We start from the raw sequence: 144,179 nt of genomic DNA on the forward strand, positions 1-144,179 counted from the left end.
CACACCACAGCTCACCAACTTTTAATTCACAGAAATATTAAAAATTATTACAATCTATTTCAAACTTAAAGTAAACTTATACAAATATTGTTTAAAACCACAAGCTATGCAAGCTTGTTCAGAGTCACAGCGGAAGAAATTAACACGCGACTACACACGTCGCGAAAGTTGACCCCACGCTCAGCCCGAAACATGGCGTCATTCCAAAGGGTCGTTGCCGGCCGGGGACGGATCCCACTCCATGGACTAGCCAATCGGAAAAGAGAATGGCCAGGCTGGACTATCCGTTTGGTTCGCATAGGCCATACCTGAGAGATAGACTAGCAAGACTGAGTATGCTAATACTCAGCAAGACTTAACCGAGATTGAGTATACTTAGCCCGAAGCTAGACCATGGAGGTTTGAGAGGTTCTGGTTTTGTTTTTGCTGAAAAGCAACAAAGAGTATGATCTAACTTTCATGTTTGAGCTTTCAGATTCTAGTTTCATTAACTATTCTAGGTAAGCACCTATACTAGATGAGCAAGGTAGAGATTAGCATCCATCAAGATTGTTCTAACAATAGTTACTGTTCTTACTCTTTATGGCAGAAGGAGCAAGCAGTCTCAATCTCCACGAGAAACGGACAATTCTGAATCGAGTTTCATAACCTTGCAAGGGATCCTAACTCACACGTTCGGAAACTTAACTACCGTTCCCTTCATCTTCCGGGTTATGGATCAGGGCCACCACAAGCGAATGTAGGACCATACGCACATCATGTGCGGGATGTACCTCTACAGCGCGACTGTATGACCGTACTCCCGTCCGCTGTATGGAACATATTCCCACACGTTGGTGCGTGTGTGCAATAAAAACCAATCAATCGAGTGGTGGAGACAAGTCCATTTGCCAGGCCAATCAGGTATTAGGCTTACCGCATACCATATTTACGGCATGTGGCTAGTACTTTCAAACACTAGACCACAGCTACCACACACTATGACCTTATCCATTTTTATCAACACAGACGGCGTAACCTTTCAAGTCATGATACTGCACACGACCCTGTCCATCGTCCTTATAGTGATTGCAGGATAGTAAACACCGCATACCATATTTACGGCATGTGGCTAGTACTTTCAAACACTTGACCACAGCTACCACACACTATGACCTTATCCACTTTTATCAACACAGACGGCGTAACCTTTCAAGTCATGATACTGCACACGACCCTGTCCATCATCCTTATAGTGATTGCAGGATAGTAAACATTCAACTCCTATATCGCACGAGTGACAGGAAATCACTCGACTTCTGCCGGTCCTATTAGCAGAGCATCTTTCGATAAGGACTCAGGCACAATACATAGGTTCCTAGGATCCATGCATCTAGGGTTCCATTTCAACTCCTAGACTTAATGCATAATATAGATATATAAGTACAAAATTATATAAGTGTAGTAATTTAAAATACTGGGTTATGCATTGGGGCTTGCCTTCTTGAGCGGGGATGGGGTCAGGGATGTCAAAGACTTCCGAACCTTGGTTCGGGGCTTCAGTTAAATCCTCGGTGACGTTCACCTGATCTTCAGAAAACCCTTGCTCAGGTTCCGGGACTACATCGTAGACTCCGTCGTCGAGTGTCGTTGACTCTACATGATATGCAGTGGTTTGAATTAGGTGGTTCTCGAGTTAAGAACTTTACTTCATGATAAAGTTGCAATAAAGCAATTTAGTAAACACAACTTCATAAAGCAAGAATTTGAAATCAAGCCTACTATTTGTATCTTAATTAATTATCATAATTAATGGGATTAATTGAATTAGGTTAACAAGTTTGATTTTTATTTTGAAATCCATAAAGGCTATGGCCTTGAATTTTTGTGGGTAAGCTTATTTCTAACAGATGAGATTACTATGAATTTTTCACAAATTTCTAAAAATAGAAACTAAAGCATTTGAATTAAGTTCAAATTTCATATTTAAATTCAAACCTTAGGCAAAATAGTGCCATAAATTCTTGAACAATTTACTATGAACTACTTAATTATAGAAAATCACATGGTTAAAAGATCTAAGCATGAAAACCTTAGTAACATGCTTGAATAAATTTAAACCATTTCAATCTTGATTTGCATAAGTTTAAATTAGTTCAAGCTAGGATTTATTACTACAGGTGAAATTTTCACACAAGCTCACTCATACCCTAAATGGGCTACATACCAAAAAGCACAAGCAATAGAGCTAGCATGCAAAAGTTATACTCAAGATATCTTTTTTCTAAACTTTAAAATAACTCAAAAAACATTTGGTTTCAAACCAGACTCTAATCACGAAAGTTGTAGAGCTAAACTTTTGGAGTAGAAGAAAACTAGTTTGACAATTTTTGGATTTTTCTACAAATTCCTATGGATTTTCAAAGTTGGCTGATTTGAAATGGATGGGGGGTACTGATTCTGGGATTAATTGAATTAGGTTAACAAGTTTGATTTTTATTTTGAAATCCATAAAGGCTATGGCCTTGAATTTTTGTGGGTAAGCTTATTTCTAACAGATGAGATTACTATGAATTTTTCACAAATTTCTAAAAATAGAAACTAAAGCATTTGAATTAAGTTCAAATTTCATATTTAAATTCAAACCTTAGGCAAAATAGTGCCATAAATTCTTGAACAATTTACTATGAACTACTTAATTATAGAAAATCACATGGTTAAAAGATCTAAGCATGAAAACCTTAGTAACATGCTTGAATAAATTTAAACCATTTCAATCTTGATTTGCATAAGTTTAAATTAGTTCAAGCTAGGATTTAGTACTATAGGTGAAATTTTCACACAAGCTCACTCATACCCTAAATGGGCTACATACCAAAAATCACAAGCAATAGAGCTAGCATGAAAAAGTTATACTCAAGATATCCTTTTTCTAAACTTTAAAATAACTCAAAAAACATTTGGTTTCAAACCAGACTCTAATCACGAAAGTTGTAGAGCTAAACTTTTGGAGTACAAGAAAACTAGTTTAACAATTTTTGGATTTTTGTACAAATTCCTATGGATTTTCAAAGTTGGCTGATTTGAAATGGATGGGGGGTACTGATTCTGGGATTAATTGAATTAGGTTAACAAGTTTGATTTTTATTTTGAAATCCATAAAGGCTATGGCCTTGAATTTTTGTAGGTAAGCTTATTTCTAACAGATGAGATTACTATGAATTTTTCACAAATTTCTAAAAATAGAAACTAAAGCATTTGAATTAAGTTCAAATTTCATATTTAAATTCAAACCTTAGGCAAAATAGTGCCATAAATTCTTGAACAATTTACTATGAACTACTTAATTATAGAAAATCACATGGTTAAAAGATCTAAGCATGAAAACCTTAGTAACATGCTTGAATAAATTTAAACCATTTCAATCTTGATTTGCATAAGTTTAAATTAGTTCAAGCTAGGATTTAGTACTACAGGTGAAATTTTCACACAAGCTCACTCATACCCTAAATGGGCTACATACCAAAAATCACAAGCAATAGAGCTAGCATGCAAAAGTTATACTCAAGATATCCTTTTACTAAACTTTAAAATAACTCAAAAAACATTTGGTTTCAAACCAGACTCTAATCACGAAAGTTGTAGAGCTAAACTTTTGGAGTACAAGAAAACTAGTTTGACAATTTTTGGATTTTTCTACAAATTCCTATGGATTTTCAAAGTTGGCTGATTTGAAATGGATGGGGGGTACTGATTCTGGGATTAATTGAATTAGCTTAACAAGTTTGATTTTTATTTTGAAATCCATAAAGGCTATGGCCTTGAATTTTTGTGGGTAAGCTTATTTCTAACAGATGAGATTACTATGAATTTTTCACAAATTTCTAAAAATAGAAACTAAAGCATTTGAATTAAGTTCAAATTTCATATTTAAATTCAAACCTTAGGCAAAATAGTGCCATAAATTCTTGAACAATTTACTATGAACTAATTAATTATAGAAAATCACATGGTTAAAAGATCTAAGCATGAAAACCTTAGTAACATGCTTGAATAAATTTAAACCATTTCAATCTTGATTTGCATAAGTTTAAATTAGTTCAAGCTAGGATTTAGTACTACAGGTGAAATTTTCACACAATCTCACTCATACCCTAAATGGGCTACATACCAAAAATCACAAGCAATAGAGCTAGAATGCAAAAGTTATACTCAAGATATCCTTTTTCTAAACTTTAAAATAACTCAAAAAACATTTGGTTTCAAACCAGACTCTAATCACGAAAGTTGTAGAGCTAAACTTTTGGAGTACAAGAAAACTAGTTTGACAATTTTTGAATTTTTCTACAAATTCCTATGGATTTTCAAAGTTGGCTGATTTGAAATGGATGGGGGGTACTGATTCTTCACAGAAAGGACCCTGAAAAGATTTGATGTGGTAGAACCAAACTGAATTACACCGGCTCAAGTACGCCAGTCCACTCTCAAGGGCTCCAACGTACTTCAAACGGTGTAATCCCTTGGCCTGTCGGGTAACATCCCGATAAACCACCGAATGCAGGATGAAACAAGGTATCTCGCACGAAGGCGAGTCTAGAGATACAACTGCCATCATATTTTACATCACAAATATTTATATTACAAGAATTTTTCCATAAGTAGTATTAGTTCTTAAACTAATAGAATTTATTGCAAACCAGTTCGAAGTTTCAAGTTTACGGCAGTGGAGTTTAAAATACGACAACTATACACGTCGCCAGTACGGACATCATGCTAAGCCCTGGCATGACATCACTCGGTAGGTTCAGTGTTGGCCGGGGACGGGTCCCATCCCACGGACCAACCATCGGGAAGAGCATAGGGCCGTGGCATGGTAAGAGTAGGGTTTTCAAAGACATTACCTGAAATAAAGTCATATTGCAAGACTGAGTACTCTAATACTCAGCAAGGCTTACCCGTTTCATGGTATACTTAGCCATGTAACTAGACTCATGAAGGCTTAAAATGGTTCTGGGTTTAGTTTCAGCTGAAAAGCAACAAAGAGTAGATCCTTAATTTCAACTTTTAGCTTTCAGGTTCTAGTTGATTATCCATTCTAGGTAAGCAACTATAGCTATTCAAGCATGGTAGAACTTATTATAACGAACATCAGCATTACTCATCATATAGTTGCTCTTGTTACTCTGTGTGACAAAGGGATCAAGCAGTCTCAATCTCCGCGAGAAACGAACGATTCTGAATCAAATTTCCAACCTGGCAAGGGTAAACCTAACTCACACGCTTGGAACATCCAATGATAGTTCCGAAGCAACCGTTTGCCTTTCATTCCGACTCGTGGAACAGGGCCACCACAAGAGACTATAGGACTGTACGCACACCAATTGTGCAGGACATACGTCTGTAGCGCGACTACATGACCGTACTCCTGTCCGCTGTGCGAAACGTACTCCCGCACGTCGGTGCGTGAGAAAAACCAAATTACAAGTGGTGGGAGGTATGTCCACTTGCCGGGCCGATCGGTTACTAGGCTTGCTGCTTACCCATAACTCACGGCAAGTAGCTAGTACTTTCAAACACTTAACCCCGATCACCACACACCGCGACCTTAACCAATTTGTCAACACAGACGGGGTATCATTCCTTTCCATGATATTGCACATAACCCTGTCCGTCATCCTTATAGTGATGGTAGAATTGTAGACAACCAATTCCTATATCGCGCGAGTGACAGAAAATCACTCGACTTCTTCCGGTCCTATTAGTATAGCAACTAATCGGACTCAGGTTCTAATATTGAGTACATGGGTTCCTAGGAATATGCAACTAGGGTTTCAATTCCACTCCTAAGAACTCTAATGCAAAAATATATATATAAATATATAAATTGCAGCGTAAGAAAAATAGTAGGTTCATGTCCGAGGCTTGCCTTTGCTGGTGGGGCTGGAGTCAGTAATGTCAATATTAGAATTTTCCGAACCGGGGTTCGGGGCTTCAGTTATATCTCCGATAATGTTCCTAGGGTCTTCAGGATTATCTCCTTCTGGTTCCGAGATCAACTGGTAGTCTCCGTCAGCGAGTGTAGTCGAATCTACATGATATGCAATTATTTGATTTAGATGGTTCTTGAGTTAAGAGTTTTACTTCACAATAAAGTTGCAATCCAACACTCATTTAAGATATTACTCATATAACAACTAAAAAGATCTAAAACTAAACTTAGATAGAGCTTTAGTTGGTCAACTAATTAAAATCGGCTATTTGTTGAAGATTACAACAGAGCCGATTGGAAACAACAAGGGTTCAGCTAATAGAATTGGCAAAGGAGGGAGCTATCTACATAGCATTAGGAAATCTGCTGATTTCTGTTTAGAAGAGAAATCGGCATGAGTAGTTTCTATATATGAGTAGAAGAGATTAACCGATTTGGTTTCACCTAAGGTTAAAACGGCTGATAGAGGTAGGAATATTAAAGGTACAGTGTTTCAAGGATAGAACAAGGAAGGATCTTGCTGATTAGATCTAGTTGTCAGCATGTTTTTACCTAACTGATGGTTGGTGTATCGGCTTGCCTTAATCGACGAGGGTGCATCAGGTTTAGCCGATTGATGTGCTTTGGTCGTGCCTAACAGAGGCGTGTCTACTGTGCTATTTTACTGATCTAGGGTTGTGTACTTTGGCTTGTATAGCCGATTGATAGGTGCATCGGTTTCCTAATTGATCAATGAAAGCATCGATTACTTTAGCAGAGGGGTGTTTCCTAAAGCAGCTGTGTCTTAACTGATCTATGTGAGTATCGGCGTACCTAGCCGATCGCATGCGTATCGTATAGCCGATCTATGCTTTAACAAAACTAGTTGATTGTGTGAACATCAGCTGAGCCGATTTGTGTATGTGTTCTAGTCGATCTATGAATCGGCATGCTAGTCGATTAGTGCGAGTAACTAGCCGATGGTATATTGGTAGACTAGTCAAACTATGCATCCGTATGGTCTGTGTCTTGGCGTATTCAGCCGATTGGTGGGTCGGCTGTGTAGCTGGTTTTCACCCTTAATGTTCTCCTATATTTACTGGGTCATATCAGCCGTGTAGCTGATTGTCCTACTCTGTACTAACTGTGCTTAACTAAGATATGCTTAAGTGTTATTCTAGATAACTAGGTGTGGTTGTATCGGCTTGATTACGTCGGTAAAACAATCGATTGACATCTAGCCGATGGGGCCATCTAAACTGGATCCGTTACAAGAACCAGGTGGAACAGGACATTAACATCAGACTTAAGCTGATGAGACTACAAACATGGAACTAGACTAAAGAGAATGTGGCCGATGGGCTGGTGTCGATAGATGGGTAGCTAAAGAGTGCGTGAGGTTGATGGGCATATAGCTGACGAGTGTCCTACGGATGCGTAGCCAAAAGGCATATGGCCGATAGGTGTGTGTCCTATGGGTATATAGCTAAAGGGGTGTGTGGCCAACATCTCAATCGGCTGGTATAAGTGTGCTGACAGAGAAGGGTAACTAAAATGGATTGGTTATATCTGGCCGTTATAGAAAATGACCAGAATTGGTTTGGATCAGCTGATAGCAAGAACCCTAAGATCGTGTGTGCATCTCCGATACATCGACAATGTGTAGCCGATGTAGGATAGAACAAAAGAATTGTATCTGCAGTAGCCGATATTAGAAAGATAACAACCGTATCGGCTAACCAACCGATGGTAGAAGCATATCAAATGAATTGCATCGGCTGACAGCCGTTACAATGAAACATCATAGATTCAATTGAAACGGATGCTTAGCGGCTGAGCTAATAGCCAATGCTGAAGCATAGCTACAGAGATGTATTAGCTAAGCAGCAGATACACACGAATTAACAAGGATCCTTATATGAAAAGGACTTTAAGGAGACTGCAATCAAGACAAGGACAATATCTTGATGGCAGGGACATGAGCACTCATGTGAAAGGATTAACTAAACATCACTCATCTCTATCACAAAAATATGAGCTAACACTATCAAACTTATCAACAATGCAACACGAAATACATTCTATTTATCAAACATGTTATTCACTCTTTTATTGGGCATTCATTTATCGGGTATTATCTAAATTGTTTAGTTACATTAGGTAACAAGGTTGATTACTCTAAACATCTAAACTAAATACATTAGGTAGTATACTTGGTTATCTTAAGCAAACAAACTAATTACACTTAACATCTTTATGCAAAAGATTAATCAAAATAAATGATTTAAATAAATAACATGTAAAACTTAAATGAATTTTATAGAGCAATGCACTTTAAAACTAAGGCTATAAAAATTACTAAACATTGCTTTAGTTTAGTTACATTTACTATAAATTTATCAGGATTTTATTTAAACAGGAACTATGCCACAAAATTAAACAAAAACACACACTAAATGATTAAGATACATTTATAACTATAGTTCTATACTAGATCTGGGGTTCAAAATTTATAGACATGTTCTACTATACAAGAGTAACATTCCAGCATATTATCATAATTATTCATAAACTAAAACTATTGTTCATGAATTTCTTTTGAATCTAAGCCTATATTCATAACTTCAGTTACACTAGGTTTCTGACTCTCAAAATTTTATCATGAACTAAACATGTTGAAAGAATTCTAAGGTTAAGTTTTAAGCTACAAACATGAACAGATGCATCTGGAATTAATTTATGAGGTTTTCATCAACATACATAAAAAATACTCAAACATCATAGCTAAACAATAGATCTGGCACTGCAAATTTTACACAGAGCTATTCAGGACAAGCACAACTTATATTCCAAAGTTCAGCTATAGCACAGCTGTGAATCAAAAGATCTAATTAAAGCATCCATTTTCTACTAATTAAATCACAGCACAAAATATACAGATTCATCTCATGATCATAACACAAAAATTGCAGTATTTAACCCAAGGATTCAAATCCAACTGGTTTGACATTTTTTTTGATTTTTCTATGATTTACTACGATTTTCCAAAATTTTAGCCAGAAATTTCAAGAAGGTCCAGCGCGACACTATTCATCTGAGTGATGGGTTGTACAGATAGGCCCCTGGAATTCTTCCTATTGTTGTGTGGAGTCCCTGATCGCGATTTTTGGAACAGAGAAAGCTCAGGGAGCTCGATTCCAGCGATGGGGTGCTTCCCGACGGCAAGGGAGAGGCGGGGGAGCATGAGGGACATGAGAGCTACCTTTGGATGGGCTCGGTTGAAGCCGGGGTGGCCGGAGGAAGGCCGGCGACGGTGGCAGTACCCGTGCGGCCATAGCAGTGACGCTCCAGCGAGCTCCGGCGAGCGGGGTTGATGGGGGACGGGTTGAGGAGCTTCAAGGGGCTGGGGGCAAGCGATTTTGGGGGTCAGCTTGGGAGGAGGATGGCTGGAGGGGAAGTCCCCGCGGGCGGCCATGGCGGTGGATGGTTCTGTTTGAAGAAGCAGAAGAAGGAAGGAAGGGAAGAGGAGGGCGAGGGCAAGAGAGCAAAGGAGAGTATGCTGGCACTTGTTTGCGGGCTTAAATATGAGGAGGAGGAGGGCAGGGGCACGGCACAGGCGACAGCGGCGGTGAGCGGTGGCGACAGAGCAGAGAGAAAACAGAGAGGAAGAAGAAAGGGAATTTTCCCAAGGACCTGTGCACAAATTCAGAAAATACAGGGACCTAGGTGTAAAGAAGAATTTAACCACTGTTCTAGAGTTCAAATGAAAAAGTGTTTCAAATAAAAGTTGTGCAACTTTTCAAATCCTACAACTTTGTTTTAGAGTTTAAATTCAAAAACTCAAAGAATGAAGTGTTAATTTAAAACCTTGGACTAAAATCAAAATTATAATGTTTTTGTCCTAAAGGGTGTAAATTTCGTAACATTTAGGACCTAAATGTCATGATGACTTGACCTAATTGCAAGCATTTATGACATGTCATGATGACTTGACCTAATTGCAAGCATTTATGACATGTCATGATGACTTGACCTAATTGCAAGCATTTATGACATGTCATGATGACTTGCTAATTGCAAGCATTTATGACATGCCATGATGACTTGACCTAATTGCAAGCATTTATGACATGTCATGATGACTTGCACCTTTTTACACTTTAGCCCTTAGTAACTTTGAAAGTTAATTTTACAATTCAACTGTGTGCATAAAAGAACTCATACTTTTGAATAATTATACCTAGGTCCTTATTTTCACAAACTTCACTCAATTTCACACAAATCAACACATACATTTCAAATGAAACTTTTGGGTAAATACACATTTTTTACAGGGGTAAAGTAAGAAAAATGTGTTTATAAAACCACCCTTCACCTATTTTGTAGTTACCTCCATCCAAATACATTTTACAAAAACAACCCTAGTTTTTCTATAATTATAGAAATACCCCTTTTACTTACATTTAAATTTTAAAAGCTTCACATGAACACACACGAGCTTTATACTAATAAGCACATACTTCACACTAACAAATAATGTGCCTAGCTTACCATTACATGAACTGTCATATTTGAATCCTTGCAATTGGGTCCTTGGCCGGCTTAAACAGAGAAGCCGATCGACGACGACCAAATTCCGGTGAGGGGGCTCACCGGCGGTGAGGGGAAAGTGGGGGAAAAGGTTTAGGAGCTCACGGCGGTCATGAGGGTGGCCGGAGTTGAGGAAGAGAAGGGCTGAGGTGGCGAGTCGATGGTGAACAGAGGCGGGCGGCGGGGCTCTGAGGGGCGGCGACGGTGTTCCGATGGCCGGAGTGCTGGAGGGCGGCGGGGAAGTGGCTAGAAAGCTTCCTTGGGGTGATGTGGTGCTGGTGGTGTGCTTGGCCAGGGCTGAGAGGGGGTGGAGCATCGGGACGACGGCAGGACCAAGCGGTGGCAGAGCTGGAGCTCACCGGCGCTGTGGTCCGGGCTGCTTCAGTGCGGGAAAGTGAAATTGGACGGGTCTATGAGCTTCAGTGGGTTGTGGCGATGCTACTGGAGCACTAGATCGCGGGTGGGAGGCGGCGGCTGTGGCAGAACCAACCTGAATTGCACCGGCTCAAGTACGCGAGTCCACTCCTGAGGGCTCCAACGTACTTCAAACGGTATAATCTCTTGGCCTGTCGGGTAACGTCCCGATAAACCACCGATGTAGGATCAAACAAGGTACCTCGCACGAAGGCGAGTCTAGAGATACAATCACCATCATATTTTACATCACAGGCATTTATATTACACAAGTTGTCAAAAGTAGTATCAGTTCCAAACTGATAGGATTTATTACAAACCGGTTCAAGTTTTCCAAGTTTACGGCAGCGGAATTTTAAACACAACCACTGTACATGTCGCCAGTATGGATATCATGCTAAGCCCTGGCATGATATCACTCGGTAGGATCAGTGTTGGCCAGGGACAGGTCCCACTCCACTGACCAACCATCGGGCAGAGTGTAGGGCCATGGCACAGGCAAAGTAGAGTTCTCAGGGGGATTACCTGAATTCAATGCAAGACTGAGTATTCTAATACTCAGCAAGGCTTACCCGTTTCATGATATACTTAGCCATGTAACTAAACTTATGAAGGCTTTAATGGTTCTAGTAGAGTTTTCAGCTGAAAAGCAACAAAGAGTAGATCCTTAATTTCAAATTTTAGCTTTCAAGTTCTACTTGATTATCCATTCTAGGTAAGCACCTATAACTATTCAAGCATGGTAAAATCTTTAGTCAAACATCATCTTTGATAACCATAAAGTTGCTCTTGTTACTCTATGTGGCAAAGGGATCAAGCAGTCTCAATCTCCGTGAGAAACGGACGGTTCCTGAATCGAATTTCAGCCTTGCAAGGGTAAACCTAACTCACACGCTTGGAACATCCAGAGATCGTTCCGAAGCAACCATTTACCTTTCATTCCGACTCGTGGATCAGATCCACCACAAGCAACTGCAGGACCATACGCACACTCAAGGTGCAGGATGTATGTTTGTAGCACGACTACATGACTAACTCCTGGTTGCCCTGCAACACGTATTCCCACACGTCGAAGCGACTAACCGAAAAATCCAAATACGAGTGGTGGGAGGTATGTCCACTCCTCTGGCCGATTGGTTACTAGGCTTACTGCTTACCATATTTTGCGGCATGTGGCTAGTACTTTCAAACGCTTAACCACCGCTACCACACACTACGACCTTAGCCAAATTCATCAACATAGACGGGGTATCATCTCGACCATGATACTTCACATAAATCCCGTCCGTCATCCTTATAGTGATTACAGGAATATAAACACTATAATTCCTATAAGCTCGCGAGTGACAGGCAATCACTTGACTTCTACCGATCCTATTAGCGTAGCAGCTATTCGGACGCAAGTTCTAGTATTCAGTACATCGGCTTCTAAGAATATGCAACTAGGGTTTCCAGACGATTCCTAAGAACTTAATGCATAAGTAGATATATATAAAGGTAGATTGCAGTGTAAATAAAGTAATGGTTTATGTCCGGGGCTTGCCTTCGTGAGTGGGGTTGGGGGCAGGAGTGTCAAAGTTTTTCGAACTTTGGTTCGGAGCTTCAGTTAGATTTCCGACGACGTTCCCGGGGTCTTCAGAAATTTCCACTTCTGGTTCCGGGATCAGTTCGTAGTCTCCGTTGGCAAGAGTAGTTGAGTCTATATGATATGCAAAGATGTAGTTTAAGAGATGCATACACTTTCATTTTACTTCACGATAAAGTTGCAATCCAATGAAAATACAGTTGACTCACCAAACATATTATTTACTCTTTTACTGGGCAGTCATTTATCGAGTATAAACTAACCTAGTTAGCTACATTAGACAACATGTTTTATTTTTTACAAAAATAAACTACCATAGCATTGGGGTTGAAACTTTTATTAATTACAGATTAAGCTATGTCTAAGCTACTGTAAATTTATCAAGATTTTATCTTTATAGAAATTATGTCACAAGAATAAATAACAACAGCACTAATATATTAAAAGTTATTTATATTTATAGATATATACAAGATTTTGTTCTGGATTTTTGTGAACAGGTTGCACTACTCAAGAGCAACACTTCAAAATATTTTCATAATTTTTAAGCATTTAGAGCTGCAGATATTAAATATACAATATTAAATAAGCATTATCCATGATTAAACTCAGACATTATAAAAATATTATACAAAAAGTAGGTTAATTATTTTTTCTAAGTAATACATGTCAAAGCAAAACTAACTCAATTAGTTTTACATTTTTACCATTTTTCTACTATTTACTAAGCATTTTCATAGTTTGCAACCACTTAAACTAAAATTTAAATTAGAGCAAAAACTATTTGTAAATTGAAGATCAACCCTAAAGGAAAGTTATAGATCTTAAAACAAGGAATCCAACAAATTTTAGTTTGTATTTTTTCTGATTTTTCCCTGAATTGCTATGGAATTTCAAATTTTGCAATACAAAATAACAAAGGCGTCCCTTAAGGCACTATTCATTTGAGTCATGGGCTTCGCAGACAGCCCCCTAGGCTTTTGATTCTTTCAACCCGAGGTCCTTGGCCGTGGTCAGAGGGGGGGCGCGGGTTTGACCGGCCAAATCCGGCGACGGTGATCACTGGCGGTGGGGGTGGAGGGGCGTGGGAGCATCACCAAGTCCTTGCGCACCTGCAGACGTCCGGGATTGGGGTCGGGGTGGCCTGTAGCGGCGGCTGGCGGTGGAGGGGAACGGTGGAGGCGGCGCTCCGATGGTCGTAAGCGGTGTGGCGCACGTGGGGGAGGGCCAGCAGGGGCGAGCTAGGGCGGCGGCCGGCGTTCAAGTGACGCGTGGGGAGGGTGGAAGCAGGAGGTGGAACGGTAGCGGGCAGCACAGTGGCGGCCGAGGGAGCTGTACTGTGCTGGCGGCAGAGGAGGCAGAGCAGAGCAGGTGTGGCAAAACCAACCTGAATTACACTGGCTCAAGTACGCAAGTCCTCTCTCAAGGGCTCCAACGTGTTTCAAACGGTGTAACCCCTTGGCCTGTCGGGTAGCGTCCCGATAAACCACCGATACAAGATCAAATAAGGTTACCTCACACGAAGGTGAGTCCAGAGATACAGTCACCATCATATTTTACATCATAGAGAATTACATTACAAGAGTTTCCAAAAGTAGTATGAAGTTCCAAATTAGAAAAGTTATTACAAACTGTTAAAGTCATGGTTTTTGGCAGCGGAAAACATACGCGACGATTTACACACATCGTCAAGACGGATGTCATGCTAAGCCCGGGCACGATATCACTCGGTATCATCAGGGTTGGCCGGGGACGGATTCCACTCCACGGACCAACCATCAGGCAGAGCATAGGGCCATGGCATGGTAAGAGTAGGGTCCTCAAAGACATTATCTGAAAAACATATAACTAGCAAGGCTGAGTATACTAATACTCAGCAAGGCTTACCCGGGATTGGGTATACTTTAGCCCATAACTAGACTCATGAAGACATTGTACAGTTCTGGATTTATTTTCAGCTGAAAAGCAACAAAGAGTATGAACTACTTTCAAGTTTTAGCTTTCACATTCTAGTTGATTATCCATTCTAGGTTAGCACCTACACTAAGCAAGCAAGGTAGAGATTATCATCCATCAAGATTGTTCCATCATTAGTTACACTTCTTACTCTATGTGGCAAAAGGGATAAGCAGTCTCAATCTCCGTGAGAAACGGACGATTCTGAATCGAATTTCAACCTTGCAAGGTAAACCTAACACACACGCTTGGAACAATCCAACGATAGTTCCGAAGCAACCGTTTGCCTTTCATTCCGGGTCGCGGACAGGCCACCACAAGCGACTGTAGGACCATACGCACACCAATTGTGCAGGACATACGTCTGTAGCGCGACTACATGATCCCGTATTCCTATCTGCCTTACAGAACGTACTCCCACACGTCGGTGCGTGTGAACATAAAAAAAAAGATCGAGTGGTGGGAGGTATGTCCACTTGCCGGGCCGATTGGTTACTAGGCTTACCGCTTACCATATTTCGCGGCATGTGGCTAGTACTTTCAAACGCTTAGCCACCACTACCACACACTGCGACCTTATCAACTTTTAACAACACAGACGGGGCAACCTTCCAGGTCATGCCACTGTACATGACCCCATCCATGATCCTTACAGTGATTGCGAAAAGGTAAACATTCAATTCCTATATCGCGCGAGTGACAGGAAATCATCCGACTTCTACCGGTCCTATTAGCAGAGCATCTAGACGATATGGACTCAGGTGCAATACATTGGTTCCTAGGATCAATGCATCTAGGGTTTCATTACAACTCCTAGACTTAATGCATAAGTATAGATAAATAGACATAGATTGCAGTGTAAATAAAGTAGTGGGATATGTCCGGGGCTTGCCTTTACTGGTGGGGTTGGAGTCAGGGATGTTAGTATTATTATCTTCTGAACTTTGGTTCGGGGCTTCCGATAATCCCTTGGTGACGTTCATTTGGTCTTTAGGAATATCCTCCGTAAACTCCTGGGAGATCTTATAGGTACCGTTTGCGGAAGTAGTCATATCTACATGCAATGCAACATTACATTCAAGTGTGCACATAAAACTATCTTAATTCATGATAAAGTTGCAATCTAACACTCATTTAACATACTACTCACATAACAATCAAAAAGATCAGAAACTAACTTGGGTAGAGCTTTAGTTGGACAACTGATTAGAATCGGCTACTTGTTGAAGATTACGTTAGAGCCGATTGGAAACAATAGGGGTTTAGTCGATAGAATCGGTAAAGGAGGGAGCCATCTACATAGTATTAGGAAATCTGCTGATTTCTGTTTGGAAGGGAAATCGGCAGGAGCAATCTCTGTGTATGATTAGAAAAGATTAGCCGATTTGGGTTCACCTGAGGTCAAATCTGCTGATATGGAGAGGAACGTTGAAGGTACAGTACTTCAAGTACTGAAAAAAGGAAGGATCTTGCCGATTGGATTATCAGCATGATTCTAATCTATCTAATTGGTTGGTGCATTGGTCTTGGTCTTAACCAATGAGGATGCATCAGGTTTAGCCGATTGATGTGCTTTAGTCGTGCCTAACAGAGGCGTGTTGACTGGGCTATATTACTGATCTAGGGTTGGGTACTTGGGTCTGGGTAGCCGATTGATAGGTGCACCGGTTTCCTATTTGATCGATGAAAGCATCGATTACTTTAGCAGATGGGTGATTCCTAAAGCAGCTGTGTCTTAACTGAGATGTGCTTAAGTGTTATCCTAGGTAACTAGGTGCGGTTGTATCGCCTTGATTACGTCAGCACAACAATTGAGTGACGTATAGCCGATGGGGTTATCTAAGTTAGACCTGTTACAAAAACTAGGTGGAACAGAACACTAACATTAGACTAGGCTGATGAGACCACAAGCGCGGAATTAGACTAAAGAGTATGTGGCTGATGGGTTTGTGCCGATGGGGATATGTTCTACAGATGTGCAGCCGATTGGAGTGTGGTTGAGGGTATGTGACCGATAGATATATAGCCGATCTCTCAGCCGACAAATCGGCTGAAAGAAGTGTGTGGATAAGGATGGAAAAACTAAGGATTGATCAGCCATATTTGACCGATATGGAAAACAACTAGAATTAGCTTAGATCAGCCGATAGCAAGAACCTTAAGATTGTGTGTGCATCTCCGATACATCGACTATGTGCAGCCGATGTAGGACAGAACAAAAGAATTGTATCGGCAGTAGCCGATATGAGAAAGATAACAACCGTATCAGCTAACCAGCCGATGGTTGAAGCATATGAATTGCATCGGCTGACAGCTGTTACACAGAAATATCATAGACTCAAAGGAAACGGATGCTTAGCGGCTGAGCCAATAGCTGATGCTAAAGTATAGTTGCAGAAATGTATTAGCTAAGCAGCAGATACATACCAACTAACAAGGATCCTTATACGAAAAGGGCCTTAAGGAGACTGCAATCAAGACAAGAACAATGTCTTGATGGCAGGGACATGAGCACTCGTGTGAAAGGATTAACTAAATATCACAAATCTCTACTTGAGACATACATCCTATGATTTACCCTTCAGCTACAACACACGCATATAACATAAGGTACAAATAAAGCACTCATTCTGTAGTATTTAACCTAGACTACAAATCAAAGACTTTCAACTTAAGATCACAACATAAAATTTGTAGATTTTGACCTAAGGATTTAAACAAAACTGATTTTGTATTTTTATAAATTACTTACGAATTTCTATGGAATTTAGAAGTTCACTGATTTGAAATAAAGAAGGCTCTGGAAATTTTACAGAGAACACCCTAGAACTTTCTAAATCAAAGCAATTAAGTCCCTGGTAGGGGAAAACAGAGAATAGGAAGATAACGACGATGTTCTGGCAAAGGGGTCGTCGGTATTAGGAAGATTCAGTGGATCAGGGCAAACCTTGGGGTAGCCTTGGTTGTGGAGAAGAACAGGCAAAAAGTGAATTCCCGCGATGAACAGGATTGGCGACGAGAAGAGCTCGACGGTGATGAGGTTCCGGTATGGGAAGGATGAAGAAGCTTGCCAGGGAATTGTAGTGGGTGGAGGATAACCGGAGAGGTATTCGTCACGGTGATCCGTGGCGATGGCGGTTGGCTTTTGCCACGGCGATGATGTTTCGGCATACAGGGATCGAAGAGGCTCGATGAGAGGGTTCACGAGCTTTCTTGAGGTGTTGTGGTCTTGCTCGGACGATCAGCGAGGAGTAGGAGCTGCTGGACATCGCGGACTTATGGGAGGAGACGATGGAGCCGGATTGGTTCGCTATGCCAACTTCTCCGCGAACCTCAGGGTTTTCCTGCTCACGGGCTGTGCCTCCTCTGCTCACGCACGTGTGCTGCAACCGCCCTCTCCTCCTGCTGTGACGCCATCAGGGTCGGTCTACCACCACCGCCGGTCTTGCGCTGCGCGTCGAACCCGCGCTGCGTTGCTCTTGCCTCTACCTTCGCATGAATGAAGGGAGCTCGCCGTGCCTGGCTACACCTAGCTCCTCCGAGCTCATCGCACCAGGTCGTCGCCTTCGCTTCGCAGCTTCTCCTTCCGATTCGCCGCGCCATAATCACTCCTCCGCCTCCGTGAGGACCGTGGTCTACCTGCATTAGGGCCGTGCCTTCCGCTGCCTCCTCCTCAACATTCTCCACGCGTGGCCCCGCTGCTCCCGTGCGGATCCGCCCGCAGCCACTGCACTGCAGCTCCTCCCGTACCGCGCGTGACTTCCCTGCACACCGTCGTCCTGCACGCCGTGCAACTGCTCCTCCTCTTCCTGCTGCTGGACACGCGCTCGCCCCGGTCTTGCCGCGCCTCAGCGCCATCCGTGTACGCTTGTGCCGCCTGCTGTGGCCGCCCTTCATCTGCTCGCACGCCGCCACGCCGCGCCCGTAGCTCCACCTGCGCCTGCGCCGCATGCCTGCACTGCCAGCCGCTCGCCCGCTCGCTCCAACGCGCCAGTGCCGCGCCTGCCCGCGCTGCTGCTCCACCTCTACGCTCGCATGCCTGCGCCGCGAGCCGCTCGCGCGCGCGCCTGCTGCCACGCTCCTCTCGCTCGCGCCACCCGAGCCGCTCGCCCGTGCCACGCGCCTCCGCTCGCGAGCCGCATCCGCCCGCCGCGCGCCCCGCACCATCGCCTGCCGCCGGTGCCCGCGCGCCCTGCACCAGGTCCATGGGCCCGCGCGCTTGCGCTTGCACCGACCGAGCCGCGCCGGCTCACACGAGCCTGCGTGCCTGGAGCCGCGCCACGCTCGCCTAGCGCCGCCCGAGCGCTCGCGCCGTCGCCTGGTGGAGGAGAGGGAGGGAGGCAGGGGAAAAGCTCCCGGGAAGAGGCGCCGCCGGTGGAAGAAGAAAAGAAAGAGATGCCAGGGAGAGAGGCAGAACAGAGAGAGAAGAAAGGGAAATAGACTTCCCAAGGACTTAAGCGCAATTCTAGAAAATTGCAAGGACCTTTCTGTAAAGCATAAATTTCTCATTAATCTAAAACTCTAATGAAGAAATGCCCAAAACGAAAGTTGGAGAGTTTTTCAAACTCCACAACATTGCTTTAGGGCCCAACTTTAAAAACTCAAAACTTATATCTTTACGCGTGAAATTTTGAACAAAGGTTGGATTTGAATTACTTTTGTTCTAAAGAGTGTAATATCATAACATTTAGGGCCTAAATGCAAGCATTTATGACACGTCATGATGACGGGATAGACACGTCATAATGATTGGATAGACATGTCATTATGACTTGCACCTTTTACACTTTAGTCCTGAGTAACTTTGAGAGTTACTTTTGTAAATCCAATACTTGCATAAAAGGACTTGTACTTTTATAAAATTACATAAATACCCTTATTTTGATAACTTTACCCAAATGTTTACACAAATCAACACATACATTTCAAATGCAACTTTCGGATAAATATATATTTTTTTAAAGGGGATAAAGTAAGAAAACATGTTTGCAAAACCACCCTTCACTTATTTTGAAGTTACCCCTTATCCAAATACATTTTGCAAAAACAACCCTAGTTTTTTCTGTAATTACAAAAATACCCCTTTCTACTTGCACTTTAAATTTTCAAAAACTTCACATAAACAAACCCAAACTTTACACTAACAAGCACATACTTCACTCTAACAAATTATGGGCCTAGCTTATAGGTACTTGAGCTGTCACGGCCTTCCCCCCTAAAAAGAATCTCGTCCCGAGATTCAGGACGAAAGACTCTTAATGGAAGAGAAGCAAATCACCCATCAAAAACGGCAGGAAGCAATCACACTAGAGAAATAAAAGCCATTGGAGTACGACGAGATGAGTATAGCGAGAGCATGGATAGATTGTACATGGATGAGTTTGACGAGAGAAAAGAGAGAAAGGTGATCAAGTTCTCCCAGAGCTAAGATCACCACATGACAACGACAAATGTCGACGATATTCATCACAAGATTTATGAAGAGCAAGTGAGGATAGTACAAGAGATTGAGTTACGAGTGATGTTTGAATCATCCCTGCTCAGAGTATTACCTGAATGATTTGGATGATGTTGATTGCAAAACATGCCTATTTATACTGATGCAATCAAGAGATAATGACAAAATGCCCCAACTCAGAGTGCAATGCTCGATATATAACCATGAACGTGATGTTCTGTTGAGATGTATGATTGCAATGATGGTGCAACACGAGGATGGAGGATTCCATGCACGACCAAAATGGTGCATATGACACAAGGCAATTACCATGATGCAATGTTTACACCATGATGCAAGGATGACGATGCTTGCAATGTATGCATGTAAGAAATGCATAAAGTATGATGCATACCGTCATGAGTTGATGATGCACATGAATCGCACCCTGCAACCGTTTCCTCATAACTAACACCTGGGTAGTTCTATATCCTTAAGCGAAGATCAACAGTTAGGACACTAGTAAGGTTGCATAAAAAGAGATTGCAGTGAGTTACGTCACATAAACCTAGGCACCAGTGCGCTCCTAATGGCTCAATCATGTGGCTGCAGCGCACATGAGGCCTTAGGTTCCGACACGGCATCATGGTCATGTGACTAAACACCACCACAAAAGAGGAATAGCAACCCTGTAGTGCCAACAGCAACAAGATAGATTTAGGAAACCGAAGACAACCCAAAGTTGTACTGGAGGCACACCCGTTAGTTAGTCTACGGATTTTCGATGACGATGCAACACCATGCACTGACCAAAGATGGTATGTGTGATGATGCATGACTTTTGCTGGAAGAATTGTATTCAAAAATTAATTATTGTCATAAATTTTTTTAATTTCTCCAAAATCATTTGAGCAAAAATTGAGGGTGCAACTTTCAGATGTTGTAACCAGAATAGCCAACAATATAAGGTACAACATTGAGAGGATAGATGAATCATTGAATGATGGATTGAAGGGTTTGCTGACAATTATCAAGGTTTAACCATCAAAGGAAAAGCTTAGTGCTTCTGCCGAAACAGATTCAAAGCAAGATCAAAAGTTTGATTTGGCTGTCAAGCTAAGATCGGCGATAAGGTCCAAACATGACCCAACCCACTTGATTCATAAAAGACCTTCTCAACTCTAAGTTAGCCTAGCAGATTACGTTGGCTCCTACAACACAAAGTCTAGGCGGCACTCAGATACAAGCAACACATTTTAATACAACAACATAACAAGCAAGGCAATCAAATCCATCCAAGATAACATGATGCAACATCTGAAAGTTGGGTTGTGCATGAATTTAAATTTTGACAGAAAAGTAATGCTGGTAGTTAGAGTTATATATATATTATAGCCACCTCTATTTCCCTCATAAGCATTACCCTAGGGCTTTACGTACTAAGCACAATCCTTAACGAATCCAACGCGGCTTTGTCAAACATTTTGTTGGTCAAACTTTTATACTGAAAGCATTTTTAAGGTAAAATGTATCCCCAGAGTAACCTTATAGCTCTGATACTAGCTGTGGCAGAACCAACCTGAATTACACCGTCTCAAGTACGCAAGTCCTCTCTCAAGGGCTCCAACGTGCTTCAAACGGTGTAACCCCTTGGCCTGTCGGGTAGCGTCCCAATAAACCAACGATACAGGATCAAATAAGGTTACCTCACACGAAGGTGAGTCCAGAGATACAGTCACCATCATATTTTACATCATAGAGAATTACATTACAAGAGTTTCCAAAAGTAGTACGAAGTTCCAAATTAGAAAAGTTATTACAAACTGTTAAAGTCATGGTTTTTGGCAGTGGAAAACATACGCGACGATTTACACACATCATCAAGACGGATGTCATGCTAAGCCCGGGCACGACATCACTCGGTATCATCAGGGTTGGCCGGGGACGGATCCCACTCCACGGACCAACCATCAGGCAGAGCATAGGTCCATGGCATGGTAAGAGTAGGGTCCTCAAAGACATTACCTGAAAAACATATAACTAGCAAGGCTGAGTATACTAATACTCAGCAAGGCTTACCCGGGATTGGGTATATTTTAGCCCATAACTAGACTCATGAAGGCATTGTACAGGTTCTGGGTTTATTTTCAGCTGAAAAGCAACAAAGAGTATGAACTACTTTCAAGTTTTAGCTTTCATATTCTAGTTGATTATCCATTCTAGGTTAGCACCTACACTAAGCAAGCAAGGTAGAGATTATCATCCATCAAGATTGTTCCATCATTAGTTACACTTCTTACTCTATGTGGCAAAAGGGATAAGCAGTCTCAATCTCCGTGACAAACAGACGATTCTGAATCGAATTTCAACCTTGCAAGGTAAACCTAACACACACGCTTGGAACAATCCAACGGTAGTTCCGAAGCAACCGTTTGACTTTCATTCCGGGTCGTGGACAGGCCACCACAAGCGACTGTAGAATCGTACGCACACCAATTGTGCAGGACATACGTCTGTAGCGTGACTACATGATCCCGCATTCCTGTCTGTCTTGCAGAACGTACTCCCACACGTCGGTGCATGTGAACATAAAATAAAGATCGAGTGGTGGGAGGTATGTCCACTTGCCGGGCCGATTGGTTACTAGGCTTACCGCTTACCATATTTCGCGGCATGTGGCTAGTACTTTCAAACGCTTAGCCACCACTACCACACACTGCGACCTTATCAACTTTTAACAACACAGACGGGGCAAACATCCAGGTAATGCCACTGTACATGACCTCGTCCATGATCCTTACAATGATTGCGAAAAGGTAAACATTCAATTCCTATATCGCGCGAGTGACAGGAAATCACCCGACTTCTACCAGTCTTATTAGTAGAGCATCTAGCCGATATGGACTCAGGTGCAATACATTGGTTCCTAGGATCAATGCATCTAGGGTTTCATTACAACTCCTAGACTTAATGCATAAGTATAGATAAATAGACATAGATTGCAGTGTAAATAATGTAGTGGGATATGTCCGGTGCTTGCCTTTACTGGTGGGGTTGGAGTCAGGGATGTTAGTATTATTATCTGTGGCAGAACCGCCTGAATTATTCCGGTTCAAGCGCGCTAATGATCACTATGCAGCTGTCATTATCTCAACGTACTTCAAACGGAACAACGCATTGGTCTGTCGGGTCTCCGCCCGATACAACCACGGTTCAACAGGATCGAAGCAGGCTTACCTCGCACGAAGGCGAGTTTACAAACATAGAACAACTCATCAACTTTTAATTTACAGATATCCAAACATTATTACAAACCAGGTTCAAATTCGCATAAACTTATACAAGCCGAGTTTAAACTGACAAGCAGAGCAGCTTGTCCGAACTCACAGCGGAAAGAAAAGATTACACGACTACACACGTCGGGAAGGTGGACACCAGGCTCAGCCCAAGGCCTGGGGTCACTCCGGAGGGTCACTGCCAGCCGGGGACGGGTCCCATTCCACGGACCAGCCAAAAGGTACGGAAGTTGGCCATGCAGGGTTGTCCATGGAATTCTCAAAAATTATACCTGAAACAGATACTAGCAAGGCTGAGCATTCTAATACTCAGCAAGGCTTACCCGAGTTTGGGTATACTTTAGCCCGTAACTAGACTCATGAAGGCATTGTAAAGGTTCTGGATAAATTTTTAGCTGAAAGGCAACAACTAGTATAATCTATTCTCAAGTTTTAGCTTTCAGATTCTAGTTTGAGTAATCATTCTAAGTAAGCACCTACACTAAACAAGCAAGATAGAGTTTATCATCCATCAAATTATTTCATCAACAATTACACTTTTTACTCAATGTAGCAGAAGGGATAAGCAGTCTCAATCCTCGTGAGAGGCGGATGATTCCTGAATCGAATTCAACCTTGCAAGGTAAACCTAACACACACGCTTGGAACATCCAAAGATTGTTCCTAAGCAACCATTTCCCTCATATTCCGGGTTATGGATCAGGGCCACCACAAGCGACTGCAGGACCATACGCACACCAATTGTGCAGGACATACGTCTGTAGCGCTACTACAAAACCCGTATTCCTGTCTGCCATGCAGAACGTACCCCACACGTCGGTGCGTGTAAACATGAAATAAAAGTCGAGTGGTGGAGACAAGTCCATTTGCCGGGCCAATGGGTACTAGGCTTACCGCTTACCATATTTCGCGGCATGTGGCTAGTACTTTCAAACGCTTAGCCACCACTACCACATGGTTCGGCCTTAACCACTTTTAACAAAACAGACAGGGTAAACCTTCAGGTCATGATACAACACATGACCCTGTCCATCATCCTTATAGTGGTTGCAGAATTGTAAACAAGCAATTCCTATATCGCGCGAGTGACCGGAAATCACCCGACTTTTACCAGTCCTATTTAGCAGAGCATCTAAGCGATAAGGACTCGGGTACAATACATTGGATTCCTAAGATTTTATGCAACTAGGGTTTCATTTCAACTCCTAGACGTAATGCAAGATATATAATATATAAGTGAAATGGTAGTAAATTGAAATACTGGGGTATGCACTGGGGCTTGCCTTCTTGAGTGGGATTGAGGGCAGGAGTGTCAGAGGCTTCCGAACTTTGGTTTGGGGCTTCAATTAGTTCCTCGACGGCTTGGGTTGGATCTTCAGAAAACCCTTGGTCTTGTCCTAAGACCAACTCCTAATCTCCGTCGTCAAGCGTCGTTGATTCTATATGAGATGCAATTAATTAAGCAAGACGAGATTTAAATTTAAGATCTTATATTACCAAAGTTGCAATTCACCAAGTCAACACACAAGAGTTCATGAAATAAAAAGGGTTTAGGTTTGAGTCACCATTTATAAAAGGAGTCATGAGGATATCACTGAATCTATTGCAAACAGGAACTAGAACATTTGAATTTTGAATTTGAATTTGAATCCCAGGTTTAAATTCATAACCTAAGTAAATAGGATCATAAAGTTTTGAAAGTTTCACTACATACTAATTATCAACATTTTAAGTCATGATATAAAGATTTACTCGGCTAAGTCCAGGGAACATGCTTAACTAACTTTAAATCATCTCAAATTTGAAATGTCCAAACTCAAAGAACTTATACAACAAAACAAAGTTGAGTGCAACATTTCAACATAAGATCACACAGGACTCCTAGCAAAAACATACCAAAAATCATGAGCAACAAAGTTAAGGGATAGAAGTTACACACAAAAATACTTTTCAACTTTAGATTTAAAATAGATACAAAAGCATTTAATTTCATACTAAACTTTATTAATAAAAGTTATAGGGTTTAAAATCTAGTTTCCAATGAAACTAGTTTTACAATTTTTGGATTTTTCTACACTTTTGTATTGATTTTACAAGTCAGCAGCACTTCTCACATGAAATAACAAACATGTTTACACAGAGGTCCCTGATTAGTACTATTCCCCTGAGAGCAGTGGTTTGCAAACAGCCCCCTGGACTTTTGCACCTTCAAAACCGGGGTCCCTGGCCAGAGGTGAAGGGGGGGCAGAGGGTGGGCGGTCACCGCCGGCGAGGAAGGTCACCGGTGGCGGGGTCTGCGTGGAGGGGACTACCACAGGATCCTTGTGCACCCTCGGCCGTACGGAATCGGGAGGGGATGGCTTGAAGCGGCGGTGCAGCAGAGACGGGCGGCCGGCGGCGGAGGGAATCGGCGGGGGCCGTGCTCCGGTGAGCTTGGGCGGTGAGGAGGTGGTCGGAAGGCTTCTTGGGAAAATGAGGAGGCTCGGTGCGGGACCAATTGAAGGTGAGGAAGACCGGAGAGAGATGTTCCATGGTGAGCTAGAAGCGGCGGTGGCGGCGCTCGTCGGTAAGGGGTTCCGGCCGGGATTGAAGGGCGATTGGGGGGTTAGGAAGCACGAGCGAGGATCGGGACAACTTGCTAGGGGGTCCACGAGGACAGAGGGTGCCCGGAAGTGGCTGCCCACGGTGAGCCGTGGTCACCGGAGTGAAAGAAGAAAGGGCGGCGGTGGTGCTCGGGTTCCAGGACGTTGTGCAACACAAATGTGGTGAGGAAAAGAACGGCTACGCGCTGGGGAAGCTCACGAGCAGGGAAATAAGGATCCAGAGGGGGCGCCCGGCTCGTGCCACGGTGGCGGCGATGTGTCAACCGACCGGGAGTTCAAGGGAGCCGTGGCGCTTGCGGAGGAGAGTGTGAGGCGCCGGGAGCAGGGTCGGGGAAGAAGAAAACGACGCGTGGAAGGGGAAAAGCAGGAGGTGGAGCGGTGACGGCAGCAGAGCGGCGGCCGGGGGAGCTGTACCAGTGGCGGAGCAGAGAGGGTAGGGAAAAACAGAGCAGCGCATGTGCTCGAGGAGGAAGAAGAGAGGGGAGGAGAGGTCCGGGGACCTGTTTGCAAAACATAAGAACTATTGGGACTCTTTGGTAAACTAATTTTCCCATTCATTTAAAGCTCAAAAGAAAAAGTGCCCAAAATCAAAGTTGTAGAGTTTTTTAGGGCTCAAGTTCAAAAGCTCACAATTGCATCTTTACAAGATAGATTTCAAATAAAAGTAATATTTGATTTACCTTGGTCCTTACCAAAGTGATTTGATCAAATTTTGAACACATTTGCAAAAATTTATGGAAGGTCGTGATGACTTGCATTCTTACACATTAGCCCTCAAGTAAACATAGAAGTTACTTTTGTACATTACTTACTTTACATAAAAGCCCTATAGTTTTTGTTCTAATTACACATAAATCCCTACCTTTCCACCACAAACCCATTGTTCTTAAGATTTAACCCCCCTTTTTCACTTTTCTCTCTACAAAGATAAAAATTAAACACTTAGTATGATTTTTCTCCTAGATTCTAGTGCTACCTTCTATTTAACTCAAGTAACACTTAAGAGCCTATATTTTATAGAAATTACAGATATACCCCTAGCCTTTTGTATTATCCCAAATATACCATAGTAAGCATACACACAAGCATACATATATCATACCAAAGCCTAGTGTCCATGTTTTCCTATTACCTAAATGTCACAGCCTTCCCCCCTAAAAAGAATCTCATCCCGAGATTCTAGAACAGAAGAAGTTGGATGATCAATGTCGAAGATTGGCTTGGAAGAAGTCTGAAAAATTATGCTGAAGATAAGACTCAGTTTCCCATGTTGCTTCTTCTTCGGTGTGATGGTTCCATTGAATCTTGTACATCCTAATAGTCTCTCTTCTAGTACTCCGTTCTTTGGTGTCTAGCACTCTGAGTGGATGTTCTGTATAGGTCAAATCAGATTCGATTTCGATGGTTTGAGAATCGATGATTTCGGTAGGTAGCTTAACACACTTCCTGAGTTGGGACACATGGAAGATATTATGAATAGCCGCTAACTAAGAAGGAAGTTGTAGACGGTAAGCTACGGGTCCACAGATTTCCAGGATTTCAAAGGATCCGATGTATCGAGGAGCAAGTTTCCCTTTAACGCCGAACCTTTGAATACCTCGGGTAGGAGAGACTCGAAGATATACGAAGTCTCCGATTTGAAACTGTAAAGGTCTTCTTCGTATATTAGCGTAGCATTTTTGTCGAGATTGAGCTGCCTTTAGATTCTTTTGTATAATCTTCACTTTATCTTCTGCTTCAATGACTAGATCGGGTCCAAAGATTTTACGTTCGCCGATTTGCGACCAACTCAAAGGAGTTCGGCAGCGGCGACCGTACAATGCTTCGAATGGGGCCATCTTGAGACTGGTCTAATAGCTATTATTGTAAGAGAATTCTGCCAGTGACAAGCATTTATCCCAATTCTTGTCATACTGAAGGACACAGGCTCGGAGCATATCTTCCAAAATTTGATTTACCCTTTCGGTTTGTCCATCTGTCTGAGGATGATATGCTGAGCTGCGAATTAACTTAGTCCCAAGAGCATCTTGGAGTTGCTCCCAGAACCGAGCGACAAATTGTGCTCCACGATCAGAAATGATCATTTTGGGTATGCCATGAAGACAAACAATTTGATCCAAGTAAATCTCAGCATACTTCTTGGCATTACATGTAGTATGTACCGGAAGGAAATGTGCAGTTTTGGTTAATCGATCAACGATTACCCAAATAGAGTCATGTCTCAGAGAAGTATTAGGCAGACCAACAATAAAATCCATACTAATATCTTCCCATTTCCAAGAGGGAATGGGTAGAGGTTGAAGAATACCAGCAGTTTTCAGATGACTGGCTTTGACTCTTTGGCAGATATCACACTCTGAGACATATTTGGCGACTTCGCGTCTCCTACGTGTCCACCAAAAGTTCTGTTTCAGATCCTGGTACATCTTCGTACTGCCAGGGTGTATAGAAAATTTGGATAGTGTCACACCCTAAAATATTCAATTTTAGGATGTGACTATCTTTTACAATGTGTTCATCTATCAATAGGATTTTCCAAGAATTTTAAAGATTTTTCTGGCAATTATTCTATTTATCCGAGAGCTAGAACCATTTATTTTATTATTTGGAAAGCTCTAAAATTCTTTTTCATGAAGTCCAAATATTTTATTTGGATTCCTCGTGTCCTAAAATTACCTCCCGAGTTCTCCTCGAAAAATTTTGGGATTCTTCCGGATATATTTTCTTGGTTTGAAATATTTATCTGGACTTTTCTAGATTTATTTTAAACTTGAAAATATGTTCTGGAAAATATTTCTATTTTGATTTTCATCGCAGTCGGATCGAGCCGTATTTTGTTGTACGTCCTTTTAACCTTGTCCTTTCCGAATCTTTAAGATGTCCCATCGAGCTCCCGATCCTCTAACCGTTTCCCCCGATCAAGTTATACTTGAAAACGACGCCTCGTGGCTCGTCTTCAGTGTTTTTCCGATGATGTTCGCTCACCGTCAGCCCCAACGACTTGGCTTGATCTCTCTTTTCTCTTTTTCGCGTTCTCGAACAGCTCGTTCATGTTCAACTAGCAGTCAGCTTGTTTTCGTGTTCAGCCCTCACCCGATCCTGTTTCGGCCCATAACCGAATCCCTCGGCCTCGCATCGGTCCCCTGCTCGCTAAATCCTCGACCCCGCACCCCCACCAGCCAGGCTCGATCGAGTCCAGGTGCTGCACGACGGTCATTTTTCCTTGGCGTATCGATCATGCCAAGCCATGATGTTTCGCTCTATAAAAATCCGCGAGTCGAGCCCCCGTTCCAATCTGCTTGTTCTGCACGCCGCCCTCCCCTTGTGCCCTAACCCCTGCACCTATATAAAACCTACTTGAGACCCTGCGCATCGCCTTTCTTCTGCCCACGTAGCTGGCCCTAGCTTTTCCTCGCGCCCCTGCTCTCCCTCCTCCTGCACGTCCACGAACAGATGCCATCGCCATCGCTCCTGACTCCTGCTGCTCATGCCCTTGCTGCTGCAGCTGCCCTCTCCTGTCGCCGGCCACCAGGATGCCATGCCCCTGCCTCTGCGTCGCCCCCTGATGCCCAAGTCCTACAGCCGCAGCGCCCCTACGGATCGGCCTTGCCCAACCCCAGGTGCCCAACCCCCTATGCGCCTCCCTCCTGTTTCCAGCGCACCACCAAAACGCCGCCAGGAACTGAAGTTGCTGCCCGTGCGTCTCTTCCTCCACGCCCTGGCCCCGCACCTCCTGCGCGCCTACCCCTACCCCTGCCCGCTCTTCCCCCTGCAGCGCCGCCCCTCTCCTGCAGGCCGCCGCCAGGAACAGGAGCAGAACCGCCAGGAAACAGGAGCCGAACCGCCTGGAACAGAACAGACCCGCCCTTCATCTTCCTCCGCGAAATTCGATCTCTACGATGCATCCCCGGGGGTAAGTTAGGTATGGAATGGAATCCCCTCGTCGTCCTCTTTCATTTGCCCCACTTCCCGCGAGCTCTCGTGCCCTAAATCACCGGCAATCTGAGCTACAGTACCCACCGCCACCATTGCTGCCTGATTTGAAGCTTTTACGATTTAGTCCCTGGAAGAAATCTGTAATTATCGTGTAAATTGCTGTGTCTAGCGAAAATTGCAGAAAACCCCCAGATCTTTTTGATCTTTTCAATCCAGCCCCACCGTGGTATTTTTCAGATCTAACCCTAATCTTTTCTATACTTGTGAGCCCTATTTTTTCTGTGTCTTGTATTTCTTTTCTGCTAACCCCTAAAGTCTATAGTTAATTGCGTATAGGTCCCTGCAGCGTTGTTTCATGCGTAGTTTCCGCGTTTTAGATCCGTTTCGATCCTTTTTTTGTGTTAGTCTTCTAAAACCCTAAGCTATCGTTTAGTAGCGTTGTTGTGCCGTAATTCCTGTTTTTAAAATTAAATATCAATTTAATTTGAATAATACCCTCTCATCTAGTTTTCCAAAGTAAAATCCAATTAAGTCTTTCCTCCGATTTTCATAATTAATATTAATTTGATTAATATCAACTTAAATATATTTGTAATTTAATTTATTTAGTTCAACTCGAATCATAAAGTTATGCGTTTAGATGCTCTCACCAGTTTCTTTTCTAATTAATTAGTTAATTAGTGTAATTTGTACATAGAGAATTGTATATAAAATTTGACTAAGTTCTACTTCGTCTTTATAAATGCAAATATAATATGAGTTAATTATAATTAGGGATATTCTATTTTGAATATCTTTTACATTGGTTTTCTAAATTAAAATAAATGAAAGCCTATCGTTCTTTTATCCTTTTATAATATAAATCTCCCGATAGCTGTTTCTTTTCAACCCTAGCTCTGTTTTCCGTATTTCTTTCTTTCTCGTGACCGTAGCATCGAGCCTTATCCTTTAGTTCGCTCTTTTAAAGCTTTTCTTTTATTTGTTGTATCTGTTCTTAGTTGTTTTTGTTTGTTTGCTTGCTTGTATGCATTGGTCGGATGCTTGTGTGACGTTAGAAGAAGCGCGATCCAAGAGCTTTGAAGATCTAGAGTTTCAAGAACAAGAATTGAAGACTCTGAGCAGCTATTCTCTAAAAGAAAGGCAAGTGTTTTCTTGATCATGCTTTTGTCCTAATAATCATAATAAATATAACTTTTTCTTTATATGCATGCATGTGTCCTAATTTTGATGGATCCTAATTAAGAATATGCCTAGTCTTTATGATCATTCCTTGTCAACCTGGGTTTTATCTTTATTGTTGGGTAGCTATTGGTTAGTTGCTATAACTGGTTTCGGTTTGGAAATAATTTATAACCATGATGATAATGATGATGCTACACCTGTTTTATCTATGTTCATACTCGCTGTGGTGTTAATCACAAGATTATATGTTTTAATCGGAACATGGAGAACCACCCAGGAAAACAGTGCAACCACAATACTATATGGCTCTGGTCTTGGCTAATTAATTAGAAACCTTCGCTTATGATAGTCTTACCGAAAGGGCAAGAGGGGTTGCATCGTCGGGGTATAGCTCGGTCCTCTTGAGGGTATGATATGGTCCTGAGTAAGGCGTCTGCCTCATTAGGGAGAGTTATGACCACTTTGACTTGAAACCTCAGCGGACTGTCATAAGTTGGGGAATCTTTGTAAAGGCCTCGTAGTGAATCCCTTGCTACTCACCTCGGAAGTGTTTAAGAGGCTAGCTACCTCGGGCAAATCGGGAGACACGAATTGTGGGTAAAGTGTACAACCTCTGCAGAGTGAAAACTGATATATCAGCCGTGCTCACGGTTAAGAGCGGCTTGGACCCTTACATGATAATTGAACTTGAAGATGAAATAAATCGTGGACCATGGCTATGGTTATGGTTATCGTGGACCATGTTTATGGTTGTGGTTATGCTTATGCTGTATCCCTTCTCTCTCTTTTAATGTGGGTTTTGGTATGAACTTATACCATAGTAATCAGGTGCTAATAAAACTTGACCAACTAAAATTGCTTATCGCAGTAAGCCAGTCAGCCTTTCCTTGATTTTGGCCTTCATGTCATATAATTCCCAACACTTGCTGAGTACCAACCATAAGTGTACTCACGCTTGTTATAATTGCTGCTCAGAGGAGAAAGTGATGTGAAGTCTTTTGAAGATGATGCTGAGTTCTAGGCCAGCGCAACCCCCTGTCGATTGCCTGTGAAGTTTGGAGTCTTCGTTTCCAGGATAAGCTGTATAACTCTGATAATCTTTATAGTCTTTTAATTCTCTTTTCGTGATACAGTTGCTGATTATTCACTGATGAAGTCACTATATGTATGGAACTTGATCCTGGCATACATATAGTTATGCATTCGGTTTTGTTCTTAAAACCGGGTGTGACAGATAGGTGGGCTTTGTCCATTATCTGCTTATGGAGTTTATGGTCCTTAGGTACCACAAGATGTTTGTTGAACCACAAAACTCCTTCGGAATCCACTTGGAAACATTTATACTTTTTCTCTCCCTGGGTTAGCTTCTGCTTAATGATTCCAACTCCTTCACTGTGCTGCTGAGCTAGAACAATGTCATCCCTAAGCGTGGCTTCAACTGAGAGATGGTTCAAGTCACCTTGGAGAATGATTTCTAGATTAAGCTTTCTCATTTCCCAACAAAGGGTCTCGTTGAAAGCTTTAACAGATAAGCAAGAACAATGTGCTTTGCGGCTAAGCGCATCTGCAACGACATTGGCCTTGCCTGGATGATAATGTACTTCTAGATCATAATCCTTGATCAGTTCTAGCCAGCGTCTTTGCCTCATATTCAAATCAGCTTGTGTAAAGATATATTTGAGGCTTTTGTGGTCGGTATATATATGACACTTCGCACCCATTAGATGATGTCTCCAAATTTTTAAGGCATGGATGACAGCTGCGAGTTCAAGGTCATGAGTGGGATAGTTTTGTTCATGAACTCTGAGTGCCCGTGATGCATATGCAATCACTCGGCAGTTTTGCATAAGGACACAACCAAGCCCAGTTCCTGATGCATCACAATAGATATCAAAAGGTTTTGACACATCAGGTTGAGCTAAGACTGGAGCAGTAGTAAGATGATTCCTGAGAATATGGAATGCATCATCGCATTTTTGATTCCAAGAGAATTTAACACCTTTCTTTAGTAGTTCTGTCATAGGTTTAGCTATTCTAGAGAAATTCGGGATGAACCGACGATAATAGCCTGCTAGACCAAGAAAACTACGGATCTGATGGACCGAGGTTGGGGGTTTCCAATCCATCACTTCTTGTACTTTACTGGGATCGACAGATATTCCGTCACCAGAAATGGTATGGCCCAGAAATTTTACTGTATCCAGCCAAAATTTGCACTTGGAGAATTTGGCGTATAGGTGGTGGTCTCTCAATCGCTAAAGGATGACATGAAGATGTTTGACATGATCTTCTGGAGTTTTAGAGTAGATTAGGATGTCGTCAATGAAGACTACAACAAATTTGTTGAGTTCTTGCATGAAGACAGAGTTTATGAGGTACATGAAATAGGCTGGAGCATTAGTGAGACCAAACGACATGACCATATCGGGTGGAGAAAGCTGTTTTTGGAACATCACTGGGCCGGATCTTAATTTGATGATAGCCGGAACGAAGATCAATCTTAGAGAATACCTTAGCTCTGGCTAGTTGATCGAAAAGGATGTCAATGCGGGGTAGGGGATACTTATTTTTGATAGTTACCGCATTAAGAGGACGGTAATCAACACACAGCCTTAAACTATTATCTTTCTTTTTCACAAACAAGGCTGGACAACCCCATGGTGATGCACTTGGACGAATAAAACCTTTGTCTAAGAGGTCCTGGAGTTGGATTTTCAATTCTGCCAACTCTTTGGGAGGCATGCGATAGGATTTCTTAGAGATAGGGGCTGTGCCAGGTTGGAGTTCTATGATAAACTCGATATCTCTATCTGGGGGCATTCCAAGTAAATCATCCGGAAAGACATCTGGATATTCATGGATGATTGGAATGTCCTTTAGCTTGATCCCAGATGCAGCATAGGTGCAAGAGTTGAAGGGTTCTGATTGTGGAAGATAGAGAATGGTAGGCTCGTTTTCTGGCGAATTTATCTCCACAGTTCGAGAAGAGATATCTAAAGACACATGGTGTTGGGTCATCCAATTCATTCCTAAAAGAACATCCATTCCTTTTAGGTCTAGTAATAGTAAATTTGTCTTCATCAGATTGTTACCCATTTGAATCGGTACACTTCTACAAACTTGGTTTGAGGAGATGTTACCACCCGGAGTTGTTATCATATATACTCCATTAACAGGATAAATATCCAAGCCTATTTTAGTTCCAAACTTTGTACTGATAAAGCTATGGGTGGCACCGGTATCAAAAAGAACAGTAACGGGATGATAGTTAATAGAAAATGTACCCGTCATTATCGGTGTCCCCTCGGGAAGTTCGGAGAGTGTGGTGAAGTTCACCCTCCCTTGTCGGACCTGGACCACTTGCCTTTTGCCCTTACCCTTGTTGATCGGACTGGATGTCTGCCCTTGGAAAGATTTCCTAGGTTGAGGGCAGTCCTTGATGAAGTGCGACGAGCTTCCGCAATTGAAACAACGATAGTTGTTGTTTCCTGGAGTGGCTGGCGGAAAGCTCAGCCGCGAACTATCACACCCGATTTATAAAGGACATAAATCGAGCAATCATATATGCGCCAGGATCAAGTCACGCATATATACAACAGAATCATCAAGATATCACAACACATATCACGAATAACATTAATATAAATCGTAAATGAATTATTTTATTACAACCGAATCAAGAATCGGTTCAAGAGTTGAGGAAGCGTAAAATGGAGTACATGAAGAGTAGGGTGCCACAGGGACGTCGACTGGGAGACAAACACCTAGAAGTCGTCGAAGCCGCTGACGTAGTCCTCCACGTTGCCAGGCACTGAGCAGCAGTCGAAGATATCCAAGAGAACAGAAGAGTAGAGAAGGCAAGTGTGAGTACAAACTAGTACTCAACAAGTATAACACAAACTATGAGGCTCTAGGCTGGCTGACTCAACTGCATTAGCTTTTAGTCTTGGCAGAATTTTATGAAAACTATTTACTACAAGTAGATGAATTACCATAAACCCAATTGCATAATAAATTAATCAATATTAATTAAGAACTACTGAGAACCATCCAAACCAAAACCACCCGGGGAATCTCCCTAATCAAAGGTTGATAACCCCACTAATCAGACGGAGGATCTGGGCCGCTCATGACTGTGAGCACAGCTGATATATCAGTTTTACACTCTCGAGAGGTTGCACAACTTTACCCACAAGTCGTGAACTACGCTAGTTGTTCATCACACTTCCTTAGGTGAGATGGCTAGCAAGCACACTACGAGACCGTTACAAAGGATCACGTTGGTAAGGTGTAACCGCTAAGGTTTCTGGATCAGCGACGATGGGGCCCACCTTCGGGGGTACAAGCACACAGCACAGACAAAGCCGGAGGAGCAGGGACCATTGAAGCCTACCACCCTCTTGCCCACGCAGGTAAGTTACTCCCGAACCAACACGACCTAATTAGTAAGTCAAGACCGTCCCATTCCAGTCTTGTGGTTGCGCGGTTGTCCCAGGTTATCGCTCTATGAACCGGTCCTTATGGAGAGTGGCCAACCAAGCACTAAGCACCTTGCTGGCCCCCTAAACCAAGTTTCTAACAAAAACGTCTTTTACGGAGACGCGAGCCACTCAAGCACACAGCACAGAGGGCCACTCTCAGGATTAAATTGCATAGATCCATTAATCAAATTTAATTAAGAAGGACCATAATTTGTGAGAGCGCAGCACCTAGCACAACTAACCAAAATGCAACCCAAGGTGTAATATACAGGATAAAGTGGCTAGGAAATCCTTATAGGCATACAGTATTAAAATGCGGTATGAAATTGTATTTAAAAGTGATAGGATGTTCATGTTATACTTGCCTTCCTCAAAGTTCTTCTGCTGCTGCTCAAAAGCTTCAGAAGATGGTGGCTCTTGGTACTGGTCCAAAGGCTCCGCGTCTACTCACGATCGCAACGCCAAAACATGGTCCAGCACATACACATACATGCAAACGAGGACAAAATATAAGAAATAGTACAACATTGCATAGAAACAGCACACAAAACTATGCTAGAACTATTCTACGCGTTACAACGACCGCGTGGATATAAAGAACACCTAAAACGGAGCTAAGACACGAAATCTAGGTCCAAAACAAGGTCCAGGGACCTATCTGCGAGAAAAACTGAGCCTCAGGGGGTTCTGGACAAAACCCAGGGGTCTAGGTGCAAAAACCAGAGAGATCCGAGGGCTAACGCGCTAAAACAGCCGGGCTGGACTTCAGACCTCAAATTTGGAAAGTTCAGGGGGGTCCGTGCAAGATTCTGGGTCGTTCTGGAATTATTTCTCAACTAACTAGGACTGAGGGTTTATTTCAAAGAAAACCAGGGTCTCTTTATAAAGATTGCCAGGGCTCTGAATGAAGGGGTACGTGGGATCTAATCTGATTCGTTCATCGCGGATCGGGCGGCCAGGACCAGCGGTCGCACGAGGCGGCGGCGGGGGCTCGCCGGCGATGCGTTTCCGCGGCAGGGACTCACCGGACTTGGTCAAACTCAGCCGTCCGGGGGTCAACTCGACCCAGGCTTGGGTCTAGGATGGACTACGCGCCATGCGTAACCCTCATGGGGCATCAGCTGGGCTTGGCGGGGCTCTGGACGGCGGGAACGATGGCGGCGGCGGGTCTGCGCGGCGGCAAAACGACGGCGCGCGCGTTACGGCCTTGGGTGCGGTCTACGGTCTACGGCACTGGGCGCAAAAGGGGCAGGGGGAGGAGGCGAGGCTCACCGAAGGGCTGTGGAGGCCGGGGACGCGACGGAGGGGGAAGACGATGACGACCGGCGGAGGAGAGGATCGGGTGTCCTTGGGGAGGGCTGCAGCAGAGGGGCTCGGGGTTCCTTGGCCGCGCAGATCGGTCGGGGAAGTCCCCGCGGAGGTAACCAAGGGGTCAAGACAGCCCAAGACCGGCCGGCGACGAAGGTATTGGGGCGGCGGCACAGCTCACCGGCGGCGGTTTCTTCGCGAAATCCCGATGATGCAGAGGCTCGGGGCACAATTGCTAGGCTCAGGAAGCCTCCAGGTGGCGAGATGAGGCGAGCGCGGGGGTTGTTGGGGTCTATGGCACGCCGGAGCAGCGGCTCGACGGCGAGGCAGAGAGGTTGATGCGGCGGAGCAAAGGGGGCGGCGGCGCTGGGGCGTCGGTGGTGGTTGTGGGGATTAGGGTTAGGGTTCAGAGGGGGTTGGGGCTGCTCTTTGTAGGGCGGCGGGGCCACATTGGCGTGCGGGCCCGGGGAGAGAGGCTCGCCGGGGATCTCGCGGCCGGTTGAGGCTCGGGGAAGAAAGGGAGCAGAGGGGAAACGAAGGCGCTGACGCGCGGGGCCACGCTGCCAGATAGAGAAAGGAGGGAGAGAGCGGACGCTCGGGCGAGGAGCGGCCGATGGGATGAGCCGGGCCGATGTAGAGCAGAAGCGGCCGATGGAGGCAGAGGAGGCGACCGATGGGCCGTTGGGCCGCAGGGAGAGGAGAGGGGAGGGGGAACCCGCGAGAAAGAGAGAGAGGTGGTTTTGGGCCGGCTGCTGGGCTCTTTCCTTCTCTTCTTCTTTTCTTTTTCTTTTCCACACTCAAACTATTCAAACAATTCTATTTGAATTCAAATAAATTTGAATTCAGGCCCTATAAACTCAACACAAATAAAACAATGCCCCAGCATGAATGCACAAACAAGTTGATCCTATAATAAATTTTACTTTCTTGCGTTTTAAATTACTTTAAATGCCACAAAATTAAAGAAAACCCTGTAAATTTCATTTGAGCCAAAATAAATTCATTAAAATTAGGGAAGATTACATTAGGGTGTTACAAACCTACCCCCCTTACAGGAATCTCGTCCCGAGATTCGGATAGGCTAGCTAGCAAAGAGATCGGGGTATATGTTCCTCAGCTCATCTTCTCGCTCCCAAGTAGCCACATCCTCCGTGTGGTGACTCCACTGAACACGGCACATCTTGATCTTCTTGTTTCTAGTAACTCTCTCAGACGTCTCCAGAATTTTCACCGGATGCTCGATGTAGGTCAGATCCTCCTGCACATCTAACCCTTCTAGCGGTGCTTGCTCTTCTGGCACCCTCAAGCACTTCTTCAGCTGGGACACGTGAAACACATCGTGCACTCCTGAGAGATTTGGAGGTAACTCCAAACGATATGCCACCTCACCTTTCCGTTCCAACACCTTGAACGGACCAATGTATCGAGGAGCTAGCTTCCGTCTCACATTAAACCTGTGGATTCCTCTCATCGGCGAGACCTTTAGGTACACATGGTCACCCACTGCAAAGGTCAGATCTCGACGACGAACATCCGCGTAGCTCTTCTGACGAGTCTGAGCGACCCTCAGATTCTCTCGCACCTGCTGTACCAGCTGTTTTGCCTCCTCAACAATATCTGGACCAAACACCTGCCTCTCACCAATCTGATCCCAATACAATGGAGTCCTGCACTTCCGACCATACAGAGCCTCGAAAGGGGATTTCTTCATACTGGCTTGATAACTATTGTTATACGAGAACTCCGCATACGGCAGGCATTTATCCCAGCTGGTACCATACTGAATAGCGCAGGCTCGAAGCATATCCTCCAACACTTGGTTGGTCCTTTCTGTCTGCCCATCTGTCTGAGGATGATAAGCGGTACTGAAGCGTAGCTTCGTATCCAACGAATCATGCAACTACTCCCAGAACCGTGAAGTGAACTGGGATCCTCGATCAGATATGATCTTCTTCGGAACTCCATGCAGACAGACAATCTTGGAGATGTACAACTCTGCAAATCTAGCGCTGGAGTAAGTAGTGTTTACCGGAATGAAGTGGGCAACCTTCGTCAACCGGTCCACTACTACCCATATGGAGTTGTACCCTTTCTGAGTACGAGGCAAGCCAACAATGAAGTCCATAGTGATTTCCTCCCATTTCCACTCTGGAATTTTCAATGGCTGCAATAACCCTGCTGGCCTCTGATGCTCTGCCTTGACACGTTGACAAGTGTCATAGATAGCCACGTACTCCGCAACGGAACGCTTCATCCCGTACCACCAGAATTGCTCCTTCAGGTCGTAATACATCTTCGTACTGCCTGGATGAATGGAATACGCCGTATCATGCGCCTCACTCAAGATCAGCTTCCTGAGGTCATTCACATCCGGCACACATATACGACCCTTGTACCACAAGGTACCCTGATCATCCTCTCTGAAATGAGGTGCTTTGCCAATCTTGAGCAATTCTCGGATCTCCTGCAACTTCTTATCATCTTTCTGATGCTGCCTGATCTCTGCCTCTAACGTGGGTTCTGCCTCGAATGACGCACTCGAGGTGTGATGCAAGAAACCCAGACTCAGCTGCTCAAACTCCTCGCATAACTCCTGAGGCATCTGAAAAGTCACAGCCATGTTAACATAGTTCTTCCTGCTCAGAGCGTCTGCCACGACATTAGCCTTACCCGGATGATAATGAATCTCCAGATCATAATCTTTGACTAACTCTAGCCATCTTCTCTGCCGCATGTTCAGCTCACTCTGAGTGAAAATATACTTGAGGCTCTTGTGATCGGTGTAAATATCACACCTTTGTCCAAACAAGTAATGCCTCCATATCTTCAGAGCATGCACAACTGCGGCTAACTCCAGATCATGAGTGGGATAATTCAGCTCGTGCCGGCGCAACTGCCACGAAGCATAAGCTATAACTCTGCCTTCCTGCATCGCGATGCAACCAAGACCATCCCTCGAAGCATCACAATACACTGTGAACCTCTTGCCCTGGTCTGGCAGAGTAAGGACTGGCGCCGTAGTCAACCTCTTCTTCAGCTCCTCGAAGGCCTTCTGACGCTCATCAGTCCAAGAGAAATCCACACCCTTCTCTAGCAAGGAAGTCAAGGGCTTCGCAATCTTGGAGAAATTCTCAATGAACCTCCGATAATATCCTACTAAGCCCAGAAAAGAGCGGACTTCCTTCACTGTCTGCGGTACAACCCAGTCAAGCACATCCTTCACCTTTCCGGGGTCCACAGCAATACCTCCCTTGGAGATCACATGACCGAGGAATGGAACCTCGTCAATCCAGAATACGCACTTGCTGAGCTTGGCATACAGCTTGTGCTCTCTAAGCCTCTGCAACACAAGCCTCAGATGCTTTTCATGCTCTGCTTCTGACTTGGAATATATCAGGATATCATCAATAAATATCACCACAAAGGTGTCCAGATAATCCATGAAAACCTTGTTCATCAGATGCATGAAGAAAGCCGGAGCATTGGTCAAGCCGAAGGACATGACCGTATACTCGTAGAGCCCATACTTGCAGGTGAATGCCGTCTTCTGGATATCCTCAGGACGAATCTTCAGCTGGTGATAACCCGAACGCAGATCAATCTTCGAGAATACACAAGCACCCTGAAGCTGATCAAAGAGATCCTCAATACGGGGCAATGGATGCTTGTTCTTGATGGTGACTGCATTCAGATCTCGATAATCGACGCACATTCTCTTTGCCCCATCCTTCTTCTCTACAAGCAATACCAGAAAAGCCCAAGGGGAGAAACTGCGACGGATATAGCCCTTGGCTAACAATTCATCGATGGTCTTCTTAACTTCCTCATGCTCAACGGGTGCCATACGATAGGGCCTCTTAGCAATAGGGGCTGTGCCAGGCAAGAGATCAATAGAAAACTCAATGTCGCGATCAGGCGGCATACCTGGCAAATCATCTGGAAAGACATCCGGGAATTCAGACACCACGCGAATACCATCCGTGGGTCTAGCCTCCATCTGATGAAGAAATCCAGAAGGCTCTGTAGCACCGACAGTGACCTCCTGACCATCCGGTGCTGATAGAAGAATAGTCCTCTGAGCACAATCTATCCGGACTCCCCACTTAGCAAGAGTCTCCATCCCAAGAATCACATCAATGCCCTTGGTGTCCAGCACCATCAGATTTGCACTGAAATCTACCCCCCTTATGACAACACTGACTCTGGGACAGAAGATATGAGACCTCAACTGCCCTCCCGGTGAAGATACTAACATGCACCTCTTTAATGTGCTAGTAGGAATACCATGATGCTCGACAAAAGACTGAGTGATGAAAGAATGCGTAGCACCAGTATCAAAAAGCACTGTAGCAGGATGGGTGTTAACCATAAACGTAACAATGACCACGTTAGGAGCCTCGGCCGCTGACTCGGCCGTCACGTGGTTCACCCTGCCCTGAGCTGGGGCCTTGGGCGGTGCTCCACGCCCCGGCTGTCCTGTTTGCGCCTTCCGTGGGCAAACGTTGGCGTAGTGCCCCGGCTCGCCGCAGTGGAAGCACACTCGAGGGAGTGCTGGAGCCTGCTGCCCGGCAGGAGGAGTGGGCACTCCCTGCCTCGGAGCTGGTGGAGCCGGAGGCGCTGGAAGCCTCTGACCCTGTCCTGCCTGCTGCTGAGGACGGGGAGGATACTGCTGCCGCTGCTGGTACTGCTGGGGCAGCCTCTGCTGCTGCTGCTGTGGTTGCTGATATCGGGGATGAGTGTTGCTGCCCGACGAAGATGGAGCCATCTTCCTCTTCTTATCCTCAATCTCCCGGCGCTTACGTTCGGTGTTGAGGGCAGCATCAACCAGATGGTTGAAATTGTCGAAGCGGTGGTTCAGCAGCGCATACTGGATGTGATCATCCAGTCCCTCCTTGAAATACTCCTGCTTATCGCTATCACAGGCGACGTCAGCAGGGGCATAACGGGCAAGCTGAAGGAAACGGTCACGGTACTCCGTCACCGTCATAGATCCCTGAAACAACGAACACAGATAGCAAGGATAGAAATCGCTCAATGTGAGGCTTACGAAAGAGATCAAGGATAGATCGAAGCTCAAAGGAGTTGCAGGAGGTTCCATTCAATTTACCTGCTTAAAGGCACGGAACTCCTTCTGCTTCATCTTCATAATCCCCTCAGGAATGTGGTGGTTCCTGAAGTGTTCACGGAACTGGTCCCACGTGAGAGCATCACGGTCTCGAGCCGGGTAGGACTCCCACCAGTCAAGAGCGGAACCTCACAGCTACCCTGCTGCGTATAGGACTCGCTCACGGTCGTCGCACTGAGCAACAACCAACTGGCGCTCCACCGAACGAAGCCAGTCGTCCGCCTGGAGTGGATCCGTGGCGTGAGAGAAGGTCGGAGGATGACCTCTCAGGAAATCCGCACGCCGATCACGGGGCTGAGGTGGCGGTGGAGGCGGTGGCTGGGCGTGGATCTGCTGCAGAGCCTGAACAGTGTTGTTCAGGGTGGCCATCATCTGCATCTGGAGCTGGAAGAACTGCTCCGGAGTCAGAGGGGGGGGCATTGGCAGCGGCTGGTCAGCGCTCTGGTTGTTCTGTCCCTGCTGGCTAGAACTGGTGCCGGTGCTCCTAGTGTTCACCATCTGTTTGGAGCAGAACAAAATTTATAAGAAGAAGATATTGTGCAGCTGCGGAAATGAAACTTCGACAGGATACGGCATAGAGAAAAGAGTATAGGTTTTACCCCCAACGATCTAACTCAATTTTTTTTTTATTATCTTGTTCAAGTCAGTGTTAGGGTCAATTTGCATGAACAGGTGTAACTACTAGACTATGCAACCAACCAAAAAGTCCAAATCAAACATTTGCATAATAACAAATATTCAATATTCACAACTCAGTTGAGTTTATCACACTACTCGACTAACACACTCGTTCTAGCGCACTGTTATCAGGATAGCCTAAACTTATAGGGTTAAACGAATTCAGGCCAACGTCTACGGAATATATCAAACTAATCCTCGGAAAATGCAGGGAGGATTAGCAAACTCGAGGTTTAGAGCTCAAGGAATAGAAGCAAAACTGAATGTTTGGGTTTTGCGGAAGCAAAGCAAGTGAAAGGAAATCCCTAAACTCGACCATTTCTATCTAGGCTTCGTCCTACAGTCGATATGGCTCTGATACCAATCCTGTCACACCCGATTTATAAAGGACATAAATCGAGCAATCATATATGCGCCATGATCAAGTCACGTATATATACAACAGAATCATCAAGATATCACAACACATATCACGAATAACATTAATATAAATCGTAAATAAATTATTTTATTACAACCGAATCAAGAATCGGTTCAAGAGTTGCGGAAGCGTAAAATGGAGTACATGAAGAGTAGGGCGCCACAGGGACATCGACTGGGAGACAAACGCCTAGAAGTCGTCGAAGCCGCTGACGTAGTCCTCCACGTTGCCAGGCACTGAGCAGCAGTCGAAGATATCCAAGAGAACAGAAGAGTAGAGAAGGCAAGTGTGAGTACAAACTAGTACTCAACAAGTATAACACAAACTATGAGGCTCTAGGCTGGCTGACTCAACTGCATTAGCTTTTAGTCTTGGCAGAATTTTATGAAAACTATTTACTACAAGTAGATGAATTACCATAAACCCAATTGCATAATAAATTAATCAATATTAATTAAGAACTACTGAGAACCATCCAAACCAAAACCACCCGAGGAATCTCCCTAATCAAAGGTTGATAACCCCACTAATCAGACGGAGGATCTGGGCCGCTCATGACTGTGAGCACAGCTGATATATCAGTTTTACACTCTCGAGAGGTTGCACAACTTTACCCACAAGTCGTGAACTACGCTAGTTGTTCATCACACTTCCTTAGGTGAGATGGCTAGCAAGCACACTACGAGACCGTTACAAAGGATCACGTTGGTAAGGTGTAACCGCTAAGGTTTCTGGATCAGCGACGATGGGGCCCACCTTCGGGGGTACAAGCACACAGCACAGACAAAGCCGGAGGAGCAGGGACCATTGAAGCCTACCACCCTCTTGCCCACGCAGGTAAGTTACTCCCGAACCAACACGACCTAATTAGTAAGTCAAGACCGTCCCATTCCAGTCTTGTGGTTGCGCGGTTGTCCCAGGTTATCGCTCTATGAACCGGTCCTTATGGAGAGTGGCCAACCAAGCACTAAGCACCTTGCTGGCCCCCTAAACCAAGTTTCTAACAAAAACGTCTTTTACGGAGACGCGAGCCACTCAAGCACACAGCACAGAGGGCCACTCTCAGGATTAAATTGCATAGATCCATTAATAAAATTTAATTAAGAAGGACCATAATTTGTGAGAGCGCAGCACCTAGCACAACTAACCAAAATGCAACCCGAAGGATATATATATATAGGATAAAGTGGCTAGGAAATCCTTATAGGCATACAGTATTAAAATGCGGTATGAAATTGTATTTAAAAGTGATAGGATGTTCATGGTATACTTGCCTTCCTCAAAGTTCTCCTGCTGCTGCTCAAAAGCTTCAGAAGATGGTGGCTCCTGGTACTGGTCCAAAGGCTCCACGTCTACTCACGATCGCAACGCCAAAACATGGTCCAGCACATACACATACATGCAAACGAGGACAAAATATAAGAAACAGTACAACATTACATAGAAACAGCACACAAAACTATGCTAGAACTATTCTACGCGTTACAACGACCGCGTGGATATAAAGAACACCTATGTGCGAGAAAAACTGAGCCTCAGGGGGTTCTGGACAAAACCCAGGGGTCTAGGTGCAAAAACCAGAGAGATCCGAGGGCTAACGCGCTAAAACAGCCGGGCTGGACTTCGGACCTCAAATTTGGAAAGTTCAGGGGGGTCCGTGCAAGATTCTGGGTCGTTCTGGAATTATTTCTCAACTAACTAGGACTGAGGGTTTATTTCAAAGAAAACCAGGGTCTCTTTATAAAGATTGCCAGGGCTCTGAATGAAGGGGTACGTGGGATCTAATCTGATTTGTTGATCATGGATCGGGCGGCCAGGACCAGCGGTCGTGCGAGGCGGCGGCGGGGGCTCGCCGGCGATGCGTTTCCGCGGCAGGGACTCACCGGACTTGGTCAAACTCGGCCGTCCGGGGGTCAACTCGACCCAGGCTTGGGTCTAGGATGGACTACGCGCCATGCGTAACCCTCATGGGGCATCAGCTGTGCTTGGCGGGGCTCTGGACGGCGGGAACGGTGGCGGCGGCGGGTCTGCGCGGCGGCGCAACGACGGCGCGCGCGTTCCGGCCTTGGGTGCGGTCTACGGCCTATGGCACTGGGCGCAAAAGGGGCAGGGGGAGGAGGCGAGGCTCACCGAAGGGCTGTGGAGGCCAGGGACACGACGGAGGGGGAAGACGACGACGACCGGCGGCGGAGAGGATTGGGTGTCCGTGGGGAGGGCTGCAGCAGAGGGGCTCGGGGTTCCTTGGCCGCGCAGATCGGTCGGGGAAGTCCCTGCGGAGGTAACCAGGGGGTCAAGACAGCCCAAGACCGGCCGGCGACGAAGGAATTGGGGCGGTGGCACAGCTCACCGGCGGCGGTTTCTTCGCGAAATCCCGATGATGCAGAGGCTCGGGGCACAATTGCTAGGCTCAGGAAGCCTCCAGGTGGCGAGATGAGGTGAACGCGGGGGTTGTTGGGGTCTGTGGCACGCCGGAGCAGCGGCTCGACGGCGAGGCAGAGAGGGTGACGCGGCGGAGCAAAGGGGGCGGCGGCGCTGGGGCGTCGGTGGTGGTTGTGGGGATTAGGGTTAGGGTTCAGAGGGGGTTGGGGCTGCTCTTTGTAGGGCGGCGGGGCCACATTGGCGTGCGGGCCCGGGGAGAGAGGCTCGCCGGGGATCTCGCGGCCGGTTGAGGCTCGGGGAAGAAAGGGAGCAGAGGGGAAACGAAGGCGCTGACGCGCGGGGCCACGCTGCCAGATAGAGAAAGGAGGGAGCGAGCGGACGCTCGGGCGAGGAGCGGCCGATGGGATGAGCCGGGCCGATGTAGAGCAGAAGCGGCCGATGGAGGCAGAGGAGGCGGCCGATGGGCCGTTGGGCCGCGGGGAGAGGAGAGCGGAGGGGGAACCCGCGAGAAAGAGAGAGAGGTGGTTTTGGGCCGGCTGCTGGGCTCTTTCCTTCTCTTCTTCTTTTCTTTTTCTTTTCCACAGTCAAACTATTCAAACAATTCTATTTGAATTCAAATAAATTTGAATTCAGGCCCTATAAACTCAACACAAATAAAACAATGCCCCAGCATGAATGTACAAACAAGTTGATCCTATAATAAATTTTACTTTCTTGCATTTTAAATTACTTTAAATGCCACAAAATTAAAGAAAATCCTGGAAATTTCATTTGAGCCAAAATAAATTCATTAAAATTAGGGAAGATTACATTAGGGTGTTACACGAACCTTGTTGAGGTTGCTGTCAAATTTGTGGTGTCGGTGGTCGGTTGAATTGTGCCTATTGAGGAGGTCGGGCTACCCATCTTCCAGACAAATTGTCTCGAGGCGGGGCTCGAGGGGCGTTACTTGGAACCAACCGATACCTTGACGATTGTGGAGTTGCAGTGCTTTCCGTTTCTTTTCTGCCCTGTGGGCTGAAATACAATCTTCTTGAGTAATGGCCATGTTGACCAACTCATTAAAATTTTTCGGCCTTTACCAAATTCAGCCATTCTTTAAGTTTGGTGTTTAGGCCTCGGCGAAAGCGATCACGTTTGCAGGCATCAGTGTCCGCATGAGATCCCGCATACTGGCACAAGTGATTGAAGACTTGTGCATACTGCGTAACGGTGTGGGTACCTTGGGTCAAATTCAAAAATTCATTGAGCTTTCGCTCAATGAGTCCTTCTGGTATGTGATGCGCTCGAAACGCAGTCCGAAACTCATCCCAGGTGACGACATGATCGGCAGGTTGCATAGCATGAAACTGATCCCACCATAAACGGGTAGTGCCTCGAAGTTGCTGGGCTGCAAAGAGCGCCTTATTCTCCTCTGAACATGGAGCTAATAATATGGAGAACTTGGACTCGATGGTTCGAAGCCAGGCGTTAGCGTCCAAAGGCTCATCTGCCTTATGGAATAATGGAGGTTGAGTGCTGAGAAAGTCCTGGTAACTGGCTGATAGGGGTTCATCTCGGCCTCGGGGTTGCTGATAGGGGTTCATCTGAGCTTGTACCAGGTTATTAAGAAGCTCTGTTTGCCGGGCCATGACCTCGGCCAAATTTGCTTGTACTAGTTGGGAACCACCGGGCTGATCTGCCCGGAATCCTTCCGGGGTTCCACGAGTAGCTCCAACCATCTGAAATAAAGGAGACATCCATTACCAACCATATTCTTGCTCCAATTTCAGATAATATGCAATTACTATTGGGAATGTAATTCATATATGCCATTCATTCCACTCAGAACAGATGCAAGGACATTGAGCAGGATAACAAAACACAAGATTTAGATTGCTATATAAACACTAGTGATCCTTACATCTTACATCAACACACTCCAACCACTACCAACCTTTGCCTAAAAGCACATGCCACATATACAACAAGTGGCTCTACATCTAAATAGACTACACACTGCCTATGTCACATCTTTTTACACGAGTACAACTAAACTATAACCCATTGAACCACAACTAAAAGTCATCAAAGTTGCCTACTGATGACTGACTACCCGAAGAGGAATGGTGGGGGCTAATGACAGGGTCTCCGTGCTCAGAGTCAATCTCGGAGACTCCCTCAATTTCCTCAGGATCTTCCTCTTCTTCTTCAGGGGCCGGTACTGCAGGAGGCACAGGCTGTTGTTGTAGTTCATTTATATGTGCATTGGCATCATCAACTTCAAGGATGAGGTCATGAATCTGCTCTTGAAGAAATTCAATGATTGTGTTGCGTTGGGTGATCGTCGCATCACTTTCATTGATTTGGTCTTTCCTGTGATGAATAGTCTCATTTTGGGTAGCAATGATTCCATCCTTCTCAATCACCAAAGCTCAAAGTTGATCCACTTGGGTGATATGTCTAGTAGCTTCCCTATGGAGACTTCGCGCAGCATTAACTAATTGACCCATCTCACGACGCAGTAGCAATTGGTAATGATACTTCACATTTGTGAAACTCATCATCCCTCGAAGTGCTTCTTCCAGTGACCCTACCAGTCTGTGACTCTCAGGGATTACCTTGAGATTCCACTCTGACTCATTAGGATCTGTAGTAGCAAATAAACCAATGGGTTGGCCTGCGATTTCCCCAGGATGTTGATTACAGAAGGCATAAATAGCTTCTAATGCTGCCCCTTCAATGGTATCCACAATCCGATAACCCATCACTTCAATTTCAATGGTTTGCCATTGAGAATGATGCGGGTGTTGAGGATAGTCATTTTGACTCGGGCTCGATAGATGCCCTCTTCCTGGTACTCCATTGCATCATACTGTGGAGGGTCAGTATAGCCAAACGACCTTAGGGATTCCCAAAGCAAACGAGGAAAACCCTCCCAGTGCAGGGCATTGGTATGGACATGCCCTTCCGGATCCCAAAAGACATTAGAAGGGGTTGCCATCTGCAACAAGAATGCAAATGGTGAGACTTTTTACCTTGTTAATAAAGTACAAGATAAATAGAACGGGATAATCAATTCTGATAATAGCAGAGACTGAAAATCAGACGAAAGCCTAAGATACTATAAGATACCCAACTTAAAACTACCATCAGAACTCTATTAACCCATTCCAAAGACAAACAACACATCATTCATCCTTAACAGCAGTAAACATACAGCACATTCTTTGGTTTGACAACCGATTATGCATGCACGTACTACTCGTCCTCACAACCAAAACAACTGCCGAATATATTTGGACTTACGTGATTAATTATGGTGGCATACCCATACGTCTCTCACTATATAACTAATTGGTAAATCCTACGCGTCCTAACCTTGTAATCGTAGTTAGTGTACCTGCAACAGAACACATATATATGTATATCATGAACCTTTCATGGCAGCACGACATGAAAGCGTCCCCAAACTGTACTGTTCACTATAGAAACAGCATCTGTACAATTACCACCGTACAGACAATGTTAACATACGTTATCGAAACAACGTATTCACGGGGGTACCACAAAATGCGGGGGTATGAACAGCGATCGCCATACCCTGCGCCGAACCATATACTCCCAATATAATCAACCTAAGTTGATATATTGGCAGCATCTCAAGTAAGCCACTGCTTGAGAAACAGCGTTCGGTTCGCATCACCGACGGGAAGGCTAACTCCCCAGTTAGCTGAGGATCCTTACCTTCTTACCTCACGATCGTAGGTGTCGTTACAAAAAGTAAGGTTGAGTTATACATGAATTTAAATTTTGACAAAAAGTAGTGCTGCAAGTCAGAACTATCTATACATATATAGATACTAATAGCCACCTGATATTTCCCATATAAGACCCTAGGGCTTTACGTTCTTAGGCATCAACCCTAACGGATCCAACGTACTTTGTAAACTCATTTGTTGGCAACTTTTATCCCGAAAACACTTTTTAAGAGCTTTTCCAGACGTAAGAGTAAACCTACAGCTCTGATACCAGCTGTGGCAGAACCGCCTGAATTATTCCGGTTCAAGCGCGCTAATGATCACTATGCAGCTGTCATTATCTCAACGCACTTTAAACGAAACAACCCATTGGTCTGTCGGGTCTCCGCCCGATACAACCACGGTTCAACAGGATCGAAGCAGGCTTACCTCGCATGAAGGCGAGTTTACAAAGATAGAACAGCTCATTAACTTTTAATTTACAGATATCCAAACATTATTACAAACCAGGTTCAAATTCGCATAAACTTATACAAGCCGAGTTTAAACTGACAAGCAGAGCAGCTTGTCCAAACTCACAGCGGAAAGAAAAGATTACGCGACTACACACGTCGGGAAGGTGGACACCAGGCTCAGCCCAAGGCCTGGGGTCACTCCGGAGGGTCACTGCCAGCCGGGGACGGGTCCCATTCCACGGACCAGCCAAAAGGTACGGAAGTTGGCCATGCAGGGTTGTCCATGGAATTCTCGAGCAAGGCTTACCCAAAAGGTACCCAAAGTTGGCCTGAAACAGATACTAGCAAGGCTGAGCATTCTAATACTCAGCAAGGCTTACCCAAGTTTGGGTATACTTTAGCCCATAACTAGACTCATGAAGGCATTGTAAATGTTCTGGATAAATTTTCAGCTAAAAGGCAACAACTAGTATAATCTATTCTCAAGTTTTAGCTTTCAGATTCTAGTTTGTGTAATCATTCTAAGTAAGCACCTACACTAAACAAGCAAGATAGAGTTTATCATCCATCAAATTATTTCATCAACAATTACACTTTTTACTCAATGTAGCAGAAGGGATAAGCAGTCTCAATCCTCGTGAGAGGCGGATGATTCCTGAATCGAATTCAACATTGCAAGGTAAACCTAACACACATGCTTGGAACATCCAAAGATTGTTCCTAAGCAACCGTTTCCCTCATATTCCGGGTTATGGATCAAGGCCACCACAAGCGACTGCAGGACCGTACGCACACCAATTGTGCAGGACATACGTCTGTAGCGTGACTACAAAACCCGTATTCCTGTCTGCCATGCAGAACGTACCCCCACACGTCGGTGCGTGTAAACATGAAATAAAAGTCGAGTGGTGGAGACAAGTCCATTTGCCGGGCCAATCGGGTACTAGGCCTACCGCTTACCATATTTCGCGGCATGTGGCTAGTACTTTCAAACGCTTAGCCACCACTACCACATGGTTTGGCCTTAACCACTTTTAACAAAACAGACAGGGTAAACCTTCAGGTCATGATACAACACATGACCCTGTCCATCATCCTTATAGTGGTTGCAGAATTGTAAACAAGCAATTCCTATATCGCGCGAGTGACAGTAAATCACCCGACTTTTACCGGTCCTATTTAGCAGAGCATCTAAGCGATAAGGACTCGGGTACAATACAGTGGATTCCTAAGATTTTATGCAACTAGGGTTTCATTTCAACTCCTAGACATAATGCAAGATATATAATATATAAGTGAAATGGTAGTAAATTGAAATACTGGGGTATGCACCGGGGCTTGCCTTCTTGAGTGGGATTGGGGGCAGGAGTGTCAGAGGCTTCTGAACTTTGGTTCGGGTCTTCAATTAGTTCCTCGACGGCTTGGGTTGGATCTTCAGAAAATCCTTGGTCTTGTCCTAAGACCAACTCGTATTCTCCGTCGTCAAGCGTTGTTGATTCTATATGAGATGCAATTAATTAAGCAAGACGAGATTTAAATTTAAGATCTTATATTACAAAAGTTGCAATTCACCAAGTTAACACACAGGAGTTCATGAAATAAAAAGGGTTTAGGATTGAGTCACCATTTATAAAGGAGTCATGAGGATATCACTCAATCTATTGCAAACAGGAACTAGAACATTTGAATTTTGAATTTGAATTTGAATCCCAGGTTTAAATTCATAACCTAAGTAAATAGGATCATAAAGTTTTGAAAGTTTCACTACATACTAATTATCAACATTTTAAGTCATGATATAAAGATTTACTCGGCTAAGTCCAGGGAACATGCTTAACTAACTTTAAATCATCTCAAATTTGAAATGTCCAAACTCAAAGAACTTATACAACCAAAAAAAGTTGAGTGCAACATTTCAACATAAGATCACACAGGACTCCTAGCAAAAACATACAAAAAATCATGAGCAACAAAGTTAAGGGATAGAAGTTACACACAAAAATACTTTTCAACTTTAGATTTAAAATAGATACAAAAGCATTTAATTTCATACTAAACTTTATTAATAAAAGTTATAGGGTTTAAAATCTAGTTTCCAATGAAACTAGTTTTACAATTTTTGGATTTTTCTACACTTTTCTATTGATTTTACAAGTCAGCAGCACTTCTCACATGAAATAACAAACATGTTTACACAGAGGTCCCTGATTAGTACTATTCCCCTGAGAGCAGTGGTTTGCAAACAGCCCCCTAGGCTTTTGCACCTTCAAAACCGGGGTCCCTGGCCAGAGGTGAAGGGGAGGGGCAGAGGGTGGGCGGTCACCGCCGGCGAGGAAGGTCACCGGTGGCGGGGTCTGCGTGGAGGGGATTACCACAGGATCCTTGCGCACCCTCGGCCGTACGGAATCGGGAGGGGACGGCTTGAAGCGGCGGTGCAGCAGAGACGGGCGGCCGGCGGCGGAGGGAATCGGCGGGGGCCGTGCTCCGGTGAGCTTGGGCGGTGAGGAGGTGGTCGGAAGGCTTCTTGGTTAAGTGAGGAGGCTCGGTACGGGACCAATTGAAGGTGAGGAAGACCAGAGAGAGACGTTCCATGGTGAGCTAGAAGCTGCAGCGGCGGCGCTCATCGGTAAGGGGTTCCGGCTGAGCTTGAAGGGCGATTAGGGGGTTAGGAAGCACGAGCGAGGATCGGGACAACTTGCTAGGGGGTCCACGAGGACAGAGGGTGCCTGGAAGTGGCTGCCCACGGTGAGCCGTGGTCACCGGAGTGAAGGAAGAAAGGGCGGCGGTGGTGCTCGGGTTCCAGGACGTTGTGCAACACAAATGTGGTGAGGAAAAGAACGGCTACGCGCTGGGGAAGCTCACGAGCAGGGAAATAAGGATCCAGAGGGGGCGCCCGGCCCGTGCCACGGCGGCAGCGATGTGTCAATTGACCGGGAGTTCAAGGGAGCCGTGGCGCTTGCGGAGGAGAGTGTCAGGGGCAGGGAGCAGGCTCGGGGAAGAAGAAAACGATGCGTGGAAGGGGAAAAGCAGGAGGTGGAGCGGTGACGGCGGCAGAGCGGCGGCCGGGGGAGCTGTACCGGCGGCGGAGCAGAGAGGGCAGGGAAAAACAGAGCAGCACATGTGCTCGGGGAGGAAGAAGAGAGGGGGGGAGAGGTCCAGGGACCTGTTTGCAAAACATAAGAACTATAGGGACTCTTTGGTAAACTAATTTTTCCCACTGATTTAAAGCTCAAAAGAAAAAGTGCCCAAAATCAAAGTTGTAGAGTTTTTCAAACTCTACAAAAATGCTTTAGGGCTCAAGTTCAAAAGCTCACAATTGCAGCTTTACAAGATAGATTTCAAATAAAAGTAATATTTGATTTACCTTGGTCCTTATCAAAGTGATTTTGATCAAATTTTGAACACATTTGCAAAAATTTATGGAAGGTCGTGATGACTTGCATTCTTACACATTAGCCCTCAAGTAAACGTAGAAGTTACTTTTGTACATTACTTACTTTACATAAAAGCCCTATAGTTTTTGTTCTAATTACACATAAATCCCTACCTTTCCACCACAAACCCATTGTTCTTAAGATTTAACCCCCCCTTTTTCACTTTTCTCTCTGCAAAGATAAAAATTAAACACTTAGTATGATTTTTCTCCTAGATTCTAGTGCTACCTTCTATTTAACTCAAGTAACACTTAAGAGCCTATATTTTATAGAAATTACAGATATACCCCTAGCCTTTTGTATTATCCCAAATATACCATAGTAAGCATACACACAAGCATACATATACCATACCAAAGCCTAGTGTCCATGTTTTCCTATTACCTAAATGTCACATTATCTTCCAAACTTTGGTTCGGGGCTTCCGATAATCCCTTGGTGACGTTCATTTGGTCTTTAGGAATATCCTCCGTAAACTCCTGGGAGATCTTATAGGTACCGTTTGCGGAAGTAGTCATATCTACATGCAATGCAACATTACATTCAAGTGTGCACATAAAACTATCTTAATTCATGATAAAGTTGCAATCTAACACTCATTTAACATAATACTCACATAACAATCAAAAAGATCAGAAACTAACTTGGGTAGAGCTTTAGTTGGACAACTGATTTGAATCGGCTACTTGTTGAAGATTACGTTAGAGCCGATTGGAAACAACAGGGGTTTAGTCGATAGAGTCGGTAAAGGAGGGAGCCATCGACATAGTATTAGGAAATCTGCTGATTTCTGTTTGGAAGGCAAATCGGCAGGAGCAATCTCTGTGTATGATTAGAAAAGATTAGCCGATTTGGGTTCACCTGAGGTCAAATCTGCTGATATGGAGAGGAACGTTGAAGGTACAGTACTTCAAGTACAGAAAAAGGAAGGATCTTGCCGATTGGATTATCAGCATGATTCTAGTCTATCTAATTGGTTGGTGCATTGGTCTTGGTCTTAACCAATGAGGATGCATCAGGTTTAGCCGATTGATGTGCTTTAGTCGTGCCTAACAGAGGCGTGTCGACTGGGCTATCTTACTGATCTAGGGTTGGGTACTTGGGTTTGGGTAGCCGATTGATAGGTGCACCGGTTTCCTATTTGATCGATGAAAGCATCGATTACTTTAGCAGGGGGTGATTCCTAAAGCAGCTGTGTCTTAACTGAGATGTGCTTAAGTGTTATCCTAGGTAACTAGGTGCGGTTGTATCGGCTTGATTACGTCAGCACAACAATTGAGTGACGTACAGCCGATGGGTTATCTAAGTCAGACCTATTACAAGAACTAGGTGGAACAGAACACTAACATCAGACTAGGTTGATGAGACCACAAGCGCGGAATTAGACTAAAGAGGATGTGGCTGATGGGTTTGTGCCGATGGGGATATGTTCTATAGATGTGCAGCCGATTGGAGTGTGGTTGAGGGTATGTGACCGATAGATATATAGCCGATCTCTCAGCCGACAAATCGGCTGATAGAAGTGTGTGGATAAGGATGGGAAAACTAAGGATTGATCAGCCATATTTGACCGATATGGAAAACAACTAGAATTAGCTTAGATCAGCCGATAGCAAGAACCTTAAGATTGTGTTTGCATCTCCGATACATCGACTATGTGCAGCCGATGTAGGACAGAACAAAAGAATTGTATCGGTAGTAGCCGATATGAGAAAGATAACAACCATATCAGCTAACCAGCCGATGGTAGAAGCATATGAATTGCATTGGCTGACAGCTGTTACAGAGAAATATCATAGACTCAAAGGAAACAGATGCTTAGCGGCTGAGCCAATAGCTGATGCTGAAGTATAGCTACAGAGATGTATTAGCTAAGCAGCAGATACATACGAACTAAAAAAGATCCTTATACGAAAAGGGCCTTAAGGAGACTGCAATCAAGACAAGAACAATGTCTTGATGGCAGGGACATGAGCACTCGTGTGAAAGGATTAACTAAATATCATAAATCTCTACTTGAGACATACATCCTATGATTTACCCTTCAGCTACAACACACGCATATAACATAAGGTACAAATAAAGCACTCATTCCTTAGTATTTAACCTAGATTTTGACCTAAGGATTTAAACAAAACTGATTTTGTATTTTTATAAATTTCTTACGAATTTCTATGGAATTTAGAAGTTCACTAATTTGAAATAAAGAAGGCTCTGGAAATTTTACAGAGAACACCCTAGAACTTTCTAAATCAAAGCAATAAGTCCCTGGTAGGGGAAAATAGAGAATAGGAAGATAACGACGATGTTCCGGTAAAGGGATCGCCGGTATTAGGAAGATTCAGTGGATCAGGGCAAACCTTGGGGTAGCCTTGGTTGTGGAGAAGAACAGGCAAAAAGTAAATTCCCGCGATGAACAGGATTGGCGACGAGAAGAGCTCGACGGTGACGAGGTTCCGGTATGTGAAGGATGAAGAAGCTTGCCAGGGAATTGTAGTGGGTGGAGGATAACCGGAGAGGTATTCCTCACGGTGATCCGTGGCGATGGCGGTTGGCTTTTGCCACGGTGATGATGTTTTGGCATACAGGGATCGAAGATGCTCGATGAGAGGGTTCACGAGCTTTCTTGAGGTGTTGTGGTCTTGCTCGGACGATCGGCGACGAGTAGGAGCTGCTGGACATCGCGAACTTATGGGAGGAGACGATGGAGCCGGATTGGTTCGCTATGCCAACTTCTGCGCGAACCTCAGGGTTTTCCTGCTCACGAGTTGAGCCTCCTCTGCTCACGCATGTGTGCTGCAACCGCCCTCTCCTCCTGCTGTGACGCCATCAGGGCCGGTCTACCACCGCCGCCGGTCTTGCGCTGCGCGTCGAACCCGCGCTGCGTTGCTCCTGCCTCGACCTTCGCATGAATGAAGGGAGCTCGCCGTGCCTGGCTACACCTAGCTCCTCCGAGCTCGTCGCACCCGGTCGTCGCCTTCGCTTCGCAGCTTCTCCTTCCGATTCGCCGCGCCATAATCACTCCTCCGCCTCCGTGAGGGCCGTGGTCCGCCTGCATTAGGGCCATGCCTTCCGTTGCCTCCTCCTCGACGTTCTCCACGCGTGGCCCCACTGCTCCCATGCGGATCCGCCCGCAGCCGCCGCACTGCAGCTCCTCCCGCACCGCGCGTGACTTCCCTGCACAACATCGTCCTGCATTACGCGCAACTGCTCCTCCTCTTCCTGCTGCTGGACACGCGCTCGCCCCGGTCTTGCCGCGCCTCAGCGCCATCCGTGTACGCCTGTGCCGCGTGCGTCCTTGGCCTGCGCCATGCCTGCTGCGGCCGCCCTTCATCTGCTCGCACGCCGCCACGCCGCGCTCGTAGCTCCACCTGCGTCTGCGCCGCGTACCTGCACTGCCAGCCGCTCGCCCGCTCGCTCCAGCGCGCTAGTGCCGCGCCTGCCCGCGCTGCTGCTCCACCTCTGCGCTCGCACGCCTGCGCCGCGAGCCGCTCGCGCGCGCGCCTGCTGCCACGCTGCTCCCGCTCGCGCCACCCGAGCCTCTCGCCCGCGCCATCGCCTGGTGGAGGAGAGGGAGGGAGGCAGGGGAAAAGCTCTCGGGAAGAGGCGCCGCCGGTGGAAGAAGAAAAGAAAGAGACGCCAGGGAGAGAGGCAGAACAGAGAGAGAAGAAAGGGAAATAGGACTTCCCAAGGACTTAAGCGCAATTCTAGAAAATTGCAGGGACCTTTCTGTAAAGCATAAATTTCTCATTAATCTAAAACCCTAATGAAGAAATGCCCAAAACGAAAGTTGGAGAGTTTTTCAAACTCTACAACATTGCTTTAGGGCCCAAGTTTAAAAACTCAAAACTTATATCTTTACACGTGAAATTTTGAACAAAGGTTGGATGTGAATTACTTTTGTCCTAAAGAGTGTAATATCATAACATTTAGGGTCTAAATGCAAGCATTTATGACACGTCATGATGACGGGATAGACACGTCATAATGATTGGATAGACATGTCATGATGACTTGCACCTTTTACACTTTAGTCCTGAGTAACTATGAGAGTTACTTTTGTAAATCCAATACTTGCATAAAAGGACTTGTACTTTTATAAAATTACATAAATACCCTTATTTTGACAACTTTACCCAAATGTTTACACAAATCAACACATACATTTCAAATGCAACTTTCGGATAAATATATATTTTTTTACAGGGGACAAAGTAAGAAAAACATGTTTGCAAAACCACCCTTCACTTATTTTGAAGTTACCCCTTATCCAAATACATTTTGCAAAAACAACCCTAGGTTTTTCTGTAATTACAAAAATACCCCTTTCTACTTGCACTTTAAATTTTCAAAAACTTCACATAAACATACCCAAACTTTACACTAATAAGCACATACTTCACTCTAACAAATTATGTGCCTAGCTTACAGGTACTTGAGCTGTCACAGCAGGGCGTGCCAGTGAAGAAGAAAGGAGGGGGGGAGGGTCCGAGGGATCTTTTTGGAAATTTCAAAAATCTCAGGGATCCTACTCTAAAGTAAGATTTCCCGCTGATCCAAAACCCTAATGAGAAAATGACCAAAATAAAGTTGGAGAGTTTTTCAAACCCTACAACATTGCTTTAGGGTTCAAGTTCAAAAACCCAAAGTACATAGCTTTAAGTTTAAATTTTGAACAAAAGTTGTATTTAAATAAGTTTTGTCTTTACTGAGGTAGATTTCATGCAGTTTTGGACATGATTGCAAGTTTTCATGCAATGTCATGATGACTTGCATTCTTACATTTTGACCCTAAGTAAACTTTGAAAGTTACTTCTATACTTCAATTATTTTGCATAAAAGGACCTATACTTTTGCATTAATCACATCTAAGTCCTTATTTTCACATAAACACCCAAATTTCATATAATTCAACATATCAATATCTATTACAATTTCTTTCCTCATGTGATACAAATTTGACACCTAGGGTGTCACAATCTTCCTATGTTTTGAGGTTGGCTTGAATAACCTTGACCTTATCTTCGGCTTCGACAACTAGGTCTGGCCCAAAAATTTTGCGTTCGCCAGTCTCAGACCAACTCAAAGGAGTTCGACATCTTCGACCATATAACGCTTCAAAGGGAGCCATTTGAAGACTAGACTGATAGCTATTGTTGTAAGAAAACTCGGCCAAGGCGAGACATTTGTCCCAGTTTGTACCATAGTGAATAATACAAGCTCGGAGCATGTCTTCAAGAATTTGGTTAACTCGCTCAGTCTGTCCATCAGTCTGAGGATGATACGCAGAGCTTCGAATTAATTTGGTTCCAAGAGCATACTGCAGTTGTTCCCAGAAGCGGGCAATAAATTGTGCCCCTCGATTAGAAATGATGGTCCATGCAATCGAACAATTTGATCAAGATAGACTTCGGCATACTTCTTGGTAGAATAAGTGGTATGCACAGGAAGAAAATGAGCAGTTTTGGTAAGTCTATCAATGATTACCCATATGGAGTCATGTTTTTGAGATGTGTTGGGAAGACCAACGATAAAATCCATACTGATGTCTTCCCACTTCCACGATGGAATGGGTAGTGGTTGGAGTGTACCAGATACTCTTAGATGACTGGCTTTGACTCTCTGGCACGTAGCACATTCGGATACATATTTAGCAATTTCTCTTTTCATTCTGGTCCATCAAAAGTTCCGCCTAAGGTCTTGATACATTTTGGTACTACCAGGATGAATAGAAAACTTAGATAGATGTGCTTTATCAAGGATTTGTTTACGAAGTTGATGATCTTTAGGTACAACAATACGATTGTTGAACCATAGAACTCTTTGATGATCAGTGTGAAAACACTTATATTTTGCTTCTCCCTGAGATAGTTTCAACTTGATAATTTTGATACCTTCATCATGTAATTGCGACATGATGATTTTATCTTGAAGGGTAGACTCAATAGATAATAGATTCAGACTACCTTGAGGAATGATCTCCAGATTGAATTTCCTCATCTGATTGCAGAGAGTTTCATTGAAGGTTTCTATGGATGAGCAATGACAATGTGCCTTGCGGCTAAGTGCATCCGCAACCACATTGGCCTTACCAGGATGGTAGTGTACCTCAAGATCGTAGTCTTTAATCAGTTCTAACCAACGCTTTTGCCTCATATTAAGGTCAACTTGAGTAAAGATATATTTGAGGCTCTTATGGTCAGTGTAAATGTTACACTTGGCGCCCATAAGATGATGTCTCCAAATCTTGAGAGCGTGAATAACCGCTACCAATTCAAGATCATGGGTTGGATAGTTTTGCTCATGATTCCGGAGTGCTCTGATGCGTAAGCAATGACCCGGTTGTTTTGCATAAGAACACAACCAAGTCCAATTCCGGAAGCATCGCAATAGACATTAAAAGGCTGGGTACTATCTGGTTGAGCTAGCACTGGAGCAGTTGTTTGAAGGTTTCTCAAGGTATGAAATGCTTCTTCACACTTATCATCCCAACGGAACTTAATCTCTTTCTTAAGTAGTTCAGTCATGGGTTTGGCTATTTTGGAGAAGTCTGGAATGAATCGGTGATAGTATCCTGCCAATCCAAGAAAACTTTGGATTTGATGGACTGAAGTTGGAGGCTTCCAATCCATAACCTCCTGAACTTTGGTTGGATCAACCGATATGCCTTCACTGGAGATATTATGTCCCAAAAATTTCACACTATCCAGCCAAAATTCACGTTCCGAGAATTTGGCGTAAAGGCGATAATCACGTAGCCGTTGAAGAACGACACGTATATGATTAGCATGATCTTCTTAGAATATATTAGAATATCATCGATGAAAACCACGACGAATTTGTCGAGTTTCGGCATAAAGACTGAATTCATGAGATACATGAAATACGCCGGTGCGTTAGTAAGTCCAAATGACATAACCAGATATTCATATAATCAATATCTGGTCGAGAAAGCTGTTTTTGGAATATCGCTAGGTTTAATTTTGATCTGATGATAACCAGAGCGTAGGACAATCTTAGAAAATACCTTAGCTCCAGCGAGTTGATCGAACAAGATGTCAATGCGGGGAAGAGGGTACTTATTTTTGATAGTGACCGCATTAAGTGGACGATAATCGACACATAGCCTTAAGCTATTGTCCTTTTTCTTTGCAAAAAGAGCAAGACATCCCCAAGGTGAAGCACTTGGGCGTATGAAACCTTTGTCAAGAAGATCTTGGAGTTGGATTTTAAGTTCGGCCAACTCATTTCGAGGCATACGATATGGCCTCTTTGAAATAGGAGCGGTACCAGGTTGAAGTTCAATAATGAACTCGATGTCTCTATCTGGTGGCATTCCAGGCAAGTCCTCTGGAAAGACATCGGGATACTCACAGACTACAGGAATATCTTTTACTTTAATGTCTGTGATAGCATAGGCACAAGAGTGAAGAAACTCTTGCTGAGGTAGGTAGAGAGTGGTGGCTCCTTGATGTGGTGAATCAATCTCAATAACTCAGGAAGAGATATCTAGCAGTACTCTATGTTCTGTCATCCAATTTGTCCCAAGTATGACATCAATACCCTCTAGATTTAGCCGTACGAAATTAGTTTTGATTAATTTACTACCTAACTGAATTGGCACACTTTTAACCATTTGGTTAGAGGTAATCTTTCCTCCAGGGGTAGAAATCATATATGACCCCTTGGTAGGACAAAGATCAAGTCCTATTTGGGTACCACAGTTGTTACTAATGAAGCTATGAGTTGCTCCTGAATCAAATAATATAACAACTAGTTTGTGATGAATAGAGAATGTACCCGACATGACGGAGGCTCCATCCGGAAGTTCCACAAGGGTGGTAAAGTTAACCCGCCTCTTGCTCTTGTTCTGGTTATTCTGATTAGAAACTTGCCCTTGATTAGGCTTCCTGGGCCGCGGACAATCTCTGATGAAGTGATCCGCACTCCTGCAATTGAAACAGCGATAAGTGCTGCTTCTCTGTTGGACTTGTTTAGCATTTGGCCGTGGGCCAGATTGTTGCGGCTGTTGTGGAGGTACGGGACGTCTATACCCTCCTTGCTATTGAGGCGGCCTGAAAACCAATCGGCCAAGTGGAACCTTCCGCTGTGGCGCTCTAGGCGGTGCATTCTGAACAAATCGATACCGTGATGGTTGTACACTCGTGGGTCCAGTTGAAATTCTCCGTTTCTTTTCGGCACGATGTGCTGTGATACAATCTTCTTAGGTCAGGGCCATGTTAACCAACTCACTAAAGGTATTGGCCTTCACAAGGTTTAGGCGTTCCTTGAGCTTAGTGCTCAAGCCCCGACGAAAATGATCTTGCTTCTTGGTGTCACTGTCAGCGTGATATCCTGCATACTGGCATAGATGATTAAAAGCCTGTGCATATTGTAGTACGGTGCGGGTGCCTTGGGTGAGTGCCAAGAACTTATTCAACGTCCGCTCCATCAGTCCTTCGGGTATATGATGTGCTCTGAAAGCATTTCGAAATTCTTCCCAGGAGATAACATGCCCATCAGCTTGCATGGCACAATAATTATCCCACCAAATAGGGGCAGCACCATGTAGTTGTTGGGCAGCAAAGTGAGCTTTATTAGAGTCCGCACATGGAATTGTAAGAAGAGCAAACTTAGATTCAATGGTGCGAAGCCAAGCATCGGCATCAAGGGGCTCCTCCACTTTGCTGGATAGCGGGGCTGAGTACTGAAGAATTCTTGGTAGTTTGCCACCTGAGGGTGAGGATCATCACGACCTCCTCGTTGTGACACTCAGGTAAATAGCTTGGTCACACCCTAGAGTTTTGGAGTGTTGTTATGTGCCAAATGTAGCAAAGGTGTGTTTAAAAGTGTTAATGATAGGTAAAAGTGTTTGTTTATATAATTATAGTTAAATCAAGGTCCTTTTGTGCGAAATGGGTGAGCATAGGGGGTAGATTTGGAAAGTATAAGGGTTGTTTTGTAAAAGTTAAAAACTTATGTTTAAAACGCAAAAATAGGTGAAACTACCTTTTGGATGTAATTGTGGTGTAATTTTAAAATAGGATTTATGCAAAGTTTAGAAGACTTGCTAAATTTTAATTTGATTGCAAACCTTAGCTCTTATGTGGGTGAGCCTTAAAGCAAAGTTGTGCATTTTGAAAAACTACACATTTTTGCTTTTGGGTCCATCTTCATTTGAGCAGTGGTGTGAAAGTTGCTCATGCTTTACAGTTAGGCCCCTAAGTTTTCTTCTTTTCTCAGTTGAGTCCTCTATCTTCCTCCTCGCGCCCCCGTGCTCCTCTGTTTTCCTGCCGCGCGCGCGTGCCCTCTGTTCCACCGCCGGTACAGCTCCCCCGGCCACCGCTCTACGCCGTCACCGCTCCACCTCCTGCTTCTCCCCTTCCACGCGTCGTTTTCTTCTTCCCCGAGCCTGCTCCTTGCCGTGACACTCCCCTCCGTGGACGCCACGGCTCCCTTGAACCCCGGTCGATTGACACATCGCCGCCGCCGTGGCACGGGCCGAGCGCCCCCTCTGAGCCCTTAATCCTTTGCCCGTGAGCTTCCCTAGTGCATCATCGTTCTTTTCTCCTCTACGCTTGGGCTGTATCCCACCCTAGAACCCGAGCACCACTGTTGCCTTCCTTCTCCCACTCCGGTGACCACAGCTCACTGTGGGCAGCCACCTACAGCCACCCTCTGCCCTCGTGAACCCCCTAGGAAGTTGTCTCGGGCCTCGCTCGTGCTCTCTAATCCCCAAACGCCCTCCAATCCCGACCGGAATTCCACTGCCGCCGAGCGCCACCGCCGCCGCTCCTGGCTCACCGTGGGACGCCCCTCTCCGGTCTTCCCCACCTCCAATTGATCCCACACCGGGCCTCCTCACTCCTCCAGGAAGCTTTTCGACCACCTCCTCACCGCCCCCGATCACCGGAACACGGCCCCCACCGGTTCCCTCCGCCGCCGGCCGCCCATCTCTGCTACACCGCCGCTACCATCCGCCCCTTCCCGATTCCGTGCGGCCAAGGGTGCGCAAGGACCCTGCGGTACTTTCCCTCCACGCAAACCCCGCCACCGGTGCCCTTCCTCGCCGGAGGTGACCACCCCCCCCTCTCTGCCCCCTTTCATCTCTGGTCAGGGACCCCGGCTTAGAAGGTGCAAAAGCCCAGGGGGTTATTTGCAAACCCCCAGACTCAGAGGAACAGTGCCAGTCAGGGATCTTTGTGTAAACGTGTCTGTTATTTTATGTGATTGATATGACTGTCTTGCAAAATTCATAGGAAATCACAGAAAAATCCAAAAATTGCAAAATTAGTTTTGTTAGAAAGTAGATTTCAAATCCTACAACTTTTGTTTATGAAATTTGATATGAAACCAAATACTTTTGTACCTATTACAAATCTAAGGTTAAAAGGTATTTGGTATATAGTTTCTACATTTAAACTTTGTTTCTTATGATTTTTGACATGAATGTTATGTGAGCTATGTATAACCTTGTGTTAAAATTTCAAACTTAGATTTGTCTTATAACTTAACTTCTTTTGATTTTGACATTTCAAAATTTGAAATGCTAGCTAATCAGGTTTTATAAACCTAGTTAGTTAAAATCTTTTTCTATTCTTCAATGTGTTAGTGATTAGTGTATGGCTAAATTTCCAAATCTTATGATCCTTTTTATTTCAAGTTTTGAATTTAAATTTGAGTTCAAATTCAAATTCAAATTCAAATGTTTTAGTTTTTTTTGCAATAGGTTCAGAGATATCCTCATGAACTCTTGTGTGTTGACTTGGTAAATGGCAACTTTTATAATATAAGATCTTAAACTTAAAGCTTGCCTTACTTATTCTATTGTATCTCATATAGAATCAACGACGCTTGACGACGGAGATTACGAGTTGGTCTTAGGACAAGACCAAGGGTTTTCTGAAGACCCAACACAAGCCGTCGAGGAACTAATTGAAGCCCCGAACCCAAGTTCGGAAGTTTCTGACACCCCTGCCCCCAACCCCACTCAAGAAGGCAAGCCCCGGAGCATAACCCAGTATTTCAAATTACTACATTACGCAATCTTATACATTAAATATCTTGCATTACGTCTAGGAGTTGCAATGACACCCTAGTTGCATGATATCTTAGGAACCCAATGTACTGTACCCGAGTCCTTATCACTTAAATGCTCTGCTAAATAGGACCTGAAAAAGTCGGGTGATTTCCTGTCACTCGCGCGATATAGGAGTTGCATGTTTACAATTCTGCAACCACTATAAGGATGATGGACAGGGTCATGTGTTGTATCATGACCTGCAAGTTTACCCTGTCTGTTTTGTTAAAAGTGGTTAAGGTCGCAGCATGTGGTAGTGGTGGCTAAGCGTTTGAAAGTACTAGCCACATACCGCGAAATATGGTAAGCAGTAAGCCTAGTAACCAATCGACCCGGCAAGTGGACATACTGACCACCACATGTATTTGGTTCTTCTGGTTACGTGATTCGACGTGTGGGAATACGTGTTGCAAGGGCAACCAGGAGTACGGGTTTTGTAGTCGCGCTACAGACGTACGTCCTGCACACATTGAGTGTGTGTATGGTCCTGCAGTCGCTTGTGATGGCCCTGTCCACAATCTGGAATGAAAGGTAAACGGTTGCTTTGGAACGATCTTTTGATGTTCCAAGCGTGTGTGTTAGGTTTACCTTGCAAGGTTAAATTCGATTCGGATCGTCCGCCTCTCACGAGGATTGAGACTGCTTATCCCTTTTACCACAGAGAGTAAAAAGTGTAATTGACGATGAAGTAATCTTGATGAATGATAATATCTGTCTTGCTTGTTTAGTATAGGTGCTTACCTAGATGGCTAATCAAGCTAGAATCTATAAGCTAAAACTTGAAAGTAGGTTATACTCTTAGTTGCTTTTCAGCTAAAAATAATCCAGAACTCTTGCAAAGCCTTCATGAGTCTAGTTACGGGCGAAAGTATACCCAAACTCGGGTAAGCCTTGCTGAGTATTAGAATACTCAGCCTTGCTAGTATCTGTTTCAGGTATGACCTTCGAGAATCCCACGGACAACCCTGTGTGGCCAACGTCCGTTCCTTTTGGCTGGTCCGTGGAGTGGGACCCGTCCCCGGCTGGCAGTGACCCTCCGGAGTGACACCAGGCCCTGGGCTAAGCATGGTGTCTGCCTTTGCGACGTGTGTAGTCACGTAAACCTTTCTTTCCGCTGTGAGTTTTGGACAAGCTGTTATGCTTGTCAGTTTGTACACTGTTTGTATAAGTTTACTTATATTTGAACGCGGTTTGTAATAATGTATGTATGACTGTAAATTAAAAGTTGACGAGCTATTCTGTGAGTGTAAACTCGCCTTCGTGCGAGGTAAACCTGCTTCGATCCTGTTGAACCGTGGTTGTATCGGGCGGAGACCCGACAGACCAATGGATTATTCCGTTTGAGGTGCGTTAAGCTAATTGCAGTTGTCCGAGGATCATTAGCGCGCTTGAGCCGGAATAATTCAGGCGGTTCTGCCACACTCGTGATTGCTAGCGTTGTTGGTTCTGCTGTGCCTGTACTAGCAGATTTAAAAGCTCAGTCTGCCGAGCCATAACTTCAGCCAGATTTGGAGGTGGCGGTGGCGGTTGTTGGGAACCGCTAGCCTGATCTGCCCGAAAACCTTCCGGGGTTCCGCGCGTGGCTCCAACCATCTGAAACAAAGGAGATGTCCATTATTAACCACATATCCTTACTCCCATTTTCAGAAGATATACCACTATTCAGATATATAGTTCACATGTTCCATTCAACCAACTCACTTCAGATGCAAAGATATTGAACAAAATGATAGAACACATGGCTTAGATTACAATACAGATACAGGTTATCCTTAACATCATACATCAGGGTGATCCGTACATAGGCCATCTATATTACAACAAATGGCACAAGATCTAGGTAAGCTACTTACTACCTAAGTCACTACACTTTACACTGGTTACATCTAAAGAGTCAACGATTCGAACAAACTAGAAATCGTCGAGGTCGCCTACAGAAGACTAACTGCTGGAAGAGGAGTAATCTGGCTGAGGATTAGGTTCTGGATCTCTATGCTCGGAGTCGAGATCCTTAACTCCCTTGATTTCCTCCGGGTCTTCTTCTCCACCTTCAGGTACTACGGGTGCAGCGGGAGGTACGGGTTGCTGCTGCAGTTCTTCAATGTGTGCATGGGCATCGTCAGCCTCAAGGATCAGTTGTGGCAGAACCAACCTGAATTATACCGGCTCAAGTACGCGAATCCACTCCCGAGGGCTCCAAGTGCTTCAAACGGTATAATCCCTTGGCCTGTCGGGTAACGTCCCGATAAACCACCGATACACAGGATCAATAAGGTTACCTCACACGAAGGTGAGTCCAGAGATACAATCACCATCACAATTTACATAATAGGGAATTATATTACAAGAGTTTATAAAAGTAGTACAAAGTTTCAAACTTAGAGAAAATAATACAAACTGTTTAAGCTATGATTTTTAGCGGCGGAAAACATATGTGATGATCTACAGCACATCGACAAGACGGATGTCATGCTAAGCCCGGGCACGACATCACTCGGTATCATCAATGTTGGCCGGGGACGGATCCCATTCCACGGACCAACCTTCTGAAAGAGCACAGGGCCAAGGCAGGGAAGAGTAGGGTCTTCAAGACATTACCTGCAAAACATATAGCTAGCAAGGCTGAGTATACTAATACTCAGCAAGGCTTACCCGGGGTTGGGTATACTTAAGCCCATAACTAGACTTATGAAGGCTTATATTAGTTCTGGGTTTAGTTTCAGCTGAAAAGCAACTAAGAGTATATCCTTATTTTCAACTTTTAGCTTTCAAGTTCTATGTGATTATCCATTCTAGATAAGCACTTATAACTAAGCAAGCAAGGTAGAGCTCTTTATTTCAACCATCAGTATTACTTAACATATAGTTGCTCTTGTTACTCTGTGTGATAAAGGGATCAAGCAGTCTCAATCTTCCTGAGAAGCGGACGATTCTGAATCGAATTTAACCTTGCAAGGTAAACCTAACTCACACGCTTGGAACATCCAACGATAGTTCCGAAGCAACCGTTTGCCTTTCATTCCGACTCGTGGACAGGTCCACCACAAGCGACTGCAGGAACATACGCACTTCCAAAGTGCAGGACATACGTCTGTAGCGCGACTACAAAACCCGTATTCCTGGTTGCCCTTGCAACACGTATTTCCCCAATCGAACATAAGTAACCAGAAGAAGCAAGACAAGTGGTGGGAGGTATGTCCACTCCTCGGGCCGATTGGTTACTAGGCTTACCGCTTACCATATTTCGCGGCATGTGGCTAGTACTTTCAAATGCTTAACCCCGATCGGCACACACCGCGACCTTATCACTTTCAACAACACAGACGGGGTATCACCTCAACCATGATACCTCACAAAACTCCCGTCCGGCATCCTTATAGTGATAACAGGAATGTAAACATTACAATTCCTATATCGCGCGAGTGACAGGGAATCACCCGACTTCTACCGGCCCTATTAGCATAGCAGCTAGTCGGACTCAAGTGCTAGGATCCATCGCATTGGTTCCTAGGAGAATGCAGCTAGGGTTCCAAGCAATTCCTAAGAACTTAATGCATAGAATATGTAAATAGATATATAGATTGCAGTGTAATTAAAATAGTGGGATATGTCCGGGGCTTGCCTTTACTGGTGGGTCTGAAGTCAGAAATGTTAATATCTTCCGAACTTTGGTTCGGGGCTTCAGTTAATCCCTTGGTGACATTCACTCGATCTTCAGGAACATCCTCCGTAGACTCCGGGGAGATCTCGTAGGTACCGTTGCTGAAGTAATCGTATCTACATGCAATGCGACATTACATTCAAAGTGCGCACATAAAACTACCTTACTTCTCAATACAGTTACAATCCAACACTCATATAACATACTATTCACATTACACCCAAAAAGATCTAAAACTAAACTTAGATAAAGCTTTAGAAGGATAGCTAATTAGAATCGGCTGCTCGTTGAAGATTACAATAGAGCCGATTGGAAACAACAGATGTTTAGCCGATGGAAAGGTACATCGGTTTCCTAAGTGATCGATGAAAGCATCGATAACCTTAGCAGAGGGATGATTCCTAAAGCAGTTGTCTTAGCTGAGATGTGCTTAAGTGTTATCCTAAGTAACTAGGTGTGGTTATATCTGCTCAATTACGTCAACATAACTATTGAGTGACATACAACCGATTGGAATGTGGTTAAGGGTATGTGACCGATAAGTATAAAGCCGACCTCTCAGTCGATAGATCGACTGATAGAAGTGTGTGGATATGGATGGGGAAACTAAGGATTGATCGGCCGTGTTTGACCGATATGGAAAAGCAACCAAAATCGGCTTGGGGTCGGCCGATGGCAAGAACCCTAAGATTGTGGGTGCATCTTTGACGCATCGACTATGTGCAGCCGATGTAGGACAGAACAACAGAAATGTTATCGGCAGTAGCCGATACTGGAAAGATAACAACCGATTCAGCTAACCAGCCGATGGTAGAAGCATACCAAAAGAAATGCATCGGCTGATAACTGTTACGCAGAAGTATTCTAAACTCAAAGGAAATAGATGCTTAGCGGTTGATCTGATAGTCGATGCTAAAGTATAGCTGCAGAGATGTATAAGCTAAGTAACAGATGCACATGAATTAACAAAGACCTTTACACGAAGAGAAACTTAAGGAAACGGCAATCAAGACAAGGATAGCGTCTTGACAGCAAAGATATGAGCTCTTCGTGGGAAAGGATTAACTAGATATCGCACTTTTCTGTCTAAGGCATATATCCTATGATTAACCCTTTAGTTACCACACATGCATATAATATAAGGTATAAATAGAGCACTCATTCCTTAATATTCAACCTAGACCACAAATCAAGATTTTCAATTCAAAATCACAACATAAACTTGTAGATTTCGACTTAGGGTTTTCAAACAAAACTGATTTTACATTTTTATGAACTTCCTACGAAAATCTATGAAATGTAGAAGTTCATCGATTTAAAGTACAGAAAGCTTTGGAAAATTTTACAAAGGACACCCTAGAACTTTCTAAAACATAGCAATCAAGTCCCTGGTCCGGGAAAACAAATAATAGGACGTTAACGGCGACATTCTGGCAAAGGAGTCGCCGGCATTAGAAAGATCCAGTGGATTAGGGCAAACCTTGGGGTAACCTTGGTTATGAAGGAGAACGGGTGAAAAGTGAATTCCCGCGGCGAACAGGATCGGCGAAGAGAAAAGCTCGACGATGACGAGACTCCGTGGTTGACGAAGAAGCTTGCCGGGCAAGGTTGCCGTGCTTGATTGCATCGAGGCGCCTCCGAGCTCGTCACGCCTAACTGCCGCCTTCGCTCCACAACCCCTCCTTCCGATTCGCCTCGCCAAACTCGTAGCCGCATCACTATCTGTGGCTTCCGCCGCCCCACGCTGAGCACTTGACGTGGTCAAATCCTGGAAGAAAACCCTGGACGCCATGCTGTTTGCGGACACGCTGTTGTCAAATCCGCGCCGCTGTTTCCGCCTCGACCACCTCGTGCTGTTGCTCCTCTTCCTCCTTATCTGCTGGACTGGCGTCGTCTCGGCCTTGTCGTGCTGCATCGGCACACCGTTGCTCTGCACACCGTCGCAACATCCGCCCGACGGCGTCTTGTACCCTTGACGCCTCGCCCAACGGCAGGACCCTCGCGTCCTCAAGCAGCACGCGTATCGGCATTTCATCGAACACTTGAGCTGCGTCCTTGACACGGCTATCACGTTCCTGCATCTCGCGCAACAGCTTTCCACCGCACTCCTCCTGCGCGTGCCGTTGCCCTGCATGGCTCCTTCTCTTTCTTCGGTTGCCGGATCCGCGCTTACTCCGGTCTTGCCACGTCACTTCCGCGCACGCCCGAATCGCGTGCGTGCCGTAGTTGCTCATCTGCACAGGAGGTCGCGGGGGAGTAAATCCAGGACGTCACCATCGTTTGACCCCGGGTGCCCGCACCGATTCGCGCAGAAGCCCTTCACTACCGCGTCCTGCGCCGCCCACGTGCCGCAACTCCTCCCGCGCTCTCCATTCCAGTGCCTGCTCACGCCGCCAGCTCGGCGCCCGTTCACGCCGCTTGCTCTGCGTACGAGCCGCCACGCCAGCTCGCTTCCGCACGCGCATCTGCTCCATGCCTCCCGAGCCGCGCGCCCACGCTCCTGCCGCCTAGGGCCGCGCTGCTCACCCCTGCGCCGGCCAAGCCGCATCCGCTCTGCTCCACCAGCCGCCCAACGCTCGCGCTACGCCGCAGCCACCCGCGCCACTCCTGCGCTCCGCCCGCGCGCACGCCTGCTCGCGCCGCGCGCACTCCGGCGCTGCCGCCCGCTGGCCCTCACACCCGCTGCCTGCTGCAGCCGCTCGGTCCACCTGCACAACATCTGCTTCGAGCCCGCCTGCAGAGCTGCAGCCACACTGCCGGCCTGCCGCCTGCGCGCCCCGCCTGAGCCGCGCCACCGCCTGCGCACGCCTGCGCTAGCCTCCGCGCCGAACCGCGGCGCCCGCTCCTCCCGCGGCCGGCTGCCGGAGCCGCGCACTCCTGGGCCCGCCGCTCCCTGCGCCTGCGCCGAGCCACCAAGCGCCGGCCCACCTGCTGCTGCCGCTTGCCCCCCTGCGGCCTGGCCGCCAGAGCTTCGCCCGAGTCCAAGCGCCCGCACGCACCTGGCCAGCGCCTGCTGCTCCCTGTGCTGTCTGGTTGGAGGAGAGGAAGGGGGAAAAAAACAGGAAGGGATAGAGATGGAGAAGAGGAAGGGAAAACAGGATTTAACAGAGCATGCGCCCGTGGAGAAAGAAAAAAAACAGAGGCGCCAGGATAAGGTAGAGGAGAGAAGAAGGACGGATGGAATTCCCCAAGGACTTATACGTAATTATAGAAAACTGCAAGGGCCTGTCTGTAAAACAAAATTTCCCATCGATTTAAAACCCAAATGAAGAAATGCCCAAAACGAAAGTTGGAGAGTTTTTCAAACTCTACAACATTGCTTTAGGGCTCAAGTTCAAAAACTCAAAACTTATATTTTTACACGTGAATTTTTGAATAAAAGTCGGATTTGAATTGCTTTTGTCCTAAAGAGTGAAATTTTATAAAATTCAGGACCTAAATGCAAGCATTTATGACACGTCATAATGACGGGATAGACTCGTCATAATGATTGGATACACATGTCATGATGACTTGCACTTTTTACATTTTAGCCCTGAGTAACTTTGAGAATTACTTTTGTAAATCAAATACTTGCACAAAAGGACTTATACTTTTATAAAATTACATAAATACCCTTATTTTTACCATTTTACCCAAACTTTTACACAATTCAACATACACATTTCAAATGAAACTTTCAAATAAACATACATTTTTACAAGGGATAACATAAGAAAAATATGTTTACCAAAACCACCTTTCACTTATTTTAAAATTACCCTAATCCAAATACTTTTTGCAAAGACAACCCTAGTTTTTTCTGTAATTACAAAATACCCCCTTTTACTTGCACTTTAAATTTTCAAAAGCTTCACATAAACACACATGAGCTTTACGCTAACAAACACATACTTCACACTAACAAATTATATGCCTAGCATTACAAATACACGAACTGTCACAGCCTCCCCCCTAAAAAGAATCTCGTCTCGAGATTCGGACGAAAGACTTTGAAGGGAAGAGAAGTAAATCACCCATCAAAAGTAGCAAGAAGCAATCACACTAGAGAAGATTGAGGTTGATGACGAGAGCATGACGAGATGAGTATAACAAGAGCATGAAGAGATTGTACATAGATGAGTTTGACAAGATAAGAGAGGAAAAGGTGATTAAATTCTCATGGAGCTAAGATCACAACACGGGAATGATAAATGTCGGCGACATTCATCACAAAACTTATGGATAGCAAATGAAGATAACACAAGAGATTGATAAATGATATTCAAAACATTCCTGCTCAGAGTTCATTATCTGAATGACTTTGATAATGTTGATTGCAAAACATGCCTATTTATACTGATGCACTCAAGGAATAATGACAAAATGCTCCAACTCAAAATGCGATGCTTGGTATATAATCATGAATGTAATACACTGTTGAAATGTATGTTTGCAATGACGATGCAACATGAAGATGGAGGATTTCATGCATGACCGAAATGGTGCATATGACACAATGCAGTTACCATGATGCAAAAAATGATGATGCTCGCAATGTATGCATATACGAAATGCATAAGTATGATGCACACCCTCATGAGTTGATGATGCATACGACTCGCATCCTACAACTGTTTTCTCGTAACTAATACCTGGGTAGTTCTATATCCTTGAACGAAGATCAAAAGTTAGGACACTAGTAAGGTTGCATAAGAAGAGATTGCAGTGGGGTTACGTCACATATACCTAGTCACCAGTGCGCTCCTAATGGCTCAATCATGTGACTGCAGTGCACATGAGGCCTTAGGTTCTGACACGGCATCATGGTTATGTGATTAAACACCACCACAAAAGAGGAATAGCAACCTTGTAGTGCCAACAGCAACAAGATAGGTCTTAAGAAACCCAAGATAACCCGAAGTTGTACCGGAGGCTCACCCGTTAGTTAGTCTACAGGTTTTCAATGATGATGCAACACCATGCACTGACCAGAAATGGTATATGTTATGATGCATGACTTTTGCCGGGAGAATTGTATTCAAAAAGTAATTATTGTCAATTTATCCAAAATCATCTAAGCAAGAATTGAAGGTGCAGCTCTCAGGTGTCGTAACCAGAATAGCCAATGATATAAGGTACAACACCAAGAGAGGATAGATAGATCACTAGATGATGGATTGAAGGGTTTGATGATAACCATCAAGGTTTAACCATCAAAGGAGAAGTGCAATGATTCTGCCGAAACAGATTCAAGGCAAGATCAAGGGTTTGATTTAGCTGTCGAGCTAAGATCGGCGATAAGGTTCAAACTAGCAGATTACGTTGGCTCCTACAACACAAAGTCTAGGCAAGCATTCAGATATAAGCACATATTTCAGTACATCAACGTAACAAACAAGGCAATCAGGTCAATCCAAGATGTCATGATGTATGCACGTTCTACACGTCCTCACAAACAAAAATAACTGCCAAGTAATCTTGGTCTTACGTGGTTAAGTGCGGTGGCATCATATAAATACGTCTCTCCCTATAATAGCTAGTCGTTCATACGTTCAAGCATACGCAACGAGGTTAGCGTACCTGCAGAAAACCACAAGATATATATACCGAACCTTTCATGCCAGCATCTCATGAAAGCGTCCCCAATCATTACTGTTCACTATAGAAACAGCATCTGTACAATTACCGCCGTACAGACAACGTTAACATACGTTATCGAGATAACGTATTCACGGAGGTACCGCAAAATGCGGGGGTATGAACTGCGATCGCCATACCCTGCGCCGAACCATATACTCCCAATGTAGTCAACCGAGGTTGGTACATTGGCAGCATCTCAAGTAGGCCACTGCTTGAGAAACAGCGTTCGGTTCGCATCACCGACGGGAAGGCCAAGCTCCCTCAGTTGGCTGAGGATCCTTACCTTCTTACCGCATCGTCGAAGGTGTCGTTATAGAAAGTAAAGTTGGGTTGTGCATGAATTTAAGTTTTGACAGAAAAGTAATGCTGGTAGTTAGGGTTATATATATATTATAGCCACCTCTAGTTCCCTTATAAACATTACCCTAGGGCTTTACGTACTTAACTCAATCCTTAACGAATTCAACGCAGCTTCGCCAAACATTTTGTTGGTCAAATTTTTATACTGAAAGCATTTTTAAGGTAAAATGTATCTCCAGAGTAACCTTATAGCTCTGATACCAGCTGTGGTAGAACCAACCTGAATTATACCGGCTTAAGTATGCGAGTCCACTCCCGAGGGCTCCAACGTGCTTCAAACGGTATAATCCCTTGGCCTGTCGGGTAACATCCCGATAAACCACCGATACACAGGATCAATAAGGTTACCTCACACGAAGGTGAGTCCAGAGATACAATCACCATCACAATTTACATAACAGGGAATTATATTACAAGAGTTTATAAAAGTAGTACAAAGTTTCAAACTTAGAGAAAACAATACAAACTGTTTAAGCTATGATTTTTAGCAGCGGAAAACATACGCGATGATCTACAGCACATCGACAAGACAGATGTCATGCTAAGCCCGGGCACGACATCACTCGGTATCATCAATGTTGGCCAGGGACGGATCCCATTCCACGGACCAACCTTCTGAAAGAGCACAGGGCCAAGGCAGGGAAGAGTAGGGTCTTCAAGACATTACCTGCAAAACATATAGCTAGCAAGGCTGAGTATACTAATACTCAGCAAGGCTTACCCGGGGTTGGGTATACTTAAGCCCATAACTAGACTTATGAAGGCTTATATTAGTTCTGGGTTTAGTTTCAGCTGAAAAGCAACTAAGAGTAGATCCTTATTTTCAACTTTTAGCTTTCAAGTTCTATGTGATTATCCATTCTAGATAAGCACTTATAACTAAGCCAGCAAGGTAGAGCTCTTTATTTCAACCATCAGTATTACTTAACATATAGTTGCTCTTGTTACTCTGTGTGATAAAGGGATCAAGCAGTCTCAATCTTCGTGAGAAGCGGACGATTCTGAATCGAATTTAACCTTGCAAGGTAAACCTAACTCACACGCTTGGAACATCCAACGATAGTTCCGAAGCAACCGTTTGCCTTTCATTCCGACTCGTGGACAGGTCCACCACAAGCAACTGCAGGAACATACGCACTTCCAAAGTGCAGGACATACGTCTATAGCGCGACTACAAAATCCGTATTCCTGGTTGCCCTTGCGACACGTATTTCCCCAATCGAACATAAGTAACCAGAAGAAGCAAGACGAGTGGTGGGAGGTATGTCCACTCCTCGGGCCGATTGGTTACTAGGCTTACCGCTTACCATATTTCGTGGCATGTGGCTAGTACTTTCAAACGCTTAACCCCGATCGGCACACACCGCGACCTTATCACTTTCAACAACACAGACGGGGTATCACCTCAACCATGATACCTCACAAAACTCCCGTCCGGCATCCTTATAGTGATAACAGGAATGTAAACATTACAATTCCTATATCGCGCGAGTGACAGGGAATCACCCGACTTCTACCGGCCCTATTAGCATAGCAGCTAGTCGGACTCAAGTGCTAGTATCCATCGCATTGGTTCCTAGGAGAATGCAGCTAGGGTTCCAAGCAATTCCTAAGAACTTAATGCATAGAATACGTAAATAGATATATAGATTGCAGTGTAATTAAAATAGTGGGATATGTCCGGGGCTTGCCTTTACTGGTGGGTCTGAAGTCAGAAATGTTAATATCTTCCGAACTTTGGTTCGGGGCTTCAGTTAATCCCTTGGTGACATTCACTCGATCTTCAGGAACATCCTCCGTAGACTCCGGGGAGATCTCGTAGGTACCGTTGCCGAAGTAATCGTATCTACATGCAATGCGACATTACATTCAAAGTGCGCACATAAAACTACCTTACTTCTCAATACAGTTACAATCCAACACTCATATAACATACTATTCACATTACACCCAAAAAGATCTAAAACTAAACTTAGATAAAGCTTTAGAAGGATAGCTAATTAGAATCGGCTGCTCGTTGAAGATTACAACAGAGCCGATTGGAAACAACAGATGTTTAGCCGATGGAAAGGTACATCGGTTTCCTAAGTGATCGATGAAAGCATCGATAACCTTAGCAGAGGGATGATTCCTAAAGCAGTTGTCTTAGCTGAGATGTGCTTAAGTGTTATCCTAAGTAACTAGGTGTGGTTATATCTGCTCAATTACGTCAACATAACTATTGAGTGACGTACAGCCGATTGGAATGTGGTTAAGGGTATGTGACTGATAAGTATAAAGCCGACCTCTCAGTCGATAGATCGACTGATAGAAGTGTGTGGATATGGATGGGGAAACTAAGGATTGATCGACCGTGTTTGACCGATATGGAAAAGAAACCAAAATCGGCTTGGGGTCGGCCGATGGCAAGAACCCTAAGATTGTGGGTGCATCTTTGACGCATCGACTATGTGCAGCCGATGTAGGACAGAACAACAGAAATGTTATCGGCAGTAGCCGATACTGGAAAGATAACAACCGATTCAGCTAACCAGCCGATGGTAGAAGCATACCAAAAGAAATGCATCGGCTGATAACTGTTACGCAGAAGTATTCTAAACTCAAAGGAAATAGATGCTTAGCGGCTGATCTGATAGTCGATGCTAAAGTATAGCTGCAGAGATGTATAAGCTAAGTAACAGATGCACATGAATTAACAAAGACCTTTACACGAAGAGAAACTTAAGAAAACGGCAATCAAGACAAGGATAGCGTCTTGACGGCAAAGATATGAGCTCTTCGTGGGAAAGGATTAACTAGATATCGCACTTTTCTGTCTAAGGCATATATCCTATGATTAACCCTTTAGTTACCACACATGCATATAATATAAGGTATAAATAGAGCACTCATTCCTTAATATTCAACCTAGACCACAAATCAAGATTTTCAATTCAAAATCACAACATAAACTTGTAGATTTCGACTTAGGGTTTTCAAACAAAACTGATTTTACATTTTTATGAACTTCCTACGAAAATCTATGAAATGTAGAAGTTCATCGATTTAAAGTACAGAAAGCTTTGGAAAATTTTACAAAGGACACCCTAGAACTTTCTAAAACATAGCAATCAAGTCCCTGGTCCGGGAAAACAAATAATAGGACGTTAACGGCGACATTCCGGCAGAGGAGTCGCCGTCATTAGAAAGATTCAGTGGATTAGGGCAAACCTTGGGGTAACCTTGGTTATGAAGGAGAACGGGTGAAAAGTGAATTCCCGCGGCGAACAGGATCGGCGAAGAGAAAGCTCGACGATGACGAGACTCCGTGGTTGACGAAGAAGCTTGCCGGGCAAGGTTGCCGTGCTTGATTGCATCGAGGCGCCTCCGAGCTCGTCACGCCTAACTGCCGCCTTCGCTCCACAACCCCTCCTTCCGATTCGCCTCGCCAAACTCGTAGCCGCATCACTATCTGTGGCTTCCGCCGCCCCACGATGAGCACTCGACGTGGTCAAATCCTGGAAGGAAACCCTGGACGCCATGCTGTTTGCGGACCCGCTGTTGTCAAATCCGCGCCGCTGTTTCCGCCTCGACCACCTCTTGCTGTTGCTCCTCTTCCTCCTTATCTGCTGGACCGGCGTCGTCTCGGCCTTGTCATGCTGCATCGGCACACCGTTGCTCTGCACACCATCGCAACATCCGCCCGATGGCGTCTTGTACCCTTGACGCCTCGCCCAACGGCAGGACCCTCGCGTCCTCCAGCAACACGCGTATCGGCATTTCATCGAACACTTGAGTTGCGTCCTTGACACAGCTATCGCGTTCCTGCATCTCGCGCAACAGCTTTCCACCGCACTCCTCCTGCGCGTGCCGTTGCCCTGCATGGCTCCTTCTCTTTCTTCGGTTCCCGGATCCGCGCTTACTCCGGTCCTGCCATGTCACTTCCGCGCACGCCCGAATCGCGTGCGTGCCGTAGTTGCTCGTCTGCATAGGAGGTCGCGGGGGAGTAAATCCAGGACGTCACCATCGTTTGACCCCGGATGCCCGCACCGATTCGCGCAGAAGCCCTTCACTGCCGCGTCCTGCACCGCCCGCGTGCCGCAACTCCTCCCGCACTCTCCGTTCCAGTGCCTGCTCATGCCGCCAGCTCGGCGCCCGTTAACGCCGCTTGCTCTGCGTACGAGCCGCCACGCCAGCTCGCTTCCGCACGCGCATCTGCTCCATGCCTCCCGAGCCGCGCGCCCACGCTCCTGCCGCCTAGGGCCGCGCTGCCCAGCCCTGCGCCGGCCAAGCCGCATCCGCTCTGCTCCACCAGCCGCCCAACGCTCGCGCTACGCCGCAGCCACCCGCGCCACTCCTGCGCTCCGCCCGCGCGCACGCCTGCTCGCGCCGCGCGCACTCCGGCGCTGCCGCCCGCTGGCCCTCACACCCGCTGCCTGCTGCAGCCGCTCGGTCCACCTGCACAACATCTGCTTCGGGCCCGCCTGCAGAGCTGCAGCCACACTGCCGGCCTGCCGCCTGCGCGCCCCGCCTGAGCCGCGCCACCGCCTGCGCACGCCTGCGCTAGCCTCCGCGCCGAACCGCGGCGCCCGCTCCTCCCGCGGCCGGCTGCCCGAGCCGCGCACTCCTGGGCCCGCCGCTCCCTGCGCTCGCCTGGGCCCGCCGCTCCCTGCGCCTGCGCCGAGCCACCGAGCGCCGGCCCACCTGCTGCTGCCGCTTGCCCCCCTGCGGCCTGGCCGCCAGAGCTTCGCCCGAGTCCAAGCGCCCGCACGCACCTGGCCAGCGCCTGCTGCTCCCTGTGCTGTCTCGTTGGAGGAGAGGAAGGGGAAAAAAAACAGGAAGGGATAGAGATGGAGAAGAGGAAGGGAAAACAGGATTTAACAGAGCATGCGCCCGTGGAGAAAGAAAAAAACAGAGGCGCCAGGATAAGGTAGAGGAGAGAAGAAAGACGGATAGAATTCCCCAAGGACTTATACGTAATTACAGAAAACTGCAAGGGCCTGTCTGTAAAACAAAATTTTCCATCGATTTAAAACCCAAATGAAGAAATGCCCAAAACGAAAGTTGGAGAGTTTTTCAAACTCTACAACATTGCTTTAGGGCTCAAGTTCAAAAACTCAAAACTTATATTTTTACATGTGAATTTTTGAATAAAAGTCGGATTTGAATTGCTTTTGTCCTAAAGAGTGAAATTTTATAAAATTCAGGACCTAAATGCAAGCATTTATGACACCTCATAATGACGGGATAGACTCGTCATAATGATTGGATACACATGTCATGATGACTTGCACTTTTTACATTTTAGCCCTGAGTAACTTTGAGAATTACTTTTGTAAATCAAATACTTGCACAAAAGGACTTATACTTTTATAAAATTACATAAACACCCTTATTTTTACCATTTTACCCAAACTTTTACACAATTCAACATACACATTTCAAATGAAACTTTCAAATAAACATACATTTTTACAAGGGATAACATAAGAAAAATATGTTTACCAAAACCACCTTTCACTTATTTTAAAATTACCCTAATCCAAATACTTTTTGCAAAGACAACCCTAGGTTTTTCTATAATTACAAAATACCCCTTTTTACTTGCACTTTAAATTTTCAAAAGCTTCACATAAACACACATGAGCTTTACGCTAACAAACACATACTTCACACTAACAAATTATATGCCTAGCATTACAAATACACGAACTGTCACATCAGGTTATGGATTTGCTCCTGGAGGAACTCAATGATTGTGTTGCGCTGAGTGATTATTGCATCACTTTCATTGATCTGATCCTCCCGATGAAGAATGGTCTCATCCCGTGCTGTGATAATTTCATCCTTCTCTGTGACCAAGGCTTAAAGTTCCACTATCTGAGTGACTTGTCGATCAGCATTCCGGTAGTGACCTTGAGCTACACCAGTTAACTGACCCATGCTGCGACGCAACAAGATCTGATAATGGTGCTAAACATTCATAAACCTGATGATACCACAAATCGTTTGCTCAGCTGCATCTCCCAACATATGGCCATAATGGGCTATCATGAAATTCCAATCAGGATCACTAGAGTCTATAGCAGGGAATATACCAATGGGATGCCCGGCAACTTCCATAGGATGCTGGTTGCAAAAGATATGGATGGCCTCAAGAGCAACAGTCTCGATGGTATCAACAAGACGATAGCCAACCACATCGACCTTGATAGGGTGCCACTGAGAACGGAAAGGGTGCTGAGGAATAGTCATTATGACTCTGCACCGCGGCACACCTTCCTCCCTATACTCCACTCCATCGTACTAGGGAGGCTCGGTGTAGAAGAATAAACTGAATGATTCCCATAAGAGACGGGGAAAACCCTCCCAGTGCAAGGCATTAGTATGAAGATGCCCTGCATGATTCCAAGAGACGTTCGAAGGAGCGGCCATCTGAAACAAGAATTCAGATGATGAAATTCACTTACCCGGCTGAGAACTCACAAGGTAAATGGAACGAGACAACGGATTCTGGTAACAACAAGGCTAGAAATCATATGGATATTTAAAAATACTCGACTAAGGCTACCACAAGGATTCTATTGAGACCACACTAAAGGTAAACAACATTTTACCTATCCTTAAAAGGACAATAGATTCAAGCACTAATTTTATTTATTAATGGATTATGCATGCACGTACTATTTGACCTCACAACTAAAAACAATTGCCGAATATCTCTGGACTTGCGTGGTTAGTTTCGGTGGCACAATACATACGTCTCTCACTAATAACTAGTCGATAAGTCCTATCCGTCTTAGCCTCTTAATCGCGGTCAGTGTACCTGCAGAAAACCACAATATATATCCAATGAACCTTTCATGCCAGCATGTCATGAAAGCGTCCCCAATCATTACTGTTCACTATAGAAACAGCATCTGTACAATTACCGCCGTACAGACAACGTTAACATACGTTATCGAGATAACGTATTCACGGAGGTACCGCAAAATGCGGGGGTATGAACTGCGATCGCCATACCCTGCGCCGAACCATATACTCCCAATGTAGTCAACCGAGGTTGGTACATTGGCAGCATCTCAAGTAGGCCACTGCTTGAGAAACAGTGTTCGGTTCGCATCACCGACGGGAAGGCCAAGCTCCCTCAGTTGGTTGAGGATCCTTACCTTCTTACCTCACCAACGAAGGTGTCGTTACAGAAAGTAAAGTTGGGTTGTGCATGAATTTAAGTTTGGACAGAAAAGTAATGCTGGTAGTTAGTGTTATATATATACTATAGCCACCTCTAATTCCCTTAATAAACATAACCCTAGGGCTTTACGTACTAAGCACAATCCTTAACGAAACCAATGTAGTTTTGCAAAATACTTTGTTGGTCAAATTTTATACTAAAAGAATTTCTAAGGCAATTCATATCTCCAGTATACACTTGTTAGCTCTAATAGCAGCTGTGGCAGAACCAACCTGAATTGCACCGGCTCAAGTACGCGAGTCCACTCCTGAGGGCTCCAACGTACTTCAAACGGTATAATCCCTTAGCTTGTCGGGTAACATCCCGATAAACCACCGATGTAGGATCAAACAAGGTACCTCGCACAAAGGCGAGTCAAGAGATACAATCACCATCATATTTTACATCACAGGCATTTATATTACACAAGTTGTCAAAAGTAGTATCAGTTCCAAACTAATAGGATTTATTACAAACCGGTTCAAGTTTTCAAGTTTACGGCAGCGGAATTTTAAACACAACCACTGTACACATCGCCAGTACGGATATCATGCTAAGCCCTGGCATGATATCACTCGGTAGGATCAGTGTTGGCCGGGGACGGGTTCCACTCCACGGACCAACCATCGGGCAGAGTGTAGGGCCATGGCACAGGCAGAGTAGAGTCCTCAGGGGGATTACCTGAATAAAAAGTCACAATGCAAGACTGAGTATTCTGATACTCAGCAAGGCTTACCCGTTTCATGGTATACTTAGCCATGTAACTAAACTTATGAAGGCTTTAATGGTTCTGGTAGAGTTTTCAGCTAAAAAGCAACAAAGAGTAGATCCTTAATTTCAAATTTTAGCTTTCAAGTTCTACTTGATTATCCATTCTAGGTAAGCACCTATAACTATTCAAGCATGGTAAAATCTTTAGTCAAACATCATCTTTGATAACCATAAAGTTGCTCTTGTTACTCTATGTGGCAAAGGGATCCAGCAGTCTCAATCTCCGCAAAAAACGGACGATTCCTGAATCGAATTTCAGCCTTGCAAGGGTAAACCTAACTCACACGCTTGGAACATCCAGAGATCATTCCGAAGCAACCGTTTGCCTTTCATTCCAACTCGTGGATCAGATCCACCACAACCGACTGCAGGACCATATGCACACTCAAGGTGCAGGACGTATGTCTGTAGCGCGACTACATGACTATACTCCTGGTTGCCCTGCAACACGTATTCCCACACGTCGAAGCGAGTAACCGGAAAATCCAAATACGAGTGGTGGGAGGTATGTCCACTCCTCGGGCCGATTGGTTACTAGGCTTACCGCTTACCATATTTTGCGGCATGTGGCTAGTACTTTCAAATGCTTAACCACCACTACCACACACTGCGACCTTAGCCAAATTCATCAACATAGACGGGGTATCATCTCGACCATGATACTTCACATAAATCCCGTCCGTCATCCTTATAGTGATTACAGGAATATAAACACTATAATTCCTATAAGCTCGCGAGTGATAGGCAATCACTCGACTTCTACCGGTCCTATTAGCGTAGCAGCTATTCGGACTCAAGTTTTAGTATTCAGTACATCGGCTTCTGAGAATATGCAACTAGGGTTTCCAGACGATTCCTAAGAACTTAATGCATAAGTAGATATATATAAAGGTAGATTGTAGTGTAAATAAAGTAATGGTTTATGTCCGAGGCTTGCCTTCGTGAGTGGTGTTGGGGGCAGGAGTGTTAAAGTTTTTCAAACTTTGGTTCGGAGCTTCAGTTAGATTTCCGATGACGTTCCCGGGGTCTTCAGAAATTTCCACTTCTGGTTCCAGGATCAGTTCGTAGTCTCCGTCGGTGAGAGTAGTTAAGTCTATATGATATGCAAAGATGTAGTTTAAGAGATGCATACACTTTCATTTTACTTCACGATAAAGTTGCAATCCAATGAAAATACAGTTCACTCACCAAACATATTTTTAGTTTGTATTTTTCTGATTTTTCCCTAAATTTCTATGGAATTTCAAAGTTTGCAATACAAAATAACAAATGAGTCCCTGAAGGCACTATTCATTTGAGTCATAGGCTTCGCAGACAGCCCCCTGGGCTTTTGATTCTTTCAACCTGAGGTCCTTGGCCGTGGTCAGAGGGGGGCGCGGGTTTGATCGGCCAAATCCGGCGACGGTGATCACCGGCGGTGGGGGTGGAGGGGCGTGGGAGCATCACCAAGTCCTTGCACACCTGCAGACGTCTGGGATTGGGGTCGGGGTGGCCTGTAGCGGCGGCGCGACGAGAGCAGGCGGAGGCGGTGGAGGGGAACGGCGGAGGCGGCGCTCCGGTGGTCGTAAGCAGCGAGGAAGGGGTTGGGAAGCTTCATGGCGGTGCGGGGAAGCTAGATGTGGGGTCAATTGGAGTCGAGAAGGGTCGGGAAAGGGTGCTCCACGGTGAGCAGGGTGCGCGGCGGGCGGCGGTCGCAGGCAGGGGCGCTCCGGCCGAAATTCGATGGCGTTTAGGGGCTGGTGAGCACGAGCAGGAGTTGGGGAAGCTTGCTAGGGGGTCTGTGGGGGCAATGGGCGGTCGACGACGGCTACCCACGACGGTCAGTGGTTCACCGGATGGAAGGAATGGGCGGCGGTGGTGATCGGGGGTACTGGGTGCTGTGCAGGAGAAGAAAAGGGCACAATTGAGTTGGGCAGGAGCTGGAGAAGCGCGAGAGTAGGAGATTAGAGGCCCGGAGGGGGCGCTCGGCCCGTGCCACGATGGCGGCGAGGTGTCGGTCGGGCAGCGTCTGGATCGGCGTGGCGCACGCGGGGGAGGGCCAGCAGGGGTGAGCTAGGGCGGCGGCCGGCGTTCAAGTGACGCGTGGGGAGGGTGGAAGCAGGAGGTGGAGCGGCAGCGGGCAGCACAGCGGCGGCCGTGGGAGCTGTACTGCGCCAGCAGCAGAGGAGGCAAAGCAGAGCAGGGCGTGCGAGAGGAAGAAGAAAGGAAGGGGGGGGGGGGGTCCGAGGGATCTTTTTGGAAATTTCAAAAATCTCAGGGACCCTACTGTAAAGTAAGATTTCCCGCTGATCCAAAACCCTAATGAGAAAATGACCAAAAATAGAAGTTGGAGAGTTTTTCAAACCCTACAACATTGCTTTAGGGTTCAAGTTCAAAAACCCAAAGTACACAGCTTTAATTTTAAATTTTGAACAAAAGTTGTATTAAATAAGTTTTGTCCTTACTGAGGTAGATTTCATGCAGTTTTGGACATGATTGCAAGTTTTCATGCAATGTCATGATGACTTGCATTCTTACATTTTGACCCTAAGTAAACTTTGAAAGTTACTTCTATACTTCAATTATTTTGCATAAAAGGACCTATACTTTTGCATTAATCACATCTAAGTCCTTATTTTCCCATAAACACCCAAATTTCATATAATTCAACATATCAATATCTATTACAATTTCTTTCCTCATGTGATACAAATTTGACACCTAGGGTGTCACAATCTTCCTATGTTTTTGATTTTACCCCCCATTCTTACCCATTTAACACTAAAGAGCCTATATTTTATAGAATTACGATAATACCATTTTTTTTCCCTTTGCACTTAAATCTGAACACACATACACAAGATCAAACGTGCACACTTTACACTAAGATCTAGTGTTTATAATTCTAAATACCTGAATGTCACAGCGGAGACGGCTGACGACAGCGGGCAGGAGCTGCGGTGGAGCTCCGGTGAGGGTAGTCGAGCGGAGGACGGAAGAAGAAGCAATGCTGCATGGTGGAACGGGTAAAAGAAGTCGAGAGGGACTCCTGGGCAAGCTTTAAGACCAGGAGAAGCACTGCGCACGTGAAGCAGCTGCTGGCAAGCCTAGCGGCGTGCGTGGCGGCTCGGGCGGCGGCGGCGCAACGTGGAGGGGTGAGGAGAGGGCCAGCGCGGGTCGGGCAAGCGGTGGGAGCGGGCGCTGGAGGGAACGTGGCGCGGAGAGGAGCGGCGCGAGGGCAGCTGGGGCTCGGGAAACGGCCGGCGAAGGCAGTGGGGTCACGGGCGCGAGCCGAGCAGGGGGGGACTAGAGGTAGATGAAGGAGGACTAGTTTGGAATTTTCCAAAAATGCAGGGACTCCACTGTAAAGACAAAAACAACTTTCAAACCATAGCTCAAATGAAAATGTGCCCCAAAGCAAAAGTGTAGAGCTTAGCAAGATTTAAAACTTTGCTTTAAGGGTCAGCTTCAAAAGAGTTAAGAATTTGAATCTAATTTAAAACTTGGCAAAATTTTAAACTTCGAAGAAATCCTATTTAAAATCTACACTCCAATTGAATCCTTAGGATAGTTTCACTTCTATCTGTGATTTAAAAGTAAGTACTTACTTCTTGCAAAACAACCCTTTGCATATTTTAATTTTACCTACCATTCTCAAACATTTTGCACCAAAGGACCTAAATTTTCCAGAATTACAAAAAGACCCTTTTGCCTTTGCATTAAAGTTTTTAACACACCTACAAAGAATCAAATACACAAACTCATTCTAGAATCTAGTGGGCTTTATTCCCAAATACCTGAATATCACAGCCTTCCCCCCTAAAAAGAACCTAGTCATGAGATTCCGGAACAGAATGGAATCGGACGATCAGATTTGGGAGTTGGCTTGAAGGAAGTCTGGAAAGTTATGCTGAAGATATGACTCGGTTTCCCAAGTCGCTTCTTCTTCAGTGTGATGGTCCCACTGAATTTTGAACATCCTAATGGTTTCTCTTCTAGTACTTCTCTCTTTGGTGTCTAGTACTTTGATCGGATGCTCTGTATAAGATAGATCCGGTTGGATTTCACTAGATTGGGAATCGATGATCTCAGTAGGAATTTTGATGCATTTCCTAAGTTGAGATACATGGAAGATATCATGAATGGCCGCTAGTTGAGGAGGAAGTTGAAGATGATAAGCTACGGGTCCACAGACTTCGATAATCTCAAAGGGTCCGATATATCGAGGGGCAAGTTTTCCTTTTACGCCGAACCGTTGAATACCTCGAATACGAGATGCTCGAAGATACACGAAGTCTCCAATCTGGAACTGTAATGTTCTCTTTCATATGTCAACGTAGCTTTTCTGTCGAGATTGGGCTGCTTTTAGATTATTCTGAATAGTCTTCACCTTTTCCTCTGCTTCAGTGACAAGGTCGGGTCCAAAGATTTTGCGCTCGTCGGTTTGTGACCAACTCAAAAGAGTTCGGCATCGGCGACCGTATGACGCTTCGAATGGAGCCATCTTGAGACTTGTCTGATAACTATTGTTGTAGGAAAATTCTACCAGTGCCAAGTATTTATCCCAATTCTTTTCGTATTGAGGTACGCAGGCTCTAAGCATATCTTCTAGAATTTGATTTATCCTTTCCGTTTGCCCGTCTATCTGAGGATGATATGCGAAGCTTCAGATTAACTTAGTTCCAAGAGCATGTTGAAGTTGCTCCTAGAATCGAGCAATGAATTGTGCTCCATGATCAGAAATGATCATCTTAGGCACTCCATGGAGACGAACGATTTGATCTAGATAGATCTCAGCATACTTTTTGGCGTTGTAGGTAGTATGCACGGGTAGAAAATGGGCTGTCTTGGTTAATCGATCAGTGATTACCCAAATAGAATCATGCCTCTGGGAGGTGTTGGGTAAGCCAACGATAAAATCCATGCTGATATCTTCCTACTTCCAGGAGGGAATGGGTAGGGGTTGAAGAATACCAACAGTTTTTAGATGACTGGCCTTAACCCTTTGGCAAATATCACACTCCGAGACATACTTTGCAATTTCTCACTTCATACGAGTCCACCAAAAGTTCTGTTTCAAATCTTGGTACATCTTGGTACTATCGGGGTGCATAGAGAATTTGGACAGATGGGCCTCGTCCAATATCTACTTACGAGGCTTATGGTCCTTGGGTACAACGATACGCTCGTTGAACCATAGAACCCCTTCGTGATCTACTCGAAAGCACTTGTACTTTTCTTCTTCTTGTGCTAACTTCTGCTTGATGATTCTAACCCCTTTGTCATGCTGTTATGCCAGGATGATGCTATCCCTAAGTATAGATTCAACTGAGAGATGGTTCAAGCTACCTTGAGGAATGATCTCTAGATTGAGCTTCCTCATCTCCCAACAAAGAGTCTCATTGAAAGCCTCTACTGACAAGCAAGAGCAATGTGCCTTGCGGCTAAGTGCTTCCACAACGACATTAGCCTTGCCTGGATGATAGTGTACCGCTAGATCATAATCCTTGATAAGATCTAGCCAACATCTTTGCCTCATATTCAGATTTGCTTGCGTGAAGATGTACTTGAGGCTTTTATGGTCAGCATAGATATGGCACTTTGTACCCATCACATGATGTCTCCAAATTTTAAGTGCATGGATAACGGCTGCGAGTTCAAGATCATGTGTAGGATAGTTCTGTTCATGAGTCCTGAGTGCTCGCGATGCATAAGCAATCACTCGATTGTCTTGCATAAGCACACAACCAAGTCCGATTCCCGAAGCATCACAATAGATGTCAAAAGGCTTGGAAACATTCGGTTGAGCCAAAACTAGGGCGGTAGTGAGATGTGGTCTGAGGGTGTGGAATGCATCTTCATATTTCTGATCCCAGAAGAATTTAACTCCTTTCTTTAGCAGTTCAGTCATAGGTTTGGCTATTCTTGAGAAGTCAGGAATGAAACGACAATAATAGCCCGCTAGACCAAGAAAACTGCGGATCTGATGGACTGACGTAGGAGGTTTCCAGTCTAGCACTTCTTGAACTTTACTGGGATCAACGGATATACCACCACTGGAGATGGTATGTCCCAGAAATTTAATGGTATCCAGCCAAAATTCACACTTGGAGAATTTGGCATACAAGTGGTGGTCTCTTAATCTCTGAAGAACAACATGGAGATGTTTCGCATGATCTTCCGGATTTTTAGAATAGATCAGAATGTCATCAATGAAGTCCACTACGAATTTGTCGAGTTCTTGCATGAAGATAGAGTTCATGAGGTACATGAAGTATGCTGGTGCATTGGTAAGACCAAACGACATGACCAGATATTCATAGAGTCCATATCAGGTGAAAAAGGCTATTTTTGGAATGTCACTCAGCCTGATCTTGATCTGATGATATCCGGAGCGGAGGTCAATCTTAGAGAATACCCGGGCTCTGGCTAACTGATCAAACAGAATATCAATGCGGGGAAGAGGATACTTGTTTTTGATAGTTACCGCATTGAGGGGACGGTAATCTACACATAGCTGTAGGCTATTGTCCTTCTTTTTAACGAATAGGGCTGGACAACCCCATGGTGAAGCACTCGGATGAATGAAACCCTTATCAAGGAGGTTCTGGAGTTGGATTTTTAACTCTGCTAGCTCATTGGGTGGCATACGATAGGGCCTCTTAGAGATGGGGGCTGTGCCGGGTTGTAATTCTATGACAAATTCAATGTCCCTATTCGGGGGCATTCCAGGCAAATCATCTGGAAAAACATCTGTGTCCGCATTCCAGGTTCAGCCATTCTTAAGCTTTGTGTTTAGGCTTCAACGGAAGTGATCCCGTTTACGGGCATCAGTGTCCGCATGATACCCCGTGTACTCGCACAGGTGATTAAAGGCCTGTGCATATTGCATGACAGTGCGTGTTCCCTGAGTCAAAGCTAGGAATTCATTGAGCTTTCACTCAATGAGTCCTTCTGGAATGTGGTGCGATCTGAAAGCGGTCCCGAATTCATCCCATGTGACAACATGACCAGCCAGCTGCATGGCATAGTAATGGTCCCACCATATGCGGGCGGTGCCGTGAAGTTGTTCAGTCGCGAAGAGTGCCTTATTCGCGTCTGAGCTTGGTGCAGACAACAATGCGAACTTGGACTCTATAGTGCAGAGCCATGCGTCCGCATCGAGGGGCTCGTCTGTTTTATGGAACAATGGGGGTTGGATGCTGAGAAAGTCTTGGTAGCCAGCCGATGGATGTTCATCACGGCCTCGGGACGGGTGATGAAGCTGACTCATCTGGGTCTGTACTAACTGGTTAAGGAGTTTCATCTGTCATGCCATGACTTCAGCTAGATTTGGCGGTGCTAGTGGCAGTTGTTGGGAACCGCTAGCTTGATCTGGCCGGAAACCTTCCGGGGTTCCACGTGTAGCTCCAACCATCTGAAAAAAGGGAGATGTCCATTATTAACAACATATTCTTGCTCCCATTTTTCGAAGATATACCACCGCTAAACAGATATGTAATTCACATATTCTGTTTAACCAACTCATTCAAAGGGCAAGGATATTGATATGAACAACAGGACTCAAAGCTTAGATTTAAAGTAGAAACTGGTCATCCTTAACATATTACATCAGGGTGGTTTGCTTGCTAGTCTAGCCACATGTACACATGCCATATATATTACAGCAAATGGCCCTGGGTCCAGGTAAACTACTCATTACTTATTTCACAACATTCTACACTAGTTACATCTGAAAGATCGACGATTTGGATGGCCTAGAAATCGTCGAGGTCGCCTACGGAGGACTGGCTACCGGAATAGGAGTGATCTGGCTGAGGGTTAGGCTCTGGGTTTCCGTGCTCGGAGTCGAGATCAGAAACTCCTTCGATTTCCTCCGGTTCTTCTTCTTCGCCTTCAGGTGCTTCAGGTGCAGGAGGAGGTGCTGGCTGCTACTGAAGTTCATCGATGTGAGCGAGGGCGTTGTCAACCTCAAGGATGAGGTCGTGGACTTGCTCCTGGAGGAACTCGATAATCGTGTTACGTTGAGTGATTATTGCATCACTCTCATTGATCTGATCCTCCCGGTGGACAATGGTCTCGTTTCGCTCTGCGATAATTTCCTCCTTTTCCGTGACCAATGCTTGAAGCTCTTCTATCTAAGTGACCCGTCAATCAGCATTTCTGTAGTGACCTTGAGCTATACCGGTCAACAGACTCATATCGCGGCGTAGCAAGATCTGATAGTGATGCTGGGCATTCATGAACCTGATGGTACCACGGAGCGTCTCTTCGGCTAAATCTCCCAGCATGTGGCCATAATGAGCTATCTGAAAATTCCACTTGGGATTACTGGAATCTATTGCCGGGAATAGGCCGATAGGATGCCTGGCAACTTCTGCGGGATGCTGGTCGCAGAAAGTGTGGATGGCCTCAAGAGCTACAGTCTCAAAGGTGTGGACGAGACGATAGCCAACAACATCGACCTCTATGGGCTGCCACTGAGAGCGAAAAGGGTGCTGAGGAATGGTCATCTTAACTCTGCACCGAGGAACACCTTCCTCCCTATATTCCACTCCATCATACTGTGGAGGCTCTGTGTAGAAGAATAACCTAAGTGACTCCCACAAGAGGCGGGGAAAACCCTCCTAGTGCAAGGCATTGGTATGGAGATGCCTTGCATGATCCCAAAAGACGTTTGAAGGAGCCGCCATCTGAAGCAAGAATTCAAATGGTGAGATTTTGAAGGATGCCGAGAGTACAACTTAGGCTACCACAAGAATCCTATTGAAACCACACTAGAGATAGACAACTCTCTATACGTCCTTAAAAGAATAACACATTGTAACACCCTAATGTAATTTTCCCAAATTCTTAGGGAATTTATTTGGGCTTAAATAAAATTTCCAGGGTTTTCTCTAATTTATCTTGCATTTAAAGTAATTTTATAACACAAGAAAATAAAATTTACTATAGGATCAACTTGGTTGTGCACTCATGCTGGAGCATTGCTTTATTTGTGTTGAGTGTATAGGGTTTGAATTCAAAATTATTTGAATTCAAATAGAATTGTTTGAAATGTTAAGGGTGGGAAAGGAAAAGGAAAAGAAGAAGGAAAGAAAGCAGCCCCAAACCCCTTGGCCCGGCCCAGCTCTACCCTCCCCTGTCCTCTCTTCTCTTCCACGCTCGGCCCAACAGTCACGCCGGCCCACTTCCTTTCTCTCCCCGGGCTTTCTCTCTTCGCTCCCCCTTTTTTTCCCCCCGAGGCCCAGCACGCGCCCAGCCTAGTTCCCCTCTGCTTCCCCCGCCCGAGCGCTCTCCCTCTCTCTGACCCGATGGCCCCACCGGTCAGACTCTTCTTCCCCCTCGCGCCCCTCCCCTGTTTTCTCCCCGCCGGCCCGCCCGCCCCGTCCCTGGGCGTGGCCCCGCTCTGCTGCCCCCTTGGGCCCACTCCACCGCACCGCACCCCGCCTAGATGCCTCTGGAAGCTACCCCGAGCTCGGATGGGGTCTGAGCTGCAACCGCCCGTGGGATGCGCGGCATCTGTTGGATCGGCGACCCGCACGCCGAGACCGCCTAGCTCTCTTCTTATCCACCGGCGCTTCTCGGGCCTATTTCCAAACTGCAGCAGCTTCCTCAAGCGCGCCCGAGCCTCTGCACCGTGCGCCGTTGCTCGGATTGGAAGGCGCCACCGCCGTTGGACCGCCCACGGTAAGTGCTCCGCCTTGCGATTCCTCGCCTCCAGTGAGTCTTGGGTCTCCCTAACCCTCGGACAACCTCGGCAAGAGCTTCCCGGATCGATCCCCGCGATCCAGAGGGCCCGGCCACCTCGGCATCGCCCTCCTCCGCGAGCGCCGCCCGTGACCGTCGCCGATCCACCTTGCGCCGCCACGATTTGACCCCGGCACCACCAATCTTCGGCCTCCAATCGTCATCGTAGCACCCCGGGGTGGTAAGGATCGCGCCGTGCCCCTTCTCCCTTCCTCTCTTCCTCTGCGCGAGCGCGCCCTCCTCGCCACTGTGGCCTGGCCCAGTGCTGCCTCCGCTGTGGTGAGCCTCGATCCGACCCCGATCAGTCGCCCTGGATGTCCTGTAGGATTCACGGTGCCGCGAGCTTTCTCCAGGGCCTGACCTCATGCAAGATGGGCCCAGATGGCCGAGATAGGCCATCTACGGCCAGCCGCCGCCACGGGGGGGTGACCTCCGGCGAGCAATCGCCGCCGCCGGCCCCTGATCCCCAACCCCTTTGTTCCGTACCGCTGGATCCAGATCCAACGACTCTAATCAGAGCATACCGTTTCAGCCTGACCTTTTTGCTAAAGAGCCCTCGGGTTTTCCTGGAATCAACCCGCACTCCTGTGTAGTTCAAGGATATTTGCGGTTAAGTCCTGTTTTATTCGTTTAGGCCCCTGAGTTCTTCAGGAATAGAACCCGCCATCCATGTCCTGAGTTTTTGCGGGTTAGACCCCAGATCTAGCCTTTAATTATGTTTAGGCCCCTAGTTTTTGCGCAGAACCCCTTAGAACTTTCTGTTTTCTCGCAGAAAGGCCCCTGGACCTTGTTTTAGCCCTAGATTTCGCGTCTTAGCTCCGTTTTAGGTGATTCTCGCGCTCACGCGATCGTTGTAATGTGTAGAATAGTTCTATCATAGTTTTGTGTGCTGTTTTTATGTAATGCTGTACTATTTCTTATATTTTGTCCCTATTTGCATGTATGTGATGTGCTGGACCATGTTTTGGCGTTGCGATCATGAGTAGACGCTGAGTCTTTGGACGAGTACCAGGAACCGCCATCTTCTGAGCAGTTTGAGCAGCAGCCAGGAGAGTTCGAGGAAGGCAAGTATAACATAAACCTCCTATCACTTTTAAATACATTTTTCATACTGCATTTTAATACCTTGGGTTGCATTTTGGTTAGTTGCACTAGGTGCTGCGCTCTCACATTCCACGATCCTTTTTTAATTAAATTTGATTAATGGTTATATGCAACCTAATTCTGAGAGTGGCCCTCTGTGCTGTGTGCTTGAGTGGCTCACGTCTCCTTAAAAGATGTTTTTGATAAAAACATGGTTTAGGGGGCTAGCACGGTGCTTAGTGCTTGGTTGGCCACTCTCCATAAGGACCGGTTCATAGAGCGACAACCTGGGACAACCGCGCAACCACAAGACTAGAATGGGATGGTCTTGACTTACTAATTAGGTCGTGTTGGTTCGGGAGTAACTTACCTACGTGGGCAAGAGGGGTGGTAGGCTTCAATGGTCCCTGCTCCTCCGGCTTGGTCTGTGTTGTGTGCTTGTACCCCCGGAGGTGGGCCCCATCATCGCTGATCCAGAATCCTTAGCGGTTACACCTTACCAACGTGATCCTTTGTAACGGTCTCGTAGTGTGCTTGCTAGCCATCTCACCTAAGGAAGTGTGATGAACAACTAGCGTAGCTCACAACTTATGGGTAAAGTTGTGCAACCTCTCGAGAGTGTAAAACTGATATATCAGCTGTGCTCACAGTCATGAGCGGCCCAGATCCTCCGTCTGATTAGTGGGGTTATCTTGGTGGTTTGGATGGTTCTCAGTAGTTTTTAATTAATATTGATTAATTTCTTATGCAATTCAGGTTTATGGTAATTCATCCACTTGTAGTAATTAGCTTTAATAAAATTTTGCCAAGTCTAAAAGCTAATGCAGTTGAGTCAGCTAACCTTAGAGCCTCATAGTTTGTGTTATACTTGTTGAGTACGAGTTTGTACTCACACTTGCCTTCTCTACTCTTCTGTTCTCTTCTGGACGCCTTCAACTGCTGCTCAGTACCCGGCGACGTGGAGAACTACATCAGCGGGCTCGACGATTTCTAGGCGTTGTCTCCCAGTTGACGTCCCTGTGGCGCCCTGCTCTTCATGTATTTATTTTACGCTTCCGCATTCCTTGAACTGATTCTTGATTCAGTTGTAATAAAGATATTCATTTATAATTTATACGCTTTGTTTTCAAGATACGTGTTGTGATATCTTGATGATTCTGTTGTATATATGCGTGACTTGATCCTGGCGCATATATGATTGCTCGATTTATGTTCTTATGAATCGGGTGTGACACACATATAATGCACTTACTTTACTTGATGATGGATAATGCATGAACGTACTATTCAACCTCACAACCAGAACAATTGCCAAATATCTTTGGACTTACGTGGTTAGTCTCGGTGGCACAATATTTATGTCTCTCTCTAATAACTAGTCAATAAGTCCTATCCGTCTTAACCTCTTAATCGTGGTTAGTGTACCTGTAGAAAATCATATTTATATAACATGAACCTTTCATGGCAGCACGACATGAAAGCGTCGCCAAACAGTACTGTTCACTATAGAAATAGTATTCGTACAATTTCCGCCGTACGGACAACGTTAGCATACGTTACATCTGCAACATATTCACAGGGGTACCGTATAAAATGGGGGTATGAGCAGCGATCACCATACCCTGTGCCGAACCATATACTCCCAATATGATCAACTAATTATTGATATATTGGCAGCACCTCAAGTAAGCCATTGCTTGAGAAATAGCGTTCGGTTCACATCACCGACGGGAAGGTCAATGTCCCTCAGTTGACTAAGGATCTTTACCTTCTTACCTTGTTGTCTCAGTGTTGAGGAATAAGACAATACGAATAGATATCTAGGATTGGTTGTGCTCGAAGGTAAGTTTTGACAGAAAGTAGTGCTGCAAGTTAGAGCTGAACTATACACATATACATACTTAATAGCCACCTGATTACTTCCATATAAACTCCTAGGGCATTACGATCTAAGCACCAACCTTAACGAATCCAACGCACTTTGCAAATTCTTTTGTTAAGCCAATTTTATCCTGAAAACATTTTTAAGAGCTGCTGCAGTTCTAGTGCCGATTGTAAGAGTAAACCTACAGCTCTGATACCAGCTGTGGCAGAACCAATCCGCTTGAATTATTTCGGCTCAAGTGCGCTAGTCATCACTTTACAGGCAATACTAACTCAACGCACTTCAAACGGAACAATCCATTGGTCTGTCGTGTCACCGCCCGATTCAACCACGGTTACACAGGATCGAGGTACGTTTACCTCGCACAAAGGTGAGTTTACAATCACACCACAGCTCACCAACTTTTAATTCATAGAAATATTAAAAATTATTACAATCTGTTTCAAACTTAGAGTAAACTTATACAAACATTGTTTAAAATCACAAGCTAGGCAAGCTTGTTCAGAGTCACAGTGGAATAAATTAACACGCGACTACACACGTTGTAAAAGTTGACCCCACACTCAGCCCGAAACATGGCGTCATTCCGAAGGGTCGTTGCCGGCCGGGGACGGATCCCACTCCACGGACCAGCCAATCGGAACAGAGAATGGCCAAGCTGGACTATCCGTTTGGTTCGCACAGGCCATACCTAAAAGACAGACTAGCAAGACTGAGTATGCTAATAGTTAGCAAGACTTAACCGAGATTGGGTATACTTAGCCCGAAGCTAGACCATGGAGGTTTGAGATGTTCTGGTTTTCTTTTGGCTGAAAAGCAACAAAGAGTATGATCTAACTTTCATGTTTGAGTTTTCAGATTCTAGTTTCATTAACTATTCTAGGTAAGCACCTATACTAGACAAGCATGGTAGAGATTAGCATCCATCAAGCAAGGTAGAGATTAGCATCCATCAGCTTCAAAAGAGTTAAGGATTTGAATCTAATTTAAAACTTGGCAAAATTTTAAACTTCGAAGAAATCCTATTTAAAATCTACACTTCAATTGAATCCTTAGGGTAGTTTCACTTCTATCTATGATTTAAAAGTAAGTACTTGCTTCTTGGAAAACAACCCTTTACATATTTCGATTTTACCTACCATTCTCACACATTTTGCACCAAAAGACCTAAATTTTCCAGAATTACAAAAAGACCCTTTTGCCTATGCATTAAAGTTTTTAACACACATACAAAGAATCAAACACACAAACTCATACTAGAATCTAGTGTGTTTTATTCCCAAGTACCTGAATGTCACAATCAATGTCGAGTTCTCCACCAATCAATTGCCTTCCTGATCGGGATTCAACCTCCTATCAGAATATCCTCCAGAGGTGGTAACAATCAATTACCGCATGATTAGCACCTGGATGCCATGGGCATTTCTTCTGTAGGAGCTTTTCAAACTCCTCCTGCGTCATAGTCAAGATGGGAGCTAAATTTCTGTTCTACCGTCATCTCCCAATCCAAGTAAGTCTTAGCATCATAAGATCCATAAAATGGTGGAATGGAAAACTTAATCTTAGCATAATGATCATTATCTTGCTCAGGAGCATGAGGACGACATCTACCATTACCTCCCATACCTTGACGATGACGTAGAAGGTGACGGCGCTGCTGTGCATCAACCTCTCCGTCATCAAACTCGTCCTCTGTGTCGTTGTGAGCAAGGCCGCTGGCAGCAGGCACGATGGGGGGTGGAGTATGGTGCGGAAAACGAGCCTCCACCGCGTCCAGCCATGCGGCAAGACCATCAACACTTGTATGAATCCTTTGAAAGGTGGTTGTTGTAGTGGTCTGGTACTTGTTGAAAGCGTCAGTCATCGCCCGCATCATGTCTTTTAGTTCCATATGGGACACGCACTCAGTATCATCCAGAAGTGTGGAAGGAGAGGTCTCATCCATCGGCGCCTTTCCTGTCATGGTTAGAACAAAACAGAAATGAAGGCAAAAGGTTGTGAACCCTACGACTATACTCTCTGAAGTGAAGTGGAAAAAAAAAGCAGTAAGATGCGTCTTACCCCGCTCTTACAAGTATCTTACCAGCACTGCAGGTGGCAAACGGTGACTGGTATGACAACACGAAGAGAGTGGGTGTTATAGCAAAGTAACCTGTTCTGCTCGGGAGAAGGTGGAGCTTGGGAAGGCTCAAATGCAGCATATGTATGTGGCACACCAGTTAATAACAGATAGCAATGCTGAATAAATATCCAAAGAACTTGACCTACTTGCTGGCATAAAAATGTATTAGAACAGTTATGGCAGCCAGCAAGGGACAAGAATAAAAGATGATGAACCACAAAGGCAGTATCAGCAAGTATCCAGCAGCTCACACAGAAAACAGCAAATCCCCCTATTTGTGTTTTAGCACTAGTAGGAATCAAATATTTATTTTTTTGCTTTTGTTTTTTGATACTTTTATCACAACCAGGGGCACAAGAGAATGAATAGCACCAAATTTCAGCTCAAACCGATGAAAGATGTGATCGGTACAAATTCAGGAGCGTTTGGAAAAACTGGTGCTGGAGCTTCGGAGCCCGAATCAAGTGCCTTCTTGATTTTTTTTAAATTTTTTGAGAACGCTCTACCCAGCATAGCCAAAAAATCATATGTGCAACTTTTTAAGAGCTTTGTGGAAAAACAATTCACCTCAATCGAAGTTTCGAGTAAAAAGTTATGCCCGTCTTAAGGAGGACTCTCCGAATTAGGTTTTGTGGCGGTGGAAACTTAATCGGATACGAATAGGTGGATCGGTGGTGGATGGAAAATTTTCTATAGATTGATTTTTTTTGTAGATGGCAGCGGATGGAAGAAACAAAACTGAACTAAAACAAATCTAAACCAGCAACCAAACTCAATCGAGGACACGAACTCAGAACTACGGACTCCGAATCTAAATTGTGCAAAAGGCTGAGCGAGGGTTGTAGGTCGGAACGAGTAAAAATTTTTTTGGCTTTTTTGTGGACTACAGGATGGAAACAAAACAAATCTAAAGGCACACAAGTATACCTTACGGGCAACCTGATAACTGATACCACTTGATAGGCGGATGAGTCCCAATCTTCCGAGAGGTGCGGTAATCTTGATTGATGGAGAACTCGACGTTGATGATCCAAGGCTCGGAACGAACAGAAGCTCGCAATCACTACATCACTACTCCATTGGTTATTACTCATGTCACACGAATGACCTCACCACGAAGGCTTATCCCTGCAAGCGCAATCAAGAACACGAGTAAGAACAGGAGATGCAATCAAACAGACTTGATTACGAGATGGGGTCTCACAAACCAATGAACAGCGACACTGTTTGATGACAGTTTGAATCTAAGCAAAACCCCCAAACCCTAAGTGGTGATGGCTACTAAATAAAAGGGAGTTAGAGGCGTGCAAGCCCCCTGGATGCAACCCTAGCAGGCTCCAACACGGTACACGGCCCAACGGCCCAACAGATGGTGACACAGCACCCTGACAAGATTCTAGATGCCCACTTGTGTTGACGATTCCCGTCGACTCAGAAGGAATTTTGAGGTGAGACAGGTGCCATTGGAAGCTCTATGAAATTCTGGTTCCAACCATATATAGAACATCCAAATCTGACTCCGTATGTGGCTAGGGCATGAGTATGCAAAGGAGAGATGTCCTCATCACCTTGCCTGGGCGCGGCTATAAATAGCGGTGCTGGGTTACTGGTTGCAGCACCAGGTCTGAGCGGCAAGCCCTGCAATAATGTATTGTGGAGCTAGGCCTCCTAGAGCCTAGGTTCGGCTCGTTCGAGCTGGATCCTGGCCCCACGTCGGCTGCTGTTAGTGGATTGACAGTGAGCGGAGGAGCATGAGGAAAAAGAACTTGAGCATCCAGATCCTTCGCTTCACCTTCCTGAGGCGGTTGCCTTGGACTAGGTGCCGGTTCCATGCAAGGACGGAGGCGGGCTCGTCGCCCTTCATTAATTCATTTAGTAGGGGGCGACTCACCCGCACCTCCCTACTTCCTTCCCATAGTGAGGCGGGGGCGAGTCTTGCCGCACCTGCCCTGATTTTTCGCGGGACTGTCGGCTCTGTCCGGGACCGCCCGGCCTCGCCGAGCTTCCCTATTTCTCATCCTCCCCACTACCGTTGCTGGAGTCGCCCATCGTTGGCTGAGGCGTATGTCTAGGCAGCATGAGATGTACACATCGACAACCAAGTACTGCTCCTACTTACGAGATAGCCTCGCTATTAGGGGATGGACTACGACTTCGGGCAACTTTCAGCGCTACCCTGAGTGGTAGTGCTTAAGTTGTTTATACTTGTAACGGCCCATGGCTGGCCACTCCTTCCACCCAAAGTGTCTATTATTTTGGTAAATCTAGATTTCATGGTTTTCATCACGCACCCAGAGTGCACCATGTAATCGTTCCGCCTGATCCTAGAATAAAGGAAGGATGATTCTATGTTCCGTTTTATACCTCGAGGGAGCCCCCGAGCCCACGAAGCGTCGGATGTCATCTTGAAGGGCATGATAGGATTTCCCTTTTGGCTCTCGCCTTCACTTCATATGCGATCGCACGCTCAGTCTCCTTGCGAGTCTGACCCCGAGCCCTCTCATCTTATGACCGTCTCCCTTCAAGTGTCCTTGTCGTTAGAATCGAAAGGCTGAGCGTGCCATGTTTTCGCTCGTTGGTCGAAACGCAGTGCTCATTGAGCTGGTAACGAGTCAATTCGAGTGGGGACCCAGCTCCCATTCGAGGGGATCCAGCGTGGGTCAGCTGGTGACCGACTCCAAACTCTTGACGATGATCCGTATTGTTATCAGGTCCATTCGACTGGTCCCGACTGTTGGTGTTTTTACCGTCGGCCTACCTAGGGATACCCTAAGGTAGGTGATTATTTGATGAGGGATCCCCGGATCTGGAACTTGAAGTTGAACGCAAGGACACGAGACACAAATTTAGATAGGTTCGGGCCGCTAGAGTAGCGTAATACCCTACGTCCTATTTTGGAGTGTTGTATATTGCGCCTTGCGCTTGGGCGTTGAGTTGCCTGTTGGCTGCTCTCTGTTGGTTCTCTGCCTATCTAGGTATCCATGCCCTCCTTTATATATCCCAGGGGATGGGGTTCCTAGTAGGATTACAAGATAGGAGTCCTAGTAGGATTATAAGGTATGAGTCCTAATAGGATTACAGTGGAATCCTAGTAGGAATCAGACTTCTTTTTCCTCACGGGTAGCTTCCTTGCGGTACCTAGGGGATCTATCCATGACAAGCCCCCGAGCTCTTCATAGCCGAGTACTCCAGGCATTTTGAGTACTTCTGAAGTAGTCTTCGGCTTCTTCTGAAACTCCGTCTTGAAGATCTTCTTCGAGTACTTCCTTGGTTGCATCGAGGCTATGAGGTGCTCATGCCCCAAATAGCTTCAAGTCTTCTTTTGTATGGGGTGCGATGGAAAATCGCACTCCATATGGAGTAGCCCCCGAGCCTTAGGTTGAATCAAAGAATCAGGCTGAGGGTCAAATTATTCTTGAATCTTCTTTTCTTATCCTTCGAGTACATTCGAAAAATAAATAGTCGATGACACGTATCCTGCAGCCCCCGAGCCTTGAATCCAAAACCCTTAGGTTCGGAAAAAGGATCCAATAATCGTGGCATTGGTGTTACTCTGAAATTCCAAAAAAACTCTTCGCCTTCTGCACAGTGAAATTGAGCCTCCCGCTAGTTTATTTAACCGCACGGTGACTTAGGGTTTCTTCTGCACTCTCAGTCTTCATATGAGTCGTCTTCGAGTAGTTTTGCGGCGTCCAGCCCCCGAGCTTACGAGCTAGGAGAGCCGAAGGAGCCATGTAGAGTAGTGTGCATCGCCCAGCCCCCGAGCCTGGGAACTAGCGGAACTGTGATGGCACGCCGTGCTGCCTGGAGGGTTGTTGCCAAAGCTTGATCTAAAAAAAGATAATGAATACATTATGTAGCATAATGCGAAGGTTCCGAGTAGTACTCAGTAATAATGTGAAGATACCAAAATTTATTCGGTGTAAAAATTGCTGTGTCGAGCTCTTTTTTAGGCCATTTAAATCTCCTAAGTAGTCCACCCTTTACGTTCACCCGGTCCTAGTTTAACCTTCGCCCATAGCATATACAAGTCACTTAGGTCTATAGCCTTCGCTCATATCATGTACGAGTCGCTTAGGTCTCTAGCCTTCGCTTATACAGGACGGGTCGCTTAGGTCATGACTGGAGACTCGAGGTTTCACGGATTAAGGCATTTGCTACTCAAGTAGATTAGCGACCGTTAAGAGGAGACATTGAGCAGAAAGTAGTCGTCATGCGACAAAGAGGATGCACAGTGCGCAAAAAGTAGTCAACGAAGTGTAGCTCTGGGAGGGTTTCAATGCCCATTGAGAGTTGTACACGGATAAGTAGTCGGCGAAGTGTAGCTCTGGAGGGTTTCAAAGCCCGTCAAGAGATGTACACAGTTAGGTAGTTGATCATGGTGTAGCCCCCGAGGGTTTCATGCCCGTCGAGAGGCATACCCAAAAAGGTAGCCGATCTTATGAAGAACAAGTCGAAAAAGGTATAAGTCACTTAGCTTGATTTGTGGACGAATGTCAACGAAGCCGTGGAGCTCGTTGATGGAGCTGCGACGGTTTGTTGATGAAGCTTGACTAGTTGGAGTCGATTCCGACTAGTTTTCAAGTTGAGACGAGTACTTGATGTAGTCGTTGCTGTGAGGCTCGCCTTCGACTAGGTTCTAGTTGAGACGAGTAGTCGAAGTAGTTGTCGGCGGGCCGCCGATCGTCCTCGCGAAGTCGAAGTGATCGCCGGCAGGCCGCCAAGCCTTCTCGTGAAGTCGAAGTAGTCGCTGGCGGGCCGCCGAGCCTCCTCGCAAAGTCGAAGTAGTTGAACTCATCGCTGCTGCACGCGGACATTGCGGCACAAGCCGAAGTTGAACCGGGTCGTCGAGGTCGGCGGCCGCGGTGCATCGACATTGTAGCGCGAGGTGAAGTTGAGCCGAGTAGTTGAGGTCAATGTAGCCGTTCACTGAAGGATCCGATTTCAAACTCGATGAATCGATCCACTGATGCATATGTATGAAGTAGCAATTTGCCACCTTGAGTGGATTGATGTTGATGAAGAGGTCCTTCAAATTCGTCCAATGATCGCGACGATCGGCCCCACGGTGGGCGCCAGCTGTCGGTGTTTTTACCGTCGGCCTACCTAGGGATACCCTAAGGTAGGTGATTATTTGGTGAGGGATCGCCGGATCTGGAACTTGAAGGTGAACGCAAGGACACAAGACACAAATTTAGACAGGTTTGGGCCGCTAGAGTAGCGTAATACCCTACATCCTATTTTGGGATGTTGTATATTGCGCCTTGCGCTTGGGCGTTGAGTTGCCTGTTGGCTGCTCTCTGTTGGTTCTCTGCCTATCTAGGTATCCATGCCCTCCTTTATATATCCCAGGGGATGGGGTTCCTAGTAGGATTACAAGATAGGAGTCCTAGTAGGATTACAAGGTATGAGTCCTAATAGGATTACAGTGGAATCCTAGTAGGAATCAGATTTTTTTTTCCTCACGGGTAGCTTCCTTGCGGTACCCAGGGGATCTCTCCCTGACACCGATGGCTTGCTGCCTTTCCTCGAGGAAAAACCACGGATCGTGCCCTAGTCAAGACTCGGACGCGGGTCAGGATGCCCGTGGCGCTTGTGCGCTCGGGTGCTGGCCGCTAGCGGGCCCATCCATCCTCTCCCCTCACTCTGGTGGTGCTCTGGGCGGTTGTGCATCTGTCTGCGGGCCAACCTTCAAACCCTCAGACTTTAATGGACCGTCGGCTCGTTTTCAGCCTGTATTCCTCCTTACCGGTAAGGGCTTTTGGCCCCTTTACTACCAGCCGCATCCCCCGAGGGGTCGCACCCGGGCAACATGACGCGATGAACACAGTCATTACGGTGGTCATGGGTGTCGAGGCACGGGATTGCCTACTGCTTCCCTCACCTATAACTAGGGCTCTCAGCCCCTCCGCTGCCTCCGTGCTCTTTGGTCTTCCTGCCCTCTTTGTCTCCTCGTTGCCATCTCCCAAGCCGCTTCTTCCTCTGCACCCCTATTCCTGCAAGAGCTCCCAACCTCTTTTTGCCACCCAGAAATGGCATCGTGGTACCGCTCGGATGTGACCCTATGTCACACCCAATTTATAAGAACATAAACCGAGCAATCATATATGCGCCAGGATCAAGTCACGCATATATACAACAGAATCATCAAGATATCACAACACATATCTCGAAATGAAAGCCTATAAATTGTAAATGAATATCTTTATTACAACTGAATCAAGAATCAGTTCAAGGAATGCGGAAGCGTAAAATAAATACATGAAGAACAGGGCGCCACAGGGACATCGCCTGGGAGACAAACGCCTAGAAATCGTCAAGTCCGCTGATGTAGTCCTCCACGTTGCCTGGTACTGAGCAGCAGTCGAAGATATCCCAAACAGAACAGAAGAGTGGAGAAAGCAAGTGTGAGTACACAACTTGTACTCAACAAGTATAACACGAGTTATGAGACTCTACGGTTAGCTGACTCAACTGCATTAGCTTTTAATCTTGGCAAATTTTATTAAAGCTATTTACTACAAGTGGATGAATTACCATAACCCAAGTTACATAATAATTAATCACAATTAATCAAGAGCTTACTGAATTCCAAGCCAAACCACCAAAGGTACACCCCACTAATTAGACGGAGGATCTGGGCTGCTCATGACCGTGAGCACGGCTAGTATACCAGTTTTACACTCTCGAGAGGTTGCACAACTTTACCCACAAGTCGTGAGCTACGCTAGTTGTTCATCACACTTCCTTAGGTGAGATGACTAGCAAACACACTACGAGACCGTTACAAAGGATCACGTTAGTAAGGTGTAACCACTAAGGTTTCTGGATCAGCGACGATAGGGCCCACCTCACGGGGGTACAAGCACACAGCACAGACCAAGCCGGAAGAGCAGGGACCATTGAAGCTTGCCACCCCTCTTGCCCCGCAGGTAAGTTACTCCCCAACCAAAATGCCCTAATTAGTAAGTCAAGACCGTCCCATCCCAATCTTGTGGTTGCGCGGTTGTCCCAGGTTGTCGCTCTATGAACCGGTCGTTCGGGAGAGTGGCCAACCAAGCACTAAGCACCGTGCTGGCCCCCTAAACCATGTTTCTAATAAAACATATTTTAACGAGACGTGAGCCGCTCAAGCACACAGCACAGAGGGCCACTCTCAGAATCAAGTTGCATATACCATTAATCAAATTAATTAAAAAGGACCAAGTGTATGAGAGCGCAGCACCTAGCACAACTAACCAAATGCAACCCAAGGTGTTTATATCTAAAGGATACAAGTGGCTAAGAAATCCTTATAGGTACATAGTATTAAAATGCAGTATGAAATTATATTTAAAAGTGATAGGATGTTCATGTTATACTTGCCTTCCTCAAACTCTCCTGGCTGCTGCTCAAACGCATTTGAAGAAGGTGGCTCCTGGTACTCCTCCGATGGCTCAACGCCTATTCACGATCGCAACACCAAAACATGGTCCACACATGCACATTCATGCAAACAATGGCAAAAGATAAGAAATAGTACAACAATACAATAGAACAGCACACAAACCTAAGCTAAAGCTATTCTATGCATTACAACGATCGCGTGAGCATGAAAACCACCTAAAACGGAGCTAAGATGCGAAAACTAGGGCTAAAACAAGCTCTAGGGACTTTTCTGTAAGAAAACAGAAGATTCTAGGGGTTTCTGTGCAAAAACCGAGGGCCTAAACCTAATTAAACTATAGACGCAGGGTCTAACCCGCTAAAACTCAAGGGTTGGACTGCGGACCCAAAATCTAGAAAGCTCAATGGCTTCGGTGCAAAGACAGGGGCTCAACTAGAATTACTTTTGAACTGGGTTGGACCGCGGGTTGATTCCAAAGAAACTCAGGGTCTCTTTAGCAAAGCTGCCAGAGCGAAGGGGTACCTTCTAATCTGGACCGTCGGATCTGGATCGGACAGTTCGCACGCGTTCCAGTTCGGACGGTCCGATCTGAACGGCGGGGGGTCCGGACGGTCCAATCTGCACGGCAGATCTGATCCGCTGGATCTAGATCTAACGGCTCGGGTTGAAGGGGTATGCTAGATCTAATCTCGACCGCTGGCTTCGGATCGGACGGCTCGGGTTGGTTGGGTGCGCGGGAGGCGGAGGAAGACGCCAGCGACCAAAACCCGCGGCGGCGCGGCTCGGGGCTCGCCGGAGTTCCATCGAAATCAATGCTCCGAGGGTCAAATCGACCCGTGTTTGGGTCTGTCATGATCAGCGTGGCACGTGTGATCCACCTGGGGCCGAAGCAGGGCTCGGGGTGATCCGGGCTGCGCGTACAGCGGCAGAGGCGGTCCTGCATGGTGGCGCACACCGGCGTGCGGCGTTCCGGTCTAAGCAAGGGCCAAGATCGACGACATCTAGCACCAAAAGGACTGGGGAAACATGCCGATGCTCACCGAGGGCTTGGATTGACCGGAAAGGCAACGCAAGGTGGTCGGCGGTGAGGTCCGAGCGGCGAGGACGGGCGGTGCTCGTGGGGAGGGCTGCTGCAGGGGTCCTCCGGGCTTCTGATCCCCACGGGTCGGCTCGTGGTGCTCCTGCGGAGGTGCCACGGGGGTTAAGAGGGTCGGGGGGGCTAACGGCGGCGAGCAAACAAGGTGGCGGAGCTTCTTACCGGCGGCGGGTCTCGGTCAAATTCCGGCCATTGCTGGTGTAGAGGTCGAGGGTGGAGGCCTCGGGAAGCTTCCTGGTGGGGCGGCGAAGCTGCTGCGGGTCTTGGGCCGGGACTGGGGTGCAGCGAGACGGCCGGTCCACGGTGGGGCAGAGAGCTCGGTGCAGCGGAGCAAGGCGGCGGTGGTGCTAGGGCTTCGGGGTGGCGGCTACGGTGGAGATAAGGGTGCAGGGGGGTTTGTGGGCGCGTTTAAAGGGGAAGGCTGGGGATCTTGGGGGGGTGCGCTAGGGGTAGGCAGGTGGGGATCACGGCGGTCGTTGTGCGGCCGGTGCTGCGAGCAGGAAGAAAGGAAGGAGGAAAAGGAGGCGCCGACAGGTGGGGCCGAGTAGTCGGGGGAAGAGGGAGCGGCCGTGGAAATGACTGAGAAAGAAACGGAAATGACTGAGAAAAGCAGGAATAACTGAGAAAAGAAAGAATGACTGAGAAAAGAAGAAATGACTGACCTACTTTCCTGTTTCCTTCCTTTTCTTTTTTTCAAACCAACTCAATCTATTTGAATTCCAACGCAAATTTGGATTCAAACTCCTATGCATCCACTCAAATAAAACTTATGCACCAGCATGAATGCACAAACATGTTGAACCTAAATAAAATTTTAAATTACTTGTATAATTTAATTAAATTAAATGCAAGCTACGCAAAATAAATCCTTAGAAAATTAAAGGAGCCAATTTAAATTCATTATAAATCTCAAAATCTTTACATTAGGGCACTCCTGGGGGTCTCGTAAAGCGCGGGCTTCTATACCCACGGTCCGATGCGGAGGAGTGGCTCTTACCTGGCTGCGAGGAGTTGCCGGTGCCGCATGATGGCCATGTCATCTCCTTCATGCACTTCCACGAGCGCGGGTTTGGGATGGCCCCTTATCCCTTCTTCCGGGGGCTCCTCCATCACTATCAGATAGAGCTGCAGCACCTCAACCCGAACGGGATCTAGAAAATCGCGGCCTTCATCGCGTTGTGCGAGGGATTCCTAGGGATCGAACCTCACTTTGAGCTATGGAGGTACTTCTGCGCCGTCTCCTTGGTCAATAAGAGGGATGGGTCAACAGCCCTGATAGGATGCGTCGGGATCCATCTCCGTGGGCCTCGGGCCCATGAATGCATGGCCATCGACACCATGAAGTCCAAGAAAGGGTGGCTCTCGCGTTGGTTCTACATCAAGAACTATGATGCCGCCCCTCTCCCACTCTTCACCGGCCGTACAACTGTTGCAGCTCTGCCAGCGTGGTCGTGGGGGGACTGTGGACAAGGAGAAGAAGAGGCTTGCCCCGCTCCTAGGCACCATAGCATACCTGAAGGGTCATGGCCACTGTGGTGCCGGCGTCATTGGGGCCTACCATTCAAGGCGGGTGGTGCTGTTTGATGGCATGTGCGCTTCCACTGTTCAGGATGGCGCCAGGAGTATGGCTTGCCCAGGGCTTGCTCTAAAATTCAGAGATCCAACAGCGCATCCTGAAGGCACTGGAAGAGCCCGACGCAACTTTCCCGGTCAAGGGTCACCAAGGGATGCGGCATGAAACCAGCTTCATTGACCTGGTGAGTATTTCCCGACCTCCTCGTTGTGTTTTGCTCCCTTTCTTGATTCTTATTTCGTGGGTTGTTGTTTGTGGGATAGTTCAGCCCTTTCCATGATTCCCGCATGCCGTTGCTGAAGGAGGAAACCGCGCGAGCAGCGAACCATGGAGCCAACTAGGCGCGTAAGAAGAAAAGGGATACGGAGAAGGCGAAGAAGGAAGCGTGCGAGCGCGCAAAGCTGCAGCGCTGGAAGCACCACAATGGGTCAGACGAGGAGGCGGTGGAGGATGACAATGATGACGATGCCAATACCAACAAGGAGGAGGAGTACGAGGAGTGGGACGACATTTCCTGGGATGAGCTGGCACTCGACGATGATGTGGGGCTATCCGTCCAGCCGTCGGCATCAGCGCCGCGGCCATCTAGCCCTACTCCTACCCCAACGCAGCAGGGGGCTGCGTGCATGGCAGTGACGGAGATGGAGTGTGACACCCCATCACTGCAGGTGCCCTCCAGCCCTACCCCTGCCCCGACATAGTAGGGGGATGTTACGCGCACGGTGTCCGAGATGGATCGCGACACCCCATTGGAGGCTCCAGCGCAGGTGGGGTATCCCAAATGGTAGCGGGCTGATGAGGCGTAGTTGCATCCGGAGGCCTGACCCTGAAATGCTCGTGTATGGTGGCGTCTCGGTGAGTTGATGATCCCCTTGCTCCTTCATGGTTGGTGATTCTCCACCGATGGTGTACTAACTACCCTTAGGGCCTTTGTTGCAGTGCTGGAGGCCAGGCGGGTACACTAGTGGTGGCGCCGCGGAAGGTCCTCGAGCTCCGGCGGACGCCTCCGTGTGTGGCCGATGTTCTATCGGGGGTGAGCGTGGAGGGTGACGAGGGAGACGCGGCGCCTACGAACCCAGGGCCGCAGACGGTGGCTGAAGGTCCGTCACGGGGGGATCAGGCACACCCAATTTGCTCCCCAACGTTGAGGCGTGGATGGCACCGCCATCCCGTCAGGCTGATGTGTCCTCCGCGGGGCGGACAAACAAAGAGATGGTGTGGGAGGAGTCGCCACCACGCGCGGTCGTGGCAGTCGCCTAGGAGGAAGCCTTGGCTGTTGGTGGTGAGGCGGCCGGGACCATCTCGGCGGAGGTGGAGGCTCGAGGGGTGCCTGCTCCCTTGGCGGTGATGGGAGCAGTCGACCCCAGCCTTGGTAGGAGGGCCTCTCCATCCTTGGCTCAAATAGGCAGGGATCTACCCGCGCAGGGAGGTGCCTAGGAGTCGCGAGACCCTGTTGGCGCGATCCTCGCTCTTGGCGATGAGGTGGAGGATGCGGAGTTGTAGGGCATCTAAGGAGCCCTGTCCACTGCACTGGGCGCGTTATGTGACATCGTCGTCCTGAGCTGCTAGGTATGGCATGTCGGCACCCTCAACCCTCGCACCCTTTCTGGGCACTTCTGACATGTTTTTTCTTCACAATTCCTTATGGCAGAACCAACCTGAATTACACCAGCTCAAGTACGCAAGTCCTCTCTCAAGGGCTCCAATCGTACTTCAAACAGTGTAACCCCTTGGCTTGTCGGGTAACGTCCCAATAAACCACCGAAAGCAGGATCAAACAAGGTACCTCGCACGAAGGCGAGTCCAGAGATACAATTGCCATCATATTTTACATCACAGGCATTTATATTACAAGAGTTTCCAAAAGTAGCATAAGTTCCAAACTGATAGAAATTATTACAAAAGCTTAAGTTTCAAGTTCACAGCAGCGGAATTTAAAATACGACAACTATACACGTCGCCGGTACGGACATCATACTAAGCCCTGGCATGACATCACTCGGTATGATCAGTGTTGGCCGGGGACGGGTCCCATTTCACGGACCAACCATCGGGAAGAGCATAGGGCCATGGCATAGTTAGAGTAGAGTCCTCAGGGGGATTACCTGGAACAGAAGTCACAAGGCAAGGCTGAGTATCCTAATACTCAGCAAGGCTTACCCGTTTTATGGTATACTTAGCCATGTAACTAGACTATGAAGGCTTTAAATGGTTCTGGGTTTAGTTTTCAGCTGAAAAGCAATAAAGAGTAGATCCTTACTTTCAAATTTTAGCTTTCAGGTTCTAGTTGATTATCCATTCTAGGTAAGCAACTATAACTATTCAAGCATGGTAAAATCTTTTAAACAAACATCATCTTTGATAACCATAAGGTTGCACTTGTTACTCTATGTGGCAAAGGGATCAAGCAGTCTCAATCTCCATGAGAAATGGACGATTCTTAATCGAAATTCATAACCTTGCAAGGGCAAACCTAACTCACACGCTTGGAACATCCAACGATTGTTCCGAAGCAACCGTTTGCCTTTCATTCCGACTCGTGGATCAGATCCACCACAAGCAACTGCAGGACCATACGCACATCCAATGTGCAGGACGTACGTCTGTAGTGCGACTTCATGACCGTACTCCTGGTTGCCCTGCAACACGTATCCCCACACGTCGAAGCGAGTAATCGGAAAAACCAAATACGAGTGGTGGGAGGTATGTCCACTTGCCGGGCCGATTGGTTACTAGGCTTACCACTTACCATATTTCACGGCATGTGGCTAGTACTTTCAAACGCTTAGCCACCTCTACCACACACTACGATCTTAGCCAAATTCATCAACACAGACGGGGTATCATCGCAACCATGATACTTCATATAGATCCCGTCCATCATCCTTATAATGATTACAGGAATGTAAACACTACAATTCCTATAAAGCTCGCGAGTGACAGGCAATCACTCGACTTCTACCGATCCTATTAGCATAGCAGCTATTCGGACTCAAGTTCTAGTATTCAGTACATTGGTTCCTAGAAATATGCAACTAGGGTTTTTCGACAACTCCTAAGAACTTAATACACAAGTATATATATATAAATGTAGATTGCAGTGTAAATAAAGTAGCGGGTTTATGTCCAGGGCTTGCCTTCACTGGCGGGGCTGGGGGCAGGAGTGTCAAAGTTTTACAAACTTTGGTTCGGAGTTTCAGTTAAATTTCTGACGACGCTCCCGGGGCCTTCAGAAATTTCTACTTCGGGTTCCGGAATCAATTCGTAGTCTCCGTCGGCGAGAGTGGTTGAGTCTATATGATATGCAAAGACGTGGTTTAATGGATGCATACATTTTCTTTTCACTTTATGATAAAGTTGCAATCCAATGAAAACAGAGTTCACTCATCAAACATATCATTTACTCTTCTACTGGGCAGTCATTTATCGAGCATAAAATAACCTAGTTAACTACACTAAACAACATATTTAAATTGAATGAATTTCACAGAGCAATGTACTTCAATATTGAAGCTACCAAATTAGCTAAGCATTGCTTTTAGTCTAATTACATTTACTGTAAATTTATCTAATATTTATTTCTACAGGAATAGTGCTACAAAAATAATCAAACATAACACTACTATATCAAGTTCTATTTATCCTAGCTGTTCTACACATGATCATAGGTTGAAAATTTGTGGACATGCCACACTACTCAAAGGCATCATTCTACTTTATTTTCATAATTTTTCATGAGCTAGAATTATTGTTCATGGATTTCCTTTGAATCTAAGCTTAAATTCATTACTAAAGCTAAACTAGGGTGCTGACTCTCAAACTTTTATCTTGGATTATACATACTGAAACAAAGCTAAGGTAAAATTTTCAGCTATAAACATGAAGAGGTGCATTTGGAATTAAATTATAAAACTTTTATCAACATAAAGCAAGGTTATCTAAACATCATAGCTAGAGGGCTGTGCTTAGCTTCCAAATTTTGCACAGCTCTACTTATGGCACATACATCTCATGTTTCAAATTTAAGCCTCACCACTGCATGGATCAAAAGATCTAATTAAAGTACCCATTAGCTACTAATTAAATTGCAGCACAAAATACACATATTCATCCCATGATCATAATACAAAAGTTGTAGTATTTAACACAAGGATTCAAACCCAACTGGTTTGACATTTTTCTGAATTTTCTACAATTTTCTACATATTTTAGAAGTTTACTGATTTGAATTTGGGGGAGGGCTGGAAATTTGCAGACAGAACCCTAGAAAGATTAAAATCAGAGCAATTGGGTCCTTGCTCGTCGGGGAAGAAGGGGCAGGGACATCGTCGGCCAAATTCCGGCGAGGGGCGGTGTCGGGGGTGGAGGAGGACTAGCTCACGAGTATCAGGAGCTCAAGGTGCGACCAGGGGTGGGCTTGGCAGGAAGAGGAGGTGACCGGAGGTGGGTTTCCCACGGCGGCCGAAGCGGCGGCGGAGAGGAGCTCATCGGCGAGAGGCTTCCCGACGAGGAGGGCGGTCAAGTTCTGGTCCAGCAGCTGCAGCAGGAGAAGAGGAAGCTACTGGGGTGGTTGGATTGGTCGGAGGAGGGGCGGAAGGATGGGTTCGAGGGGAACAGAAGCTCACCGGCGAGGAGGTAGCGACGGCGAGGTGGTTCCGGTGGCTGGGGTGCCGGAGGGCGGTGAAGAAGCTGCTGGGAAGCTTCTGCAGGGTGATGTAGTGCTGCTGGTGCCCTTGGCGGGGGTTGAGGGGCTCTGTCGCGGTGAGTCGACGGTGAGGCCGAGCGGCGGCGGAGCTTGAGCTTGCCGGCGCTGTGGGAGATGATGCTCGGGTGCGGGAGAGTGAAATTGGATGGGTCAGTGAGTTGCAGGGAGTCGTGGCAGTGCTACTGGAGCACTAGATTGCGGGTGGGAGGTGGTGTGGGCGGCTGACGACAACGGCCAGAGGCTGCGGCGGCACTCCAGCGAGGGGCTACGCTCGGGGAAAGGAAATGTCGTGGAAGAGAAGTGCGTGAGTGAGTAAAGAGGATTGTGGAGCAGCTGTTGAGCATGTTTTAAGGCCGGGAGGGGCGCTGTGCGCGTGAGCAAGAGCTGGCAATGGCGGTGGCATGCGCGGCGACCGGTAGTGAGCTCTGGTGGTCGTGGCATTCGCGGAGGAGGACAGCAGGGGAGAGGAGCAGGACCGGGGAAGGGGGAGAGCGACGCATGGAGTCCGCCCGAGCAGGAGGTGGTGCCGGGGAGGAGCTGGAGCGGCGGTGGGCGGCGCGGGCTGTCAGCAGCAGAGGGGAGCAGAGGAGCAGAGCAGGGCGCCAGAGGAGGAAGAAGAGAGGGGGGTCCGAGGGACTTGTTTGCAAAAACAGAAAGTCCAGGGACCTCATTGTAAAGTAAGATTTCCCATTGATCCAAAACCCTAATGAGAAAATGACCAAAATAGAAGTTGTAGAATTTTTCAAACCCTACAACATAGCTTTAGGGTTCAAGTTCAAAAACCTAAAGTACAAAGATTTTAATTTTAAACTTTGAACTAAATTCAAACTTAATAAGGTTTTGTCCTTATTAAGGTAAATTTTATGCAGTTTTGGACATAATTGCAAGTTTTCATGTAATGTCATGATGACTTTCATTCTTACACTTTGTTCCTAAGTAAACTTTGAAAGTTACTTTTGTACTTCAAATATTTCGCATAAAAGGACTCATACTTTTGCAAAAATTACACATGAGTCCTTATTAGTTGAATGAATGACACCACCACAGAAAGGGTTCATCATTTGTTTACAATAACTAGATTCATGCACGTGCGTTGCCACGAGATTGAAATTTTTTTATTGCAACAATAGAAGTATGACAATTTCTTTCCTAGTGTGATACAAATTTGACACCTAGGGTGTCACATTCCTCATGAATTGCAACCGGACTCGACATGCCGAAGAGGTGAGATGGTGCGCGGAGCTGGAAGAGCAGCTCACTGCAGCCTGCCAGGAGGTGGCTGATGCCCGAGCCATGGTGCTTGTAGACGCCGAGGCGTTTGAGCGGCTACGAGGGGAGCGGGACCAGTTGGTTGGTACCATGGATGAGCTCCACGGCAAACTCGAGGCGACCGACCGAGAGCGCAACACCGCAGTGCGCCTGTCCGAGGAGCGGGAAGAGTGGGCGCAGACCACACAAGGGAATCTTGTGGGCAAGATCCTTCTCCAGTTCCCCTCGGATTATCAGTTTCTCGGTCACGGCATGTTTGATTTTCCTTCCTAGTAGGTGTCCAACAGCAAGTGGTGCTCCTTTAGCAAGAGTGTGCCGAAGAGGCAAAGCGAAAGCTTCAAGCCCGAGGTGACGGCAGGCAATCTAGCCGTGGAGTTGCTACTGGGCGAGCGGAGATTGCTCGACTGAATGCCGAGACAAGCAAGCTTCAAGACCAAGTGAATGGTAAGACCTCGTTCGCATTAATCATCCCTTCAAAGCTTCTCGGTGTGCCTTTTGACGTTGTTGACGTGCGTCTGGATAGCGCTTGATGAGAAGCTTGGAGAGGAGGTGGTGGCGCGCTGACGCCTGGAGACGGAGCTCGGCGAGACGAAAGCTACTCTCTGCAAGAAATCCGGCGAGCACAACACCCTGCGGACCACCGTTGGGCTGGTTCTGAATGATTTTGAGATGACTCCGGAGGTGGGGACAAGCTTGTTTGCGGTCCAGATTGTTAATGTCGCGGATCAGGTGCACGGAATGGCAAAGTGGCGCTGCACTTCAGCGTGCAGTGGTCGTTCACGATCGCGCATTCCCATTACGAGAGCATCGACCTGCAGGCGATGAGCCAAGGCTTCGCTCCCTGCTACGACGACGCTGAGCTAGACCTAATCGAGGAGGAGGTGGGCCCCCTTGCGCAGGTCTTTGGCTGCAAACATGGAGGAGGAAATCATACTCAAGTAGTTATTTTAATTTTGGCTATAAGCTGTGCCTTGGCACCCAAGGTTGTATAAGTAAACTCTTAAACTTTTGAATTTGGCCGGGAGGGCCTTTGGTGAGGAAAATTAAATACGCCCGACTATTCCTAATGTTGAGGCGATGGGAGAAGAGATGCGAATGAGAGGACTCTGATCACGCTGGTGAGCGGAGGCATCATAGCCGTTGGGGCGTGGGTTTCCCGCAGTCTGACCAACTTTACTCAAAGCGTGCTCCTTCGTGACTTGTATCCTTTTGCCCCAACCATAGGAATGGGTTGTGAGTAAAGAATTTTGAGCGGGTACGGCCTTGGTAGCCCCCGAGTGAGGCCCGACCCCCTGCCGTGGCTGGGGTCGGGTGTCACTAAAGAGCAGAAAAAATGAAAGGAAGAACTTTTCGCATCAACCACTCAACATGAAGATTCACATAGCTTGGAAAATACTAAGGGTAAAAGTGACATAGCTATTTGATGTTCCAAGCGTTGGTGAATACTTCGCCCTTGGGGGTCTGTAGCTTGTAGGTGCCTAGCTAGAGCACCTCGGCAATGATAGGGCCCCTCCCAGGGTGGGGAGATCTTGTGACGGTTCTTGTTGCTCTGGACGAGTCATAGCAATAGGTCACCGACATTGAACGCTCGACCTCACACTCAGAGGCCGTGGTACCGTTGCAACGCTTGCTGGTATTTGGTCGATCAAAGTAGTGCAATGTTGCGCATTTCGTCAAGATGGTCCATTGCGTCTTCGAGGGACACCTCTGCTCCTTGCTCCTTGTACGCCTTGACCCTGGGCGCTCATAGTCCAGGTCAGTCGGGAGCCCCACCTCGGAACCATAGACCTTGATGAAAGGGGTGAAACTGTTCACGCGACTGGGGTACATCCTGAGGCTCCAGAGAGCCATGGGGAGTTCAGCAACCCACTGCCCGGCGAACTTCTTCAATCAACTGAAGATTCTAGCCTTGAGCCCCTATAAGACCATGCCGTTTGCGCGTTCGACTTGCCCATTCGTGCGGGGGTGTGCCATGGTGGCCCAATCGACTCGGATATGGTAGTCATCGCAGAACTTGAGGAATTCATTTCTCATAAACTGTGTGCCATTGTCCGTGATGATGGAGTTTGGCACTCTAAAGTGGTGATGATGTCGAGGAAAAATTCCACAGCCAGCTCGGACCTGATCATCGCAATCGACCGAGCCTCGATCCACTTCATGAACTTGTCAATGGCAACAAGCAGGTGCGTGTAACCCCCGGGCACTTTCCTGAAGGGGCAGACCAGATCGAGTCCCCAGACCGTGAACGGCCATGTGATGGGGATTGTCTAGAGTGCTTGAGCTGGCAGCTGGGTCTGCCGAGTGTAGTATTGGCACCCTTCGCAGGTGCAAAGGATCCGCTTGGCGTTGGAGACCGCCGCTAGCCAATAAAATCCCTAGCGGGAGGCGTTCCCAACTAGGGTTCTCGGCATGGCGTGGGGCCCGCAGGCTCCACCGTGGATGTCCTTCAGCAGCCTGTTACCTTGCTCGATCGGAATGCAGCGCTGTAGGATCCTAGTGTGGCTTCGCTTGCAAAGCTCCCCTTCGATGATGACAAAGGACTTAGCGCGACGTGCGAACCGTCGATCCTCTGTTTGGTCGGTGGGGAGCACTTCACGGAGGAGGTAATCGAGGTAAGGCCATCTCCAGTCAACTAGAGTGTCGGGCTCCGCCGCTAGCTCCTCGTCAAGCTCCATGACCTCGGGGTCAGGCTAGGTTGGCAGTTGACCAGCCCCCAAGCCTGAGGCGCGTGGCTTGCCCTCGGCCCACCCCGAATCCTCGTAGCGGATCGAGGGTTTGTACTGGTCGTTGGTGAAGATGCCAGGCAGGACAGGCTGGCGGCTTGATGCCATTTCTGCCAGCGTGTTGGCTGCCTTGTTGAGTCATCACGGGATGTGGTTGAGCTCGAGGCCATCGAAGTTATCCTCCAATGGTCTGACCTCCTAGCAGTACGCGGCCATCTTGGGGTTGAGGCAGCTCGACTCTTTAATGACCTGGTCAACGACAAGATGAGAGTCACCCCGAACGTCGAGTCGTCGAATGCCCAGCTCAATGGTGATGCGCAGGCCGTTGATGAGTGCCTCATCCTCAGCCACATTATTTGAGGTGAGAACATGAACGTGAATCACGTACCTCATACGCACGCTGAGAGGGGAGATGAAAACTAGGCCTTGGCTGCCTCCTTGCTTCATCAACGATCCGTCGAAGTGCATCGTCCAGACTCCTTGTCGACAGCTGCCGGGGGCATCTGGGTCTCAGTCTATTCTGTGATGCAAGTGGCAAGCACCTAGGACTTGATGGCTGTCCAAGGGGCGTATGAGATCCCTTGACCCATGAGCTCTAGGGCCCATTTCGCTATCCTCCCGGTGGCATCTGGGTTGCACACGACCTCACCGATGGGGAAGGATGTGACCACCGTTATAGGGTGCGACTCAAAGTAGTGGTGCAGTTTTCATTTGGCGTTCAGAACAGCAAACAGGAGCTTCTGGATCTGGCGTAGTGAGCCTTGGCATTGGCCAGGATTTCACTTTCGAAATACATTGGGCATTGCACCTTGACGGCATGTCCTTCCTCTTTCCGTTGTATGACAAGGGCCGCACTGACCACCTAAGTCGTTGATGAGATGTAGAGTAGGAGTGGCTCCCCATCGGATGGTGGGACCAAAACCGGGGCCTTTGAGAGGAGCGTTGTGAGCTTGTCGAGCGTCTCCAGAGCCTCAGGAGTCCACGCGAAGCGATCAGTCTTCCTCAGAAGCTGATAGAAGGGGAGACCTCATTCACCAAGGCATGAAATGAAGTGGCTGAGGCCTGCGAGGCATCCTGTGACTCGCTAAATCCCCTTGAGGTTGTGAATCGAGCCCATTTTGGTGATGGTCGCAATCTTGTCCGGGTTGGCTTTGATGCAGTGCTCGAAAACGATGAAACCTAGCAGCATGCCCCTTGGAACCCCAAAAATGCATTTCTCAGGGTTGAGCCTAACGTCGTTCACCCGGAGTCTAGTTAAGGTTTGCTATAGGTCGGCCGCCAGCTGGTCGGCCTGTTTGGACTTGACTACGATGTCATCCACATAAGCCTCGACGGTTCGTCCGATGAGGTCCCCAAGACAATGGAACATGCATCGTTGGTACGTGGCCCTTGCATTCATTAGGCTGAATGGCATGGTGACGTAGTAGTATGATCTGAAGGGGGTGATGAAGGAAGTCGTGAGCTGATGGTACCCGGAGTACACGTCAAGGAAGCAAAAGGTTTCGCACCCCGAGGTCGAATCAACTATCTGGTCTATGCGGGGCAAAGGAAATGGATCCTTTGGGCACACCTTGTTCAGATTCGTGGAGTCAACACACATTCTCCATTTCCCACACTTTTTTTCGTACAAGAATGGGACTGGCTAACACTCGGGGTGATACAATTTGTTGATGAATCTGGCTACAAAAAGTCTTGCAATCTCTTCACCGATGGCCCTGCAATTCTCCTCGTCGAAGCAGCGCAGGTGTTGCTTGACCGGTCTGGAGCCTAGCCTGATCTTCAAGGCATGCTCGGCGACTTCTCTCGGTATGCCCGGCATATCCTAGGGTTTCCACGCAAAGATATCCTTATTGGCGCGGAGGAAGTCGACGAGCGCGCATTCCTATTTGGAGGAGAGCACGGTGATGATTCACACCTTCTTGTCCGTAGAGTTCTCAGGGTCGACGATTGATGCCCATGGCATCTAGAGTCTCCGTGTACATGATGTTGAGGTTGTTGCCCCCGTCCATCAGTACCTTGGTGAGGCGCTTCATGCCGATGACCGGGTCGACCACGAGGGGGCACCTCCCTAGTTGCGGGACACTGCTCGGATGGTCAGATCGGTCAAAGGTGATGGTTGACTCCAACCACCGGAGAAACACAAGCATCGCTGGATCGGCTGCGTAGACCTCCCAGCATGTGAGCTTCTGGCGGCGCCTGGACTCGTAGGCAGCTGGTGTGACATTCAGGTAATTAGAAATATAGACACTAGATTTTAGTGTGAAAAGTGTATGCTTGCTATGGTGTATGTGTGTAGCACAAAGGAATAGGGGTATAGTTGTAATTCTGTAAAATATAGGTCCTTTAGTGTTAACTGGGTAAGAATGGGAGATAGCATCAAAACCTAGGAAAAATGTGACACCAGGTGTCAAATCTATGTCACCATAGGAAAGAAAGTGCAAAAGATATGTTGAATTCTATGAAAAATGGGTCTTTATGTGAAAACAGGGACCTAGATGTGATTAAAGTAAAAATATGGGTCCTTTTATGCAAATTATTGAAGTATAAGAGTAACTTTCAAAGTTTACTTAAGGGCTAAAATGTAAGAATACAAGTCATCATGACATCCCATGAAAACTTACAAATGTGTCCAAAATTACATAAAATCTACCTCAGTAAGGACAAAAGTACTTCAAATACAACCTTTGTTCAAAATTTAATATGTAAAGCTATAAGCTTTTGGTTTTTGAACTTGAGCCCCAAAACAATATTGTAGAGTTTGAAAAACTCCCCAACTTTCATTTTGGGCATTTCCTCATTAAACCTCTAGATCAGCGGGAAATCTTGCTTTACCGAGAAGTCCCTAGAATTTTTGAGATTTCCAAATAGGCCCCCCGGACCCCTCCCCTCTCTTCTTCTTCCTTGGGCACGTGCTCTGCTCTGCCCCCCTACCGCCGGCGCAGTGCTTCGCCCCTGGCCGCCACTCTGCCGCCGCCGCCGCTCCACCTCCTGCTGGGATGAACCCCACGCGTCGTCCTCTCCCTACCCCGACCCTATTCCCCTCCTCTGCTGCCCTCCTCCGCACACGCCACGACTTCCCGAGCCACCGCCGGCCGCCACGCCCCTCGTCGCCGTTGCCAGCTCCTGCTTGCACCCCCAGCACCGCTCTGGGCCTCAAAACACGTCCGAGGACCACTCTGTGATCTTGTTTACTCGTTGCCGCACTTCTTTTCCACCGCATTCCCTCCCTCCCGAGCTCACTCCCTCACTGGACCTCCGCCGCCCCCACTGCCCACCGTCGTCAGCCACCCTCGCTGCCTCTGAACCCCAATCCAGTGCTGCTAGAGCACCGCGGTGACCCACTGGTGCTCTCCAGCTTGATCAATTTCATCCTCCCGCATCCGAGCCTCGTCTTCCACAGCTCCGGCCAGCACAACTTCCGCCGCCGCCTCCTGCTCACCGTGGACAGGCCGCCTCAGTCATCCCCGCACCATGACAATCCCCCAGCTAGACTCCTCTCGACCCCGTGAAGCTCTACGACCCCTCCATTGGATCCCTAGTGCACCACACCGGCTCCCCGACGTGTGCAGGCGATCTCCACCTGCCGCCGCTTTCTGTTCGCCGTGGAGCACACCTCTCCGACCCTCCTCGACCCCAATTGCCTCTACCCCGAGCTTCTCCACATCGTCCTGATGCTCCTCGACTTCTTCCTCGCCACCCCCGACCACCGGAGCACCACCCCCGTACTGTCCTCGCCGCACCGCTGTTACAGGCCACCCCAACCCGATCCCGACCGCCCCCAGGTGCGCACTGACATGGTGATACTTCCCCACCCCTCAACCCTCGCCGCTGGTGACCCTCCTCACCGGAACAGGCCGGTCAAACCCCTGCCTCCCGCTCTGACCACGGCCAGGGACTTCGGATGAGAAGAATCAAAAGCCCGAGGGGCTGTCTGCAAAGCCAAGACACATAGGAATAGTGCCAGAAGGACCCCCGTGTGTTATTTCTGCTGCAGATTTTGAAATTCCATAACAACTCGAGGAAAAATCATAAAAATGCAAACTAAAATTTGTTGGATTCCTTATTCTAAAATCTACAACTTTCCTTAAGGGTTGACTTTCAGTTTCTGAATAGTTTATGTTCTAATTTAAATGTTAAGTTTAAGTAGTTGTAGGCTAAGAAAATGCATAATAAATAGTAGAAAAATGGTTTCAATTGTGTTAGTTTTGCTTTGATATGTAGAACTTAGGAAAAATAATTAACCTACTATTTGTATAATATTTTCATAATGTATGAGTTTAATTATGAATAATACCTATTTAACCTTGTATATTTAATATCTGTGGATTTAAATGTTCAAAAATCATGAAAATATTTTAAGATATTGTTCTTGAATAGTGTAACCTGTCCCTAAATTCTCAACATAGGATCAGGTGTAAAACAACCAGAACAAATAGAGCATGCTATGACAAGGTTATACTCTTATCTAAATAAAATAAGTCCATAGTTAAATAATAACCTAGGGTTAGCATAAATAATTAGCAAAGCAAATAAGTAAAGTTATTAAATATAATTAGTTTAAATATTTAAAACCAACTCAACATGTTACCCCATGCCATTAGTTAAATATTTAGGGTAACCAACCCTGTTACTTAATGTAACTAGATAAAAATGGTTAATACCCGATAAATGACTGCCCAGTAGAAAATTAAATGATATGAGAAATGAGTAAATTGTATTTTCATTAGATTGCAACGTTATCGTGAAATCAAATAAAAGTACATGCGATCATTAACCTACATCTTTGCATATCATATAGACTCGACGACTCTCGCCGATGGAGACTACGAACTAATCCCGGAACAAGAAGTAGAGCTTTCTGAAGACCCCGGGAACACCGTCGGAAATCTAACTGAAGCTCTGAACCAAAGTTCGGAAAACTTTGACACTCCTGCCTCCAACCCTACTCAAGAAGGCAAGCCTCGGACATAACACTTACCTTATTTACACTGCAATCTATATTTATTTATAACTATTTATGCATTAAGTTCTTAGGAATTGTCTGAGAAACAATAGTTGCATTTTCCTAGGAACCAATTGTCTGGTTAATATGGCCCTGACCCAGGAGGATTGCATCACGGCACACCGTGCCGAAAAGAAACGAAGGATTTCCACTGGACCCGCGTGCGTTCAACCCTCGCGGTATCGATTCATTCAGAATGCACCGCCTAGAGCGCCACAGCGGAATGCTCCATTTGGCAGATTGGTTTTCAGGCCGCCTCAACAACAAGGAGGGTATAGACCTCCCGTACCTCTGCAACAACCACAACAATTTGGCCCACGGCCAAATGTTCAACAAGTCCAACAGAGAAGTAGCAATTATCGCTGTTTCAATTGCGGGAGTGCGGATCATTTCATCAGAGATTGTCGGCCCAAGAAACCTAATCAAGGGCAGAGTTCCAATCAGGGTAATCAGAACAAGGGCAAGAGGCCGATGATACAAGTCCGGCAAGGGCGAGTTAACTTCACCACCCTTGCAGAACTTTCGGATGGAGCTCCCGTCATGTCGGGTACATTCTCTATTCATCACAAACTAGTTGTTACATTATTTGATTCAGGAGCAACTCATAGCTTTATTAGTAACAACTGTGGTACCCGAATAGGACTTGATCTTTGCCCTACCCAGGGGTCATATATGATTTCTACCCCTGGAGGAAAAATTACTTTCAACCAAATGGTTAAAAGTGTGCCAATTCAGTTAGGTAGTAAATTAATCAAAACTGATTTGGTATTGTTAAACCTAAAGGGTATTGATGTCATACTTGGGACAAATTGGATGACAGAACATAAAGTACTGCTAGACATCTCTTCCCGAGTTATTGAGATTAATTCACCACATCAAGGAGCCACTTCCCTCTATCTACCTCAGTAGGAGTATCTGCACTCTTGTACTTATGCCATCACAGACATCAAAGTAAAAGATATTCCTGTAGTCTGTGAGTACCCCAATGTCTTTCCAGATGACTTGCCTGGAATGCCACCAGACAGAGACATCGAGTTTATTATTGAACTTCAACCTGGCATCGCTCCTATTTCAAAGAGGCCATATCGTATGCCTCCAAATGAGTTGGCCGAGCTAAAAATCCAACTCCAAGATCTTCTCGACAAAGGTTTCATACGCCCAAGTGCTTCACCTTGGGGTTGTCCTGCTCTCTTTGTAAAGAAGAAGGACAATAGCCTAAGGTTATGTGTCGATTATCGTCCACTCAATGCGGTCACTATCAAAAATAAGTACCCTCTTCCCCGCATTGATATCTTATTCGATCAACTAGCTGGAGCTAAGGTCTTTTCCAAGATTGACTTACACTCTGGTTATCATCAGATCAAAATCAAGCCTTGTGACATTCCAAAAATGGCTTTCTCGACCAGATATGGACTATATGAATATCTGGTTATGTCATTTGGGCTTACTAACGCGCCGGCATATTTCATGTACCTCATGAATTCAGTCTTTATGCCGGAACTCGACAAATTTATTGTGGTCTTCATCGATGATATTCTGATATATTCCAAGACTAAAGAAGACAATGCTAATCATATATGTGTCGTTCTTCAACGACTACGTGATCATCGCCTTTATGCCAAATTCTCAAAATATGAATTCTGGCTGGATAGTGTGAAATTTTTAGGACATACTATCTCTAGTGAAGGCATATCGGTTGATCCAACCAAAGTCCAGGAGGTTATGGATTGGAAGCCTCCGACTTCAGTCCATTGCGATTCATTCCAGACTTCTCCAAGATAGCTAAACCCATGACTGAGCTACTTAAGAAAGAAGTTAAATTCCGTTGGGATGACAAGTGTGATGAAGCGTTCCACACCTTGAGAAAACTTCTAACAACCGCTCCAGTACTAGCTCAGCCAGATAGTACCCAGCCTTTTGATGTCTATTGCGATGCTTCTAGAACTGGCCTTGGTTGTGTTTTTATGCAAAACAACCGGGTCATTGCTTATGCATCCCGAGCACTCTGAAATCATGAGCAAAACTACCCAACCCATGATCTTGAATTGGCAGCAGTTATTCATGCTCTCAAGATCTGGAGACATCATCTTAAGGGCACCAAGTGTAATATTTACACTGACCATAAGAGCCTCAAATATATCTTTACTCAAGCTGACCTGAATATGAGGCAAAGGCGTTGGTTAGAACTGATCAAAGACTATGATCTTGAAGTACACTACCATCCTGGCAAGGCCAATGTGGTTGCGGATCCATTTAGCCGCAAAGCACATTGTCATTGCTTATCCATAGAAATTTTCAACGACACTCTCTGCAATCAAATGAGAAAAATCAAGCTAGAGATCATCCCTCAAGGTAGTCTAAATCTATTGTCTATCGAATCTACTCTGCAAGATAGAATCATCATGTCGCAATTACATGATGAAGGTATCAAAATTATCAAGTTAAAACTATCTCAGGGAGAAGCCAAATATAAGTGTTTCCACACGGATCATCAAGGAGTTCTATGGTTCAACAATCATATTGTTGTACCTAAAGATTGCCAACTTCATAAACAAATCCTTGATGAAGCACATCTATCTAAATTCTCTATTCATCCTGGTAGTACCAAAATGTATCAAGATCTTCGACAAAATTTTTGGTGGACCAGAATGAAAAGAGAAATTGCTAAATATGTATCCAAGTGCGATACGTGCCAGAGAGTCAAAGCCAGTCATCTAAAAGCATCTGGTACACTTCAACCATTACCCATTCCGTCATGGAAGTGGGAAGACATTAGTATGGATTTCATTGTCGGTCTTCCTAACACGTCCCAAAAACATGACTCCATATGGGTAATCATTGATAGACTTACCAAAACCGCTCACTTCCTTCCAGTACATACCACTTATTTAGCTAAGAAGTATGCCGAAGTCTATCTTGATCAAATTGTTCGATTGCATGGTGTCCCTAAGACCATCATTTCTGATCGAGGGGCCCAATTCATTGCACGCTTCTGGGAACAACTGCAGTATGCTCTTGGAACCAAACTAATTTGAAGCTCTGCATGTCATCCCCAGACTGATGGACAGACTGAGCGAGTTAACCAAATCCTTGAAGACATGCTCCGAGCTTGTGTTATTCACTATGGTACAAACTGGGACAAGTGTCTTGCCTTGGCCGAATTCTCTTACAACAATAGCTATCAATCCAGTCTTCAAATGGTTCTCTTTGAAGCGTTATACGGCCGAAGATGTCGAACTCCTTTGAGTTGGTCTGAGACTGGCGAACGCAAAATCTTTGGACCAGATATAGTTATTGAAGCCGAAGATAAGGTCAAAGTTATTCAAGCCAATCTTAAAACAGCTCAGTCTAGATAAAAGAGTTATGCAGATCAAAGAAGGAAACCTCTGCAATTCCAAGTGGGAGATTTTGTCTATCTCCGAGTATCTCCTACCAAAGGTGTTCAGCGTTTCGGCATAAAAGGGAAATTAGCACCTCGATATGTCGGACCCTTCGAGATTCTTGAAGTCTGTGGCCCAGTGGCTAACAGAATTTGCCTTCCATCTCAATTGGCTGCCATTCACGATGTCTTCCATATCTCTCAACTCAAGAAATGTATCAAAGTACATACAGAGATTATTGAAGCACCCACCATTGAGATTGAACCTGATCTATCTTACACCGAACAACCTATTCAAATCCTGGATACCAAAGAGCGAGTCACTAGAAACAAAAAGATTAAGATGTATAAGATCTTATGGGATCATCACACCGAAGAAGAAGCAACTTGGGAAACGGAATCCTATCTTCAACGAAACTTCCCAAAACTCCTTCAAGCCAATCCCCAAACCTAATCATTCGATTCCATTCTACTTCAAAATCTCGGGACGAGATTCTTTTTAGGAGGAAGGCTGTGACATTCAGGTAATTAGAAATATAGACACTAGATTTTAGTGTGAAAAGTGTATGCTTGCTATGGTGTATGTGTGTAGCACAAAGGAATAGGGGTATAGTTGTAATTCTATAAAATATAGGTCCTTTAGTGTTAACTGGGTAAGAATGGGAGATAGCATCAAAACCTAGGAAAAATGTGACACCAGGTGTCAAATCTATGTCACCGTAGGAAAGAAAGTGCAAAAGATATGTTGAATTCTATGAAAAATGGGTCTTTATGTGAAAACAGGGACCTAGATGTGATTAAAGTAAAAATATGGGTCCTTTTATGCAAATTATTGAAGTATAAGAGTAACTTTCAAAGTTTACTTAAGGGATAAAATGTAAGAATACAAGTCATCATGACATCCCATGAAAACTTACAAATGTGTCCAAAATTACATAAAATCTACCTCAGTAAGGACAAAAGTAATTCAAATACAACCTTTGTTTAAAATTTAATATGTAAAGCTATAAGCTTTGGGTTTCTGAACTTGAGCCCTAACACAATATTGTAGAGTTTGAAAAACTCTCCAACTTTTATTTTGGGCATTTCCTCATTAAACCTCTAGATCAGTGGGAAATCTTGCTTTACCGAGAAGTCCCTGGAATTTTTGAGATTTCCAAATAAGCCCCCCGGACACCTCCCCTCTCTTCTTCTTCCTCGGGCACGTGCTCTGCACTGCCCCCCTGCTACCGGCGGAGTGCATCGCCCCTGGCCGCCGCTCTGCCGCCGCCGCCACTCCACCTCCTGCTGGGATGAACCCCACGCGTCGTCCTCTCCCTACCCCGGCCCTGTTCCCCTCCCCTGCTGCCCTCCTCCGCACACGCCATGACTTCCCGAGCCACCGCCGGCCGCCACGCCCCTCGTCGCTGTTGCCAGCTCCTGCTTGCACCCCTAGCATCGCTCTGCGCCTCAAAACACGTCCGAGGACCACTCTGTGATCTTGTTTACTCGTTGCCGCACTTCTTTTCCACCGCATTCCCTCTCTCCCGAGCTCACTCCCTCACCGGACCTCCGCCGCCCCCACTGCCCACCGTCGTCAGCCACCCTTGCTGCCTCTGAACCCCAATCCAGCGCTGCTAGAGCACGGCAGTGACCCACTAGTGCTCTCTAGCCCAATCAATTTCATCCTCCCTCATCCGAGCCTCGTCTTCCACAACTCCAGCTAGCACAAGTTCCGCCGCCGCCTCAGTCATCCCCGCACCATGACAACCACCCAACTAGACTCCTCTCGACCCCGTGAAGCTCTACGACAACTCCGTTGGATCCCTAGTGCACCACACCGGCTCCTCGACGTGTGCCAGCGATCTCCACCCGCCGCCACTTTCTGTTCGCCGTGGAGCACACCTCTCGGACCCTCCTCGACCCCAATTGCCTCTACCCCGAGCTTCTCCACATAATCCTAAAGCTCCTCGACTTCTTCCTCGCTACCCCTTGTGGCAGAACCAACCTGAATTATACCGGCTCAAGTACGCGAGTCCACTCCCGAGGGCTCCAACGTGCTTCAAACGGTATAACCACTTGGCCTGTCGGGTAACGTCCCGATAAACCACCGATACACAGGATCAATAAGGTTACCTCACACGAAGGTGAGTCCAGAGATACAGTCACCATCATATTTTACATTACAGGAAATTACCATACAAGAGTTTCCAACAGTACGGAGTTTCAAATTTAGAGAAAACATTACAAACTGTTAAAGTCATGGTTTTTGGCAGCGGAAAACATATGCGATGATTTACAACACGCCGTCAAGACGGATGTCATGCTAAGCCCGGGCACGACATCACTCAGTATCATCAGTGTTGGCTGGGATCGGATCCCATTCCACGGACCAACCTTCTGGAAGAGCACAGGGCCAAGACAGGGAAAGAGTAGAGTCTTCAAAGGCATTACCTGAAAAACATATAACTAGCAAGGCTGAGTATACTAATACTCAGCAAGGCTTACCCGTCTCATGGTATACTTAGCCATGTAACTAGACTTATGAAGGCTTTTAGCTTTGGTATAGTTTTCAGCTGAAAAGCAACGAAGAGTAGATCCTTACTTTCAACTTTTAGCTTTCAGGTTCTAGTGGATTAACCATTCTAGGTAAGCACCTATAACTACTCAAACATGGTAGAATCTTTAATCAAACAGCATCTTTGATAATCAAAAAGTTGCTCTTGTTACTCTATGTGGTAAAGGGGGTAAGCAGTCTCATTCATCGTGAGAGGCGGACGATTCCTGAATCGAGATTCAACCTTGCAAGGGTAAACCTAACACACACGCTTGGAACACCAAAGGGTCGTTCCGAAGCAACCGTTTGCCTTTCATTCCGACTCGTGGATAAGATCCACCACAAGCGACTGCAGGACCATACGCACTTCCAAAGTGCAGGACGTACGTCTGTAGCGCGACTACAAAACCCGTACTCCTTGTTGCCCAGCAACACGTACTCCTACACGTCGAACAAAGTAACCAAAAGAAGCAAATACATGTGGTGGGGGGTATGTCCACTCCTCGGGCCGATTGGTTACTAGGCTTACTGCTTACCATATTTCACGGTATGTGGCTAGTACTTTCAAACGCTTAACCACCGCTACCACACACTGCGGCCTTATCCAATTCAACAATACAGACGGGGTATCATCGCAACCATGATACCTCATAAAACTCCCGTCCGTCATCCTTATAATGATAACAGGAATGTAAACATTACAATTCCTATGTCGCGCGAGTGACAGGAAATCACTCGACTTCTACCGGTCCTTTAAGCAGAGCAGCTATTCGGACTCAAATTCTAGTGCTCAATACACTGGTTCCTGGAATTATGCAACTGAGGTTTCCAAACAACTCCTAAGAACTTAATGCATAAAGATATAGATAAATAGTATAGTTTGTAGTGTAAATAAAGTAGGGGTTATGTCCGGGGCTTGCCTTCGCTGGTGGGGCTGGGGTTAGTCAAATTATTTTCTTCCGAACCTTGGTTCGGGGCTTCAGAGAAATCCGCGACGAGATTCTCGAGGTCTTCAGAACAAACTCCTTCTGGTTCCGGAATCAGCTGATAATTTCCATTGGCGAGAGTGGTCGAGTCTATATGATATGCAAGATGGAGTTCAATGAATGCATACACTTTCATTTCAATTCACAATAAAGTTGCAATCCAAATAAAAGAACATTACATTTCGACAAACAACCTAACTACCCTGTACTGGGCAGTCATTTATTGGGTATCAACCAAACTAACTAGTTACGTTAAGAAACAGGGTGGGTTACCCTAAACATCTATACTAACTTCATTAGGTAGCATGTTTGGTTATCTAATAGGTTGGTGTATAGGTCTTGGCCTTAACCGATGAGGATGCATCAGGTTTAGCCGATTGACGTGCTTTGGTTATGTCTAACAGAGGCGTGTCTACTGTGCTATCTTACTGATCTAGAGTTGTATACTTTGGCCTGTGTAGCCGATGGATAGGTGCATCGGTTTCCTAATTGATCGATGAAAACATCGATTACTTTAGCAAAGGGGTGTTTCGTAAAGCAGTTGTGTCTTAACTGAGATGTGCTTAAGTGTTATCCTAGGTAACTAGGTGTGGTTGCATCGGCTGGATTACGTCAACACAACAATTGAGTGCCGTATAGCCGATGGGGTTATCTAAGTTAGACCTATTTCAAGAATTAGATGTAACAGAACACTAATATTAAACTAGGTTGGTGAGACCATAAGTGCGGAATTAGACTAAAGAGGATGTGGTTGAAGGTATGTAACCGGTAAGCATATAGCCGATCTCTCAGCCGATAAATCGGCTGATAACAGTGTGTGGATAAGGATGGGAAAACTAAGGATTGACCGGCCATATTTGACCGCTATGGGAAACAACTGGAATCGGCTTAGATCAGTGGATAACAGAACTCTAAGATTGTGTGTGCATCTCTGATATATCGGCTATGTGCAGCCGATACGTTATCTAAATCGGATGGCTAGTTGATCACTGTGCGCATCGGCATAGCCGATTTGTGTTTTTAGCAAAGTAGTCGATCTGTGAACATCAGCATGCTAGCCGATCAGGGTATGTAACTATTTGATTGTGCATTGGTAAACTAGTCGAGAGTGTGAACATCGGCCGAGCTAATATGTGCGCATGCGTTAGATTTGTGAGTCGGCACAAGTAGCCGATTACCTATGCTGTACTGGCTGTGTTTTGCCGATAGATACGTTTTCTATTGGATGTGCCTATCCGATTATTGACTGGAGTGTTAACCAAAGTAATTAGTGTTTGATTGGTTCGATTATATCAGCAAAACAACCGATCGACGCATAGCCGACGCGGTTGTCTAGATCGGACCAGGTCGGTCAAGGTACTAACATCAGATCTGTGACACTCAGGTAATTAGCTTGGTCACACCCTAGAGTTTTGCTATGCTTTTATGTCTAAAGTATGGCAAATGTGTGTTTTATGCATGTGTGATGTTATGGAAAAAGTGATGTTTATGTAATTAAATTTAACTAAAGGTCCTTTTATGCAATATGAGTGGAAATAGAGGGAAAAGTTCAAAAGTAAGAGGGTTGTTTTGCAAAAAGTGATATCTGTGGTTAAATAGCAAAAATATGTGAATTTACCCTTGGGTAAATGTGCAAAAGTAATTTTACCCATGGATTTACATAAAATGTGAAGATTTTACTAAGTCTATTTAATTTCTAAAACTATTGCTCAAATGCAGATGAACCTTAAAGAGAAGTTGTAGAGTTTGAAAAACCATGCACTTTTGCTTTTTGGACCATCTTCATTTAAGCACTGGTTTAAAAGTTGTAAGCCCTTTTCAGTCAAGGCCCTGCTTTTCTCTGAAATTGCAAAACAGTCCCTGGTTCAGTTCATCCCCTTTCTCCCTCCTGGCGCTTCTGCCCCCCCCCCTGCTCTGCTCCCCTGGCACTTCTGCCGCCGGCGTAATGCGCCGCTTCTGGCCACCGCCGGCCATCTCCTGTGCCTTCCCCGTCCACGCGTTGCTCCCCCATCCTCCCACCGCTCTAGCCCTCTGCTGCTGGCGTCCCACCCGAGCACCACATCTTCCACCGGCTGCCAGCACCGCACGCCGGAGCTCCTGCCGCCGCCGCAATTCCTCCGCAAGCTTGTCTTATCCCTCCCTCTCTTCTGCTCCGTGGCACCAGCAACTCCAAGCCACCTTGTTTCCCTCGCTTTTTCACTTGCCAAACCCCTGCCCTCGGCTGTTTCTCCTCTTTCTTCTTCCCTGCGTCACCGAAGCCGCCCGCACTCCTCACCGGCGTATACCGCAATCACTTCACCTCGCCCAAATCCCGCTGACCCAGAGTTTCCCCACCCCCTCCCCTTGCTCCACATCGTGATCCAGACCAGCCCCGGCCCTTCCCCTCGCCGAATTTGCTCCACCCCGAGCCGCCCCTCCATTGGCGCCGCCGAGCTCAGCTTCACCGTCGACAGCCCGCCTCGCCACTCCTCCGTCCAATCCATGTATGGGAATCGTCTCCCCTCATCTCAGTGATGCTCATGCGCGCGCTATGCCCTCGTGTTCGCCGGCCTTTCGCCGGGAACGGTGTTGCGCCGCCACGGCCGCCGCGCCTCACCATCGTCGACCGTGTTCCGTGGCTACCCGTCGAGCACCGCCCCTCCAAATCTCTTCCTTAGGCTCTGTAGACCGTGCCTGGGCAGCTCTTCCTCGCCGGCGACCTCGCCGTCGGCGAGAACATGTCGGAGCCGCGAGGCCGGCCGGCGTCGGAGCTCGGCAGGGACCCTTTTTCAATTAGGAAGTTTGGTCTAAGGGCCCCGATGCAATTTTACCGAGACCCCCCCCCCTTTGATGCATCTGTTATTTCATGTGTGTGAGTTTGCTGCTTTGTAAAATCCGTAACAATTCACAGAAAAATCCAAAAATGACAAAACTAGTTTTGTTAGAAACTAGATTTCAAACTCTATGACTTTTGTTAATAGAGTTTAGTTCGAAACAAAATATTTCTACCTGTATTTTAAATCTAAGTTTAAGGGGTAATATACACTTAACTTTGTCATTTCATGCTTGATTGCTTATGAAGTTTGGCATAAATGTTCTATGAGCTCTAGATAACCTTGTGCAAAGTTGCAAACTTAAACTTGATTTAAATTTAACTTCTTTTATTTGAACTTTCAAATTTGAAATGTTAACTAAACCCAATATATACCCTTTCCTAATTGAAATCTTTTATCATTCTCTAATGTGATATTTCATATATAATCAAAGTTCTAAAACCTATAATCTTTTATTTAAAAGTTTTAAACTCAATTTCGGTTCATTTTAAATTTAATTTAAATATTTTAGTTCTTACTTGCAATAAACTCTACCATATCTTGTGATTTCTATATAAATAGTGTTTCAAACCTAAAGCACTATTTATTATATGAATTCTTGTGTGTTAATTGTGTGAATTACAGCATTTGAAATATGAATTTTAAATTTAAATTTCACCTTATTTAATTATTGCATATCATATAGAATCAACGACACTCGACGACGGGGACTACGAATTGGTCTTAGGACAAGACCAAGGCTTTCCAGAAGCTCCAGCGCAAGTCGTCGAGGGACTAACTGAAGCCCCGAACCCAAGTTCGGAAGCCTCTGACTTTCCTGCCCCCACCCCTACTCCAGAAGGCAAGCCCCGGACATATCCCATTACTTTATTTACACTGCAATCTATGCTTATTTATATTATATCTTGCATTAAGTCTAGGAGTTGAAGTGAAACCCTAGATGCATGAATCTTAGGAATCCAATGTAATGCTCCCGAGTCCTTATCGGTTAGATGCTTCGCTAATAGGACCGGTAGAAGTCGGGTGATTTCCTGTCACTCGCGCGATATAGGAATTGCATGTTTACATTTCTGCAACCACTATAAGGATGACGGACAGGGTCATATGTTGTATCATGACCTGAGGTTTTACCCTGTCTGTTTTGATAAAAGTCTTAAGGTCGGAATGTGTGGTAGTGGTGGCTAAGTTTTTGAAAGTACTAGCCACACGCCGCGAAATATGGTAAGCGGTAAGCCTAGTAACCAATCGGCCCGGCAAGTGGACATACCTCCCACCACTCGATTTTATGTTATGTTTACACGCACCGACATGCGGGAGTACGTTCTGCAAGGCAGACAGGAATACGGGTTTTGTAGTCGCGCTACAGACGTATGTCCTGTACACATTGGGTGTGCGTACGGTCCTACAGTCGCTTGTGGTGGACCTGATCCACGACCCGGAATGAAAGGCAAACGGTTGCTTCAGAATGCCCTGTTGGTATTCCAAGCGTGTGGGTTAGGTTTACCTTGCAAGGTTAAATTCGATTCGAATCGTCCGCCTCTCACGAGGATTGAGACTGCTTATCCCTTCTGCCACATTGAGTAAAAAGTGGAACTAATGATGGATAATCTTGATGGATGATAATCACTACCTTGCTTGCTTAGTGTAGGTGCTAATCTAGAATAAATACTCAACTAGAAAATGAAAGCTAAAACTTGAAAATAGTTCATACTCTTTGTTACTTTTCAGCTGAAAATAAACCCAGAGCCTTTACAATGCCTTCATGAGTCTAGTTATGGGCTAAGTATACCCAGCCCCGGGTAAGCCTTGCTGAGTATTAGAATACTCAGCCTTGCCAATATCTGTTTCAGGTATAACCTTCGAGAATCCCACGGACAACCTTGTGTGGCCAACGTCCGTTCCTTTTGGCTGGTCCGTGGAGTGGGATCCGTCCCCGGCCGGCACTGACCCTCCGGAGTGACGCCAGGCCCTGGGCTAAGCTTGGTGTCCGTCTTCGCGACGTGTGTAGTCGCGTAAAAACTTTTTCTTCCGCTGTGAGTTTAGACAAGCTGTTACGCTTGTCAGTTTGAACATGGTTTGTATGAATTTACTTGTCCTTGAACTCGGTTTGTAATAATGTATGTATGGTTGTAAATTAAAAAGTTGATGAGCTATTCTGTGATGTGAACTCGCCTTTGTGCGAGGTAAACCTGCTTCGATCCTGCTGAACCGTGGTTGTATCGGGCGGAGACCCGACAGACCAAAGGATTGTTCCGTTTGAAGTGCGTTGGGCTGATTGCAGTTGTACGGCGATCAATAGCGCACTTGAGCCGGAATAATTCGAGCGGTTCTGCCACAGCTGGTATCAGAGCTGTAGGTTTACCTTTACATCCGGAAAAGCCCTTAAAAAGTGTTTTCTGGATAAAAGTTTGCCAACAAATGAGTTTACAAAATACGTTGGATCCGTTAAGGTTGTGCTTAGAACGTAAAGCCCTAAGGGTTTATATGGGAAAGTATCAGGTGGCTAATAGTATCTATATATGTATAGATAGTTCTGACTTGCAGCACTACTTTCCATCAAAACTTAAATTCCTGCACAATCCAACCTTACTTCCTGTAACAACATCTACGAACGGAGGTAAGAAGGTAAGGATCCTCAGCCAACTGAGGGAGCTTGGCCTTCCCGTCGGTGATGCGAACCGAACGCTGTTTCTCAAGCAGTGGCCTACTTGAGATGCTGCCAATATACCAACTTAGGTTGATTATATTGGGAGTATATGGTTCGGCGCAGGGTATGGCGATCGCTGTTCATACCCCCGCATTTTGCGGCACCCCCGTGAATACATTGTTTCGACAACGTATGTGAACGTTGTCTGTACGGCGGTAATTGTACAGATGCTGTTTCTATAGTGAACAGTAATGCTTGGGGACGCTTTCATGTCGTGCTGCCATGAAAGGTTCATGAGCTATATATATATCTGTGTATTCTTCTGCAGGTACACTAACTACGTTTACGCTATTAGGATGCGTAGGGTTTATCGATTAGATATATATAGTGAGAGCCGTATGGTTATGCCACCGAAACTAACTATGTAAGTCCGAACATATTCGGCAGTTGTTTTGGTTGTGAGGGCGAGTAGTGCGTGCATGCATAATCTGTTAACAAAAGGATTTTCATATATGAAGGATATGTTGTTTGTTTTTGGAATGGGCTAATGGAGTTCTAAGGATAGTATTAGGTTGGGTATCCTATATAGAATTCTAGGTTTTCATCTGATTATCAGTCCTTGCTGTTATCAGCACTGACTATCTTGTTCTGTTTATCTTGGGCTCTCTTAACAAGATAAAAAGTTCCACCATTTGCATTCTGGTCACAGATGGCAACACCTTCTAACGTTTTCTGGGATTCGGAGGGGCATCTTCATACTAATGCCCTCCATTGGGAAGGTTTTCCACGTCTACTTTGGGAGTCCTTGCAGTCTTTTTACTACACGGAGCCTCCTCAGTATGATGCTGTCGAGTTTGTGGAGGATGGGATTCATAGAGCTCATGTCCTAATGACAATTCCACAGCATCCATTTCACTCTCAATGGTCGCCCATCAAAGTTAATGTAATGGGTTATCGTATCGTGGATACTATTGAAGCAGCGGCATTAGAGGCAATCTACCGTTTCTGTATTCAGCATCCAAAAGAAGTTGCAGGAAAGCCCATTGGGTTATTCTCCATGACAAACCCCGATGAGCCAGAATGGAATCTCAGAATCGTCCCTGAGAGTCATAGATTGGATGGTCCACCGGAGAAAGCACTCCAAGGGATGATGCGGTTTATGAATGTACAATATCATTATCATCTACTTCTGCGTCATGAGTTGGGCCGAGCAATCTATATTGCCCGGGGTCACTACAGAGAAGCTGATAGACAAAATGCTCTAATGGATCAGCTTCAGACGTTAGTGACTTAAAAGGATGAGATTATCGCGGCACGGGATGAAACCATCCATCATCGTGAAGATCAGATCAACGAGAGTGATCACATAATCACTCAGCGAGATACTGTTATTGAATTCCTACAGGCACAAGTTCAAGATCTGATCCTTGCGGTGGATGATGCTTAAGCTCAGATTGAAGAATTGCAGCAGCCCCCGATTCCTCCCGTTGCACCTGCAGCACCCGAAGCTGAAGAAGAAGATCCAGAGGAGATTGAAGGAGTCTCAGAACTTGATTCTGAGCATGGAGATCCTGTTATCAGTCCCCATCATTCCTCTTCTGGTAGCCAGTCGTCAGTGGGAAACCTTGACGACTTTTAGCCTGTCGCTCTCCTCGCTGTTCTGGATGTAACTTAGGTGGGGTGTAGTTACCTAGTTATAGAGCCACTGGTTGTATATGTGGCATGCGTTGTTAGGTAAAAGTTTGTAATAGTGCGAATGTATCAATATGAGGTGTAAGGATATTAGTATCTATGTAGTAATCCAAATCCTGAGTTTTGGTTATCCTGTTCAAAATCGGTGCATCTATTATAAGTGGATTGAATGGATGTTCTTTTGGGAATGAACTGGATGACGCAACACCATGTGTCTTTAGATATCACTTCTCGCACTGTGGAAATAGGTTCACTGGAGAATGAACCTACCATTCTTTATCTTCCACAATCAAAGTCTTTTAACTCTTGCACTTATGTTGCATCTGGGGTCAAGCTAGAAGATATTCCAGTCGTCTGTGAATATCCAGATGTTTTTCCAGATGACTTACCTGGAATGCCTCCAGACAGAGATATCGAGTTCATTATAGAACTCCAACCTGGTACAGCCCCTATCTCTAAGAGACCTTACCGTATGCCTCCTAATGAGTTGGCTGAGTTAAAAACCCAACTCCAAGATCTCTTAGACAAAGGCTTCATTCGTCCGAGTGCATCACCATGGGGTTGTCCAGCCTTATTTGTGAAAAAGAAAGACAATAGTTTAAGGCTGTGTGTTAATTACCGTCCTCTCAATGCGGTGACCATCAAAAATAAGTATCCTCTACCCCGCATTGATATTCTCTTCGATCAGTTAGCCGGAGCCAAGGTGTTTTCTAAAATAGATCTTCGTTCCGGCTATCATCAAATTAAGATTTGGCCTAGTGATATTCCAAAAACAGCCTTCTCCACTCGATATGGTCTATACGAGTATCTTGTCATGTCATTTGGTCTCACTAATGCTCCAGCATACTTCATGTACCTTATGAATTCCGTCTTCATGCAAGAGCTCGACAAGTTTGTCGTGGTCTTCATTGATGACATCTTGATCTATTCTAAAACTCCAGAAGATCATGCTAAGCATCTTCATGTCATCCTTCAACGATTAAGAGACCACCACCTGTATGCCAAATTCTCTAAATGTGAATTTTGGCTAGATACAGTCAAATTCTTGGGCCATACCATTTCTGGTGACGGAATATCCGTCGATCCCAGTAAAGTACAAGAAATGATGGATTGGAAACCCCCGACCTCCGTCCATCAAATTCGTAGTTTTCTCGGTCTAGCTGGCTATTATCGCCGTTTCATTCCTGACTTTTCTAGAATAGCCAAACCTATGACCGAACTACTAAAGAAAGGTGTGAAATTCTTCTGGGATCAAAAATGCGAAGATGCATTTCGTATTCTCAGAAATCATCTTACGACTGCTCCAGTCTTAGCTCAACCAGATGTCTCAAAACCTTTTGACATCTACTGTGATGCGTCAGGAACTGGACTTGGTTGTGTACTTATGCAAGACAATCGAGTAATTGCATACGCATCACGAGCACTTAGGGTTCATGAACAAAATTACCTCACCCATGATCTCGAATTCGCAGCTGTTATTCATGCCCTAAAGATCTGGAGACATCATCTGATGGGTACGAAATGTCATATCTATACTGATCATAAAAGCCTCAAATATATCTTTACCCAAGCAGATTTAAATATGAGGCAAAGACGTTGGCTAGAACTAATCAAAGATTATGATTTGGAAGTACATTATCATCCAGGCAAGGCCAATGTCGTTGCGGATGCTCTTAGTCGCAAAGCGCATTGTTCTTGCCTATTCATTGAAGCATTCAACAAGACTCTCTGTTGGGAAATGAGTAAGCTCAACCTAGAGGTCATTTCCCAAGGTGACTTAAACCATCTTGCGGTTGAAGCCACACTCAGAGATAGCATTGTTCTAGCACAACAGCGTAATAAAGGGGTTAGAATCATTAAACAGAAGCTAATGCAAGGAGAAAGGAAGTATAAATGCTTCCGAATAGATCCTGAAGGAGTTTTGTGGTTCAACGAACGTATTGTTGTACCCAAGGACCATAAGCTCCGCAGGCAAATCATGGACGAGGCCCACTTGTCCAAATTCTCTATACATCCCGGCAGTACGAAGATGTATCAGGATCTGAAACAGAACTTTTGGTGGACTCGAATGAGACGAGAGATTGCCAAATATGTGTCAGAATGTGATATCTGTCAAAGAGTCAAAGCCAGTCATTTGAAGACTGCTGGTATCCTTCAACCTCTACCCATTCCCTCGTGGAAGTGGGAGGATATCAGTATGGACTTTATTGTTGGCTTGCCCAACACTTCTCGGAGGCATGACTCTATTTGGGTAATCGTTGATCGATTAACCAAAACTGCACATTTTCTTCCCGTGCATACCACATATAATGCCAAAAGGTATGCCGATATTTATCTGGATCAGATTGTTCGACTTCATGGAGTACCTAAAACGATCATTTCTGATCGTGGAGCCCAATTTGTTGCTAGGTTCTGGGAGCAACTTCATGATGCTCTTGGGACTAAGTTAATTCGAAGCTCTGCCTATCATCCTCAGACAGATGGGCAAACTGAGCGAGTAAAGCAGATTCTAGAAGATATGCTCAGAGCTTGTGTACTCCAATTTGACAAAAATTGGGATAAATACTTGTCATTAGAAGAATTCTCTTACAATAATAGCTATCAGACAAGTATTAAGATGGCCCCATTTGAAGCTTTATACGGTCGCCGATGTCGAACTCCTTTGAATTGGTCACAAACCGGCGAACGTAAAATTTTTGGACCCGATCTAGTTATGGAAGCAGAAGATCAAGTTAGGCTTATCCAAAACAATCTAAAGGCCGCCCAATCTCGACAGAAAAGCTACGCTGATATACGAAGAAGACCATTACAGTTTCACATCGGAGACTTCGTATATCTTCGAGTATCTCCCACTCGAGGCGTTCAAAGATTCGGTGTAAAAGGGAAACTTGCTCCTCGATACATCGGACCCTTTGAAATCCTTGAAATTTGTGGACCCGTAGCTTACCGTCTCCAACTTCCTCCTCAATTAGCAGCCATCCATAACATCTTTCATGTATCCCAACTCAGGAAGTGTGTTAAGATCCCCACCAAAATCATCGATTCCCAAACTATCGAAATCGAACCAGATCTGACCTACGCAGAGTATCCAATCAGAATCCTAGACACTAAAGAGAGAAGCACTAGAAGAGAAACCACCAGAATGTATAAGATTCAATGGAACCATCACACGGAAGAAGAAGCAACATGGGAAACCGAATCTTATCTTCAGCACAACTTTCCCAATTTCTTCCAAACCAATCTTCGAGCTTGATCTTTCCATTCCTTTCTATTCCGGAATCTCGGGACGAGATTCTTTTTAGGGGGGAAGGCTGTGACACTCAGGTAATTAGCTTGGTCACACCCTAGAGTTTTGCTATGCTTTTATGTCTAAAGTATGGCAAATGTGTGTTTTATGCATGTGTGATGTTATGGAAAAAGTGATGTTTATGTAATTAAATTTAACTAAAGGTCCTTTTATGCAATATGAGTGGAAATAGAGGGAAAAGTTCAAAAGTAAGAGGGTTGTTTTGCAAAAAGTGATATCTGTGGTTAAATAGAAAAAATATGTGAATTTACCCTTGGGTAAATGTGCAAAAGTAATTTTACCCATGGATTTACATAAAATGTGAAGATTTTACTAAGTCTATTTAATTTCTAAAACTATTGCTCAAATGCAGATGAACCTTAAAGAGAAGTTGTAGAGTTTGAAAAACCATGCAATTTTGCTTTTTGGACCATCTTCATTTAAGCACTGGTATAAAAGTTGTAAGCCCTTTTCAGTCAAGGCCCTGCTTTTCTCTGAAATTGCAAAACAGTCCCTGGTTCAGTTCATCCCCTTTCTCCCTCCTGGCGCTTCTGCCCCCCCCCTGCTCTGCTCCCCTGGCACTTCTGCCGCCGGCGTAATGCGCCGCTTCTGGCCACCGCCGGCCATCTCCTGTGCCTTCCCCGTCCACGCGTTGCTCCCCCATCCTCCCACCGCTCTAGCCCTCTGCTGCTGGCGTCCCACCCGAGCGCCACGTCTTCCACCGGCTGCCAGCACCGCACGCCGGAGCTCCTGCCGCCACCGCAATTCCTCCGCAAGCTTGTCTTATCCCTCCCTCTCTTCTGCTCCGGGGCACCAGCAACTCCAAGCCACCTTGTTTCCCTCGCTTTTTCACTTGCCAAACCCCTGCCCTCGGCTGTTTCTCCTCTTTCTTCTTCCCTGCGTCACCGGAGCCGCCCGCACTCCTCACCGGCGTATACCGCAATCACTTCACCTCGCCCAAATCCCGCTGACCTAGAGTTTCCCCACCCCCTCCCCTTGCCCAACATCGTGATCCAGACCAGCCCCGGCCCTTCCCCTCGCCGAATTTGCTCCACCCCGAGCCGCCCCTCCATTGGCGCCGCCGAGCTCAGCTTCACCGTCGACAGCCCGCCTCGCCATTCCTCCGTCCAATCCATGTATGGGAATCGTCTCCCCTCATCTCAGTGATGCTCATGCGCGCGCTATGCCCTCGTGTTCGCCGGCCTTTCGCCGGGAACGGTGTTGCGCCGCCACGGCCGCCGCGCCTCACCGTCGTCGACCGTGTTCCGTGGCTACCCGTCGAGCACCACCCCTCCAAATCTCTTCCTTAGGCTCTGTAGACCGTGCCTGGGCAGCTCTTCCTCGCCGGCGACCTCGCCGTCGGCGAGAACACGTCGGAGCCGCGAGGCCGGCCGGCGTCGGAGCTCGGCAGGGACCCTTTTTCAATTAGGAAGTTTGGTCTGAGGGCCCCGATGCAATTTTACCGAGACCCCCCCCCCTTTGATGCATCTGTTATTTCATGTGTGTGAGTTTGCTGCTTTGTAAAATCCGTAACAATTCACAGAAAAATCCAAAAATGACAAAACTAGTTTTGTTAGAAACTAGATTTCAAACTCTATGACTTTTGTTAATAGAGTTTAGTTCGAAACAAAATATTTCTACCTGTATTTTAAATCTAAGTTTAAGGGGTAATATACACTTAACTTTGTCATTTCATGCTTGATTGCTTATGAAGTTTGGCATAAATGTTCTATGAGCTCTAGATAACCTTGTGCAAAGTTGCAAACTTAAACTTGATTTAAATTTAACTTCTTTTATTTGAACTTTCAAATTTGAAATGTTAACTAAACCCAATATATACCCTTTCCTAATTGAAATCTTTTATCATTCTCTAATGTGATATTTCATATATAATCAAAGTTCTAAAACCTATAATCTTTTATTTAAAAGTTTTAAACTCAATTTCGGTTCATTTTAAATTTAATTTAAATATTTTAGTTCTTACTTGCAATAAACTCTACCATATCTTGTGATTTCTATATAAATAGTGTTTCAAACCTAAAGCACTCTTTATTATATGAATTCTTGTGTGTTAATTGTGTGAATTACAGCATTTGAAATATGAATTTTAAATTTAAATTTCACCTTATTTAATTATTGCATATCATATAGAATCAACGACACTCGACGACGGGGACTACGAATTGGTCTTAGGACAAGACCAAGGCTTTCCAGAAGCTCCAGCGCAAATCGTCGAGGGACTAACTGAAGCCCCGAACCCAAGTTCGGAAGCCTCTGACTTTCCTGCCCCCACCCCTACTCCAGAAGGCAAGACCCGGACATATCCCATTACTTTATTTACACTGCAATCTATGCTTATTTATATTATATCTTGCATTAAGTCTAGGAGTTGAAGTGAAACCCTAGATGCATGAATCCTAGGAATCCAATGTAATGCTCCCGAGTCCTTATCGGTTAGATGCTTCGCTAATAGGACCGGTAGAAGTCGGGTGATTTCCTGTCACTCGCGCGATATAGGAATTGCATGTTTACATTTCTGCAACCACTGTAAGGATGACGGACAGGGTCATGTGTTGTATCATGACCTGAGGTTTTACCCTGTCTGTTTTGATAAAAGTCTTAAGGTCGGAATGTGTGGTAGTGGTGGCTAAGTTTTTGAAAGTACTAGCCACACGCCGCGAAATATGGTAAGCGGTAAGCCTAGTAACCAATCGGCCCGGCAAGTGGACATACCTCCCACCACTCGATTTTATGTTATGTTTACACGCACTGACGTGCGGGAGTACGTTCTGCAAGGCAGACAGGAATACGGGTTTTGTAGTCGCGCTACAGACGTATGTCCTGTACACATTGGGTGTGCGTACGGTCCTGCAGTCACTTGTGGTGGACCTGATCCACGACCCGGAATGAAAGGCAAACGGTTGCTTCAGAATGCCCTGTTGGTATTCCAAGCGTGTGGGTTAGGTTTACCTTGCAAGGTTAAATTCGATTTGAATCGTCCGCCTCTCACGAGGATTGAGACTGCTTATCCCTTCTGCCACATTGAGTAAAAAGTGGAACTAATGATGGATAATCTTGATGGATGATAATCACTACCTTGCTTGCTTAGTGTAGGTGCTAATCTAGAATAAATACTCAACTAGAAAATGAAAGCTAAAACTTGAAAATAGTTCATACTCTTTGTTACTTTTCAGCTGAAAATAAACCCAGAGCCTTTACAATGCCTTCATGAGTCTAGTTATGGGCTAAGTATACCCAGCCCCGGGTAAGCCTTGCTGAGTATTAGAATACTCAGCCTTGCCAATATCTGTTTCAGGTATAACCTTCGAGAATCCCACGGACAACCTTGTGAGGCCAACGTCCGTTCCTTTTGGCTGGTCCGTGGAGTGGGATCCGTCCCCGGCCGGCACTGACCCTCCGGAGTGACGCCAGGCCCTGGGCTAAGCTTGGTGTCCGTCTTCGCGACGTGTGTAGTCGCGTAAAAACTTTTTCTTCCGCTGTGAGTTTAGACAAGCTGTTACGCTTGTCAGTTTGAACATGGTTTGTATGAATTTACTTGTCCTTGAACTCGGTTTGTAATAATGTATGTATGGTTGTAAATTAAAAAGTTGATGAGCTATTCTGTGATGTGAACTCGCCTTTGTGCGAGGTAAACCTGCTTCGATCCTGCTGAACTGTGGTTGTATCGGGCGGAGACCCGACAGACCAAAGGATTGTTCCGTTTGAAGTGCGTTGGGCTGATTGCAGTTGTACGGCGATCAATAGCGCACTTGAGCCGGAATAATTCGAGCGGTTCTGCCACAAGATCAGACCGATAGGGTGGTTAACATCGGGCCGAGGGGTTTTTGCCGGTAGGGAAGAAGTCAAAAGGCTCATGGCCGATGGGATCACGCCTATCGAAAATCGGCAGAACTAGTAGCCGATTGCTAGCATAGTTACAAAGGTGTATCAACTAAGTAGTCGATACACAAGGTATACTAGGATCTTTACATAGGAAGAGGCTCTAACAAGATTGTAATCAAGACCAGAGCAAAGGTATGAACATCCATATGAATAAAGGTTAACCAATCATCACTAAAAGTCTGCCATAGGGGCAGCAAGTACATCAGGCATTGTGCACAATTTACCTTTAGTTAATCTATGGCAAGGACTTTGGCTACCAATAGCTAATTAAGTTTAGCGTCACACAAATAGTAGGCTAAAGATAAATTAAACATTTCATGTTCGAATTAGACCTCTCTTATGCTTTAAAGTTGTACAACAAGTCTAATTAAGATTTAAACAAGCGGCACAAGAAACGTATTGCAATAACAAGCACACATGACTAAAGGTAGCTTTAAGTGGTGCCTAAATTATTCCAAGTTGTACATTATGACACAAGTGTCACAAGGTCTTAGGTATGTTAGCTAAGTTGTACTGAGGTTACGAACTAGTTTTAGCAAGCATACAAACAATATCATACTTAAACAATATCATGCTTAAACAATATCATGCTTAAGTAATCAACTTTTAAAGTATATGCTCGGAATTTGAGCAACCATACAGAGACACTCGTTGTAACCCTAATTCATGTTGTAACATGACTTATTTAGGAACAAGGATCAGCTACTGAGATTCACAGGTAGGAAAACACTTCTTAGCAACATTCAACAAGAAAACTATATCTAGGGACCAAATAAATGCCGCAACTTGGCATGCAGCAAGGATCTGGCAACACAGATTCACTTGCATGATAACCTACTGATAAGGAGTGTAAAAACAGTTTACCAGCATTTATTGCCTACCTAAAGTATTTATTTTAGTGTCAACAAGACAACTGAATAAAAATTAGATTTACAAACATGAACATAGCTTCTAGGTTCAAAATTTTTATAGTAAATTAAACATGCAAAAGAGTAAGCTACTGCTTAAATTTCATAAATTTTTGACTTCCAGCATTGCAGATATCGAATAAGCAAGCTAAAACAAGCATTACTCAAGATCAAATCAAACATCATAAAAGCATTAAACAAATAGTAGATTAAATATTTTTCCTAAGTTTTTCATGCTAAAATAAAACTAACCCAACTAGTTTTACATGTTTACCATTTTTCTACCATTTGCTATGCATTTTCAAAGCTTGCAACCACTTAAAATAATACTTAAACTAGAGCAAAATTTTTCTACTAACACATACAAAATTATACACATATTACATAGATCTACTCACAAGGATTCCAAAACATCTTCATTTGATATTTTACGATTTATATACCACTTTCTATGAATTTGTAAAGCTTTAAACGATTAGGTCCCTAAAAGACTATACCTATGAGTCTATGACAGTGTAGAAAACTCCCTGAACTTGTTTCAATTATTGCACGAAGTCCTTCCTGTGAGCTTGAAATAGGAAACAGAGGAGGCGCCGTGGGGGCTCGGTTCCAGCGGGAGGAGGACCAAAAGGAGGCCATCGTCGTTGGGGGGGGCGGAGCGTAGAGGTGCCGGCTGCTCCGGCCGGGGAAGGGCTGGGGAAACAGCGCAGCTTCGGTCTGGGGGAGCAGGGGCAGCGGCGTTGAGCCGAGGCGGGCCGCATAGAGAAGGATGACGCGCCAGGTGCTGAGCGAGCGAACCGGGCGGCGCTTGGACTTGGCCCTCGGCTGTGGCGTTGAGGGAGGGCGGCGCGTAGGTGGCCTCGGGGCCCGGCGCCGGAGCGGAGATGCAGGCGCACGGCGGACGCGCGAGGCGGAGGTGATTCGGGTGCACGACGGGGCGAGGGAAAATTGGAGCGCCGGCACGGGAGAAGGGAGCGTGGCGTGGGGGCGAGCGGCGGCGGAGGTAGTGAGGAGGAGATGCAGCAGCGATGGGGATGCGGCGAGGTTGAGCGCGAGGTCGCCGGGGCACGGGAGAGAGCTCGCGCGCGCCCGGGGGCAGGCGGAGCAGGGCGTGGAAGAATAGCAGTGCACGGGGAGAGGATAAAGCCACGGGGAGGAGGTGGAGGGGATCGGATCAGCGCTAGAGCTAGAGCGACGCGTGGAATCTTGCAGCAGGAGGTGGCGAGGGCGGCCGGAACAGCGGCGGCGGCAGAGTAGAAAAACAGAGCGGCGCCAGAGGAGGAAGAGAAAGGGAGTTTCTCAAGGACTTGTTTGTAATTTTAGAAAATTACAGGGACCTCTTGGTGAAGACAAATTTAACCACTGTTCTAGGGCTCAAACAAAAATGTGACCAAAATGAAAGTTTTACAACTTTTCAAGCTCTATAACTTTGTTTCAGGGTTTGAACTCCAAAACTTAAAATATGAATTTTTATTTTAAGACTTGAACTAAATTTGAATGTTTATCAATTTTTGTCCTAGTTAGGGTGAATTACATATAACCTTGGGCCTATCTGCAAGATGCTATGTAAGTCATGATTACTTACATTATTACCCTTTGACCTCTAGTAATTTTGGAAAGTTACTTTTGTAAATCACCTATTTCGCATAAAAAGACTTGTACTGTTAATAAATTACACAAATACCCCTATTTCCACAACTTTACTCAAATTTTTTTACACAATTTAACTCATACATTTCTAATGCAACTGTTGGGTAAATATATATTTTTACAAGGCATAA

The sequence above is a fragment of the Panicum hallii genome, chromosome 5, assembly GCF_002211085.1.
Source record: "Panicum hallii strain FIL2 chromosome 5, PHallii_v3.1, whole genome shotgun sequence".
NCBI lineage: Eukaryota > Viridiplantae > Streptophyta > Magnoliopsida > Poales > Poaceae > Panicum > Panicum hallii.